Source organism: Macaca mulatta, chromosome 11, assembly GCF_049350105.2.
Source record: "Macaca mulatta isolate MMU2019108-1 chromosome 11, T2T-MMU8v2.0, whole genome shotgun sequence".
Taxonomy (NCBI): Eukaryota; Metazoa; Chordata; class Mammalia; order Primates; family Cercopithecidae; genus Macaca; species Macaca mulatta.
In genome coordinates, this window is record NC_133416.1 from 111,398,853 (window position 1) to 111,515,697 (window position 116,845).

General features: G+C 43.5%; 1 protein-coding gene and 1 pseudogene across 2 annotated transcripts; both read left to right on the top strand.

Moving 5' to 3' along the window:
- Window positions 1-655: 655 nt before the first annotated feature.
- Window positions 656-91,229, top strand: LOC144333003 (thioredoxin reductase 1, cytoplasmic-like). Of its 2 annotated transcripts, XM_077954828.1 has the most exons (4): window positions 656-796; window positions 1,214-1,276; window positions 83,520-83,671; window positions 89,819-91,229. In XM_077954828.1, the coding sequence occupies exons 2-4, from the start codon at window positions 1,258-1,260 to the stop codon at window positions 89,900-89,902; spliced, it is 255 nt and encodes an 84-aa protein (XP_077810954.1). In that variant the 5' UTR covers window positions 656-796; window positions 1,214-1,257; the 3' UTR covers window positions 89,903-91,229. The 2 variants fall into 2 exon arrangements, with proteins under 2 accessions (XP_077810954.1, XP_077810953.1); XM_077954827.1 differs by lacking the exon at window positions 656-796 and having other exon boundaries at window positions 1,008-1,276.
- On the top strand, window positions 77,594-78,173 carry LOC700570 (large ribosomal subunit protein uL6 pseudogene; annotated as a pseudogene).
- Window positions 91,230-116,845: the final 25,616 nt, after the last annotated feature.

Below are 116,845 nucleotides of genomic sequence, written 5' to 3' on the forward strand. Positions count from 1 at the left end.
CCGCCACCACGACGGCTAATTTTTGTAGTTTTAGTAGAGACTGGGTTTCATCATATTGGTCAGGCTGATCTCCCAACTCCTGACCTCAGGTGATCCACCCATCTTGGCCTCCCAAAGTGCTGGGATTACAGGCGTGAGCCACCACACCCAGCCACTAACCTCATCGATTTTTAAGAGGATTAAATGGGCAAAAGACTTGGAACAGTGCATGGCACATTCTCTATACCAGATGTGTACTAATTGTTGTTATTATTTTCTCACTTGGAAAGATTCCAAAACATGAACTGATATGTAAGAAATCATAACCAAATTAAATGAGTTATTCATACATAAGTAATTTTAAAAGCAAAATTATACTCTTTCCAAATAATTTCTTACAACATTTTATCAATGAAAATGTCAAGCAAATACAGATGTAAAAATAAAGATGCAAAGAGAGGCTGGGCGCAGTGGCTCATGCCTGTAATCCCAGCAGTTACAGTTGATGTGTGATATAGCCGGTGCTATTTTAATGTTTGCTACAATTGGTAGGCAAGCCTGAAAAAGATCTGAAAAAGCCAAGCAAGCTGCTTTTATCTCCCGAGACAGGCAAAATCCATCTCTAAACTGGGCCAGTTTAAGGTCAATAAGTGATTGCAATCAGCTGGCTGAACCAGTGGGCGCTTCCTGGAATGGCGAAGTTATGCAGTTCTTGCCAGAAGCTGTTGCTGTGAAGAGCAGGTTTCAGAGTTGAGTCTTCAACACCAGACCTCTGCGATGGGCTTCAGGATTCGAGGCTCCGTCCCTTTCTCAGAAGGTAAGGCTCGCGACATTGGTCTAACAATAAGGGCGCCTTAGAATGAACACTTCGGGCTCGTTTTGTCTCTTTACAGACTCGCAATAACCCCTTGCAGAGTAAGGAAGGCGGGTGACTTCTAGTCCTGGGGGCAGGGGCCCTGCAGGAACCAGAGATCAGTGCTCCTGGCGAGGAGCAGGGGGCGGGGATAGGGCAGGCGGAGGGCGGAGCTAGGAGGGGAAGGGCCTGGTTGGTGGGACGAGGGCGGGGCCCGAGGGCTAGAGGCGGGCAGGCTGGGGTGCGGCGGTGGACCTGCAGGTCTCCCTAATCCCGAGCCCAACCAGCGCAGCAGAGACTCTTTCTGCAGGAAAAAGATCCCTCCAGCCAAGTCAACTCGTTCTTCCTTCCCTCACGGTCTCCATAACCCCAACCAAGCAGGAGGCGAGGCCATTGGAGTGGAAGAGTGAGGAAGGCAGAAGGGAATGGCCAGAGGAAGCGCCGGTAGGTGGAATAGTATGGAATACTCGGTCTTCTTCCACACCTACTCTTAGGCTACTCCTCTGCAACCAGGCCTCTCTGGGAGATCTTGTCTTCTACAAAATGTGTGCCCTGCCTTGTTACTAAGTCTGATTAATTTGCTGTAATTGGGAATTAAATTAACTTAGGAAGCCTAGATGCATTGGGAGTAATTGGATCCCGGAGTGGCAGCACTCAACCCCTCCCCGCAACAAGGCAAGGTAGGCGTGGTTATCATGCGAAACAGAAGAGTCAGAGCTGCAATCAGAATAGCCTGACGGTGCAAACCCAGGGCGTTTGCTAATTGCTGATGGTGTTGCTACAAGTGAAGTAGATGGGAAGCCTACTAAATTATTCCCGGATCTGCATAAGCAGAAAACTTCTAGGTCAAGTGAACAAAAGCCTAAGCTGAATCATAAAAAAATAGAATCATGGTGCTTAACCAATTTTCAGACTTGAGCCTGTGTACAGACCTTGAACCGCTTGAATAAAGGAAAAGTCAGATCCCCTTGAGGAAGGACCTGGGTACACTACTGAAGATACATATACAGTTAATCTTTCTCCCAGCCTGGGGAAGGGACCTATGGCCTTTTACCAGGATAACCGTACATTGGGGAAGAGACAACTCTGCATTTCCTTTCGGGACTTCTTGATACTTGCTCTAAACTGATGTTGATTTCAGGAGACCCAGAACATCACTGTGGTCCACTAGTCAGAGTAGGGGCTTATGGAGGTCAGGTGCTCAATGAAGTTTTAACTCACAGTGGGCCCAGTGGGTCTCCAAAACCATCTTCAGTTATTTCCCCAGCTTCAGAATACACAGCTGGGGCCGGGCACAGTGGCTCAACGCCTGTAATTCCAGCACTTTGGGAGGCTGAGGCAGGTGGATCACCTGAGGTCAGGAGTTCGAGACCACTCTTGCCAACATGGCGAAACCATCTCTACTAAAAAATACAAAAATTAGCTGGGCACAGTGGCAGGTGCCTGTAATCCCAGCTACTCAGGAGGCTGAGGCAGGAGAATTGCTTGAACCCAAGAGGTGGAGGTTGCAGTGAGCCGAGATTGCACCATTGCACTCCAGCCTGGGAGACAGAGCAAGACTCCGTCTCAAAAAAAAAAAAAAAAAAAAAAGAATACATAATTGGAATAGACATACTAAGCAGCAGCTGGCAGAGTCCTCACATTGCTTCCCTGACCTGTGGAAAGGGCTACTATGGTGGGAAAGGCCAAGTGGAAGCCATTAGAACTGCCCCTACCTAGGAAAATTGTAAACGAAAAGCAAATTCCTGGAGAGATTGCAGATATTAGTGTCATCATCGACGACCTGAAAAATGCAGAAGTGGTGATTCCCACCACACTCCCATTAAACTCCTGTTTGGCCTGCACGAAAGACAGATGGGCCTTGGAGAATGACAGTGGATGACTGTAAGCCAAATTACATAAAATTTCTTTGATTTACTTGCTTTTGGTGTTCATTTAAAAGTATATTGCCCCAGGCTGGGCCCGGTGGCTCACGCCTGTAATCCCAGCACTTTGGGAGGCCGAGGCGGGCGGATCACGAGGTCAGGAGATCGAGACCATCCTGGCTAACACGGTGAAACCCCATCTCCACTAAAAATACAAAAAATTAGTTGGATGTGGTGGCATGCACCTGTAGTCCCAGCTACTAGGGAGGCTGAGGCAGGAGAATCGCTTGAACCCGGGAGGTGGAGGTTGCAGCCGAGATCATGCCACTGCCCTCCAGCCTGGGCAACAGAGCAAGACTCTGCCTAAAAGAAAAAAAAAAAAAAAGTATATTGCCCCAGCATTATGGGAGGCCCCATTTTGGGGATGGAGAAAGGAAGAACATAGCAATTTTCCCCTGAGGGAAGCCTTTTTCAGTGGTTCTCTCCCCATGCCTCTTGAAGTAGACAAAGGGCACAACATAAATGGTCATTGATAGGTACAAACTTTCTATACCAAAATAAAATAAAATAAATGGTCATTGATAGAGGCACAAAGATTAGGGCACATCTTTCTACAGAATGCTGTGTGACCATGAAAAAGACTGAGGTAGATCTATATTTACTGATATGGAAAAATGTATTAATACATAATATATTTATGACTACAAAATGAAGTTGCAAAGTATGAATGTTGTAAATGTGTTGGAAAAGTTCATGGTAAAATGTTATCAGAGGTTTCTTCTGGGAAGTGGTGTTGGAGAGTAACTATATCAGTGACAAAGCTTTCTGTTGCAAGTAAAAAAAAAAAAAAAAAGACCCACTTGGCCAGGGTTTAATATACAATAAGAAAGTGTCTTGTCTTGCAAAATAAGAAGTCCGTAGAAACAGGGACCCTGGGCTTGTTGAACACAGCAGCTCCTCTTTCCATCTTTCTGCTTTCCATGTACTTGTAAGCAAAGTTCAGCAATGCTCTTGTGGAGTCCCCTAGCCAAAGTCACCTGTCAAAGGAGTCCCATATCTGCTCAGTAATGAAGCTTTGTTCTCGGTGGCTCCTCTTGTGAGGGGTAGGTGCAGAGGTTTCAGGAGTCACATCCAAACTTGACAGCATTCATAGCAGAGAAAGCATTGTGCTAATCTAGGTCCTGTGAAAAGCAGACACCAAAACAGGATTAAATGTGCTAGAAATTTATTAAGGGAAATGCCTTTAAGAGAAATTGAGGAGGGAGGTGATGGAGGCTGAGAGAGCCATCAGAGATTGATGAAGGTCTGAACACAAGAGGAGAGGGGGAAGTTAGGGTAGAAGGTTGGAGGAAAGTGTCTTAGCCATGTACTTCTAAGGAAAATTCAGCAACGCTGTTGTGGAGTTCTCTAGCCAAAGTTACCTGTCAGAGGAGACCCACATCTCTCAGAAACAAGCTGTCTTAGTATCCCTGCCACACTCTGTCCCTGGCTGGAAGCAGCCCCTGAGATGTGTGGCCTCAGATGTTCAGACACTAGAGCAGCCATCCGTCAGCAGTGCTCCCAGCAGCTGGAGATCTGAGAGGACATTCTCATGGCGTTCATAGGCATTCTTTTTTTTTTGAGATGGAATCTTGCTCTGTCGCCAGTGCTGGGGGAGTGCAGTGGCGCGATCTTGGCTCACTGCAACCTCTGCCTCCCGGGTTCAAGCAATTCTCTGCCTCAGCCTCACAAGTAGCTGGGATTACCGACACACGCCACCACGCCCGGCTAATTATTTTGTATTTTTAGCAGAGATGGGGTTTCGCCATATTGGCCAGGCTGGTCTTGAATTCCTGACATGATTCACCTGCCTCAGCCTCCCAAAGTGCTGGGATTACAGGCGTGAGCCCCTGCGCCCGGCCATCACATTCTTGTTTTTTAAGAACAAGTGCCCTAGCTAACATCCTCTATGTGTCACATATCCTGATTTAAACCAATTACTAGCAAGGGGAAGTGAGACCAGTCAGGACCACAGGACCACACTCTCAGTCTCAGCTAGTGCCCACCTCCCCAGAAGCAGGTGGCTGTTGGGGGGAAGGTGGGAAACTGCAAAAAACCTGGGTTCTGTTAGGAAGAAGGAAGTGGTGGATGAATGTCAGTAAGTAAGCAACAGGGCCTACTACAGTGATGGAGGGACCTTTTGAATCTATATGTTTCTGTATAATTTGAATTTTTTTTTTCTTTGAGGCAGAGTCTTCCAGGGATACTAAGACAGGGATACTAAGCTGTCTTAGTATCCCTGCCACACTGTCACCCAGGCTGGAGTTCTATGGCACGATCTCGGCTCACTGCAACCTCTGCTGCCCTGGTTCTCCCATCTCAGCCTCCTGAGTAGCTGGGATTACAGGCGCATGCCACAATGCCTGGCTAATTTTTGTATTTTCAGTAGAGTTGGGGTTTCATCATATTGGCCAGACTGGTCTTGAACTCCTGACCTCAGGTGATCCACCCGCCTTGGTGTCCCAAAGCACTGGGATTACAAGCATGAGCCACCGCGCCCGGCCATAATTTGGATTTTTATGAGCATATGTTACTTGTATAATAATAGTTTTTCCAGTTAGGGTTGTTAAGAGAGTGGGACTTGGCAGAACAGTATTCAGTTCCATCACTAAGATTTATAATCTGTAGTCGCGGGCCAATAACGTAACATCTTCAAGTCTTTATTATTAAGAAGTTTAAAGTGATTCTCAGGCTGGAAAAAGGAAAATACAAAAAACATTAAAGAGATGTGGGTTTCTCTTGCGTCCTGGGGAAAAATTGTTTTCTATCTATAAAAAGTCTGAAATGTGTTAGATTACACAACTTTAGGTTTATTGTGTTCATGTTTTGAAGAACTGGAAAAAAATATGGTTTTTTTCCTGTTACTTTTCTGTAAGCACGTTACAGAAAGTCACAATAATTTAACAGGTTGAGTAAATTGTTATTTTAGTTTCTTTCAACTCTGTTGTTGGTTGAAATGATAGAACAACATATTTCCCAGCAAGTTATGAGGGTGGATTATGAGATTATGCAGTTATTTTGAAAATGATCAGTTTAGGGGCTGGGCGCGGTGGCTCACGCCTGTAATCCCAGCACTTTGGGAGGCCGAGGCAGGTGGATCACAAGGTCAGGAGATCGAGACCATCCTGGCGAACACGGTGAAACCCCATCTCTACTAAAAATACACAAAATTAGCCAGGCGTGGTGGCAGGCGCCCATAGTCCCAGCTACTTGGGAGGCTGAGGCAGGAGGATGGCGTGAACCTGGGAGGCGGAGCTTGCAGTGAGCTGAGATGGCGCCCCTGCACTCCAGCCTGGGTGACAGAGTGAGACTCTGCCTCCAAAAAAAGAAAAGAAAAAAGAAAATGATCAGTTTAGTTCTCCTTATTCATACAATTATATGTAATCTTGGGTCTTAACTACTTAAATATGAATCAAAGTCCATATCTTAATGTCACTTTAAAAGCTGAAGAAAGATGCTTGGTAAGAAAACTGTAAACTTGGGGAACTATCATTAATTAGTGGATTTAAGTTTGGGTATTTTCCAAGAGATACAGGTAGTTGCAGAATGAGGTGGTCTTCAGTGTCTAGTGACATATACGTGATTGGCAAGTGCCCTCAGTGCCCTCCCCAGGTGAAAAGTGATGTGAAGTCCTCCTCAGAACCCAGCCTTATCTTGACCACTCCTTTTAGGAAGTTCCCTGCTCCCTATCCCATCATTTCTTTTCATTGCACCCAGAATCCATTGCCTTCGTACACTGAATACAGTTCGTTCACTTTACTTAGATATACATTTGTTTGTCTGTCTCCTGTACAGTATATAGAAAGCTGCATGGTGAAAGGACTGGTGTCTGTTCCACCCCATAGTTTATACCCAGCATCTAACTCAGGACCTGGCACATCACAGGAACCTAATAAATATCTGTTGAAAAGTGAATGAAATAAAAGCTACACTTATGCAACAAGGACCTCCTGACATTGTTTTCCAGCAGCTCTGAGCATCTCTTCTGAGAATGTGGTGAACTTTCCTGTCTCTTAATAGATGATTCATTCTGTGGCCAATTGGCCAGGGGAGGGCAGTAGCTCCTTGTTTCAAGCTCCTGCCTCCCTGTGCCGCTTCTGTTGATCAGTTCTGCCCTGATCTGTTGGCAGCGTCCAAACCCCATGGATTCTCCCTGGGTTTTGCCTCCAGAATCCCACCCTCCTGTCACTGCCCTGGTGGCCTTCGAAGTTTCTTGCCAGAATTCCCACCCTGACCTCCTCACTGGGCCACTCGCCAGCAGTCTTGCCCAATTCCACCCCCATGTTCCCCTCAACTGCCAGAGATAGTATCGTTAAGATATTTGAAAAACTGACCCTAGAGTTTAAAGACTCCCCTGCTCCTCAAAACCCAGAGATAAGATCAAGTCCAAACATTTTGGCGTGAGGTTCAAGGCATTTCACAATCTGCCTATAGGTCCCTCTCCCAGCTCCTCTCTCATTACCCAACCCACTTCCTCCCAGCCTGGCTTCCAGCAACAGACAACCTTCTGGCGTTGAGTGAATGCGTCTGACAGCCAGAATGCCAGCATTTGGTGCCAGCTATGCCTTCTTCCTGGCCCGGCTTTGCCTCCCCTCCTTCACCTTGAAATTCTCCTCCTCCTCATCCACCTGACCTGACTTGAAATTATGCTGTTAGGAAGGGAAGCCTGCCCAGCCTGGGTTGTTGGTATCTCTATTAAAGCTCTCATCACTTCATGCCGTAAGTCCGCAGTCTCAGCCTCTGCTGCTATGGTTTCCAGCACCAAGGAGACTTGTTGGAAGAGATGAAGGAAGAAAAGAAGAAATTGAAAATGAAAAAAAAAAAAAAAATGAAGTCTATGCCACCCTACCCCAACTTCTTATTTTCTTCTGCTTCTCTCTTCCATTGACTAGTTACTTTGAAAGGCCTTTTATGGGGAACATCTGTTGTGCTTGTCTGCCTGACAGTCCTTCCCTTTTCTGGAAACAGCACTCTTTCCTATGGGAAAAATAGCCCCATGTAGTTTGAGTGGGTTTGATTATATCCAACCTGCCATAGACCCAGACTGCCCCTACCAAAGAACCCCGTGCCCTTGAACATAATAAATGATTCAGGACTGGGCACATGACCTGAATAAGGCCATTTAAAATCCTCCTTAGATTTTCTTGCCAGGGGGATTTGGGAAGATATTCTCCTTCCCTTGAAGATGCTTAACTAGTAAGTTTGGGCTGCTAGCGATGGTTATAATCCCTAGTAGAGAAAACCTGCTTAAGAGAAAGGGAATGTGATTTGACAACATCATTTGAGCTCCTAGATCAAGCTGTGCCTGAAGGCAGCTGACTTTCCTTTATGTGAGCTAATAAATTCTCTTTTCATTTATTCTAGTTAGTTTCTGTCAGTTGTACCTCAGAGTCTCCAGCTACTATACTTTTTTTTTTTTTTTTGAGATGGAGTCTTGCGCTGTCACCCAAGCTGGAGTGCAGTGGTGCCATCTTGGCTCACTGCAACCTCCACCTCCTGGGTTCAGGAGATTCTCCTGCCTCAGCCTCCCAAAGTGCTGGGATTACAGATGTGAGCCACCATGCCTGGCCTATACTTTTAAAACAAAAATACTTCATTATGATCTCCACTTTACTCAGATAGGGTGTGGATTAGATATAAAAATGTGTTAGGTCATTCTTGCATTGCTATAAATACATGAGACTGGGCAATTTATAAGAAAAGAGGTTTAATTGACTCAGAGTTCCTCAGGCTGTACAGGAAGAGTAGGGGCATCTGCTTCTCAGGATGCCCTAAGGAGCTTTTACTCAAGATAGAAGGTAAAGTGGGAGCAGGCATGTCCCATGGCAAAAGCAGGAGCAAGGGGTGGGGAGGTGCCGCACACTTTTAAACCACCAGATCACGTGTGAACTCAAGAGAGGCCACTCATCACCAAGGGGATGGCCGAAGCCTTTCATGAGGGATCTGCCCCCATGTTCCAAATACCTCCCCCCAGGCCCACCTTCAACATTGAGGATTACCTTTCGACAAGAGATTTGGTTGGGGACAAATATCCAAACTATATCAGTTAGTGAACCAGAGTTCATTTTCTGGGTACTAAAGCCAGGAGAAAATCCATTTTTTTTCCTCCAGTGATTTAAATGAACCATTGAGTTCATTCTCATTAGTGCTCAGAAGAACCTGAAATAGAATACTTCCTCCTAGACCCTCTGTCAAAGCCCATCTCAAGCACAAAAGTAGTTCCATGGCTACTGAATAGAAATACTACGGAACTCGAGAAAGGCCTCACACATTTTGGGGGGCCACTTTGTGCTTAAGAAGATGAAAAGAGAGAAGCCCAAAAAATGATAGGACTTTAAGATCTCTCTACATACAGGAGTTCTAACAACTTTTTTTTTTTTTTAAGAGGGGAATTCCTCTATTTAGAAGTTCTTAGGGCAAAGCAAAATTAGAGGCCATTTTTGGAAAGGGAAATTGTAAAAGAGGCAGACTTGACAAGAACAAACAAGTACAAAAAAGCCTGCTTTTAAATCATCATTGGAAGTTTTAAAAAGTTGATGATCCCCTGGGGTGATGTAGAGAGAGGAGCGTGGGTAAAATATCTGCAAAAATAAAGTCAGCTGGATCCTCTCACTTCAGAACAATTTCTCTAAAGATCCACGAGAAGCTGTCCTTAAACGGGGGTGTCCGGGAGGCCTGAAGAAAGATGAGCTGTATGTGGCTGTCTCGTTGGCCTTCCTTTCTTTTGCCCTATGGCTCCTTGAGATCACTGCCAAGTCTGGGTAAATAAAACATGCATTCCTTCTTTCATTTACTTATGCATTTGAGACACAGTTACTGAGCAGCTATCCAGGGTTAGACATTGAAGGGCACAAGTGAAGCTAGATTGCAAGATACCTGCCTCACCTCTCTACTCTTCACCATTGCTAGGCTGGACCATTCAACAAATATTCCCAATAATGCATATTTTGTGCTAAGCCCTGTATTAGGCACTGGGATACCATTGAACCAGTCATCCCCGCCCTGCAGCAATGGCGGCAGTTAGACAGGGTTTGATTCTTAAAGAAGACTCATAGGACCCAAAATGACAATGTTGCAGGAAAGGATACAATCACACAACAGCATAAAGTAAGGCGATGTATAGGAAGTAGCCAAAGACTGCATCACGGCAAAGGATCTGGAGAGGCCAGATGCAGGCTCCAAAGCTACTCCTTCTGCAAAGCTGAATGGATGCACTTTCTCTTTTAGATCAGGAATCACTATCGTGTGCACTGAACACCTTGCAACCAGGGTGTCTGAAAGGGAGGACAGGCTGAGTTTCTTATCCCCTGTTGGTTACATAGGCGTATTCTTGCTATGTAACTGCCCCAGTGGCAGAGCCCCCCAGGGGTCTCACTGAGACCAAGTGCAAATTACCAATCTCACAGTTATCATTAAAGTCTCACAATTTTCAGCAAACTGTCCTGAAAGTTGCCTTGAATCCATGATTACAAAGTAGCATTATTAGTCAGAAGGTTTCATGTCTTGAGCAGGGATCATTGCTGGGCAGGTACATGTTACACTTCAGTGGCTCATCTCAGGCCAATTCCAGGCCTACAGGAGTTAATTCTGGAACCCCTCCAAACCGTTCTCCACACTGCATCCACCAACGATGAAAACAACACAACTCAATCAGATGATGTCACTCCTCTGCTTAAAAATCTTCAATGGCTCCTCATTCCCTCTGGATTAAATCTGTATTCCTGGATGCAATGTGCAAAGCCAATTAGCATCTGTCCCCTGACTCCCTTTACAAATTTAGTTTCTTCCCAACACAGGCTCTTCAGTGTAGTCTGCACTGAGAAGCAATCCTTCCCAACACTTTCCACACTTTTGAAGTGCCCTTGGCTTTCATTTCATTGCCTGGCCAACTCCCACTCAGCGTGGGTATCACCTCAGGAAGTCCTCCCTGGTACCCAGGCTACTGTAGGTCTACTTTAGTACTTTATGATCACTCTTTTTTTTTTTTTAGAGGAAGTCCTGCTCTTGTTGCGCAGGCTGGAGCGCAATGGCACGATCTCGGCTCACTGCAACCTCTGCCTCCCGGGTTCAAGTGATTCTCCTGCCTCAGCCTCCCAAGTCCTTGGGATTACAGGCGCCTGTCACCATGCCTAGCTAATTTTTGTATTTTTAGTAGAGACGGGGTTTCACCATGTTGGCCAGGCTGGTCTCAAACTCCTGACCTCAGGTGATCGCTTGCCTCGGCCTCCCAAAGTGCTGGGATTATAGGCGTGAGCCACCGCTCCCAGCTGATCACTCTTGTCTATAATTGTTTTACTTATCCACCCTCTCCGTACATTAGTGGCTTGTTGAGGACAGGATATGTATCTGTAGGGTCCTCCAGCGTCTCCCTACCCCCTTTCTTTCTCAGCCTGACTGAGAGTGCCTTTGGCCTCTCTGTGACCCAGCTGCATGTTTTCCCTGTGGGCTTGAACCCAAGCCAAGGCCTTGAACATTCCCAGGCACTGATGAAGTTGCCTAGTTTGTTTTAGGTTGTTGCTCAAGACACTGACCTGAGCCAAATTCTTTAAACCCTCATGTAAACTCCACACTCTGACCCCATTGTGGTGGACACACCTAGGTAGAATATTGCTTTCTCTCTTGACCACTGGAGGATACATGGCAGCCCACTCTGTAAGTCTGTCCGGCTAATAAACACTTTGGACTCATCGTCCTGGTGTTTAGTGCTTCTTTCTTTAGAATCCCAGCCAGCCCCATCTCAAGACCATTTGGGGCTCTCTCTTGTGGGAACTTCCCTGCCACTGCTTTGGGGGCAACTCCAGCCACAAATTTGGTTGGAGGGAACAATATCTTTTATTTCTGATTCCTAGTTATCTGTCACAGTTCCCTGCAGACATAAGCTGTTCAATAAGTAAATGGATCTAGTGAATTGCTTTCTAGCGAAATGTATGCAGGTAGATGCCATGCAGTCAAAGGTAGCATGAACACCGGCTAGCTGCTCAGAGCATGTCCTCCTGAGGCCCAGCTGCACTCTCCACTGCAAATTCTATGAGATATATCTATATCTTTACAATGATTTTCCCACCCGTCCCCCAATTAAGCCACTTCAAATAGATTCCTGTTGTTTGCAACTGGAAATGTCCTAAGCAAAACATTACCTCACAGGCTTATTGAATTGGACCATTGAATTGATTTGTGCATCTCACTGTAAATTTTATCTAAACACACACACACACACACACACACACAGAAGAAAAATTACCCCATGGGTTGCCAGGAGGGAGACATGAGATAATGCTTGCACAATGCTGTGTTAGTCAGGAATATTTTGGAAACAAGTGACCTGAACACAAAACACAAACTGGGTTAAGTTAAAAATGGAATGCACAGGCTCACAGAACTGGAAAACCTAGAGGTAGGTCTGTGTGTTTGTTCTCTATTTCTGCATACCAAATTGCCGTAGCATCAATTTAGCAGCCCACACCACAACCCATGTATAGTCTCACAGTTCAAGACTGAAATCATGGGGTCAGCTGGGCTGAGTTCTTATCTGGAGGCTCTGTGGATAATCTGCTTCCAACCCCATTCTTCTTGTTGGCAGCATTCAGTTGCTTGCAGTTGTGGGACTGAAGTCCCATTTCCTCCCCAGCTCTGTTGCTCTCAGCTCCTAGAGGTTACCCGTGGTTCCTTCCCATGTCCCTGCCACAGGCAGTTCACAGCATGAATATTTGTTTTCTTCCAGATCAATTAGAATGTCTCTCTGAGTTTCTCTTCTCAGCTCAGATGATGAGGTCACCCAGATCATCTCTCGATCCTACCCACAACTGATTTTAGGCCTTCATAATGAAACTAGAGAGTTTCCTTGACCCCTTTGCAGGACTTGCAACAGGGGTGGCTAGTTTACTCAGCTGTCACGCTCAACTCCTTATGGAAGGGAGCACATGAGCGGATGGGTACGGGAACCAGAGCAAAAGAATGCTGGAACCTCCAGCTGCTTCTCTCCCATGGGAGCAGGCCCTGCGTGAGCCCTGTGGCAGCATCCCTAGAGTGTTACAATGTTCTTTTAGCTCTGCTGTCCCAGTCAGGGGGGTACCTGTGACACCCCTGAGCCCCAGAGGGCATGTTACCAGCTCAGTGAGCCTTTTGTCTCATTGTGTGGGGTGGCTGCCCTCTGCCAGTGAGGACAAAAGGCCAGTGTGACAGCCTTTTTGGGATCTTGCACCCAGTGCATCCCAAATTCTTGTCTGATGCCCAAGAGGAATGAGGTCACACAGACTTGAAGGGTGGCAAATGCAGAGATTTTACTGAGCAGTGGAAGTAGCTCTCAGGAGGATGGGGAGCTGGGAAGGGGATGGAGTGGGAAGCTGGTCTTCCCCAATGGCGGAACTCCTCTCCACCGTCCCGCCTGAACTCCTCTCCATCATCCCAGCCAAACTTCTCTCCAACCAGAGTCTCCAATGTCCAGCTTCTGCTTCTCCTCTCCACATTCAGACGCTTCTGTCTTCTGTCCTTCTCTGCCATGCTGCACTGCTCCTCTGCCAGTGGAGCTTGGGGTTTTTATGGGCACATGATGGGGGCTTGTGGGGGGCAACATTTGGGCAGGAAAACAGGGATGTGAAGTTCTCATTTAGGGCCACAGGTCCAGGCTTGAGGGTGGAACCCTCACCAGGGACCCCACCCTTTTCTACCCAGTATTTCCCTGCCTCCTGTTCATACCAATAGCATCAGTAAAATCTCTCCACAGCAGCACTTAGAGTTTTAGTGTTTGAATAACTGCTAGAAGGTGTGTGTAAACCAGGAACTGAGAATCTTGAGAGGGCCATCTTAGAATTCTTCCCACCACAGGCTGACTTCAGGCATGGCTGGATCCAGGGGCCCAGAATTGGTCAGGGAGGGGCATTATTCCAGCAGCTTCATCTTGCCTACTTGGGTGCACTTGAGGCACAGTGCTTATTCTCTCAGCAACCCTGTTAGAAAGGCATCATCTTTCCTGATTACCATTATGGGATTGATTGTGGGCCAACTTGAGCTGATGCCCATCTTTGAACTACACTGTAGTCAGAGGGTGCAAATGCTCTGGTTGACCAGGTCTGAGATATGTGCCCTTTCTTAAACCCAGAGACTTGTATTGGTTTGGCATAAACCATATAGACCAGTAGTTTTCAATGGGAAGGGGGGTGATTTTGAACGTTAGGAGACATTTGGCAATATCTAGAGTAATTCTTAGTTGTCATAAAACTGGGGGATGGGGATGTTACCAGCGTTTCATGGGTAGAGGCCAGGGGTGCTGCCATTTATCCTACAAAGCACACGACAGTCCCCCACAACAAAAAATTGCCTGATCCCAAATGTTAATATTGTCAAGTCTGTAAAACCCTGATGCAGATGAAGAAAGGAGGTACTTAAGGAAAATTAGAGTGCTGTTATCAGAAGGAGACCTGAATGTTGGCAAAACACACAGATCCCACTGCAAGTGTTTTACCTGGCATAGAATCAGTTTTCTAGAGTTTTAATATTTCTTCTTTCTGTTCTTTTTCTGATTTGTTTTCCCTCCCTACTCCTGCCTCCAACCTTTTTACACACATCCTTTAGAAATAAACCTTCTTCCACCTGGTCTGCCAAGATTAGTTCTCACAGTCTCTCCCTTTCCTAAAGCCCTCTAGGAGTTCCATGTCCTCTGTGATGCCTGAAACACAGAGGGGTGGCTTCTTCTTCCTGACTCCAGGCCACACTCACCTGCCAGTGCAGTCACCAAACACATCTCTAGTGTAAGGCCCATAATGGTAAACAAAAGGTGATTCTCTTGTATTTGCAAACTTTTTCAGACCTACACACCCACACATTCATATATGCACTTTCTTTGCTCATATTTCTCCCAAGATATCAACAATAATGCCAAATCTATATAACAGTTGATTTTCTGTTTCCTTTCTCCTATCTCTGTCTCCTTTCACCGTAACTTTACCCTGGAGACATTTTTCTAAAGTTTTGTCCTATTTTTAAATAGGTAATGCATTCGTATGGTTCAAAATTTAAAAGGTTCAAAAGGATATATGCAGCAAAAGTCACTTCCACCTCTATTTCCAGCTCCCTAAAAACCTCACTGGAGGCAGCTAATGTTACTAATTTGTTTATAAATCCTTCCAGAGATATTACTGTACTTATAAGCAAGTGCATATATAAATCCTTATTCTCTTTTCTTCTTTTTTATTTTAAACAAATGGTAGTATGCTATTCACACAGCTATGTAACTTGTTCTGGTTTATTTTATTTAAAAATTATTTTGGAGATTGTGCATACTGGTGCGTAAGAGCTTGCTCATTCCTTTTACAGAGGCTCAGCATCCATTTTATGGATATGCCATAATTTATCTAATGAGTCCTCTCTCACTGGACTTTTAGATTATTTCCAATCTTCTGTTGTTATAAAAAACAAAGGAAAAAAATACTTTCACTGGGTATGGTGATGCCCACCTGTAGTCCCAGCTACTTGGGAGGTTAAGGCAGGAGGATCACTTGAACCTAGGAGTTCGAGGCTGCAATGAGTTATGATCATGCCACTGCACTCTAGCCTGGGAGTCTGGAGGCTGGTCTCATGGCAGAATGAGACCTCATCTCTAAAAAAAAAGAAAGAAAAGAAAGGAAAAAGAGGCCAGGTGCGGTGGCTCATGCCTGTAATCCCAGCACTTTGGGAGGCTGAAGCGGGCCGATCACCTGAGGCCAGGAGTTCAAGAGCAGCCTAGTCAACATGGTGAAACCTCATCTCTACTAAAAATACAAAAATTAGACAGGCATGGTGGCTCAGGCCTGTGATTCCAGCTACTTGGGAGGCAGAGGCAGGAGAATCGCTTAAACTCGGGAGGCGGAGGTTGCAGTGAGCCAAGACTGCACCACTGCCCTCCAGCCTGGGCGACAAGAGCGAGACTCCGTTTCAAAAAAAAAACAAAAGAAAAGAAAAAAAAAGGAAATGACCAAATTGACATAGATAGAAAGAATGAATCTATTAATCTGGTTTCAGACAATTTGAAGATAGAGCCACTCCCCCCCCGCCTCTGTCACCTAGGCTGGAGTTCAGTAGGTTGATCACAGCTCACTGCAGCCTCAACCTACTGGGCTCAAGCAATCCTCCCTCCCCTGCCTCCTGAGTAGCTACCACTGCAGGTGTGTGCCATCAGACCCAGCTACCTTTTTTGATTTTTTTTTTTTTCTGTAGAGACAAGGTCTCACTATGTTGCCCATGCTGGTCTGGAACCCTTGGCCTCAAGCAATCCTCCCACTTCAGCCTCCTAAAGCACTGGGACTGCAGGCGTGAGCCACCATGCTTGGCCAGAGCTACTCTCTTATACAGGAAGTAAATTCGAAAGGAGTTTTTACATTTTGTCTTGTCTCTTATTGCGGATTGAAAGGCATTAACCTCTGATAAAGAAATTTGGGCCACTGAAAGTAGATTAGAAAGCGAGACTGAGGAATTTTCAGTGTTCTGGTGTGCCCTTAAATGATACCAGTTCCACTGAAAGTAAAGGCCCACCACAAAGAAATTGATGATTCTGGGAACTTTCTTGCTACATTTAATTTTAAAACACTGCACTCAACAATTACCTATAAACTCTTTTACAGCGTTTTTTATATTCCTTATATTTCCACAAATGTTTAGAAAAACAATGTAGAATAAGTAGAGACAGGACTGTTCCCTTGACCATGACCCCCTTCATGGGCGGGAACTGGAGTGGCTCATTTCACTTAGCCTGTGGCTGGCCACTCCTCACAAGAGAGAATGTGCAAGCAAGCGAGTGCGGGAACATGAGGGAATTAATGCTGGAACCGGCGTTAGCTCCTTTCTGGCGGGAGCAGGCTCTGTGCCGGCCCTGCAGCAGCATCCGAGCTCTTGCCCTCTTGGCACCTGGGTTCTTGTCCGGCATCCAGGAAGAATCAGGTCACACAAATGTATTGAAGGGTAGTGTATGCGGAGGATTTTACTGGGCGATGGATGTGGCTGTCAGTGGAATGGGGAGTTGGAAAGGAGGTGGTGCAGGAAAGAGGTGATATTTCCCTGAAGCTGCACTGTCTGAAGTTAGCAGGGTCTATCCGCAATATCCAGTGCTCAGCCACTTGTATCCCTGACGCTCAGTCACTTGTCTGCTCGCCACTTACATTGCTTTGCCAGCTGAAGTCTTTTTATGGGCACAAGATAGGGGGAGTGGCAGGCCAAAAAAATCAATATTTGGGTGGAAAAACAGGGTCAGCTGTTTTCACTTAGGGCCGCAGTTCCAGGCCTGAGAGTGAGGTTTAGCCAGGAGCCCAGCCATTTTGTATCAGTAAGATCTAATAATTTCATATAATGAAGCAGAATGGTGAAACATTATCATAGAAAAAAGAGTAGACTCACCTTCAGTTTCACAAACGTGTGGTTCAGATGTCACCTTCTCATTGAGGACTGCTCTAATGATCTAGTTAAAATTTTACTCCTTTATCACACCCAATCTTATCACTCCCAAATCCCCATTAGCAATCTCAAACCCCCTTTTTGTTCCATCTTTGTTCAAATCTTTTTGTTTTATTCCAGCCTTCAACTGATTGGATGAGGCCTACTCACGTTTTGGAGGTCAATCTACTTTACACAAAATTCACAAATTTAAATGTTAATCTCATCTAAAAACACCTTCCATATTGATACATTAAATTAACTATTAAATCTCACTCAATTCATTTGTAGCTTTTACCACTGTCTAACTTACAATATATCTTACCTATTTATTACTACTTGTTTTTTCTTTACTGTCTTCCTATGCTAGAATTTAAGTTTCATTTGAGCAGGGATTTTCTTTGTTTTGTTCACTGCTGTGTTCCCAGTACCCAGCAGGCTCTAAGTAATAGTTCTTGAATATTTTTCTTCAGGGACTTATTTGTTGTATCCTAAGTTAAAATGCCCAGCCCCAAAAAAAGTTTAGGGGAAATAAAGGCAAAAATTGTTTGTTTTCCTTTGAAATTTCTTTTTAAATAGATACTATACTCTGGTTCAAAATATAAAAATGGCTCAAAAATGCAAAAGTTACACAAGTATAGATGGAAAAAAAATAGAATATCCTGTTTCCCCTACCACTCAAGTGTCCCCCTCCTTGGAAACAACCAATGTCATCAGTTTCTTTTGTAAATTTCCAGACAAATTTCATAGATATGCAAGCAAATATCAATATATTTTCCCTGTCTTTTTTTTTTTTTTGAGATGGAGTTTTATCAGGGGAACCAGCCCCCAATATTTCAATGTAGGTTCTTTTCTATTTTCCCTAAGTGTCAGCCGGTCTGAGAAATAAAGAGATAGAGTACAAAGAGAGAAATTTTACAGCTGGGCCTCCAGGGGTGTCATCACATATTGGGAGGACTGTGATGGCGACCTCGAGCTGGAAAACCAGTGAGTTTTTATTAGGGATTTTGAAACAGGGGGGTGCGGTGTATGAACAGGGAGTAGGTCACAAGGATCACATGCTTCAAAGGGCCATAAAGATCACAAGGCAAGGGCAAAATTTGAATTACTGATGAGGGTCTGTGTCCTGCTGTGCATGCATTGTCTTGATTAACATCTTAACAGGAAACAGGGTTCGAGAGCAGACAACCAGTCTGACTAGAATTCACCAGGCTGGAATTTCCCAATCCTAGCAATCCTGAGGGTACTGCAGGAGACCAGGGCATATTTCAGTTCTTATCTCAACCACATAAGACAGACACTCCCAGAGCAGCCGTCTATAGACCTGCCCCCTGGAATGCATTCCTTTCCCAGGGTATTAATTTTTAATATTCCTTGCTGGGAAAAGAATTCAGCGATATTCTCTAACTCATATATCCGTCTATAGGCTCTCTGCAAGAAGAAAAATATGGCTGTATTCTGCCTGACCCAGCAGGTGGTCAGACCTTATGGTTATCTTCCCTCGTTCCCTGAAAATTGCTCTTATTCTGTTATTTTTGAGGATGCACTGATTTCATATTGTTCAAACACCCATGTTTTACAATCAGATTTCATATTGTTCAAACACACATTTTGCAAACAATTTGTACAGTTAATACAATCATCACAGGGTCCTGAGGCGACATACATCCTCAGCTTACGAAGATGACGGGATAAAGAGATTAAAGTAAGACAGGCATAAGAAATTATAAAAGTATTAATTTTGGGAACTAATAAATGTCCATGAAATCTTCACAATTTATGTTTAGAGATTGCAGTAAAGATAGCCATAAGAAATTATAAAAGTATTAATTTTGGGAACTAATAAATGTCCAAGAAATCTTCACAATTTATATTCTTCTGCCACGGCTTCAGCCAGTCCCTCTGTTCAGGGTCCCTGACTTCCCGCAACAGAGTTTCACTCTTGTCACCCAGGCTGGAGTGCAATGGTACGATCTTGGCTCACTGCAGCCTCCATCTCCTGAGTTCAAGCAATTCTCCTGCCTCAGGCTCCCGTAGCTGGGATTACAGGAACCCACCACCATACCTGGCTGATTTTATTTATTTATTTATTTATTTATTTATTTATTTATTTATTTTAGTAGAGACAGGGTTTCACCATGTTAGCCAGGCTGGTCTCAAACCCCTGACCTCAGGTGATCTGCCTGCCTTGGCCTCCCAAAGTGCTGGGATTACAGGTGTGAACCACCATGCCCAGCCTCCCCTATCTTTTTTTACACAAATATTATACCATATTCATTAGTCCATACTGCAGTGCACGTGTCTTTTTTTTTTTTTTTAAGACAGAGTCTTGCTCTGTCACCCAGGCTGGAATGCAGTGGTGCGATCCTGGCTCACTGCAACCTCTGCCTCCCGGATTCAAGCAATTCTCCTGCCTCAGCCTCCCAAGTTGCTGGGATTACAGGCATGCACCACCCAGCTAATTTTTGTATTTTTAGTAGAGACGGGGTTTTCATCATGTTGGCTAGGCTGGTCTTGAACTCCTGACCTCAGGTGATCCGCCCACCTCGGCCTCCCAAAGCATTGGAATTACAGGCATGAGCCATTGTGCCCAGCCACATGTGGCTTTTTAAAAAAATTCAGGGCCGGGCGCGGTGGCTCAAGCCTGTAATCCCAGCACTTTGGGAGGCCGAGACGGGTGGATCACGAGGTCAGGAGATCGAGAGACGATCCCGGCTAACACGGTGAAACCCCGTCTCTACTAAAAAATACAAAAAAATAGCCGGGCGAGGTGGCGGGCGCCTGTAGTCCCAGCTACTCGGGAGGCTGAGGCAGGAGAATGGCGTAAACCCGGGAGGCGGAGCTTGCAGTGAGCTGAGATCCGGCCACTGCACTCCAGCCTGGGTGACAGAGCAAGACTCCGTCTCAAAAAAAAAAAAAAAAAAAAAAAATTCAGCAATATGGGGTGATTAAAGAAGAAGTGAATGCTTTCAAGAATGTATTATTCAGTAACCTGATTATGTATGAACATTCAGTATGCACATGGGGACACATCAATAATCTTGTATTTATTTTGTTTCTTTTTGCCTTGTGGAAATGAAGTAACACACCACCCTGCCATTTCAGACTCCATTCTGTTGTGCCACAAAGGGGCGGGGATAAATTAGCCTACAGGATTTATAGGTGGTGGGTGGCATGCTAGGGTGGCATACTAAGCATTTCTAAAATTACAACCAATCTTCCAGATTGGTTTTGAATGCACATTCATACATAATGTTGTATTAGTCAGAGTTCTCCAGAGAAACAGAGCCAATAGGCTATGTAGATAAATAGATACAGAAAGAGATTTAAAGAATGTGTGAGGAATTGGCTTACATGATTATGGGGTCTGACAAGTCTAAAATTTGCAGTGTGAGTTGGCAGGTGGAGACCTAGGAGAGCTTTTGGCAGATGAAGTCCAAAGGCAGTCTAGGTCGGGGACAGTAGCTTACGCCTGTAATCCCAGCACTTTTGGAGGCTGGGGTGGGAGGTTTGCTTGAGCCCAGAAGTTGAAGACCAGCCTGAGTAACACAGGGAGACCCTGTCTCTACAAATAATTTAAAAGTTAGCCAGGTGTGGTGGTGCACACCTGTAGTCCCAGCTACTTGGGAGGCTGAGGTGAGAGGATCACTTAAACCTGGGGGATTGAGGCTGCAGTGAGCTATAATCATCCCACTGCACTCCAGCCTGGGCAACAGAGCAAGACTCTGTCTCACAAGATAAACAAACAAACAAACAAAAAAGCAAAAGTAGTCTGCTGGAAAATCCCCTCTTGCTTAGGAGGCTTATCTTTTTGTTCTATTCAGGCCTTCAACCAACTGAGTGGGGCCCACCCACATTTTGGAGGGCAATCTGCTTTAGTCAAAATACACCAATTTAAACGTTGTTGTTGTGTTGTGTTGTTTTGTTTCTGTTTTTATTTTCTTTTTTCTTTTTTTTTTTTTTTGAGATGGAGTCTCGCTCTGTCACCTGGGCTGGAGTACAGTGGCCGGATCTCAGCTCACTGCAAGCTCCGCCTCCCGGGTTCACGCCATTCTCCTGCCTCAGCCTCCCGAGTAGCTGGGACTACAGGCGCCCGCCACCTCGCCCGGCTAGCTTTTTGTATTTTTTAGTAGAGACGGGGTTTCACCGTGTTAGCCAGGATGGTCTCGATCTCCTGACCTTGTGATCCGCCCGTCTCAGCCTCCCAAAGTGCTGGGATTACAGGCTTGAGCCACCGCGCCCGGCTTTGTTTTTATTTTCTGAGATGAAGTCTCACTGTGTCACCTAGGCTGGATTGCAATGGCACGATCTCGGCTCACTGCAACCTCTACCTCCTGGGTTCAAACGATTCTCCTGTCTCAGCCTCTTGAGTAGCTGGGATTACAGGTGTGTGTCACCACACCCAGCTAATTTTTTTGTATTTTTGTAGAGACAGGGTTTCACCATGTTGGCCAGGCTGGTCTCGAACTCCTGACCTCAAGTGATCCACCCACCTTGGCCTCCCAAAGTGCTGGGATTACAGGCATGAGCCACTGCGCCTGGTTTAAATGTTAATCTCATCTAAAAACACCCTCCATGTTGACACATTAAATTATCACAAATATGGATACAAAGTAATATATATATATATATATATATATATATATATATTTTTTTTTTTTTTTTTTTTTTTTTTTTTTGAGACGGAGTCTTGCGCTGTCGCCCAGGCTGGAGTGCAGTGGCCGGATCTCAGCTCACTGCAAGCTCCGCCTCCCGGGTTTACGCCATTCTCCGGCCTCAGCCTCCCGAGTAGCTGGGACTACAGGCGCCCGCCACCTCGCCCGGCTATTTTTTGTATTTCTTAGTAGAGACGGGGTTTCACCGTGTTAGCCAGGATGGTCTCGATCTCCTGACCTCGTGATCCGCCCATCTCGGCCTCCCAAAGTGCTGGGATTACAGGCTTGAGCCACCGCGCCCGGCCTCAAAGTAATATATTTTTGAAGTGTTCTCTTTTATTAGAACTCACTTTTTTTTCTTTTTTTTTTTGAGACAAAGTCTCACTCTGTTGCCCAAGCTGGAGTGCAGTAGCACAATCATGGCTCACTACAGCCTCACCCTCCCAGGCTCAGGTGATCCTCCCACCTCACCCTCCTGAGTAGCTGAGACTACAGATGCGTGCCACCATGCCTGGCTAATTTTTGTATGTTTTGTAGACATGGGGTTCCACCGTGTTGCCCAGGCTGGTCTTGAATGCCTGGCCTCAAGCCATATACACACTTCAGCCTCCCCAAATGCTGGGATTACAGGTGTGAGCCACCATATCTAGCCTTGCCTCACTTTATATATCTTAGAAAGGAAGTATTTATTGAGACTTTTCTTTATTGCCATTCTTTTTTTTTTTAAGTATTATTCTTATCGACATTGCCTGAGCAAAAATTTCACCAGTAGGAAAAACAAAAGACATATGATTCTGATCTGAAACTTGTCTTCTCCACTGTTCTTAAAGTTTGTGCCACAGAGCCACTTTATATTCTCATTTTATTTCAGTAAACACATCCTGAGCCTCTATAAAATTCTCTAGGGAGATATAAAGGCCCCTTTCTTCCAAAGGTTCATAATCCCTTTGAGGAGATGGACACATACTCAAGTGTTGCTGCTACAATACAGATGAGGGCTGGGCTCAGGGCTACAGCAGAGGCTCAGGAGAGGCTAGAGAAAATGTTGGAGGCCGGGCACCTTAGCTCACGCCTGTAATCCCAGCACTTTGGGAGACTGAGGCAGACAGATCACTTGAGGCCAGGAGTTTGAGACCAACCTGACCAACATGGCAGAAACCCATCTGTACTAAAAATACAAAAATTAGCTGGGTTTGGTGGTGCACACCTATGATCCCAGCTACTTGGGAAGCTGAGGCACAGTATCTCTTGAACCTGGGAGGCGGAGGTCACAGTGAGCTGAGATTGCACCACTGCACTCCACCCTGGGCGACAGAGCGAGACTTTGTCTAAGTAAGTAAGTAAATAAATAAATGAATGAATGGTTAATAATATTATTATTATTTTGAGACAGAGTTTTGCTCTTGTTGCCCAGGCTAGAGTGCAATGGTGTGATCTCAGCTCACTGCAACCTCCAACTCCTAGGTTCAAGCAATTCTCCTGCCTCGCCCTCCCCAGTAGCTGGGGTTACAGGCACGCACCACCACGCCCAGCTAATTTTTGTATTTTCAGTAGAGACAGCGTTTTACCATGTTGGTCAGGCTGGTCTCGAACTCCTGACCTCAGGTGATCCACCTGCCTCGGCCTCCCAAATTGCTGAGATTGCAGATGTGAGCCACCACGCCCAGCCAATAAATGGTTAATATTATTAAAAAGAAAGTTCAAGAGAAAATGACTCCGGCTGATAAATCTGAAGGACTAAGAGATTTGAGCAGGGCCTTGAAGGTTGTTGAGGCTTTAAGGAGCTATGATGGGATAAGGTACAGGGGCTGGAGAACACAGATGTCTGGAGGAAGAACAAGTGGAGTGGGATAGATCCATTCACTCCCAAACTTATTGAGGACCTGCTTTCATAGAAAAGATTATATTTTCTGTAGGATAAACCAAATGGGAGTTGAGAGTGTCTAAATGGGTGAAAAAATTTTTTTGTATTTTCTTTACATTAATTAATTAGATGAAAAAATAAAATATAAAAAGAAGGTATTCAACATTAAATTTGTATCATATTCCACAATTTTTTAAAAAGTTTTATGAGAAACTAGAGCTTGTTTCTAGGAACATAATGTTTAAAAATTGATATACAATGATTGTACACATTTCTGGAGCACATGTGGTATTTTGATATATGCATACAACATGTAATGATCAAATCAGGGTAATTGGGATATCCATCACCTCAAATATTTATTATTTCTTTGTATTGGGAACATTCCAAATCTTTTCTTCTGGCTATGATGAAATATACAATAAATTATTGTCATCTGTAGTCACCCTACTGTACTACCAAATATTAGAAGTTATTTCTTCTAACATTTTTTTTTTTTAAATGGAGTCTCACTTTCATTGCCCAGGCTGGAGTGCAATGGTACAATCTTGGCTCGCTGCAATCTCCGCCTCCTGGGTACAAGCAATTTTCTTGCCTCAGCCTCCTGAGTAGCTGGGATTACAGGCACCCGCCACCACACCCAGCTAATTTTTTTGTATTTTTAGTAGAGACAGGGTTTCACCATGTTGGCCAGGCTGGTCTCGGACTCCTGACCTCGACTGATCTGCCCACCTCAGTCCCCCAAAGTGCTGGGATTACAGATCTGAGCCACCGTGCCTGGCTCTTCTAACTATTTTTGTACCTGTTAACCAACCTCTCTTCATCCTCCTCTACCCTCTACCCTTCTCAGCCTCTGGTAACCACCATTCTACTCTCTACCTCCATGAGATCAACTTTTTAAAGCTCCCACATGTGAGTGAGAACATGCAATATTTGTCTTTCTGTGCCTGGCTTATTGCACTTAATGTCCTCCAGTCCATCCACATTGATGCAAATGACAGATTTTCATTCTTTTTTATGGCTGAATAGTATTCCACTGTACATATGTACAAACCAAAAATGGGTTTGCTGTAGATGTGTGGATTTATTTCTGGGTTCTCTTTCTGTTCTACTGGTCTATGTGTCTGCTTTTATGCCAGTACTATGCTGTTTTGGTTACTATGGTTTTATAGTATATTTTAAAGTCAGGTAGTGTGATGCCTCCAGTTGTGTTTCTTGTTCAGGATTGCTTTGGCTATGTGGGGTCTTTTGTGGTTCTATACAAATTTTAGGATTGTTTTTTCTATTTCTGTGAAGAATGTCATTGGTATTTTGATAGGGATTGCACTGAATCTTTAGATTGCTTTGGGTAACGTGGACTTTTTTTTTTTTTTTTTTTTTGAGACAGAGTCTCGCTCTGTCACCCAGGCTGGAGTGCAATGGTGCGACCTCGGTTCACTGCAAACTCCACCTCCTGGGTTCACGCAGTTCTCCTGCCTCAGCCTCACGAGTAGCTGGGACTACAGGCGCTCACCACCACACCCAGCTAACTTTTTGTATTTTTGTTAGTAGAGACGGGATTTCACTGTGTTTGCCAGGATGGTCTCCATCTGACCTCGTGATCCACCCGCCTCAACCTCTCAAAATACTGGGATTACAGGCGTGAGCCACCACGCCCAGCCAACATGGACATTTTAACAATATTATTTCTTTCAATCCATAAGCGTGGGATTTTTTTATGTTTTTGAAATATCTCTTCAATTTCTTTTATGAGTGTTATACAGATTTATTTGTAGAGATCTTTCACTTCTTTGGTTAAATTTATTCCTAGGTATTTATTTTGTAGGTATTGTAAATGGGATTGCTTTCTTGATTTATTTTTCTGATTATTTGCCATCAGTCTATAAAAGTGTTACTGATTTTTCTATGTTGATTTTGTGTCCTGAAAGTTTTTTGAATTCATTTATCAATTCTAACAGTTTTTTGGAGGCATATTTAGGTTTTTCTAAATATAAGATCACGTTGTCTGCCAACAAGGATAATTTGACTTCTTCCTTTCCAATTTGGATGCCCTTTATTTCTTTCTCTTGCCTAATTGCTCTGAATAAAAATGGTGAAAGTGGGCATCCTTGTGTCATTCCAGATCTTAAAGGCTTTCAGTTTTTCCCTGTTCAGTATGACATTAGCTGTGGGTTTGTGTTTTATGGCCTTTGTTGTTTTGCAGTATGTTCCTTCTAATACCAAATTTGTTGAGAGTTTTATCATGGAGGCACGTTGGATTTTGTCAAATACTTTTCCAGCATCTACTAAAATGATCATATGGTTTTCGTCCTTGGTTCTGTTATGTCGTAAATGGGATGTATGACATTTATTGATTCGTGGTCTATTCATATGTTGAACCACCCTTGCATGTCTGGGATGCATCCCACTTAATCATGGTGAATGATCTTTATAATGTGTTATTGAATTTGGTGTATTTTATTGAGAATTTTTGCACATATGTTCATTAGGGATATTGGCTTGTAGTTTTATTTTTTTGTTGTGTTCTTGTCTGGTTTTGGTATCAGGATAACACTAGCCTTACAGAATGAGTTTGGAAGTATTTCCTCCTCTTAAGTGTTTTGAAATAGTTTGAGAGAATTGATACTAGTTTTTCTCTAAATGTTTGGTATAATTCAGCAATAAAGCCATCCACTCCTGAGCGGTTTCTGCTTTGATATTATTGCTTGTTATTGGTCTGTTCAGACTTTCTATTTCTTCATGGTTCAATCTGGGTAAGTTGTATGTGTCCAATAGTTTATTCATTTCTTCTAGATTTTCCAATTTGTTGCTGTATAGTTGTTCATCATAGTCTCTAATAATCCTTTGTATTTCTGTGATATCTGTTGTAATGTCTTTTTTTTCATTTCTGATTTTATTTCTTTGGGCCTTCTCTCTTTTTCATAGTCTAGTTAAAGGTTTGTCAATCATGTTTATGTTTTTTAAAGGACAATCTTTTATTTAATCTTTCAGATAGTTTTTTAGTCTCAATTTCATTTATTTTGGCTCTGATCTTTTTTTTTTTTTCCTTCTACTTATTTTGCATTTGGTTGGTCCTTGCTTTTTTAGTTCTGTCAGTTTCAACATTAGGTTATTTATTTGAAGTCTTTTTATTTTTTTGACAAAGCGTTTATTGCTATAAACTTTTCTCTTAGCACTGTTTTTGCTGTATCCCATAGGTTTTGGTATGTTGTGGTTCCATTTTCATTATTTTTAATAAATTTTAAAATGTCATTCTTAGTTTCTTCATTGACCTGTTGGTTATTTAGGAGCATATTGTTTAATTTCCATGCACTTATGCAGTTTCCAAAGTGCCTCTTGTTATTGACTTCTAGTTTTATTCTATTGTGGTCAGAAAAGATCCTTGGTATGATTTTTACATTTTTGTATTTGTTGAGACTTGTTTTGTGACCCAACATATGATCTGCCCTGGAGAATGTTCCATGTGTTAATGAAAAAAAAAAGTATATTCTGCAGCAGTTGGCTACAGTGTTCTCTAAACATCAGTGAAGGACATTTGGTCTAGAGTTTAGTTTAACTCCAGTGTTTCTTGGCTCATTTTCTGCCTTGATAATCTGTTAACTACTGGAACTGGGATGTTGAAATCCCCTACTCATTGTATCGCATTCTCTTTCCCTTTAGTTCTATTAATATTTGCTTTATATATTTTGCTCCTCCAATGTTGAGTACATATATATTTACAGTTATTATATCCTCCTGCTGAATTGACCCCTTTATCATTATATAATGACCTTTTGTCTTTCTAAATAGTTTTAGTCTTGAAGTCTATTTTATCAGATATAAGTAGACTGACTCCTGCTCCTTTTTGATTTTCATTTGCATGTAATATCTGTTTCCATGCCTTCACTTCCAGTTTATGTTGTATGTTGTCTTTATAGGTAAAGCCAGCCTTCCTTCCTTCCTTCCTTCCTTCCTTCCTTCCTTCCTTCTTTCCATCTCTCTCTCTTTTTCTTTCTTTCTTTTTATTTGAAATGGGGTCTTGCTATGTTTCCCAGGTCTCAAACTCCTGGGCTCAAGCAATCCTCCCACCTCAGCGTCACAAGTGGATTACACTACAGGTACACAACACCATGCCTGACAAAAATTAGTTTATTGTAGGTAGCAGATAGTCTTGTTTTTTAAAAAAATCTATTCAGCCACTCTATGCCTTTTAATTGAAAAATTTAGTCCATTTGCATTCAATGTGACTATTGATAGGTAAGAACTTGCTGCTGCCATTTTATTACTTGTTTTCTGATTGTTTTGTAACTCCCATCTTTCTTTCTTACCGTCTTCCTTTGTGGTTAGGTGATTTCCTCTAGTAGTATGTTTTAATTCCTTGCTTTTTATTTTTAGTGTATTTATTATAGATTTATACGTTTGGTTACCATGAGACTTACCAAAACATCTAATACGTACAAGTTGTTTTGAACAGATTACAATTTAACTTTGATCAAAAAGAAAAGAAGGGGAGGTGGGGATTGTTGATGGGTTTAAAAAAATAGAAAGAATAAATAAGACCTACTATTTGGTAGCGCAATAGGATGACTATAGTCAATCAAAACTTAATTGTATATTTTAAAATAACTAAGAGAGTATAATTGGATTATTTGTAACATTAAGGATAAATGCTTGAAGGTATGGATACCCCATTTTCCATGCTGAGATATTATACATTGCATGCCTATATCAGAACATCTAATGTATGTCCATAAATATATATACCTACCATGTACCTATAAAAATCAAAAAGAAGGCTGGGCGCAGTGGCTCACGCCTGTAATCCCGGCATTTTGGGAGGCTGAGGAGGGTGGATCATGAGGTCAAGAGATCAAGACCATTCTAGCCAAATGGTGAAACCCTGCCTCTACTAAAAATACAAAAATTAGCTGGGCATGGTGGCATGCACCAGTAGTCCCAGCTTCTTGGGAGGCTGAGGCAGGAGAATCGCTTGAACCTGGGAGTCGGAGGTTGCAGTGAGCCAAGATCGTGCCACTGCACTCCAGCCTGGCAACAGAGCAAGACTCCGTAAAAAGAAAAAAGAAAAAGTTTAAAGAAAAAAGAAAAGAAAACAAACAAACAAAAGTACTTTAAGGCCACGTGTGATGGCTCACATCTTTAATCCCAGTACTTTGGGAGGCCAAGGTGGGCAGATCACTTAAGCTCAGGAGTTCAAGACCAGCCTGGGTAACATGGTATCTCCACAAAAAAATACAAAAAAAATTAGCTGGGTGTGGTGGTGTATGCCTGTAGTCCCAGCTGCTTGGGGGGCTGAGGTAGGAGGGTTGCTTGAGTGCAGGGGGTTGAGGCTGCAGTAAGCCGAGATCATGCCACTATACTCCAGCCTGGGTGATAAACTGAGACCCTGTCTCTCTCTCACACACACATGCACACACACAATGTTTTAAACTTTAACTCCAATTCTCCCCTCCACATTCTGACTTTTTGGTGTCTCAATTTATATATTTTTATATTTCCTATCTCTTAATAAATTCTTATAGTTATTATTTGTATAATATTTGTCTTTTAGTCTTCATACTAGAGATAGGAGTGATTTGTGTACCACAATTACAGTATTACAATATTCTAAATTTGTCTGCATACTGAATTTTACTAGTGAGTTTTATATTAGCTTGGTGCAGTTTTGGCCATTGAAAGTAATGGCTGGGCATGGTGGCTCACGCCTGTAATCCCAGCACTTTGGGAGGCCGAGGCAGGCAGATTGCCTGAGGTCAGGAGTTCAAGAGCAGCCTGACTAACATGATGAAACCCCGTCTTTACTAAAAATACAAAAATTAACCAGGCATAGTGGCAGGCATCTGTAATCCCAACTACTCAGGAGGCTGAGGCAGGAGAATCACTTGAACTCAGGAGGTGGAGTTTGCAGTGAGCTGAGATTGCTCTCCAGCCTGGGTGACAGAGCAACACTCTGTCTAAAAAAAAAAAAAAAGTAATGGCAAAAACTGTGATTACTTTTGCACCAACATAATACCTTCAGATGATTTTCTTGTTGCATGTTAGGATCCTTTTCTCTCAGATAAAAGGACTCTTTTAGCATTTCTCGTAAGACAGGTCTGGTGGTGATGAATTTCCTCAACTTCTGTTTGCCCAAAAAAGTCTTTATCTTTCCTTCATGTTTGAAGGATAGTTTTGCTGGGTATCACATTCTTAGTTGGCAGGGGTTTTTTTGGTGGTTTTGTTTTTTTCCTCCTTCAGCACTTTGCATATGTCATCTCACTCCCTCCTGGCTGGTATATTTTTTGCTGAGAAGTCTATTGCCAGACAAATTGAAGCTCCTTTATGTGTATGTTACTTGTTTCTTTCTCTTGCTACTTTTTGGATCCACTCTTCGTCCATGACTTTTGAGAGTTTGATTATTAGATGCCTTGGAGCAGTCTTATTTGGGCTGAATATGTTTGTTGATCTTTGACCTTCCTGTATATGGATATTTATATTTTTCTCTAAGTTTGGAAAGTTTTCTGTTATTATTTTGTGGGAGCTTTCTATGTCTTGCTCTTTCTCAACTCCCTCTTGAAAACCAATGACACTTAGATTTGCTCTTTTGAGGTTATTTTCTAGATCCTGTAGTTCTTTATCTGTTTAATTTTTTCTCTCCTCTGATTATGTATTTTTAAAGCTCACTTATTTTTTTCTTCTTCATGATCAATTCTGCTGTTGAGACTCTGGTGCATTTTTCAGCTCAGCAAGTGTGTGTCTCAGTTCCAGGATTTCTGTTTGATTTGTTTTTATTATTTAAATCACTTTGTTAAATTTCTCTGGTAAGTTTCTAAATTGTGGGCCAGGCGCAGTGGCTCACGTCTGTAATCCCAGCACTTTGGGAGGCCAAGGTGGGAGGATCACAAGGTCAGGAGATTGAGACCAGCCTGATCAACATGGCAAAACCCCATCTCTACTAAAAATACAAAAAAATTAGCTGGGCATGGTGGCACGCGCCTGTAGTCCCAGCTATCAGGAGGCTGAGGCAAGAGAATCACTTGAACACAGGAGGAAAAGGTTGCAGTGAGCTGAGATGGTGCCACTGCACTCCAGCCTGGGCAACAGAGTGAGACTCTGTCTCAAAAAAAAAAAAAAAAAAAAAAAAAAAAAAAAAATCTACATTGTTTCTCTATGCTATCTTGGAGTTTGCTGAGTTTTCTCAAGATTGCTATTTTGAATTCCTGATCTGAAAGTTCACATATTGCCATCTTATTGGTGTTAATCACTGGTTACTTCTTGCTTTATCCATTTGGGAGGTCATGGTTCCCTGTTTGCTGTTGTTTTTATGGACATATGTCTATGTCTTTCCAATGATGGATTGTTTATTTTGCTGTCTGGGTTGATATTTCTAGCATACGTGTTTTTTAGAGGTTTTGTGCAGTCTGCCTGTTGATTCCCTTAGCCCTAGATCACTGCCTCCTTTTTGGCACTAGATGGCACCATAAGCCTAGATTTGCTGCAGTTCTCATAAAAGTTTGAAGTGCTGCCTGTCCTGAATTCAGGGAGGGTCCCAAAGAGAATGCCCCAGCTGTCTGGGGAGGCTGGCTAGGGGTTCATGCCCAGAGGACCTATGGCTCACACCTCCTACAGCATTGTGCTCCTGAAATACCTCTCTGATTCAGTATCTGGTTTATCTGAATGGAAACCTGCCCCCGTCTCACACGCTGGGGCTGCTAGCCCCTATTTTCACTGTGTCCCCAGCTGCCTTCAAGGGTCCTTCTCTCTATAGGCACTTGCAGTGCTTCTCCTGGATTGAGGCAGGTATGGCTTTTGTGCATAGGAACCCAAGATGATGGGGAAGCAGAGTGTCCACTGCAATCTCAGTTTTCCCAGTGTAGAAGCCTTGAGTCCAGGATAGCTTTTCTGCATGGTGCCTGGCTGTTTGCAGAAATAGGCATCACAGAGAAAGAAATCTGTTTCTCTTACCTTCTGCTCACAGGTTTTCACTTCTCTGTGGCTCCAGGGATTATCACAGCTTTAGTTTTGAGTTCTGGGATATCAGTGGTGATAATCTTTTCTTTTTTAAAAAATAAGTTTTTGGGAAACAGGTAGTGTTTGGTTACATGGATAAGTTCTTCAGTGGTGATTTCTGAGATTTTGGTTCACCCAACACTTGAGCAGTGTGCACTGTAGCCAATATGTAGTCTTTTATCCCTCACCCCACTCCCACCCTTTCCCCAAGTCCCCAAAGTCGATTGCCTTTGTATCCTCACAGCTTAGCTCCCACTTATAAGTGAGAACATACAATGTTTGGTTTTCCATTCCTCGGTGACTTCACTTAGAATAATGGTCTCCAACACCATCCAGGTGAATGCCATTATTTAATTCCTTTTTATGACTGAGTAGTATTCCATGGTGTGTGAGTGTGTATATATATAACATTTTCTTTATCCACTCATTGATTGATGGGCATTTGGGCTGGTTGCAATATTTTTGCAATTGAAAATTATGCGCCGGGCGCGGTGGCTCAAGCCTGTAATCCCAGCACTTTGGGAGGCTGAGATGGGTGGATCACGAGGTCAGGAGATCGAGACCAGCCTGGCTAACACGGTGAAACCCCGTCTCTACTAAAAAATACAAAAAACTAGCCGGGCGAGGTGGCGGGTGCCTGTAGTCCCAGCTACTCGGGAGGCTGAGGCAGGAGAATGGCGTAAACCCGGGAGGCGGAGCTTACAGTGAGCCGAGATCCGGCCACTGCACTCCAGCCTGGGCGACAGAGCGAGACTCCGTCTCAAAAAAAAAAAAAAAAAAAGAAAAGAAAATTATGCTGCTATAAACATGCATGGGCCAGGTACGGTGGCTCACGCCTGTAATCCCAGCACCCTGGGAGGCTGAGGCGGGTGAATCACGAGGTCAGGAGTTCAAGACCAGCCTGATCAACATGGTGAAACCCTGTCTCTACTAAAAATACAAAAATTAGCCAGGCGTAGTGGCGCATGCCTGTAATTCCAGCTATTCGGGAGGCTGAGGGAGGAGAATCACTTGAACTTGGAAGGCGGAGGTTGGAGTGAGCCAAGATCTCGCTATTGCACTCCAACCTGGGTGACAGAGTGAGACTCCAACTCCAAAAAAAAAAAAAAAGTTTCCCACTCTGCCACATGTCCTCTGCATGTCCTTAGGCAAGTCATTTCACCTCTCTGGACCTCATAGGGTTTCTGGGAGACATAAATGAAATAATAAATACAAAATGGCTGGAAAAACAGATAAAGAGTGAAGCAGGAATAATAATTGTATAGTTGCTTGACTCCTTTTCCCAGTCCCTGGCATGAGGGAGGCCTGGAACATCGTAAATGTTCAATAAATATCTGCTAAATAAATGAATTCTAGAGTCAACCAAGGTAAAATACACATGCTATTGTATGGAATTAGATTTGTTCTTACTCAGTGCGCGCCATGTTCTTCATTGGATGAATCAAATTTAAATACTACATTGAAAATTCTAGAGTCAACTTATTCCTCGATTGAGTTGATTCATTTCTTAAGTTGCTTTCTTTGTAAGAGCATCATTAAATTGTGAAAACGATTATGTCCCATCTTTTTCCTTTTATTGCTGTATAGATAAAGATTTCTCAGGGCTATTTTTCAGATAGCAAACAATATTGCTTTTAGTATAGAATCCAGTCACAGGAGTATCTTTCCATGGGACACCTAGCTCCAGAAACCCAGAGTGGAAAGTCCATTTTAATAAAATAAAAATCAAATTTGTCCCCAAGCTGGTTGTCCTTTAGTCATTCTTAATCCTCAGTGTTTTTTTTTTTAGGCTAATCTGATTTTCACTCCCAGAAGTTGACTGATTTGTTATATCATTGAAACAAATTCCTCATTTGCTTGACACAGGAAAAGCATCCTAATTTTCATCTTAAAGCTGTCTTTTGATTGTAAATGCAAAGATTCTCTCTAGAAAGATCCATAAGAACATGCTAACAATAGTTGCCTCCAGGTAGAGGAATTTGGGGCATGGGGTAAGGTGGGAGAGAGATATTTTTTAGTGTAAACTCGTGTGTGTGTGTGTGTGTGTGTGTGTGTGTGTGTGTGTGAGAGAGAGAGAGAGAGAGAGAGAGAGAAAGAGAGAGAGAGAAAGAGACAGAGTCTTGCTCTGTCACCCAAGCTGGAGTGCAGTGGCACAATCTCGGCTCACTGCAGCCCCCGCCTCTGGGGTTCAAGTGATACTCATGCCCCAGCCTCCCGAGTAGCTGGGATTACAGGCATGCACCACCATGCCCAGCTAATTTTTGTATTTTTAATAGAGACGGGGTTTCACCATGTTGGCCAAGCTCATCTCAAAATGATCTGCATGCCTTGGCCTCCCAAAGTGTTGGGATTACAGGCATAAGCCACCATGCTCGGCCTCTTTTGTATATTTTGGGGGGGAAAAAAAGTATGTATGTATTACTTTTTAAAAAAACCCACTATTCTTGAGGCAAGAATCAGTACTAGCCATGTGTTTAACCAACTCTGAGTCACTGGGGGGAAAAATTAAAATGGCAGAGAAAATTGTTCTTGTATTAGAAGACAAAGCCAGGCCCTAAGAAAATTATAAACTATATGAAGTTTCTTTACAGGGACTCGTTAGTAGGATTTCTCAACACTGTGGGACTCAGAAAAAAATTGCAAGCAATTTCTAGTTTTGTGGTTTTTTTTCTTTTTTTTTTTTTTTGAGACAGAGTCTTGCTCTGGTGCCCAGGCTGGAGTATAAAATGGTGCGATCTCGGCTCACTGCAACCTCTGCCTCCCAGGTTCAAGCAATTCTCCTGTCTCAGCCTCCTATGTAGCTGGGACTACAGGTGCCCGCCACCATGCCTGATGAATTTTTGTATTTTTAGTAGAAACAGGGTTTCACCATGTTGGCCAGGCTGGTCTTGAACTCCTGGACTCAGGTGATCCACCTGCCTTGGCCTCCCAAAGTGCCAGGATTATAGGTGTCAGCCACCGCACCTGGCCTCATTTTGTATAAAGGAAAAACATATTGTATCTCGGTTGTTAATGTTTAGAGATTAAATCAATCAAGTAATTGTGGAACCCTTCGTTTAGGAGCAAAACGTTTTGTCCCTGTTTAGACTTGAAGTCTCAATTTCCTCACTTGCCAATAGGGGTAATGAAATGGGAGAAGCTCCCTTATCCCCCTGTCAGGGCATGGGACAGGGATGTGGCTCACTTCTTTGGTGTCCCACTGCTCAAACCCCTAGTGGGAGCATGCAAATGGGCAGATCCTGGGGAATGTTTTTTGGGCTCCGACCCTATGGCAACATCCAGGGTTGAGTGTTTACAGCTCCTGGAGCCCCAGTTGGCGTATGTTACAGTACGCTCTTTCAGCTTTGCTGTCTGTAGGTGGCTTGTGTTAATCAGCTCAGTTAGACCCTTTCCTTATTCCAAGGACAGAGGGCTTTCTGTATCCCAGGTCCATGCTCTAACGTACTGGAAAAATTGGATCACACGGGGGCTTGGAGGATGAGTGCAAGATTTTATTGGGTGGTGGAGGTAGCTCCCAGCAAGATGGATGGGAACCCAGAAGGGGGAAGATGGATGGGAACCCAGAAGGGGGAAGATGGATGGGAACCCAGAAGGGGGAAGATGGATGGGAAGAAGGGGGAAGATGGATGGGAAGAAGGGGGAAGATGGATGGGAAGAAGGGGGAAGATGGATGGGAAGAAGGGGGAAGATGGATGGGAAGAAGGGGGAAGATGGATGGGAAGAAGGGGGAAGATGGATGGGAAGAAGGGGGAAGATGGATGGGAAGAAGGGGGAAGATGGATGGGAAGAAGGGGGAAGATGGATGGGAAGAAGGGGGAAGATGGATGGGAAGAAGGGGGAAGATGGATGGGAAGAAGGGGGAAGATGGATGGGAAGAAGGGGGAAGATGGATGGGAAGAAGGGGGAAGATGGATGGGAAGAAGGGGGAAGATGGATGGGAAGAAGGGGGAAGATGGATGGGAAGAAGGGGGAAGATGGATGGGAAGAAGGGGGAAGATGGATGGGAAGAAGGGGGAAGATGGATGGGAAGAAGGGGGAAGATGGATGGGAAGAAGGGGGAAGATGGATGGGAAGAAGGGGGAAGATGGATGGGAAGAAGGGGGAAGATGAAGATGGATGGGAAGAAGGGGGAAGATGAAGATGGATGGGAAGAAGGGGGAAGATGGATGGGAAGAAGGGGGAAGATGGATGGGAAGAAGGGGGAAGATGGATGGGAAGAAGGGGGAAGATGGATGGGAAGAAGGGGGAAGATGGATGGGAAGAAGGGGGAAGATGGATGGGAAGAAGGGGGAAGATGGATGGGAAGAAGGGGGAAGATGGATGGGAAGAAGGGGGAAGATGGATGGGAAGAAGGGGGAAGATGGATGGGAAGAAGGGGGAAGATGGATGGGAAGAAGGGGGAAGATGGATGGGAAGAAGGGGGAAGATGGATGGGAAGAAGGGGGAAGATGGATGGGAAGAAGGGGGAAGATGGATGGGAAGAAGGGGGAAGATGGATGGGAAGAAGGGGGAAAATGGATGGGAAGAAGGGGGAAGATGGATGGGAAGAAGGGGGAAGATGGATGGGAAGAAGGGGGAAGATGGATGGGAAGAAGGGGGAAGATGGATGGGAAGAAGGGGGAAGATGGATGGGAAGAAGGGGGAAGATGGATGGGAAGAAGGGGGAAGATGGATGGGAAGAAGGGGGAAGATGGATGGGAAGAAGGGGGAAGATGAAGATGGATGGGAAGAAGGGGGAAGATGAAGATGGATGGGAAGAAGGGGGAAGATGGATGGGAAGAAGGGGGAAGATGGATGGGAAGAAGGGGGAAGATGGATGGGAAGAAGGGGGAAGATGGATGGGAAGAAGGGGGAAGATGGATGGGAAGAAGGGGGAAGATGGATGGGAAGAAGGGGGAAGATGGATGGGAAGAAGGGGGAAGATGGATGGGAAGAAGGGGGAAGATGGATGGGAAGAAGGGGGAAGATGGATGGGAAGAAGGGGGAAGATGGATGGGAAGAAGGGGGAAGATGGATGGGAAGAAGGGGGAAGATGGATGGGAAGAAGGGGGAAGATGGATGGGAAGAAGGGGGAAGATGGATGGGAAGAAGGGGGAAGATGGATGGGAAGAAGGGGGAAGATGGATGGGAAGAAGGGGGAAGATGGATGGGAAGAAGGGGGAAGATGGATGGGAAGAAGGGGGAAGATGGATGGGAAGAAGGGGGAAGATGGATGGGAAGAAGGGGGAAGATGGATGGGAAGAAGGGGGAAGATGGATGGGAAGAAGGGGGAAGATGGATGGGAAGAAGGGGGAAGATGAAGATGGATGGGAAGAAGGGGGAAGATGAAGATGGATGGGAAGAAGGGGGAAGATGGATGGGAAGAAGGGGGAAGATGGATGGGAAGAAGGGGGAAGATGGATGGGAAGAAGGGGGAAGATGGATGGGAAGAAGGGGGAAGATGGATGGGAAGAAGGGGGAAGATGGATGGGAAGAAGGGGGAAGATGGATGGGAAGAAGGGGGAAGATGGATGGGAAGAAGGGGGAAGATGGATGGGAAGAAGGGGGAAGATGGATGGGAAGAAGGGGGAAGATGGATGGGAAGAAGGGGGAAGATGGATGGGAAGAAGGGGGAAGATGGATGGGAACCCAGAAGGGGGAAGATGGATGGGAAGAAGGGGGAAGATGGATGGGAACCCAGAAGGGGGAAGATGGATGGGAACCCAGAAGGGGGAAGATGGATGGGAAGCCAGAGTGTGAAGGTTGTCTTCCCCTGAAGTCAGGCCGCCCAGAGGACTCTCCTCTGACTGCCCTCGGCCGAATTCCCCTTGGCGTCCATGTCGTTCTGCTGTCACTGGCCTGCTGATGTCTGCTGGTGTCTGTTGGTGTGCTCCTCTGTTCCTCTTGACGTCCAGCCACTTGTCCGTGTGCCCACTACCATCCTGGGTTTTTATGGGTACAGGATGGGGGCGTGTGGTAGGCCAAAAGGCAATGTTTTGGGCATGAAAACAGAAATGCCTGTCCTTATCTAGGCCTGTGGGCACAGGCCTGAGGGTAGAGCCCTTGCCAGGGACCCTGCCCTTTTCTACCCAGCATTTCCCTGCCCTCCTCCCATATCAGCAACAATGCCAAATCCTGTAAGAGTATTTGGAATTTTTCACAGGAGACCTTTGTAGAACACAGCCAACAGGGAAAGGCCGAAAACATTCATTTCTTGAGTGTCTACTGTGTGCCATTTACCATGCTGATTGCTTGCTTTTATTTTTTATCTTCAGAGCTATCATGCCACATAGGTATTATAATAGTTCCCATTTTATTTTACAGGCAGGGTCTGGCTCTGTCGTGCAGGCTGGAGTACAGTGGTGCCATCATAGCTCACTCCAGCCTTGAACTCCTGGGCTCAAACTGGTTGGCTTTTAATCACCTCCAGAGTAACTGGGACTACACGTATGTGCCACCATGCCTGGTGAATTGCTTTATTTTTTTGTTTTTTTTTTTTAAGACAGGGTCTTGCTATGTTGCCCAAACTGGTCTCAAACTCCCAGGCTCAAGCAATCCTTTTGCTTTGACCTCCCAAAGTGTTCAGATTACAGGTATGAGCTGCCATGCCTAGCCTATAGTTCTCATGTTATAAGGAAGATGGAACCTCAAAGAAGTTCAGTGACTTACTCAAAATCACAAGCTAATGAATGCAAGAAGTAAGACTCCAATTTAGGTCTGTACGATAAAAAGAAAAAGCCTGGCTTCCTGGGGCTGGGCATAGTGGCTCACGCCTGAAATCCCAGCACTTTGGGAGGCAGAGGTGGGTGGATCACTTGAGGCCAGGAGTTTGAGACCAGCCTGGACAACATGGTGAAACCCTGTCTCTACTAAAAATATAAAAATTAGCCAGGAATGGTGGCACTTGCCTGTAATCCCAGCTACTCAGAAGGCTGAGGCAAGAGAATCACTTGAACCCGGGAGGTGGAGGTTGCAGTGAGCCAAGATCATGCCACTGTACTCCAGCCTGGGCAACAGAGTGAGACTTTGTCTCAAAAAAAGGAGAGAAAAAAAAAAAGCCTGGCTTCCCACTCTGCTTCCCTAGGATTTCAGTGGTGCCAGGACAGGCACCTTTTGAGGCACAGACTGATCCTGACTGGACTGCATTAGGTGCAACAAACCCTTCAGGTTCCTCTTCCATTGACCCACCACAGGTGGTTTGGAGTCCACCTTCCCATTCATCAAACTATAATAAAAGAAACCAACATTCATTTCATCTTTATGTTGTCTGCATATTTGGTTGAGTGACTAGACCACAGATGGTCTTACAAATAGGTGACTAAGTTTTACAATCACTTTTAAAATGTAACACAGTTTGTGTGTGACTCAAGCAAAAAATTTGAATATTAGGGAAATTAGATGTAGGGAAATGGCCCTAAAGTCTAAATTTCAGTGCAAAATTCAAACAACCAGAAAGTTCAAATAACTAGAACGTTTTCTTTTCTTTTATTCTCCTTTCCTTTCCTCTCCTCTCCTCTCCTTTCTTTTCTTTTCTTTTCTTTTCAGACAGAGCCTTGCTCTGTCCCCCTGGCTGGGATGCAGTGGTGTGATCTTGGCTCACTTCAGTCTCCACCTCCCAGGTTCAAGAGATTCTCCTGCCTCAGCCTCCCGAGTAGATGGGATTACAGGTGCGCATCACCACACCCAGCAAATTTTTTTGTTTTTAGTTTGGTTGTTTGTTTGTTTGTTTTGTTTTTGAGACGGAGTTTTACTCTTGTTGCCCAGGTTGGAGTGCAGTGGCGCAATCTCAGTTCACTGCAACCTCCTCCTCCCAGATCCAAGGGATTCTCCTGCCTCAGCCTCCCGAGTAGCTGGGATTACAGGCATGTGCCACCACGCCTGGCTAATTTTGTATTTTTAGTAGAGACGGGGTTTCTCCATGTTGGCCAGGCTGGTCTTGAACTCCTGACCTCAGGTGATCCACCTGTCTTGCCCTCCCAAAGTGCTGGGATTACACGTATGTGCCACCACGCCCGGCCTAGAATTATTTTCAATATATAATTGGTGATTGATGTTTTGCTGTAGGCTGTTTACATAATTCTCCTAGGCACTTAGCTGGGTCCCAGGGACACACAGTGAATTAGACACAGGCTGCCCTTAACAAGTTCACAATCTTATAGGTAAAACCGTAATGGTATCACAGGGTAGCTTAGGGGAACTTTAGTTGTTCCCTCCTCCCAGCCACAGCTATTTCTTGATATAGAGTTTTCATGATCTTATGTGAAGTACTTGGTCAACCCAGCTTCAGGTTCTTTCTCTATCCAGTCTCTGCCCTTTGAAGTCCTCTGTAAGAGACATTCTGCAGCTGCTCTGAGGAATAAATACCATGCAGCCCAAGTGCAACGATAGGAGGACAGAATGTTCTGGAAGCACCTGGCCCAGCAAGCCCATTGCTGAAAGAGGGGTAGAGATAAGTCAGCCCAGGAAGGGCAGCCCGCAGGTAATGTGGCTTTATGGTGCACTGCGCTTTGGGGAAAGCAGTGGGAGACGCAGACTAATGAAGGGTCAACTCCTGTGCCATGCTCAGGAATTCGCATGTTGGTTTTTGTGTCTCTCCTCTCTTCCATCCACACTGAGATGGCAGGAAGCTTGTTTTGTTTTATTCTCCTTTGGAGTCCTGGCTCCTCCTACAGTGACTTATTGGCCTGGAACAGGTGTTGAATGTGTGTGCTGAATGGATGCAGGTTTTGGGAGCTGCATGAGGCAGAAATGTCACAGAAGGACTTGTGGGCATCCGTGCAGAGGAAGGATGTGATGGGGACAAGACTGAAGGTGGAGAATACACTGTGGTTAGGACTATCATCAAGGTGGGGTGTGGGGAATGAGGGGTGGGGAGACCAAGACACTGGCTGTAGGGCTGGGGAGCAGCAGATGGATTAGAGAGATATTTAGGAGGTAGAATGAGCAGAACTTGGCTGGCTAGGGATAACTATAACCGTGAATGATGGTACAAGGAGCAGGCAGGAGGAGGGAAGTCCATGTAAGGCCAACAGATTTAACTAGAACAGAGTATTCCTCAAACCCATTCCAGAAATGCACTGTATCTGAATTGCCAGCACTTAGAGATTAACCAAGTAATCGTGGAACCTGATCTTGTTGAGACTTTAGGGTCTTATTGATAAACTCCAACTGTGGAGAGGTCCTTTGAGGTGTACTGATGGTTTATTTTAAATGGCATGTTCTGAATATGGTCTGATGGTGGCTTTTCCATCAATTATCTCATACTGAAAATTATGGTAGAGGTGGAAGGAGGGTGGTGAATTCTATAAAGTATTATCCTGTGGCAACTAGAATAGTGGCCTGCACACAGCAAGGGCTCCATAAGTAATTTTTTTTTTTTTTTTTTTCTGAGAGACAGGGTCTCACTTTGTCACCTAGGCTGGAGTATAGGGGTGTGATCACGGTTCACTGCAGCTTTGAAATCCTGGGCTCAAGTGATCCCCACACCTCAGCTTCCCAAGTAGTAGCTGGGACTACAGGCAGGTGCCACCATGCCCAATTAAGTTGTTTTTTTTTTTAAGTTTTTTTGTAGAGATAGAGTCTTATTATGTTGCCTAGGCTGGTCTTGAATGCCTGGGTTCAAGCAACCCTCCCGCCTCAGCTTCCCAAAGTACTGGATTATTGGGGGAACCCACCCCCGATAATTCTTCATGGGTTCTTTTCTATTTCCCTAAGGGTCAGCCAGTCTGAGAAATAAAGGGAAAGAGTACAAAGAGAGAAACTATAAAGCTGGGTGTCCGGGGGAAACATCACATGTCGGCAGGTTCCGTGATGCCCCCCAAGCCACAAAACCAGCAAGTTTTTATTAGTGATTTTCAAAGGGGAGGGAGTGTACGAATAGGGTGTGGGTCACAGAGATCACATGCTTCACAAGGTAATAAAATATCACAAGGCAAATGGAGGCAGGGCGAGATCACAGGACCGCAGCAAAATTAAAATTGCTAATGAAGTTTCGGGCACGCATTGTCATTGATAACATCTTATCAGGAGACAGGGTTTGAGAGCAGACAACTGGTCTGACTAAAATTTACTAGGCAGGAATTTCCTTGTCCTAATAGGCCTGAGAGTACTGTGGGAGACCAGGGCTTATTACATCCCTTATCTGCAACTGTATAAGACAGACATTCCTACAGCGGCCATTTTAGAGACCTCCCCCTAGGAACACATTCTCTTTCTCAGGGCTATTCCTTGCTGAGAAAAATAATTCAGTGATATTTCTCCTATTTGCTTTTGAAAGAAGAGAAATATGGCTCTGTTCCATCTGGCCCACAGGCAGCCAGACTTTAAGGTTGTCCCCCTTGTTCCCTGAACATTGTTGTTATCCTGTTCTTTGTTCAAGGTGCCCAGATTTCATATGGTTTAAACAATTTGTGCAAGTTAATGCAATCATCACAGGGTCCCGAGGCGACATTCATCCTCAGCTTATGAAGATGATGGGATTAAGAGATTAAAGTAAAGACAGACATAGGAAATCACAAGAGTATTGATTGGGGAAGTGATAAATGTCCATGAACTCTTCACAATTTATGTTCAGAGACTGCAGTAAAGACAGGTGTAAGAAATTATAAAAGTATTAATTTGGAGAAAAAATAAATGTCCATGAAGTCTTCACAATTTATGTTCGTCTGCCGTGGCTTCAGTCAGTCCCTCCATTCGGGGTCCCTGACTTCCCGCAACAGGATTATAGTCATGAGCCAATGCTCCCAGCCCACAAATAACTTCTGAGTGAATGAATGCTGTTCCTGCCCTGATGAGTGTCCATTATTTTGGGGAGGGCAGACAATAACCAAGATGGTTATGTAAAATGTCTACAGCATAACATATCAAATTATTATGCTATATTATAGGTTACCTTATGTTGTTATATTATTATTACCATTTTGTATTATATAGAAGGTCTTTTCTTTCTTCCTTCCTTCCTTCCTTTCTTTTTTTAGATAGAGTTTCGCTCTTGTTGCCTAGGCTGGAGTGCAATGGTACGATCCTGGCTCACTGCAACCTCCGCCTCCTTGGTTGGAGCAATTCTCCTCCCTCAGCCTCCTGAGTAGCTGGGATTACAGGCATGCGCCACCACACCTGGCTAATTTTGTATTTTTAGTAGAGATGGGGTTTCTCCACGTTTGTCAGGCTGGTCTCAAACTCCCGACCTCAGGTTATCCGCCTGCCTCAGCCTCCCAAAGTGCTGGGATTACAGGCGTGAGCCACCACGCCTGGCCAGAAGGTGATAGTTTCTAAGGAGAAAATTAAAGCCTGGAAGAGGAAAGAGGGGCATTGGAGTCAGCAGCAGAGCCGGGGGGCTTTCAAGTTTAAAATGAGTGGCCAGGGAAATCTTGATTGAGAAGGTGCATTTTGAGTCATATCTGAGGAGGGCAAGAGAGTGAGCCATGTGGATATGTGAGGGAAGAGCAGTTCCGGCAGAAGGAACAGCCAGTGCTTGAGATGGGAGTGTGTTTGGTGGGTCTTAAGGAAGAAAGGAGTCTACTGCGGCTGGAAGCGGGTGAGCATAGAGGAAAAAGCAAAAAGGAGGTCACTAGGGGACAGGCTCGCCATACCTCTTATTAGGACCTTTTAGGCCACTGGTTTCACTTTAAGGACATTGAGAGCCATGAAAATTTCTAAGCAGAGGAGTGACATAATTTTAACAGGATCCCTCCGGTTGACCTACTGCAATAGCAGGAAGGGAGAGGGGAGAAAAGTGGGGGGTGGGGGACAGGGCAGAAGCAGAGACCTTCAGGAGGCTGTTGCAATAGGCAGGTGATGGGTGACAGTAGCAGCAAAGATGCTGAGAATTGATCAGGTTTTAGATACCTTTTTAAAACTTCTTATTACGGAAAATGTCAAACATATAAATTAGAGAAAAAGTGGAATGAATCCCCATGTACCTAGCAGCGAATTTCAACAACTACATTTGACCAATCTTACTTAATCCTTATCTCTACCCAATATATTAGATTATTTAGATTATTTTTTCTTTCTTTCTTTCTTTTTTTTTTTTGAGATGGAGTTTCATTCTTGTTACCCAGACTGGAGTGCAATGGCATGATCTCGGCTCACTGCAACCTCTGCCTCCTGGGTTCAAGCAATTCTCCTGCCTCAGCCTCCCGAGTAGCTGGGATTACAGGCATGCACCACCACGCTCAGCTAATTTTGTATTTTTAGTAGAGACGGTGTTTCTCCAAGTTGGTCAGGCTGGTCTTGAACTCCTGACCTCAGGTGATCTGCCCGCCTCGGCCTCCCAAAGTGCTGGGATTATAGGCGTGAGCCACTGTGCCCGGCCACAGTTGTTTTTTTTAATTAATTTGTTAATTTTTTTTGACATCAGAACCCAAAGTCCACTGCATTTGGTTGATGTGTCTCCTGTCTCTCTCTCTCTCCCTCTTTATATCGTAGTAAAATATACATGAGAAATTGACCATTTTAAGCATTTTAAAGTATACAGCTTAGTGGGATTAAGCACATTTACACTGTGTGGAACCATCACACCGTCTGTCTCCAGAACTTTTTCCATCTTACCAAATTAAAACTGTGTACCCATTAAATTAAACTCCTAATTCCCCCTCCCCCAAATCCCTGGCAACCACTATTCTACCTTCTGTCTTTGTGAATTTGACAACTCTGGGTACTTCATATATCCTAAGTCTCTTTTCATCAGTAAGTTCCCACATTCTCCTTTTTTTCCCTCGCAATTACTGTGTGGATGAATTTGGCAGATTCTGGATTTTGCCATTTACATCCCCATAGTGTTGTTTAACTTGTTCCTTTTTTTTTCTTTTGAGATGGAGTCTCGCTCTGTCTCCCAGGCTGGAGTGCAGTGGCTCAATCTTGGTTAACTGCAAGCTCCGCCTCCCAGGTTCATGCCATTCTCCTGCCTCAGCCTCCCAGAGTCGCTGGGACTACAGGTGCCCGCCACCATGCCCGGCTAATTTTTTTGTATTTTTTTTAGTAGAGATGGGGTTTCACCGTGTTAGCCAGGATGGTCTTGATCTCCTGACCTCATGATCCAGCCACCTCAGCCTCCCAAAGTGCCAGTGGGATTATAGGTGTGAGCCACCGCGCCCAGCCAATTTATTCATTTTAAAATATCATTTGAAGGTAGAGTAGACAGGACTTGCTGGTCAATTGAAGGTGGAGTATGAGAGAGAAGAATCAAGGATGACACCAAGGTTTTTGGCCTGAGCAACTGGAAGAATGGAGTTGCCATTTTCTGAGATGGGGAAGACCATGGGAGTAGGTTTGGGAGGGAACAATCTGCTTGGACATTTTAGGCTTGACATGTTTATTAGACACTCAAGTGGAGATGCCAGGTGCCAGTTGAATATGTGAACCTGGAGTTCATGGAAGTGGCTGCGGCAGGAAATATAAGTTTGGGACTTGTCAGCAGAGAGATGACATTTAAAGCCTTGAGACTAAAGGAGATCACCAGGGGAGCAAATGCAGATTTTAAGAGAGACTGGAGGGGAGAAGTTTGAGGACTGAGCTTTAGCACTTCAATATTAAGTGCCAGGAAAATTGAGGAGGAACCAGCAAAGGAGACTGAGGAGGGGCATCCAGCACAATAGGAGAAAATCTAGGTTAGTGTGGTACCCTGGAAGCGAATCATTCTAAGGAGGAGATTATGAAACATGGGTCATATGCCATGGATAGGCCAAGTAAGATGAGGACTGGGAATTAATTATTATTGGGTAGAAAAGAGATGCCCTCCCCCAGGCATGGTGGCTCATGCCTGTAATCCCAGCACTTTGGGAGGCCTAGACGGGTGGATCACCTGAGGTCAGGAGTTTGAGACCAGCCTGGCCAACATGGTGAAACCCCGTCTCTACCAAAAATATAAAAACTTAGCCGGGTGTGGTGGCACACACCTGTAATCCCAGCTACTCAGGAGGCTGAGACAGGAGAATTGCTTGAACCCAGGAGGCGGAGGTTGCAGTGAGCTGAGAGTGTGCCACTGCACTCCAGCCTGGGCAACAGAGTAAGACTCCATCTCAAAAAAAAAAAAAAAAGAGAAGAAAAGAAAAGAAAAGAGATGCCTTCCCTTTTGATGCTCTTTAAACAAATCATGTTTAATTAAATTAAAACTAAATGGCCAGGCGCAGTGGCTCACACCTGTAATCCCAGCACTTTGGCAGGCCAAGGCAGGCAGATCACCTAATGTCTGGAGTTCGAGACCAGCCTGGCCAATGAGGTGAAACCCTGTCTCTACTAAAAATACAAAAAAGTAGCCGGGTGTGGTGGCGTGTACCTATAGTCCCAGCTACTCAGGAGGCTGAGGCAGGAGAACTGCTTGATCCCAGGAGGTGGAGGTTGCAATGAGCCAAGATGGCGCCAGTGCACTCCAGCCTTGGTGATGGAGTGAGACTCCATCTCAAAAAAAAAAAAAAAATTTTCCCAGGGAAACATTATTTTCATGTATAGGAATTAGTGGAGTGCAATGTCATAGTAATAAGAGAGGTCAGTGGTTAAGAGCAGAGGCTTGGAAATCAGGAAACCTGGATTTCAGTATCAAGCTGTGTAATCCTGTGCAATTAATCCCCTGAGCATCAGGATTCTCCTCTGTAAAACAGGAATAATAAGAGACCCTTCTAAATGTGGCTCTTGCAGGAATAACATGAGATGAGCATACTTTTATGCCAGTAAAGGACTTAGCAGGATGCCTGACTCATCTTAAGTACCCAACAAATCGTTGGCTATTATACGTATGATAGGATGACAAAGGTAGGCACATGACTCTCAGATACTTTTGCCTAGGTATTTAAAAAAACAGGAAAGCCATCATTTTAGTTAAATATATGTACTAAATAGAGAAAAAGACATGAGAGCCAAAGCTGGAATTTTGATGATAAAATGGTAATTTCAACAAATTGAATAGCATATTTTTAAAAAGATCTCTGAAACAGTCATTCCAGTGGAACCAAGGAATTGTAGACCTGGCTTGCAGAGGGAGGGAACTTTGCTTTTAAAGGGTTCTGGCTTAGTTGCATTAGTTACTAGAGACAACAACCACTTGGAAGAAGTTGTTATTAGGATTTACTTTAGGGCCAGGCACAGTGGCTCACACCTATAATCCGAGCACTTTGGGAGACTGAGGCGGGTGGATCACCTGAGGTCAGGAGTTCGAGACTAGACTGACCAACATGGTGAAACCCTTTTTCTACTAAATACGAAAAATTAGCCAGGCATGGTGGCTGATGCCTGTAATCCCAGCTACTTGGGAGGCTGAGGCAGGAGAATCACTTGAATCTGGGAGGCGGAGGTTACAGTGAGCCAAGATCGCGCCATTGCACTTTAGCTTGGGCAACAAGAGTGAAACTCCATCCCCCCCTCCCCCCCCAAAAAAAGAGATTTACTTTAGTTTTGTGCAATATCTATTATTAAAAGCCTTTGATTCAGTTTTATTTGTTTTCTGTGTTTAAACAAATAAACACCCAGTGTTTTCCAAGAGCATTTTGACTCTGGGCTTCTCTCCAGAGAAGCAGGATACAAGCTTGTCCACAAACCCAAATCAAAACAAAGGGCCCACACCGTTGCCATGCATCTGGTGACCAGACAAGTTCACTAAATCTCAGCTGGCGTGGAAGTTCCTTGAGACCAGGGAATTTGAATTAGTCATCTTGTAACCCTAGAACAAAGCTAGGCATAAGGTGGATGCTTACCATATGTTAGTTAATTGAAAGAACGAAAAACAGAGCACTGCACTGATTGAGAACAGTGACTGTGCACCTGATGTGCTGCAATGGGTTTTGGTGTTAAAAAATCACTCTCATTCATTAGTAGTAGGAGTTCAAATGGGAACCACAGTTCCAGAAAAGCAATTTTGGCAATGTGTAATGAGAGCCTTAAAACTGTAAACACAAAGATGTTCCCTGCAGCCTTATCCATAATTTTTTAAAATAAAAAACAAACTAAACATCCAATAATAGATTACATAATCATCCAGTAGCTCTATTGGATGGACTATTACATTATTATAATTATTCAAATTAATGTTTCCCTGCTTCTTCCCTGCTTTCCTTCAATACTGAATTCCTATAATGGCTCAGGCACTATTCAAGGAGGTGGGGGAGGCCACCTGGCCCAAGCTGAAGGCCAAGGGCATTTGGGATACAAGAAAATAATGCAAATGTGCTATTTTGGCAGCGTTTACATGGGCAGGGTGTCGTGGGGAGGCTGGCGGAGGGAGTGGGAGCAGGTGACAGAGAATATAGGGTAAGTTAGAAGGCTCTCAGTGCTGGTAAAAATAAAATAAAGTAAAGGGTGGGGGTAGAGTTGAGGGTGCCATGACCAGATTTCTGTTTAAATAGGATGGTCTTGGCCGGGCGCGGTGGCTCAAGCCTGTAATCCCAGCACTTTGGGAGGCCGAGGCGGGCGGATCACAAGGTCAGGAGATCGAGACCACAGTGAAACCCCGTCTCCACTAAAAATACAAAAAATTAGCCGGGCGCGGTGGCGGGCGCCTGTAGTCCCAGCTACTCAGGAGGCTGAGGCAGGAGAATGGCGGGAACCCGGGAGGCGGAGCTTGCAGTGAGCCGAGATCGCGCCACTGCACTCCAGCCTGGGCAACAGCGTGAGACTCCGTCTCAAAAAAAAAAAAAAAAAAAAAAAAAAATAGGATGGTCTTTTTGCTGTGAACTTAAGACTGCTCTAAAAAATAAAGTGTATTAAAAAAAAAAAAAACTACGATGTTCAGTGTATGCTTCATCTACGGTCAAAGAGGCAAAGACTGAAGTGAGAGTGGAAGCCAGGTGGTTATCTGGGAGGCTTACAAGACTATGTAATAGTATGGAAAATACTAGTATTAAGTGAGATGCTGGATGCCAAACTATGCATAGAGGTGAAAAACTTCAAAGAAATAGTAAACACAGCAAAAGTAGTTTGTTTGAAGGATAAATTTTTTAAAATTATTTTTTGTAGAAACGGGGTTACCCAACATTGCCCAGGATGGTCTCGAACTCCTGGGCTCAAGCGATCGATCCTCCCACCTCGGCCTCCCAAAGTGCACAGGCGTAAGCCACCGTGCCCGGCCGAAGGATAAGATTTTGGGTGGTGCGCTTTCTCTTTTCTCTTTTCCATTTCTGCATTTTCCAATTTACCTTTAGCAACCGATCTTTCCTGTTTTAAAAAAAAATTCACGACCTTGAAGATACACGGGCTGTGACTTCGGGGATGTCACCGCGCGCCCCGCCCACCGCGCGCCCCGCCCACCGCGCGCCCCGCCCACCGCGCGCCCCGCCCACCGCGTTCTCCGGCCCGCGGCCGGCAGGGGGCGCGCGGCCTCCGCCAGGCGTCCTTCGTCCCCGTCAGTTCCCACAGGGCCTTGTGCGATATGGGCTGCACCGAGGGCAAGGCGGTGGCGGTAGCCGCCCCACCGGAGCTGCACACCAAAGGCAAGAACGGTGGTGGCCGCCGTAGGTCAGGTACGACCAAGGGCGAAGACCTGGTCCCAGGTCGGCGGGCCGAAGCGGGCCTTCCGGCCGGGGTTGGGGATAAAATGCCCCGGAGCCCTGGCCTTGAAGCCTCTCACTGGAGTCAGTGACGGACCGCACGCCACACTGGAGACTCCCGAAACGCTTCCCCGGGTCACCGCGGGAGACGGAGGCCGGCGGCCGGCTGAGGGCTGCCCCGCCCGCTGGCTGTGAGAGAGGTGGGAGGCGGAAGGAGGAGTGGGCCCGCCGCTAGGACCTACCCGGAAACCTGTCGAAAACCGAACCGAGAGGCAGCGACCCGCCTGATTTCGCTCAGGGGCCGTGAGGGCGTCCTCTTCCTACATGCACCGTGTTTCCAAAGAAACGTTACGGGGGAAGCGCCCAAACCGCCAGCCGAGTCCGGGGGTGCCCTTTCACCTCTCCAGAAGCCCCTGGCCCACTCCCAGCATCCTCCATGGAGAATCTTGTCCCACACGCCTTCCCTGCCCCCTTTCTCCATCCCCTTGAAATTTGGGCACATTTGACCCACGATCGTCCTGCTTTATCCTTTCACTTGTTCTTCAAGACAGAAAGCTCCCAGTCTCTTCTCCATTGTCCGGATAATGCCAATAATGGCTAGTGGTTACTAAGCACTGACATGAGAGGGGCCTTTGGAAGCAGTGGACATGGGTAATAATCTCGGTTCATCTTTCCAGCGATACTGAGGGATTTATCATAAACCCCATTATACAGAAAAAGAAACTGAGAAGCAAAGAGGTTATAAAACTTACCCAAAGCACACAACTAGTAAGTGGAAGAGCTAGGATACAAGTTGAGGCCATCTGACTCCAAAGCCCTGGCCATCATCATATTGCCGCCTCCACCTTTTCTATAGCCTTGAGAAAGTGAGTCTCCAAAAAGTGCCTTGCCCAATGGCTGGAATTATTAAATGCTGTAGGATCTGTCTCTTTCGAGGGCTTACAATTTGGTTACAAGGCAGCATATGGTGAAGGGCTAAGAGTAGTGGTAAAAACAGCCAAGTGGGGATGGCAGCTTCCATAGATGAGGCACGATTTGGCAGAGGTGTCTGAAGGAAGAACATTCTTGTTAGGGGAAGCAGCCAGTGAGACCATGCCAGAGATAGGGAGGCCTGCATATCCTCCTGGAGTTGAGGACTTGGATTGGGGGAAGGGAAGAATAAAGGAACAGGGTAGGAGCAAGGTCAGGCAAGGTCAAGGTCAGGCAGCTAATTTGTGGCCATTAGTACAATGAAGGAGTTTGAGCAGGTGCATCCCAAATTGACCTTTCATGTACCGTCCTCAGGATCTTCTTGATATCTATGTCCTGCCATTTATTTACTGTTTTTCATTAGCTACATTCTTTTTGTGTTGGTAAAACAACACAAAAATTTACCATCTTAACAATTTTTTTTTTTTTTTTTTTTTGAGACGGAGTTTTACTCTTGTTGCCCAGGCTGGAGTGCAATAGCGCTATCTTGGCTCACCTCAACCTCCACCTCCCATTCTCCTGCCTCAGCCTCCCAAGTAGCTGGGATTACAGGCATGCACCACCATGCCTAGCTAATTTTGTATTTTTAATAGAGACAGGTTTTTGCCATGTTGGTCAGGCTGGTCTCGAACTCCCAACCGCAGCTGATCCGCCTGCCTCGGCCTCCCAAAGTGCTGGGATTACAGGCATAAGCCACCGAGCCCGGCCCATCTTAACCTTTTAAGTGTACAGTTCATCAGTATTAAGTATATTCACATTGTTGTGAAGCAGATCCCCTGAACTTTTTCATCTTGCAAATCTGAAACTCCATGCCAACTTGGTAACTTCTCATTTGCTGTTTCCCCCAGCCCCTGGTATCCATTCTACTTTCTGTTTCTGCGAAATTTGGCTACTTTAGATTGCTTATATAAGTTGGTATCATACAGTATCTGTCTTTTTGTGACTGGCTTATTTCACTTAGCATACTGTCTTCAAGTTTCATCTATGTTGTAGCATGCAACAGGATTTCCTTACTTTTTAAGGCTGAGTAATATTCCATTGTGTTTGTATATATATATATACACAGATACACAATGGAATATATATATACACACACCACTTTTTTTTATCATCCCCCGAGATGGAGTCTTGCTCTGTCGCCCAGGCTGGAGTGCCATGGCATGATCTTGGCTCACCACAATCTCTGCCTCCTCCCTCAGCCTCCCGAGTAGCTGGGATAACAGGTGCCTGCCACCACGCCTGGCTAATCTTTGTATTTTTAGTAGAGACCGGGTTTCACCATGTTGGCCAGGCTGGCCTTGAACTCCTGACCTTGTGATTCGTCCGCCTCAGCCTCCCAAAGTGCTGGGATTACAGGCTTGAGCCACCGCGCCCGGCCTGAACTATTTTATAATACAGAAAAGCTCACTCATTATAATACAACTTGCTAAATTTTTACAAACGAAATATATGCATGCAGCCCACACTCAGCTGAGGAAATAAATGTTTCTAGTACCCCGGGAGCCCCTCTAATGTCTCTTATCCACATACCAAGGGCAACCACTACTCTGATATCTAACAGCATAGAAGAATTTCACCTATTTACATTTACTTTTTGAAACTTAAATTTAGGCATATTTTAAGCATTAATCTATGAAAGCACTGCTTTATTCTAGATATTTTTCTTTTTCTTTCTTTTTTTTTTTTTGAAATAGGGTCTTGCTGTGTTGCCCAGGCTGGAGTGCAATGGCCCAATCATGGCTCATTGCAGCCTCAACCTCCTGGGCTTAAACAATCCTCCCACCTCAGCCTCCTGTGTGGTAAAGTGTGCCACCAAGCCCAGCTAATTTTTTTATTTTCTGTAGAGATGAGGTCTTGCCGTGTTGCCCAGGCTAGTCTCAAACTTCTGGGCTCAAGCGATCTTCCCACCTTGGCCTCCCAGAGTGCTGGGATTACAGGTGTGAGCCACTGTGCCCAGTACACATATATATATGTGTATATATATACACATACATATATACATAATTATGACGATTATTTTTCTAGAGATGGGGTCTCACTCTGTTGCCCAGGCTAGAGTGCAGTGGCATGAATCATAGCTCACCGCAACTTTGAACTGCTGGGCTCAAGTAATCCTCCTGCCTCAGCCTCCTGAGTAGCTAGGATTATAGGGACACACCACCATGCCTAGCTCAATTTTTAAATTTTTTGTAGAGATGGATCTAACTAAACAATAGCCCAGTCTGATCTCAAACACCTGGCCTCAAGTGATCCTCCTGCCTCAGCCTCCCAAAGTATACCATGCCAGGCCCATATTATACATAACTATAACATTAAAAATGTTCTTTTGTGTGTCATCTATAAACACTCTAGCCACCTTCCTTAACTACCATATGATCTCTAAGTTCCTTCTCAAATTAAACTCTGTGGTTAGGTTTCAAGAAACTTAATTTCTTAATGATGCAGAAGGTTTTGCTTGAATGACTCTTCAACCAAGCATCTATTATTTATCAGGCACTGGGAACTCAGGGATAAACAAGACCTGATCTCAGTCCTTGAACATAGAGTCTCATGGAGAAGAATGGCATAGAAAATGCAGTGTCATAATGTGTAATCATAAAAGTATATGGGTACACACTTCAGGAGAATGGCAGAGGGAGTTAACATCTTGGCATTTAGCATTTAGTATTTCTTCTGTGACACACATTCCCTTCTATTTTAATGAGCTTGCAAACATTTTTCCTTCTGGATTTTTGAGGAGCAGGAATGTGTCTTGTTCACTATCTTATCTTCCGCAGTCCTTGGCATACTGCCCTACAAATCAGTAAATGTGTTTATATGACTCATATGGCAGAGGGCAATTTTTTAAATAAGTGAGGAATCTTCCAAAAGCCAATGCTATTAACATTGACCAGCTTCTCTAGTAAGGAGAGGAGATAGTATTTTTTCAAAGTGTGGTCCAAAGTCCACCTGCAAGAGAATTAATTACATGCTGGAGATGTGTAGATTAAAAACTCATTTTCCTGTTCTCCATTTCAGACCTACTAAATCAGCTTCAGGGTGTTGGGCCAGGAAGCTTCATTTTTGGTGTCTCAAGTGACTATTTGAACCAAGGCCTGAGAACACTGCAGTGAGGTGTTTAGGCCAGTGTCAAATCACCTATTTCTGGGCAGAGGTGCCTATCCTTAGCAATGGGGTTGAGTCTGGGATGGAGGTGCCTACTGCAGATCATTGAGGCTGATAAGGGTGAGTCAGACGCCCCAAGAAGAAATTGAAAGCTTTGCAGTGGAAGCAAAGATCGTGACTGACTTGCAGTCATGCAGTCTGCAGTCAGAAGTTAGTATTACACGATGTGCTAAATAATTGTAGTGTAATCTTGCCTTTTGTTGGTTTTAACCAGGTAAATTAAAGTCATTACTCATTATTTGGATTTTCAAACTTGAATGTTTACTTCTTTGTATTAATGTGTACTGAGTATTTAAAGTTTTTAAATTAGCTTTTTTTAAAGTGTATTTTAGGCCAGGTGTGGTAGATCATGCCTGTAATCCCAGCACTTTGGGAGGCCAAGGCAGGTGAATCATCTGAGGTCAGGAGTTCGAGACCAGTCTGGCCAACATGGTCAAACCCCATCTCTACTAAAAAAAATACAAAATTAGTTGGGTGTGGTGGCACACGCCTGTAATCCCTGCTACTCAGAAGGCTGAGGCAGGAGAATTGCTTGAATCTAGGAGGCAGAGGTGCGCCATTGCACTGCAGCCTGGGTGATGAGAGCAAAACTGTCTATAAAAAAAAAAAAGGGTATTTTAGATTTACAGTTGGATTAAATTCTTGAAAGAACTTGAAAGAAGGAATTAATCTGTTAATGCCTTTTCTTTACCTTCATAAAACATCAGGGAATATTTCATGAATATTCCTTATATCCTACTTTCTAGCTCTGAGCATTACTTTGCTGGTAGAAACTAGTCTACATGTATATAACTATAAATGACTATCACAAATTACTCTTTGGTGTTAAAAACAAACTATCTGGCTGGGTGTGGTGGCTCATGCCTGTATTCCTAGCACTTTGGGAGGCCCAGGTGGGAGGATCGCTTGACACCAGGAATTCAAGACCAGCCTGGGCAACAAAGTGAGCCTCAGTCTCTGCAAAAACAAATAGCTGAGCATGGTGGCATGCGCCTGTTAGTCACACCTATTCAGGAGGTTAAGGTGGGAGGATCGCATGAGCGTGGGAGATCGAGGCTGCAGTGAGCCATGATCAGGCTCCTGCACTCCAGCCTGGGTGACAGATGGAGACCCTGTCTCAAAAAAAAAAAAAAACAGCAACAAAACTACCTGTTGGATTTTTTGTTTGTTTGGTTTTTTTTTTTTTTTTTTTTTAAGACAGAGTTTCATTCTTGTTGCCCAGGCTGGAGTGCATTGGTGTGATCTTGGCTCACTGCAACCTCCATCTCCTGAGTTCAAGCGATTCTCCTGCCTCAGCCTCCCAAGTAGCTAGGATTACAGGCATGCGCCACCACGCCCAGCTAATTTTGTATTTTTTGTAGAGACAGGGGTTTCTCCATGTTGGTCAGGTTGGTCTTGAACTCCTGACCTCAGGTGATCTGCCCACCTCAGCCTCCCAAAGTGCTGGGATTATAGGCATGAGCCACTGCACCTGGCTACCTGTTGGTTTTAGTGGTAGTGCAGTGGTTTTCAGCTTTCAACATTCAAGTATGCTCCCAACTTTGACAAATACGGAAAAGTTATTTTTGCCACAATTTAGTGTGTTTATGGAAGGTGTATATACAGAAACTTCAGATGACAGTGTCTGTTAGATGAAAAACTGAGCTGGGCAGGTGGTGGGAAGTTGTATAGACCCAGAAATAACTTGTTATGGGAAGAATTAAGAGGCCACAATTAATGGGTCAAAAATTAAAACTCTACAGGGACAGGTAGGTCATATAAATGAGTGAACCAGGCAGGTAGTAAACAACAGGGCGTGGTGGGGACTGGGGTGCACTGAGGAGAGAATGCCGTACTGATAGGGCAACTTCTACTGAACTTCCCTTTCTTTGTGTGGGAAAATGAGTGTAGTGTTGCCAGACCTGCTTTTTTTCAAGAGAAACTAGAAATCTCTATTTATTATTTTTGTGACTTCCCCAGTTTGTGAATGTCAGCAGTAATGTAATTAAGCAAAATACCGAGGGTCAAACAAGATGTGATTGCAGGTAAATATGGTCTGTGAATGTGCAGGTAAATATGGTCTGTGATTGCAGGTAAATATGGTCTGTGAATGTGCAGGTAAATATGGTCTGTGATTGCAGGTAAATATGGTCTGTGAATGTGTAGAATAATGTCAAGCTGGCTCATATTTAAAAAATGAGAAAAAGATGGTGTCTTTTGAATGTATAGAAGTGGAGTGGCTAGGACAGAAAACAGTTTTTCTTAGACAGTAACACACTGCAGAGAAGTGTCTGAGTGAACAGTGTAAATGACCACTGTCAAAGTATGGTTTTCAAAACGTTAAAAACATGATCTTGTACGGAAAAAGAACATGTATCAAAACTTATTAATTAAACCAACAAATGAAAGAACCAATAAAATGGTAAAGCTAATTTAAAGGCAAATTCAAAGACTAGGGACATATAATCAAAGAAATGGTTAATTGAATTTGCTAGTACAGTAGTTACAAAGCTGGTTAACATCCCACAGAGCAGTAAAACTAACTTTTGGGCCAGGTGCAGTGGCTCACACCTGTAATCCCAGCACTTTGGGAGACTGAGGCAGGCAGATCACTTGAGGTCAGGAGTTCGAGACCAGCCTGGCCAACATGGTGAAACCTCATCTCTACTAAAAGTACAAAAATTAGCCAGGTGGTAGGATGCACATGTAATCCCAGCTACTCAGGAAGCTGAGGCAGGAGAATCGCTTGAACCTGAGAGGCAGAGGTTGCAGTGAGCTGAGATCGCCGCTGCTGCACTCCAGCCTGAGCGAAATAGTGAGACTCTATCTCAAAAAAAAAAAAAGAAAAAAAAAAAAGGAAAAGAAAAGAAAAGAAAAACAACTAACTTTGGGGATTATTGAGCAGAAATGTACAAGTTCACATGAAACTTCAGTGTCTAGGCTCTAATAAAATAGTAAATAGGAAAGTCAAGTACAGATACACTCTCTTAAGAAAATTAAATGATCCTTGGATGGGCTTGTTAAATATGGTACAGTATGACATTGAAAGGGCGTTTAGTCAACTTCCTTTATTTCCAAGTTTGGACATTTTTCTTAAGATTGTGGTGGTTACAGAGTAGCTATGGCTGCCTTCAGATTATTGCTCACTTATATAGTAGTATTTTAAGCTGGTTCATCCCTCAAATGTGCTGCCAAAATTCTACTTTTTCAAGTATGTGCAGCTTTTCTCAAGTATGTGCATTTGAACTTCTAAAAATTTAAACTTTTAAAAATGTTTAAAACAACTGTGAGCAAATGGAAGGCTTTGTGTGACCTCTGTGTGGGTCAATGATTGTTTCATGGACTGCTTTATCACAAAGATTCATTTAGAAATGGGCACAAGGCTCTTGGTCATCAAATTCGTTTTAGGTTTAGAGAAGTAATCTTACCTCTTGGAGCAAGAGCTAGATTTCACTCCTTTATGTGTAGAGTGAGATCAAGGAAGAAGGGGAATAGAAGGAATATAACTTAGCAAACAACTCCCCACCCCCAAGTCAAGTTTGTCAGAAATATAACTTTGAATTACCATTGTTGGGAGAGCAAGGAGCATGGTTTCGCTGTACCATTCCTTTCACAGCATTCCATGGGATCTTTCTAGATATGCTGGACTGGTAAAAATCCTCAGGATTTGGCCAGGCTGATGTGGGTAGAGAGGGTGTGTCCAGTTGAAGCAGAATAAAAGGAAAGCTAAACCGGGATATGACCCTTGATCGAACACTGGGAAAAAGTGGTAAAAGCCGTTAAATCATTCACTGAGAGGCAGCTGAGGGTGGGGACTGGTGAGGAGGGAGCATGAACTGCTGCATCTTGCAGCTGGCTTTGGGCTCCAGTGGCTGGTGCAGACTTGCTAAGGAGTGTTAATGGTGTTTATTAAAACAACAACAAAGGCAACTTAGTTACTCTGGCCCTGGGTGTGGGCAGAGTAGTTTGGGAAGGGGAGAGGGCAGATTGCAAAGGGAATATATGTGAGGTTGTTTCTTTTTGCATAGGCACTGATGCATAGTCATTCACACTGGATTAGTCAAAGCTGTAACTCTTGATGAAATTTCCTTTAAGGATGAAGGACATTTGACAAGTTTAGGTCTCCTTTTAAGCCTGTGGCACAAGTTTTTTTTTCCTGTCCCCTGACCTTGCCAGGCTCCCTCACTCATCTGTTGATGAATGCTTGTTCTCTTTTACCTAGAATATCCTTCCCTCTCTTTGCTGGGCAAAATCTCCTCACGCATCAAGATCCAGTCCAAATGACAGTTTTGTAATTCCCCAAGTAGAGATCGTTTTGCCCTTTCCGGACATGTGTGGCCCTTCTCATTTTTTTCATAGGACATGTAGTGTATTGTGTAGCATTATACCAGACTGAGCTCCTAGGGGTAAGGATGTCGTGTTTGTTTATTTATTTATTTATTTATTTATTTATTTGAGATGGAGTCTTGCTCTGTCGCCCAGGCTGGAGTGCAGTGGCACCATCTCGGATCACTGCAACCCCTGCTTCCCAGATTCAAGCAATTCTTCTGCCTCAGCCTCCTGAGTAGCTGAGATTACAGGCAGCCACCACACCCAGCTAATTTTTGTATTTTTAGTAGAGACAGGGTTTCACCATGTTGGCCAGGCTGGTCTCAAACTCCTGACTTTGTGATCTGCCCACCTTGGACTCCCAAAGTGCTGGGATTACAGGCATGAGCCACCGTGCCTGGCAGATGTCTTGTTTAGATTTGAATTTCCTGTTTGGGATAGTTCATAGCACATAGTAGATGCTCAGTAAATGTTCAAATATAGTTGCATCAAGTTATTCCCTCCTGATTTTCTCCCCCACTGTTTGATCAACCCAGGAATCTCTCTCCCCCTTGGAAACTTCTTTTATCTACCTCACTCGCCCCTGACTCATTGGAATCCCACAAATGGGACATCTCAGGCAGGTAAAATTGCCATTGTTATGAAGGTGAGAGAATGGAGTTTTTTTTGTTTTGTTTTGTTTTGTTTTGTTTTTTTGAGACGGAGTCTCACTCTGTCACCCCAGTTGGAGTGCAGTGGCGCAGTCTTGGCTCACTGCAAGCTCTGCCTCCCTGTTCACGCCATTCTCCTAACTCAGCCTCCCGAGTAGCTGGGACTACTCCCGAGTAGCCCGCCACCGCGGCCGGCTAATTTTTTATATTTTTTAGTGGAGACGGGGTTTCACCATGTTAGCCAGGATGGTCTCGATTTCCTGACCTCGTGATCCACCCGCCTCGGCCTCCCAAAGTGCTGAGATTACAGGTGTGAGCCACTGCGCCCAGCCAAGAATGGAGATTTTTTACAGGGTATTTCCAACGTCCCATATGGAACACTGTATTTCCCAGTAATACAGTTTTTTTTTTTTAAAGAGGGGATAACACCAAAGTAGTCTTGTTAATTAGATAATATTTATTCATTTAATACTAACCATCTTCCATATGTTAGGCATTGTTGTAGGTGCTGGGGATCTATGAGTAAATATGCCCATATGGAGTTGTTTTCTAGAGTAATGTAGAACTTCTGAGAGCTTTAATGAAAAGGAGTAACGTTTATTGAATGCTCATTATGATCCAGGTACTGTGCTGAGTGCTTTATATGTATTAACACATTTAATCCCTGCAACAGGCAAATGAGGAAAGTGAGGCCCAGAGAGGTAACGAGCATACACCTGTTAAGTAGTGGAGCCAGGATTCTCATGCTGGAAGCTAATGTACTCAACCACCGTGCTCTACTGCCTCGCTTAATAGAATGATTGGGCACATCTAATGAAAACCTTAGTGATATGGTTTGGCTCTGTGTCCCCACCGAAATCTCACCTTGAATTGTCATAATCCTCAAGTGTCAAGGGCAGGACCAGGTGGAGATAACTGAATCATGGGGGCGGTTTCTGCCATGCCTGTTCTTGTGATAGTGAGTTCTCATGAGATATGATGGTTTTATAAGGGGCTTCCCCCTTCGCTCAGCTCTCTCTCCTGCCGCCATGTGAAGAGGTGCCTTCTGCTGTGACTATAAGTTTCCTGAAGCCTCCCCAGCCTTGCAGAACTATGAATCAATTAAACCTCTTTTTTTTTTTTTTTTTAATATGTTACCTAGTCTCAGGTATGTCCTTATAGCAGCGTGAGAATGGATAGCGTGAGAATGGATGCTGGATTTCTCCATCCCTTCATAAGACCTGAACATAAAGCATTGTTTCCCATGAAAATAAGCAGTTGAATTAAAATCAAACTTTTTAGTGGATTACCAGTATCTGGAAACAATAGAAAAAGGAGCTTATGTGGGACACGGTGTCTCACGCCTGTAATCCCAGCCCTTTGGGAGGCCAAGGCTGGCGGGTCACCTGAGGTCGGGAGTTCAAGATCAGCCTGACCAACATAGAGAAACCCCATCTCTACTAAAAATACAAAAAATTAGCCGGGCATGTGGTGGGCACCTATAATCCCACCTACTCAGGAGGCTGAGGCAGGAGGATCACTTGAACACTGGAGGTAGAGGTTGCAGTGAGTCGAGATTGCGCCACTGTACTCCAGCCTGGGCAACAACAGTGAAACTCTTGTCTCAAAAAAAAAAAAAAAAAAGGCCGGGCGCGGTGGCTCAAGCCTGTAATCCCAGCACTTTGGGAGGCCGAGACGGGCGGATCACGAGGTCAGGAGATCAAGACCATCCTGGCTAACATGGTGAAACCCCGTCTCTACTAAAAAATACAAAAAACTAGCCGGGCGAGGTGGCGGGTGCCTGTAGTCCCAGCTACTCGGGAGGCTGAGGCAGGAGAATGGCGTAAACCCAGGAGGCGGAGCTTGCAGTGAGCTGAGATCCGGCCACTGCACTCCAGCCTGGGCGACAGAGCGAGACTCCGTCTCAAAAAAAAAAAAAAAAGAGAGAGAAAGAAAAGGAAAAAGGAGCTTATTCAGAACAGTTTAACCTTATATTTAGGGACAGGTAGACCAAAAATCATTGTAGGGATGCTGACGACAGCCAAAAATGTCCAGCTTAGGTCATAGATGCTGAATGCTGTAGACTTACTGACCCTTACCTATGAAGCACTGTAGAATACCTTTATCACTTCATTTCCATAAGTTCAGTCATGTCCCTGGAACATAATCTTGAAGCAGAAGAGCCTGATATAATAACAATTTAGCCTCTAAGGTTGATCCCCAATAGAAGATGATCTTTACAGAGATCTCCTGTTATATTTCAGGCTACTTATTTAGATTATGGCTCCACAAGTCATTTGAAGCAAAGTGGAAAGAGTGAAGAGAACAGAATTCTAGTTTCTGTTATATCCTTAAATAGCTGTGTGATTTTAGATAAGTTCCAAAGCACCTATGTGCCTTAGTTCCCTTGTTTGCAAAATGAAGTGAATGGATGAATATTAAGTCCTCTCAAACTGTAAAATTCTGTAGGTCTGTCTCCCATAAAATTAAAATTAGGCCCATAAATGCACAGAAGATGTAATAATTCCAAATAAAAATACCTAGCATTTTTGGATTCCACAATACGAAAGGTAATTTCACATGTATTATCTAAGACGTGTCTTTTTTTCCTGTCTTGGCTCCTGGAATGCATGCCTGAATGACTACTAAGGTTTTAAGCCATCACTTTATTTTATATGGTAAGTCAGTAGCTCAAGATCGTAAGGAATAACTTGCTTTAAAGTAATAAATATATTAAGACCCAAAATACTGTCAATTGTATTTGGGAAAGATTTGGATAGAAGAATTTGCTACATTCAAGTACATTTCTGGAACCAGTTCTCTGAAAGTAGTGATCCTTAAATTCATGTCCTCCTCCTATGTATAGGATCTCTAGTGCAGTCTTGTCTTTTATAACAACTGCTGAGTAATGACTATATCTAGTAGGATATCTTTTTAATTTAATTTTTAAAATTGGTATACAAATAAAATAGACTTTTTGGTGTCCTCTTAATTTTTTATTATTTATTTTAATTTATTTCTTTTTGGAGAGAGGGTCTTGCTCTGTCACCCAGGCTGGAGGGCAGTGGTGTGATTATAGCTCACAGCAGCTTCAAACTCCTGGGCTCAGGTGATCATCCTGCTTGAGCCTCCTGAGTAGCTATGACCGCAGGCGAGTGGTGCCATGCCTTTATTTTTATTTTTGTAGAAATGAAGTCCTGTTATGATAGCCAGGCGGCTGGTCTCAAACTCCTGGCATCAAGCCATCCTCCCTCCTGGGCCTCCCAAAGTGCTGTGATTATGGGTATGAGCCACCGTGTCTGGCCTTTGGTGTTCATTTTATGAATTTTGACACATATATACACGATCGGGATACATAACAGTTCCATTACCCCACAAAATTTCCCCAATGCTATCCCTTTGTGGTTACAGCCTCCCCAGTTGATTAGGATACAACTGTATTCCAATCTCTGGAACCACTGATGTGTTCTCCATCAATATAGTTTTGTCTTTTCAGGAATGCCATATAAATGGAATCACAAAATAATGTAACATTGAGATTGACTTTTTCACACAGCGTAATACTTTTGAGATTCATCTAATTTGTCTAATGTGTATCTATAGTTTACTTCATTTTATTACTGAGTTGTATTATATTATACAAATATACCATAATATTTTTGTCCTTTCATTCATTGAATGATATTTGAATTTTTTCCATTTTTTAGTGATTATAGAGTTGCTATAAACATTGGTGTAGGTATATACGTTTTTTAAAAGTTGATATATAAAATTGAGTACAGTGGCTCACGCCTGTAATCCCAGCACTTTGGGAGGCCGAGGGGGGTCTCCCAGCCTGAGGTCAGGAATTTGAGACCAGCCTAACCAACATGGAGAAACCCCGTCTCTACTAAAAATACAAAATTAGCTGGACCTGGTGTTGCATGCCTGTAATCCCAGCTACTTGGGAGGCTGAGGCAGGAGAATCACCTGAACCTGGGAGGTGGAGGTTGCAGTGAACCAATCCACTGAGGGCTCAGCGGATTGGTTTGATCAGGCATGTCATTCACAAAGTCCCAGAAAAATCTGGCCCTCCCACCCTAGCCTTTTAATATGCAAATGAAGAGCGCCATGATGTTTCACATAGTGGGGATATATGGGAGTGACCATGTTGCCAGGCACATGTGGGGGCAAGGTCAAGAAGAAGAGGGTAGGAATCACCAAGTGTGGGTGGACCCAGTTTCTAACGGCCTGCATTTGCATATCAAAGGTTGCCTGCCTGCTCTTTCCTGCTGGAGAAACGTTTCTGGAGCTGCTTTAAAAGAAAAAAAAAAAAACTTCCCAAAGACCCCTTTTCTTGTCTCTCTGCCTAAAATAATTTCTTAACTCCTCTAACATTCTCCCCTTTGAGAAGGGACTGATACACCTGGATTCCTCTATCCCCTCATAAGACCTGAACATAAAGCATTATTTCCCATGAAAATAAGTAGTTGAATTAAAATCAAACTTTTTAGTGGATTACCAGTATCTGGTAATGTCACCCTAACTGCTGTTAGGGGGTTTTGGGCAACAACTCTTTCTGGCTACTTCCTGCTGAAAAGGGGTGTCAAATGGGGAACAGCAGCTAGGGCCCCTCCTGGGGTCGATTCAAGGGTCCTCAGAAGAATGGTGTGTTCATGCATGGTTCAGTTTGCAGCACCAATTGGAGTTGGATTGCTTCTAGGCAAGAGGAAACAATCTGAGTTATAGTATTGAGTATACAGGGTTCAAATATTAATATAAGACATAGAAGCAAGAGAGGGCTTAATAAAGGGGTTAACCAGTTCCATAAAGAAGACTGGAATTCGTTAAAGAGGGATTGTAGCCACCCAGGGCTGAAGCCTGCATTTTCCCTCGGCCTGTCAATAATTTTGATTTGATCTTTAAGTACCTGTAACCCTATTGCAAATAGCAGAGTGAGTATAGCAGTTCCCATCAGTGTAGTATAATAAATAATTTTCATCTAAAATTTTACTTGCCAAGATATAGAATTTCTCTCTGGGGGGTCTATGAAGTTCCTTGGTTTTATTTTCCCAAACAAAGAAACCTCTGGGTTATGGGCACCCTACTTACTTTCATTACCTGGCAGAATTTGCAGGATAGTTGCCCAGAACTAGCATATTGATCCAGATTTTTACGTTACCCATCCCTTTTTGTTTCTTCCAAGCTGCAGGAGATCACCACTTGATCCACAGGAATAAGCAGGGTTAGTTTAAAATGTAGGCAAAAAGCTTAAAAACAATTAATGAGACTAGGTTTTGTTTTTTTTTTTTAAAGATGGAGTCTCGCTCTGTCGCCCAGGCTAGAGTGCAGTGGTGCAATCTGGGCTCACTGCAAGCTCCGCCTCCTGGGTTAACACCATTCTTCTGCCTCAGCCTCCCAAGTAGCTGGGACTACAGGCGCCTGCCACCATGCCCGGCTAACTTTTTGTATTTTTAGTAGAGACAGGACTTCACTGTGTTAGCCAGAATGGTCTCAATCTCCTGACCTCGTGATCCGCCCACCTCCGCCACCCAAGGTGCTGGGATTACAGGCGTGAGCCACCGCACCTGGCCAAGACTAGGATTTAATGACAAACATATGATAGACTTTGGTGAACAATTTCTCTCTCCAGTCCTTATTTTTGGTAAAAACAAATTATTATAGGACTGTGTGTGTTGTTCATAGAATAAACTTTAGTCTTATACTTGGCCTGATTATTTGCATAAAGTGCAGCAAGAATGGTTATTTCTGCATAGGACTTTTGGATTGGTTTGATGAAACACTATTCCACAAGGAATTTCAGATAAGACTTTTAAAGCCAAGCCCAGCCATGGGATTGTATCCTCAAATATCTGTAAGTTCGGTGATCCTCTCCTCTTTGACGTCCCAAGATAAACTTGGAGCTCCTGGCCTATTAGAAAGTGACATTCTTAGGCTGGGCACGGTGGCTCACACTTATAATCCCAACACTTTGGGAGGCTGAGGTGGGCAGATCACAGGTGAAGAAATCAAGATTATCCTGGCCAACATGGTGAAACCCGTCTCTACTAAAAACACAAAAATTAGCTGGGTGTGGTGGTACACACCTGTAATCCCAGCTACTTGGGAGACTGAGGGAGGAGAATTGCTTGAACCTGGGAGGTGGAGATTGCAGTGAGCCGAGATTGAGCCACTGCACTCCAGCCTAGGTGACAGAGTGAGACCCTGCCTCAAAAATCAAAAAAAGACAGTGACATTCTTTACCGACCACAGGTTAGGAACCCTGTGCCGGGACTGGGTAGACATGACATGAGGCCAGTTCTCCCAAAGGGCTTTTATTGGCTTTGCATGTCAAGCTTGATTCCTTAAAGAGAAACTCACCTTTCAGCCAAAGCCTTGGTCATGTTAGAAATAAATTTTCGGGCCGGGCATGGTGACTCACACTTGTAATCACAGCACTTTGGGAAGCTGAGGTGGGCGGATCATGAGGTCAGGAGATTGAGACCATCCTGGCTAAAACTGTGAAACCCCTGTCTCTACTAAAAATACAAAAAATTAGCCAGGCCTGGTGGCGGGCGTTTGTAGTCCCAGCTACTTGGGAGGCTGAGGCAGGAGAATGGTGTGAACCTGGGAGGCGGAGCTTGCAGTGAGCTGAGATGGTGCCACTGCACTCCAGCCTGGGTGACAGAGCGAGACTCCATCTCAAAAAAAAAAAAAAGGAAAGAAGTTTTCAGAACTGCAAATAGCACTCGAATATGAATTTACTCAGCAAGGTAACTTTACTTTTCTGCAGAAAGGCTGCTTCTAAGAAGCCTGATTGTCACGAGAGCATACCAAACAAAGAAAAGCAGAGGTTTTTATCCCTGACACATTGGGTCCTTACTGCTGTGTCCTACCTCCATTGGCTGGAGCTGGACCGCACAATCTAGACTGATCCTGATTAGCTAAAAACTTAAAACTTTCCTAAATAGGTAAACGCACAATAGAGAACAAAGAAAGGAAGGGGATTGTTTACAAACTAGGAGAATATAACATTTCCAAGTAAGGAAGCGAGGTAGGCTGTAAGCCAGGAATACCTGGGCATTTTTGGGCATGTCTGAGCAGCTTATAAGCCAGAACAAATAACTTGGTTAAAGTTCAAGGACATAGAATGTACTTATTTCCTTACTATATTTAACAGCTACACAGGGCTTAACAGTTATTAGCAAAAAGCAAGGAAACTTGAAGGAAGTTAGTTTTTAAAATAAACTTTTATTTCTAACACTTATTATTTATTCTTTAACAAAAAGGGAAACTTCGAAGAGGAACTTTCTGCTTTTCACAGTAAAATAACCAGTTTTTCCAATTGTCCTGTTGACAAAGAAAAATGGATTTTTGTTTCACTGATGCAAACAATTATATTGCCATAAGCTAAGAGTACTCACAGAGAGTTTCCGAATTCTAGAGGAACCAGACAGAGAAAAATAAAAATGCTCCAAATCTTGTTCACAGGAGTATACCTTACTCATTTTTTTTTTCTGGATGGAGTTTCGCTCTTGTTGCCTAGGCTGGAGTGCAATGGCGCAATCTCAGCTCACTGCAACCTCCGCTTCCCAGGATCAAGCGATTCTCCTGCCTCAGCCTCCCGAGTAGCTGAGATTACATGTGCCAGCCACCATGCCTGGCTAATTTTTGTATTTTTAGTAGATATGGGGTTTCGCCATGTTGGCCAGGCTGGTCTTGAACTCCTGACCTCAGGTGATCTGCCTGCCTTAGCTTCCCAAAGTGCTGGGATTACAGGCATGAGCCACTGCACCTGGCCACCTTACTCAATTATTTAAGGCTGTAAATATTTCAAAATAAGTTTCCTTAACTCTGAAAGTCAAAACAAGGATCAGCAATATTTCAAGCAAAAGTCAAAAAGGTTGCTTTAACTTTCTGAATGCAGTCCATTTAGTTAACTCTTATTTTGCTTGATATTTGTGAACATGTCAGTTCTTTATGAGTCCCATACATTCTTCTTCTATTTCAATATTACAATCTTCAAAGCTATTAAAAACCTGTGTTTGAGAACACCTGTTAAGGTCCTTAATATAGCTTGATTATAAACTGTCGTTGAGAAGGAACAAAGCAAGACAGTTGTCTGTCAATGACAAAGTTTGCAGGATTTACAGTTTAAAACATGGCTGTAAACTACCTATTTGCATTTTGATGACACTTGCATTTTACCAATAATCCTTGAGACTGTTTTTATTTCTTAAAGTCACATGAACTAAAAAATATTTGATTTAAGCACATCTTTTTCTTTTTTGGAGAAAAAGGCTCGCTCTGTCACCCAGGCTGGAGTGCAGTGGCATGATTTTGGCTCACTGCAACCTCCACCTCCCAGGTTCAAGCGATTCTTCTGCCTCAGCCTCCCAATTGGCTGGGACTACAGGCACGTGCCACCATGCCTGGCTAATTTTTGTATTATTAGTGGAGAGGGGTTTTACCATATTGGCCAGGCTGGTCTTGAACTCCTGACGTCATGATCCACCCACCTCAGCCTCCCAAAGTGCTGGGATTACAGGTGTGAGCCACCGTGCCTGGCCAAAAAGCAACTAATTTTTTAAAGAACAAACTTTTTTTTTTTTTTTTTGAGACGGAGTCTCGCTCTGTCGCCCAGGCTGGAGTGCAGTGGCCGGATCTCAGCTCACTGCAAGCTCCGCCTCCCGGGTTTACGCCATTCTCCTGCCTCAGCCTCCCGAGTAGCTGGGACTACAGGTGCCCGCCACCTCGCCCGGCTAGTTTTTTGTATTTTTTAGTAGAGACGGGGTTTCACCGAGTTAGCCAGGATGGTCTCGATCTCCTGACCTCGTGATCTGCCCATCTTGGCCTCCCAAAGTGTTGGGATTACAGGCTTGAGCCATCGCGCCCGGCCTAAAGAACAAACGTTTTAAAGTCGGGGAATATAGAAAGAAGCTTTCCAAGATTTTTTTTTTTTTTTTTTTTTTTTTGAGACGGAGTCTCGCTCTGTCGCCTGGGCTGGAGTGCAGTGGCCGGATCTCAGCTCACTGCAAGCTCCGCCTCCCGGGTTTACGCCATTCTCCTGCCTCAGCCTCCCAAGTAACTGGGACTACAGGCACCCGCCATCTTGCCCGGCTAGTTTTTGTATTTTTTAGTAGAGACGGGGTTTCACCGTGTTCGCCAGGATGGTCTCGATCTTCTGACCTCGTGATCCACCCGTCTCGGCCTCCCAAAGTGCTGGGATTACAGGCTTGAGCCACCGCACCCGGCCTGCTTTCCAAGATTTAACTCAGGTATTTGACCTCTCATGGAGGAATGTTATTCTGCTCCTGAGTCAAACCCTAACTGCAGCTAAAACAGGCAGCTCTACAAGCAGAGGAAAATTTTGGAGATGAGCACTATGTCTCCTATAGCAGGCCAGAAGGGAAAAGTAAAAATAGGGAAGGCAAAGAAATAGGGGGAACACCATTCCCAATAGGAAAAGAGGCAATACCTCTTGATGACCCTCAATTGGAACTCCTTTCTATGGTGTTTTTGCTTCTTTTGCAGTTGAAAATGGCTTCTATCTCTGATATAATGTTCTTCCAACCTGGGAAAAGTTTATTTTCCAAATCTTAAAATGCTTGGCTTAGAGTTGAGCTAGGGGAAGGTGTTGGAAATAAGAACTCAGAGTCATAAAGAAAATGAGCACTCAAAGAATTTCTCAGCAAGGCAAATTTATTTCTGCAGAAAGGTGCTACTCATTCTTCTGGTCACTGTGAGAGCACACTGTACAAAGGAGGGAAGGGTTTTTATCCCTAATGCAGTCAGTCCTTGCTACTGTTTCCGATCCCCATTGGTCAGGGTTGGACCGCACAATCTAAACTGATCCCAATTTGCTATTTCAAATAGAGCAGGGGTGGGGGCTACAGAAGTAAAGGTGCCAAATAAGGAACAGATGTGGGTTGTTACAGATTGGGAACGGATGTGGGTTAATGGACATGGGTTATAGATTGGGAACAGCTGGAAGGTTGTTTACCATAACTAGGGGCAAGGAGGCAAAGAAGTTAGGCTTTGAAAATAGAGGACAAGCGGAACCTTTGAAGAGGAACTCACTGTTTCCAACAAAGGGAACCCAGAAGCCTGATATGCTGGCAAGAGGGTAAAAATGTTTACCAGTTGTGCTTTTGGCTTCTCTCTCCCTGTGCAAACTGGTAAAAGGGATAATAAGGATCATTGTTTATATTCTCTGTAAATGTATAATTAATGGAAAAGGATTTGTGAGGTTGGTCTTAATCTGTAGACAATCTGGTGTGCTTTGCATGTCTTTCTGAATGGTTCTGTTGAAGAAAGGGTATCTTAAGTTAAAATGCAGGCCCAGAAAACCATAAGCCTGCTGTTCAAGCCACCTCAACAAAGCGATCAGTAACAAACCTGGCTACTAGCCTCCATGTTGTTTCATGTCCTTGGGAACATAACCTGTATCCACGTGGCAATACTTTATTTTAGTCCCTGCCGTTTTTATAATGGTGGCTGTCTTCTTGTGCTCAGTGTTCCTGGGTGAGGGCCACAAAAATCAGGTAAACCAGTTTGTCAATCTGGGTGGTGCCAGCTGATCCATCAAGGGCAGGGTTTATAAAATATCTTAAGCACTAATTTTGAGAGTGGTTTAGGGAGGGTCAAAATCTTGTAGCCTCCAGCTGCATGGCTCCTGGGCCATGGTTTCTAATCTTGTGGCTAGTTTCTTGGTCTGGTCCCAGGCAAGAGGGAAGTATATCTTGGGAAATGGCTGTTATCATCTTTGTTTTAGACTGTAGACTGTAAAACCGACTATTCCAAAGTTGGTTCGGCCTACACCCAGGGATGGGCAAGGACAGTTGGGGCTTGAAATCAAAATGGAGTTGTTTGGGTCCGATCTCTTTCACTGTCTCAGTCACAATTTTGCAATGACAGTTTCAAAAGCTTCCTATCGCTCCTTTGAAAATACCTTGTACACTTGCATTAAGTCATAACCTAATTAAGGCTCATTAGTTTCACCTGTGAGGTTACTGTTTGTAAAGTTCAAAAGCCAAAAGTCTTAACTGCTTGGCACGGCTAAAGTCGAGTAACAAGGGATTTTAAAGGATTTTCTTAAAGAGCGCTCAGCTTAATTAAAAGTTCAGGTACGGTGGCTCACACCTGTAATCCCAGCACTTTGGGAGGCCGAAATGGGAGGCTCACCTGAGGTCGGGAGTTTGAGACCAACCTGACCAACATGGAGAAACCCTGTCTCTACTAAAAATACAAAATTAGCCGGGTGTGGTGGTGCATGCCTGTAATCCCAGCTACTCGGGAGGCTGAGGCAGGAGAACCGCTTGAACCCAGGAGGCGGAGGTTGCGGTGAGCTGAGATTGCGCCATTGCATGCCAGCCTGGGCAACAAGAGTGAAAACTCCGTCTCAAAAAAAAATGTGGATATTCAAGTTACAGGGTTATAGGTATATTTAAAAGGCCTTTATGTTTTTCTCTTCTTCGATCTTATTTTTCTGGAAAAAGGCTCTTCTCAGTTGACTGAATTATTTTTCTCCATTTTTTGTCTTACCACTCTTAATGCATGCACGAGAGGCCCTAGCTTCTGGTAACGTGGGACTCCTGGCGAAAAAGAGAGGAGGCACCACAGACTCCATTCTGGGGAAAAAAACCCAAAAAACACAACAAGAAACAAATAAAAAAACCCTCTGTTTTCCTCATGAAACTCTCCAGATTAAAAGCAGATAGGCCGGGCGCGGTGGCTCAAGCCTGTAATCCCAGCACTTTGGGAGGCCGAGACGGGCGGATCACAAGGTCAGGAGATCGAGACCATCCTGGCTAACATGGTGAAACCCCGTCTCTACTAAAAGTACAAAAAACTAGCCGGGCGAGGTGGCGGGCGCCTGTAGTCCCAGCTACTCGGGAGGCTGAGGCAGGAGAATGGCGTGAACCCGGGAGGCGGAGCTTGCAGTGAGCTGAGACCCGGCCACTGCACTCCAGCCTGGGCGACAGAGCGAGACTCCGTCTCAAAAAGAAAAAAAAAAAAAAAAAAGCAGATAGTTCCCTCAAAATCAAAGGCTCTGTTCTGTTATGTATTGTGTTATCTACCGCTTTTGAGTTTTGGGGATATCAAATTACTTCACATTGTGGGAGAGCTTTGGTGTGTAATAACTAGGTAGAAAATACACTGTAAGGGGTGGCTAATAGTAGTTATAAATCAGAGAAGCATGCTCTTGGCCACCTGAAAGATATGGAAGCATTCCCACCCCCCATTAAGAGATGAGACTCCCTTGGGGGATAGGTTAATTACAAAATAAGCCAATTAGCTTGGGGTTGCCTTGCAGTGAAATGCATGGAAGAAGCACTACACTGTCTTCTCCCATACTATCTCCCTCCTTTGGGGGACCCAAAATCCAGTATAAAATGGCACCCTTAATTTTAGGGATCTGTCTTTGCCTTCAGCTGTGCCTGCTTATAGGTCCTAAAAGATGCATGCTACCTGGCCCTGTTCCTCCAAGAGTTTCACCCTAAAGCCAGTAATACAATTAAGAAACTGGCAAATGAAAAATCTTAACAGGTGCTGAATATTCTGTCTGTGTTGTTATGTATGTGTTGTGTGTAATGTCTATAAAAAGAGCTCTAATTGATTGGCTTAAAGAAAAATAAGCAGTAGGCGAGGCGCGGTGGCTCACACCTGTAATCCCAGCACTTTGGGAGGCTGAGGCAGGCAGATCATGAGATCAGGAGTTGGAGACCAGCCTGACCATTATGGTAAAACCCTGTCTCTACTAATAATACAAAAATTAGCCTGGTGTGGTGGTGGCGCATGCCTATAGTCCCAGCTACTTAGGAGGCTGAGGCAGAAGAATCGCCAGAACCTGTGAGGCGGAGGTTGCAGTGAGCCGAGATCGCGCCACTGCACTCCAGTCTGGGTGACAGAGTGAGACTTCATCTCAAAAACAAAAAAAAGAAAAAAGAAAAATAAGCGCTTAAATAAAATATTTTCTAGTTCACATGACTGTAAGAAATAAAAATAGTCTCAAAGATTATTGGTAAAATGCAAGTGTCATCAAAATGCAAATAGGTGGTCTACAGTCATGTTTTTAACTGTAACTATCCTGCACATTTTGTCATTCACAGACAATTGTTGTCTTGCTTTGTTCTTTCTCAAAAGATGGTTTATAATCAAGCTATATTAAGGATGTTAACAGGTGTTCTCAAATGCAGGTTTTTAATAGCTTTTTTTTTTTTTTTTTTGAGACCAAGTCTCACTTTGTCGCCCAGGCTGGTGTGCAGTGGCGCGATCTCAGTTCACTGCAAGCTCCGCCTCCAGGGTTAGGGCCATTCTCCTGCCTTAGCCTCCTGAGTAGCTGGGACTACAGGCGCCCGCCACCATGCCCGGCTAATTTTTTTGTATTTTTAGTAGAGATGGGGTTTCACTGTATTAGCCAGGATGGTCTCGATCTCCTGACCTCGTGATCCGCCTGCCTCGGCCTCCCAAAGTGCTGAGATTACAGGCGTAAGCCACTGCGCCGGGCTTTAATAGCTTTTAAGATTATAACATTGAAATAGAGAAAGAATGTATGGGACTCATAAAGAACCGACATGTTCACAAATATCAAGCAAAACACAAGTTAGCTAAATGGACTGCACTCAGAAAGCTAGAGCAACCTTTTTGTCTTTTGCTTGAAATATTGCTGATCCTTGTTTTGTTTTTCAGAGTCAAAGAAACTTATTTTGAACTATTTACAGCCTTAAAAAAATGATGTTGTGGGTATTTCATAGATGGCCTTTATCAGGTAGAAAATTACCTTTTATTCCTAGTTTGTTGAGTGTTTTTATCATGAAAGGGTATCATCAAATGTTTGCATCTGTTGAAATAACCATGTGGTTTTCGTTCTTTATTCTGTTAGTATGATGTATTGCATTGATTGATTCTCATATGTTTAATCAACCTGTGCAAGGTTTATCCTGGGAGAAATTTCACTCAGTCATGGTGTGTAAAATTAATATATTATTGGATTTGGTTTGTTAATGTTTTGTGGATAATTTTTTTTGTCTATATTTACAAAGGGCGTTGGTCTGTGGTTTTCTTTTCTGTTTTTTGAGACGGAGTCTTGCACTGTCGCCTGGGCTGGAGTGCAATGGTGCCACCTCAGCTCACTCCAACCTTTGCCTCCCGGGTTCAAGCGATTCTCCTGCCTCAGCCTCCCAAGTAGCTGGGATTACAGGTGCCCGCCACCACACCCTTTTCATGTGATGCCCTTGTCTGATTTTGGAATCAGGGTAATACCAATCTCATAGAATGAATTGGAAAGTATCCCCTCCTCTTCTGTTTTCGGAAAGAGTGTGAAAAATTGGTGATAATTCTGTGTTAGACATTTGGGAGAATTTATCAGCAAATCATCTGAGCCTGGGCTTTTCTTTGTGGGAATTTTTTTTTTTTTTTTTTTTGAGACAGAGTTTCACTCTCGTTCCATAGGCTGGAGTGCAATGGCGCAATCTCGGCTCGTTGCAACCTCTGCTTCCCGGGTTCAAGCGATTCTCCTGTCTCAGCCTCCCGGGTAGCTGGGATTACAGGCATGTGCCACTACACCCAGCTAAGTTTTTGTCTTTTTAGTAGAGACAGGGTTTCACCATGTTGGTCAGGCTGGTCTCGAACTCCTGACCTGGTGATCCACCTGCCTCAGCATCCCAAAGTGCTGAGATTACAGACATGAGCCACTGTGCCCGGCCGCCAATGATATCTCTCTCACAGATGAGAAAAGTCTGATTTCTATTTTTTGAGATGGAGTTTTGCTCTTGTTGCCCAGGCTGGAGAGCAATGGCAAATTTCGGCTCACCACAAACTCTGTCTCCCAGGTTCAAGCGATTCTCCTGCCTCAGCCTCCCGAGTAGCTGGAATTACAGGCATGTGCCACCACGCCTGGCTAATTTTGTATTTTTAGTAGAGACGGACTCTCCATGTCTCGAACTGGTCTCGAACTCCTGACCTCAGGTGATTCGCCCGCCTCAGCCTCCCAAAATGCTGGGATTACAGGCGTGAGCCACTACACCCAACCAGTCTGATTTCTTTTTAAATTTTACTTTGATTTATTTATTTTTGTAGAGCTTGGTTCTCACTATGTTGCCCAGGCTAGTCTTGAACTCCTAGACTCAAGTGATCCTCCTTCCTCAACCTCCCAAACTGTTGGGATTACTAGCATGAGTCACCATGCTCAGCGAAAAGTCCGATTTCTTAAGTCATTTTTAAAAGGTGATATACTAAGAAAAACTTTAACATTTTATTTTTTCATTTAACATCTTTTATTTTTTATACTAATGATTTTTTTTTTGTTTTTTGAGAGGGAGTCTCACTGTCGCCCAGACTGGAGTGCAATGGCACGATCTCAGCTCACTGCAACCTCCACCTCCCAAATTCAAGCAATTCCCCTGCCTCAGCCGCCCAAGTACCTGGGATTACAGGCACATGCCACCACGTCCAGCTATTTTTTGTGTATGTTTGGGTAGAGATGGGGTTTCACCATGTTGGCCAGAGTAGTCTCAAACTCCTGACCTCGGGTGATTCACCTGCCTTGCCCTCCCAAAGTCCTGAGATTACAGGCATGAGCCACTGTGTCTGACCTACTAATGATTTTTTAAAAGCTCTGAAGTGGCCGGGCCCGGTGGTCACGCCTGTAATCCCAGCACTTTCAGAGGCCCAGGCGGGTGGATCATGAGTTCAGGAGTTCAAGACCAGCCTGGCCAAGATGGTGAAACCCTATCTCTACTAAAAGTACAAAAATTAGCTGGGCATGGTGGCACACACCTGTAGTCCCAGCTACTTGGGAGGCTGAAGCAGGAGAATCACTTGAACCCGGGAGGTGGAGGTTGCAGTGAGCCAAGATCGTGCCATTGCGCTCCAGCCTGAGCAACAAGAGCAAAACTTCGTCCAAAAAAAAAAAAAAAAAAAAAAAAAAAAAGCTCTGTAGTATTGCTTTTAAAATGATTTTCTTATCTTATTAACAGCATCAATATTAAATTTACAGCTAGGTGAAAGAAAGGATATGTTTTTCTTCTTCCATTTGGTGCTTCAGTACCTTTTCCACATTCCCTGTGGTAGAGCCCAACCCTGACAGGAGACTCTTGGGGCCGAGTGATCTAGTAAACCAAGACTAACCCCCACTCCCTCCCACCTCAAACACACAGTGTCTAGTTCCAGTGGTAGCCCGCTTGTATTTCCGGTGTAATTTCTCTTATCATGAACCATTCCATGAACCGGTTCTCTGTGGAAGACAGAGTTCCTTTCAAATGTGTATTCTCAGGCTCACACAGCCACTGAATCCTGGACCTGGCATATAATCATGTTAGAATACAACTGTGGAGTGAGGCAAGTGGGAGTTCTTGGCTAGGACCCCAACATAACTAAGGTTTAATCTTAACCTTAAATAAGACTCCTTTGAAGGAGGTACAAGCACAAGAGCTATAACCAGGATATTATAGTCCTTTTTATAGCACTTAAGTCCTTCTTATGACATTTATTTGTAAAAACTAAAAATCCTTTTAAGGCTAAAAAACCTTCCTAGCATTATATTTCAATTTGGTAAATAAATAATACTAATAACTAAGATGTACTTATTATTAATTTCAACACTAGAAATTCGTTATCATGTCCTTTTAGGGAGTCTTTAGTTTTCCTTCCTTGTGTTTCCATAAAGACTTCTGTTTTATTTTTCCAGCTTGTCTCATACCCTGCAGACTTTCAGAAACACGTATAACAACCTTCCTTTCTTCACTTGATTTATAGGCACTGTAATGGGTATAGCTTACCCATTTAAGCTTCCCCACTCTTAGGTCTTTTATGGGGTAACTTCTTTACTTGATGGGGTCTTGTCAGACCCAATAGTAATATTTGTCTTGTGGGTTGAATAAAATATTGTAATAATTATTACTTTGTTAAAAGGAATCTTCTGAGAGTGGTGGTGTGTTTGCAATACTCTTTGCGCTTGAACTGAGTAAGTTTTGTTAAGAGGTTTGGGGTTCTGTGGAAATCCTTGATTTCTTCTGACTTGCAGGCCACATGCTTTTAACCACAGGCAACGAGTAAAAATATGTGCATGAAAAACCTGTAAACCAGAAAGTGATGACAGCAGGCAGAGTGGCGTGCTGTAAAATTTTTATCATCACACTTGAAGTGATTATGCTGCTTATGAATGGCGAAAACTCAAGTTCTAACACGTGGCAGTTTTAGTCTGTGTTTAGCCTTGCCATGTGCTTTCATCTGCCAGACTCCTCTTTGCTTTCCCCTTTGTTTCCCTGCTTTGAAGTTCATTCATTGTCCTGGTTTACTGTGAAATGCCACTTGGGGATAACTCAGAATTGGAGAGTGGCTTTATTGACCTGTGCTTTTCATATTTCATACTACGTTTCTGTTTTCCAGTTTCCCCCAGTTACGTTGCACTCCTTACGTACCATGATGTTCCTCTGTTGTCAAACTAGAGCTTCTTCCCACAGCTAAGTGGCTGATCAAGATTTCTCCAAAGAGATAAGTATCAGTTATACAGCTCTCTAAGCAATCTGTAGACTGAGAGCCACTCAAAACCTGGATGTCTGCGGGCTTTCAGGTGGCAGTAGTCATGGGTGAGAGTCAGTGGTTTTGGCAGGTACAAGCACATATGAATTGTATGAAGATGGGAACCTTGTTCTTGAGGAGGAGTGTCCTGGAGTGGAAGTGTTTTCCTTTAGTAATCCCTTTAGTAATCCCACAGTTCAAATATCTTGCTTTATTTCTCTAAGAGTACAAAGATTTCAACGAATTTCTCAGTTTAGTGAAGTCAGAGACAGGAACAAATGTGATAGGCTGGTATGCAACTTTAATTTTTTTTTAAGTTTGGGAAATACAGGAAAGAAAAGTCATGAATGATTCTGTCACACCAATATAACTAATATGACCATTTTGCACATTCTTTTTCAGGATACCTAGATGTTGAGTTTCATAGAATTGTAAAACTATGGTACATAGGACTTGGTATTCTAGGTTTTTAAAAAACTAACATTGTGTCAAACTATTTCCACATTATTTTGAATCTTGAATAGTATGCAACCACTAAATAAGGTTAGAACAAGAGAGCTACTGTACTTTAACCATTCCTCTAATGTCAGACATTTGTTGTTTCTAATTTTTTGCAATAGCTAAAGATGTTATAATGAAATTGTTTGTAATAATTAGATTAAAAGAAAGGATTGAAGGTAGGGAAAAGAAAGGGGTGTAGGCTGTAGAGCAGGGATAGAACCTCGTTGCAGCTTAGCCTTGGGAGAGAGAAAGGTTGAGGCAAGGTATAACTTTGTCCTTGGATCTAGAAAGGTTATGGACATGTTCAGGAGGTAGGGAATGGTGACTATTGATAGGCCTGTTGCCTGTTTTGTTCCACTGGGTTTTACAGAAAGTTAACATGATTGATCCTAAAGCTATATAGCACTCTCATTGAAAGGGAATTTGGGAATATCCCCCTTTAACTAGGTGGTAGTAGCTATGTTAACAAAAACTACTGAAAGCTTTTTCTAAGAGAAGGCTAGGAGGTGTAGGGGTCTTTCTTATGAATAAATATTTTCATTATTTTAGATTTTTTTTTAAAGGCCAATCGTCACAAATAAGAATACTGAGTTAAGGCTGGGCGCAGTGGCTCACGCTTGTAATCCCAGTACTTTGGGAGGCTAAGGCAGGCGGATCACCTAAGGTTGGGAGTTCGAGACCAGCCTGACCAACATGGTGAAACCCTGTCTCTACTAAAAATACAAAATTAGCCAGGCGTGGTGGTGCATGTCTGTAATCCCAGCTGTTCGGGAGGCTGAGGCAGGTGAATCACTTGAACCCGGGAGGCAGAGGTTGTGGTGAGCCGAGATCGCACCATTGCACTCTAGCCTGGGCAACAAGAACTAAACTCCGTCTCAAAAAAAAAAAAAAAAAAAAAAGATGAATACTGAGTTAAAAGGTATGGCCATCTCAGGAGGTTGCAGTGAGCCGAGATCCGAGATGCCACTGTACTCCAGCCTGGGTGTTGGAGCAAGACCCTGTCTCAAAAAAAAGAGAAAAAAAAGTACGGCCATTTGAGTTTTTTTAACCCACACTGTCAAATTGTTTTCCAAAAGAATAGTATTAGCTTGTGTTACACAGCCCTATGGACTCACTTCAGTGTACATTTATCAGCACTGGGAGTTTTCATTTTTTTTTTTGTATGTAAGAAATAACATTCCATCATGTGAATCTGCATTTCTCATTATGATGTAAAAATAAAATAAATAGATCTTGTATTCTATTTTCTTTGCTATTTTCTTTCTAATGAGTTGGCTGTTTTTGTTCTTTATTCATTTTATCATTTGTGGTCCTGTTGTTTTCTTACCAATTTGTTGGAGTTCTTTTTGTTGTTTTATTCCTTTTTTTTTTCCCATAAGTATTTTCCCTATGCTGCTCTTTTACCTTATACAAAACTATTATCTCTCTTTGCTGCATCTACTGCAAGAATGAAGATCATTCTCAGCAATCAGACTGTTGACATTACTCTGAAGGGACACACAGTGATTGTGAAGGGCCCCAGAGGAAACCTGGGGAGGGACTTCAAATCACATCAATGTAGAAAGAACTCAGAAAAAAAAAAGAGGCACCAGGTTGACAAATGGTAGGGAAACAGAAAGGAGCTGGCTACCATTCAGACTATTTGTAGTCATGCACAGAAGGGTGTAACAAGGGTACAATGGGCTTCCATTACAAGATGAGGTCTGTGTATGCTCACTTCCCCATCAATGTCCTTATCCAGGAGAATGGGTCTCTTGTTGAAATCCGAAATTTCTTGGCTGAAAAATACATCCGCAGGGTTTGGATGAGGCCAGGTATTGCTTGTTCAGTATCTCAAGCCCAGAAAGATGAATTAAGCCTTGAAGGAAATGACATTGACCTTGTTTCATATTCAGTGGCTTTGATTCAGCAAGCCACAAACAGTTAAAAACAAGGATATTAGGAAATTTTGGGATGGTATCTATGTCTCTGAAAAGGAACTATTCAGCAGGCTAATAAATAAGATCTAAGAGTTGTCCAGCTATAGAAACAAGATGCCGGATGATTTCTAAGACCTATTTGTGATATTTAAATGATACAATAAAAGACCTATTGATTTGGGGGAAAAAAACTCAAATAACTATTATTATTTTACAGTATACTCTGTTGGTCTTTTTGTTTGTATTTACTTCTGAGTTTGGAAGTTGTTACTCACTAGAGATATAGAAAAGGTTCCATTTAATATGCTGTGTTATATAATAATAAAGTGAAAAAACTTTTCCCCAAATTATCAAGTCATCATTACCATACTATTTTGAAATTATATTTTATTGCTTCGTGATTTTTTTTTTTTTTTTTTTTTTTGAGATAGAGTCTCGCTCTGTAGCCAGGCTGGAGTGCAGTGGCATGATCTTGGCTCACTGCAACCTCTGCCTCCCGGGTTCAAGCCGTTCTCCTGCCTCAGCCTCCTGAGTAGCTGGGATTACAGGCGTGCACCACCGTACCCAGCTAATTTTTGTATTTTTAGTAGAGACAGAGTTTCACCATGTTGGCCAGGATGGTCTTGATCTCCTGACCTCGTGATCCGCCCACCTCAGTCTCCCAAAGTGCCGGGATTGCAGGTGTGAGCCACTGTGCCCGGCCACGTGATAGCTTTCTTTAAAATCATAACTGATTCTGTATTTGTCTCTTTCTGGTCTTATCTAATCTCTTTTACTGATCTCTGTTTACTTGTATAAAAACAAGTAGGGAGCCTATTTTATTATTACTCTTTAGTTTCAGTTTTTACAAGTGGACAGTAAGTACTTCATGGATCCAAATATTAGGAATTGATCTTAGGCAAAAAAGTTGGGGCAAAATGGAAGCAACTTATCATTACAGTTTTTTTTTTTTTTTTTTGAGACAGAGCCTCACTTTGTTGCCTTGGCTGCAGTGCAATGGCGCAACCTCGGCTCACTGCAAACTACGCCTCCCGGATTCAAATGATTCTCCCTCCTCAGCCTCCTGAGTAGCTAGGATTACAGGCACCCGCCATTATGCCTGGCTAATTTTTGTGTTTTTCATTATGACAGAGTTTCACCATGTTGGCTAGGCTGGTCTCAAACTCTTGACCTCAGGCGATCTGCCCACCTTGGCCTCCCAAAGTGCTGGGATTACAGGTGTGAGCCACCATGCCTGGCTCATTACAGTTTTATATGCGTTTTACTGACTACCTGGTTCTGTGCTGTTCTTGTAACATTTACTTAACATATTTCTTTGAATGCTGCTTCAAATTTTATTTCAAAATTGAGGGGGAAATTATAAGCAAATGATAAACATAAACAAAATTTTATTTTCCTTTTTTGTTAGAGGCAGAATTTAAGGAAAAATTCTGATGATTTTGATTACAGGTAGTGGCTAACCTCTTATGATTTATTTACTTATCTATTTATCTTTCTATCTATTTGTACTTTTTTTTTTTTTTTTTTTTGATAAACAGTCCCTCCCCAGTAAGAATGCAGTTCTTCTTAATCACAGAAGTTATTCCTTTCCTTGTGATGGCCTTCTCTGTTCTGTGTCTTGGCAAATATCTGAGCCTAATAGTTGGGTGGTGCCCTTGGCATAGATGTTATGTAAGGAATTGTCACCTGCTTTTAGAGTCAGTCATCCCATGAAATCGAAGGAGTCAGTAAGGCGTTATGGAATCAGGAGGCTTGTGTGACAGCTCTGACGCTGATACCAATTAATTACCTGACTGGACCTCAGTTTCCTCATCAGTAGAATGAACACAGTTGGCCTAGTGACCTCAAATATCTCTCCCAAGCTAACAATCTGTGATTCTCATTCTCTGAGATGTTACCACGAGGAATGTTTACTTCTACATTACTTTTTTTTTTTTTTTTTTTTTTTGAGACGGAGTCTCGCTCTGTCGCCCAGGCTGGAGTGCAGTGGCCGGATCTCAGCTCACTGCAAGCTCCGCCTCCCGGGTTCACGCCATTCTCCTGCCTCAGCCTCCCGAGTAGCTGGGACTACAGGCGCCCGCCACCTCGCCCGGCTAGTTTTTTTTGTATTTTTTAGTAGAGACGGGGTTTCACCGTGTTAGCCAGGATGGTCTCGATCTCCTGACCTCGTGATCCGCCCGTCTCGGCCTCCCAAAGTGCTGGGATTACAGGCTTGAGCCACCGCGCCCGGCCTACATTACTTTTTAAAATAAGACAAATGGAGAACAGAAAATGAGAACTAGAGTTTAATTTTAAAATTTTGAAGTGTCATCGATGAGGCTATAGTCATGTGTTATGTTGCTTTAGTCCAATAGTTCTTAATTAAGAGTATGCATTAGAACTACCAGTGAACATTTAAAATATATGTATATGCATATGTGAACATATATAAATATATACACACATAAATATGTTTGTTTATTTATTTATTTACTTATTTATTTACTGGAGACAGAGTCTCACTGTTTTGCCCAGGCTAGAGTGTAGTGGTCCAACCTTGGCTTACTGCAACTTCCACCTCCTGGGTTCAAGCAATTCTCCTGCCTCAGCCTCCCAAGTAGCTGGGATTACAGGCGTGTGCCACAACACTCAGCTAATTTTCATATTTTAAGTAGAGATGGGGTTTCACCATGTTGGTCGGGCTGGTCTCAAACTCCTGACCTCAGGTGATCCAACTGCATCAGCCTCCCAAAGTGCTGGAATTACGGGCGTGAGCCACCGCACCTGGCCACACACACAAATATGCATGCTTAGGCCCCTGCCTTGCAAGTCTGGTTCAGTAGGTTAAGGATAAGGATGAAACCTAGGAAGTCTTGCTTATTCAGATGCAAATAAGGATTGACAGGCTCCCTTCCACTTATGGAAGGCAGATACTATAGGTATAGACTGGTCTGGTATACTCTGTGACAAATAAGTCCCATTGCTCTTCTGGGATCCTATAATTAATTGGCACAAAATGTTAGTTTTTCTTTCTTTTTTTTTTTTTTTTGAGATACGGTCTTGCACTGTCTCCTGGGCTGGAGTGCAATGGCGTGATCTTGGCTCACTGCAACCTCTGCCTCCCAGGTTCAAGCGATTCTCCTGCCTCAGCCTCCCAGTGCTGGGATTACAGGCATGAGCCACCGCCCCCTGCCCAGAGAAACTACAACAAACGAGAAATTACAACAAGCTAGTTTTTCTTTAAGAAGAACCCACTTCTCATTTTCTTATCTGTTCAGGCTGGTAAAACAAAATAACATAAACTAGGAGGCTTATCAACAAGGGAAAACAATTTCTTACAGTTCTGTGACCTAGGAAGTCCAAGATCAAGGTGCCAGTAGATTCCATGTCTGGTGAGGGCCCACGTCCTGATTCTCAGTAGGTACCTTCTTGCTGTGTCCTCACATGGTGGAAGGGGAGATGGGCCCTCTGGAGTTTCTTTCATAACTGTGCTAATCCCATTCTTGAGGGCTCCTAATCACCTCCCAAAGGCCCCTCCTTCTAATGCTGTCACTTTGAGAGTTAAGATTTTGACACAGAAATTTTAGAGGTGTAGAAGCATTCAGATCATAGCACTTATATCTCAAATATTAGGATATTTCTATGTTCCTTTTCACTTTTCTATCCATATGTTAAGGATTAGTAACATTTGATTGTCTGGTATATAATAAAACAGTCTCTTGGTTGTTGACCCTAAATTGACATTGTATGATAGAGGTTATTTAAAAATTTCTTAAATTAACTACTTTCTAAAAACTATTTTTATAAAATAATACATGTTCATGGTTTAAAAACACATAGTACCAAAAGTATGATGAAAGTGAAAGCTTACTAGAGATAATGATTAATAATAATAATGATTAATAATAAACATTTTGGGAATTTAGCTGATTTTATTAACACCATTTAAATATCAGTCTAGGTGTAGTGACAGTATAACATACTGGTTAAAAGCATGGGCTCTACCTTTACATTTATGGTCAATTGATTTTTGACAAGGGTGGCAAGACATATCAATAGGGAAAGGTTAGTCATTTCAACAAATGGTGCTGAGACAGCAGGTTATCCACATGCAAAAGAAGAAAGTTGGATGCCTGCCTCACACAACACATGAAAATTAACTTAAAATGGATCATAGTCCTAAAGTAAGAACTAAAACTACAAGACACTTAGAAAAAAAGTAAAATCCTTGTGACTTTGGAATAGGCAATAGTTTCTTATATATGACAATGACACCAAAAGTACAAGCAAAAAAGAAAAAGATATATTTGACTTGATCAAAATTAAAAACTATATTTCAAAAAGACTTCTATATTTTAAACCTGTTTTTTTTTTTTTTTTAAAGTGTAGGTTCTAGAGAATGATAACCTAACTTTTAATTTTAGCTCCATTACTTATTGTAAGCTGTGCAACCCTGAGGACGTTGCATAACCTCTCTGAGTCTGTGTCCTTGTTTGTAAAATGGGGATGATGGTAGCAGTACCCACCTAACGATATTGCTAGAAGGATTAAATGAAAGGAAGCATACAAACATTAACCCTCTGTCCAGTTCTGGATAAATACACATACCAACTATGAAGATGATAAGGAGATTGAAGAAGGATGAATGGCTTACTTGGATCAGCAGAAATGAGAAGAAATCACCTAAGGAGCAAGTGTAAGGGTGGGCTTGAGCTTGGTTTATTTGTGGGTCCTGAAGAAGACAGCTAATTTAAACATTTTTACAAGCTGGAGGTAGCAATCTCTTGGTGGTTTCGACTGGTGATGACGCCCAGGATGACAGTGCTGTCATGTGGGGATAACATACCACTAAGCTGGATCATGTTTGTTTTGATGCCTGATTGGGCCAGCACAAAATCCTGAGGAGAAAACAGAATCTGCAGAAAGTATTTTTATTGCAATCTTGCTGCATCTTGCCTGAAGATCCTGTGTCTGCTTATCCAGGAGTTAGCCTGGGAGAAAATGTGTAAACCTTGCTTTGAGTAGTCTGCCCCTGTGTCTGTAAGCAGGGTTGTGTTGGAAGGGGACATCTGTCTGACATTTGGCCTCTCTGCATTTAAACCATTGTTGGGAATACAGATGGCATAAAATGTGGCCTCAGTATTTCGAACCCGTTACTTATTTTCCTGCGATCAGGGAAGCTTCCGATTATGGCTTGTTACTTGGCAGGATCCCCTGAGAACATATCTTGAGTGTGATCTGAGTCAGGAATATTGAATAATTTGTCAGAGGTTCCAGTCAGATGAAAGAACTAAATCTGTAATCTTCATTAGAGTCCTTCCTTCCTCAGATTCCTTATTTTGGCCTGTGGGACTGAAATGGTAATGCTTTTAGAGTGAACCTAATATTAGAAAACGCATCATCATGTTTTCCTTTGTGATAATTACCATCCTTACTTCCACTACTTCTAGCTAAAGATCATCACCCTGGTAAAACTTTGCCAGAGAACCCAGCAGGATTCACCAGCACGGCCACTGCAGACCTCAGAGCCCTGCTTCAGGCCTATATAGACGGTCACTCTGTGGTCATCTTCAGTAGGTCCACATGCACACGCTGTGCTGAGGTAAGGCTTTAAACTCAAGGGGTTTAAATGGAATTGTAGCAATTTGACAGACTTTTGAGCTCAAATGTAAAGAACTGGATTTCACCTTTAGGAAGAGTGTATGCAGGCTGGGCGCAGTGGCTCACACCTGTAATCCCAGCACTTTGGAAGGCCAAGGCGGGCGGATCACAAGGTCAAGAGATCAAGACCATCCTGGCCAACGTGGTGAAACCCTGTCTCTACTAAAAATACAAAAATTAGCCCGACATGGTGGCATGTGCCTGTAGTCCCAGCTACTCGGGAGGATGAGACAGGAGAATCACTTGAACCTGGGAGCAGAGGTTGCAGTGAGCCGAGATTGTGCCACTGCACTCTAGCCTGGGCAGCAGAGCGAGACTCCTTCTCAAAAAAAAAAAAAAAAGGAAAAGTGTATGTAGGTATAACTTGCTTTAGAGTAATTGTAAAATGTGGTTTTGATAACAAAATACTGCTTGAATAATCTCTTTCTGAGCTTTTGGGAAGTATGAGATATTTTCAGGTAGTCAAGTTCAGGGAAGGTTAGGGTGGGGGAGTTACCAAACCAGTTGATTTGCTGTCCTTTCAGATATGTCTGTAGGGAATATTTCATAAGGAACGGTTACTTAGGGTACTACCAAATTTTGGTAAATATCTCTTCATGGTGTGGTTTATTATGGGGAAAATAACTTCACAAAGAATAAACTGTTTCCTACTGGGTTCTTAATCTTAGATTATCAAAGAGAAAAGGTCAGTGGTTACAGCCATGGGGAGGATTAATGAAGGTGAGAATTGAAAGGCAAATGTGATCTGTCTGGTGCTTCATAGTAAGGCTGAGGGCATTTACATGTCACTGAGGTTTAGCTCTAGGCCTACACAATGGAGCCTTAGGTAAACATAAGTGGCCATCTGTCCAGGTTCACTGGGAGGTTAATTTATTATTAAGTTTAATTTTCTCTCAACTTGTCTGCCCCATGACTGACTTTCCAGATCTCAAGGAGCTTGAATTCAGAAGCCTTTTTATTCTGGAAGCCCTATATAGAAATAAATGGGCTTATGGGCTTTTTGGACTCTCTTTCTCTCTCTCGTTTTGCGCACATGTGTGTGTGCCTGTGTGTGCCTGTGCACACGCGCACTTTTTTCCCAAGTAAAAAAAAAGGAAGTTGGGCAGCTGAAGTAGGGAGACCCTTTCATCCTTGTCTCTCTCCTGAACACATTATGCATCGATGCCACCTTAGGCTTCATCCCAATCAATGTGATAGTGATGCCTTTCCTGTAGGACATCATATTGGGAGTAGGACTGCAAAGAGGCGGAAGACACAGGTCCCATCCCTGGGGATTTAGCTCAACTGAAAGGGCAGAACATAGGCTTAAGAAGAAAAATGATCTCAGATAACCCTTGCTAAATTCTACATGATTGGACAGGTAGTAAGTGTTAGAGAATTTAGAAGAGGGCTGGGCATTAGAAAACTGCTATGTTTTTAATCCTCTAGGGGCTTAGTTATCTAGTTCTGCAATTCTTGTCTGCTTTTGGGACCTACTGCCCCCACCCCCACACCGCCCGCCACTTCCTTTTCTTTAATCTTTAAAATGAAGGGCTTGAACTAGTTGCTTATTGAGGGTTTTGTTTTTGTTTTTGTTTTTGAGACAGAGTCTCATTCTGTTGCCCAGGCTGGAGTACAGTGGTGTGATCTTGGCTCACTGCAACCTCTGCCTCCTGGTTCAAGCAATTCTCCTGCCTCAGCCTCCCAAGTAGCTAGGACTACAGGTGCAGGCCACCATGCCTTGCTAATTTTGTATTTTTAGAAAAGATGGGGTTTCACTATGTTGGCCAGGCTGGTCTTGAACTCCTGACCTTGTCATGATCCTCCCGCCCTGGCCTCCAAAAGTGCTGGGATTATAGGCATGAGCCACTGTGCCCAGCCTGAGGGTTTTCTTAGTTCTGAAATTATGTGCTTGTCTAGTCTTTTTCATTACCAAACAATGGTTAAGAGCCTAGACTCTAAAGTCAGAGTGTGGATCTTGGTTCTGTGATTTATCAGGCATGTGACTTTAGTTGTTTACCTGTGGTGCCACAGTTTTCCCATCTGTAAAATGTGGATAATAATAGTACCTATATCATAAGTTTGTTAGGAGGATTAAATTAATATTTATAAAAGCCATAGAATATACTCGACACATAGTAAACACTATATCAGTGTTTGTTAAAGAAAATAACTACTTGCATTTTTCCTTTTCCTATCAGGACTAACTTCGGGTGGTTAATCTTCCTTCTGTCAGTACTGAGGCTAGATTAAATGGTAATCAACAAATACCTGACTTAATGCTAAGTACAGTTAATCCTATCAGTGGATTAATAGCTACCATTTGAGTGCCATCTATGTGCCAGGCATTCAATCGCTCTGCTTATATTTTCAAACATTATTAAAGAATTGAGAGCTGGGCACAGTGGCTTATGCCTATAATCCTAATGCTTTGGGAGGCCAAGGCAAGAGGTTCACCTGAAACCAGGAGTTTGAGACCAGTCTGGGCAACATAACAAGACTCTATTTCTATGGGGGAAAAAAAAAGAATATATATATATATATATATATATATATATATATATATATATATATATCTTGGCATGGTTTGCATGTGCCTGTAATCCTAGCTTCTCAGGAGGCTGAGGTGAGAGGATCACTTGAGCCCAGGAGTTCAAGGTTACAGTGAGCTATGATTATGCCACTGCACTCTAGCCCGGCTGACAGAGTGAGACTCTGTCTCTAAAATAAATACATATGGTCGTGGTGGCTCACACCTGTAATCCCAGTACTTTGGGAGGCTGAGACAGGCAGATCACTTGAGGCCAGGAGTTCAAGATCAGCCTAGGCAACATGGTGAAACCCTGTCTCTTCTAAAACTACAAAAATTGGCCAGTTGTGGTGGTGAACGCCTGTAATCCCAGCTACTCAAGAGGCACAGGCATGAGAATCACTTAAAACTCAGGAAGCTGAGGTGGCAGTGAGCCAAATCGTGCCACTGAGCTACAGCCTGGGTAACAGAGCAACACTCTATCTAAATAAATAAATAAATAAAATAAAAATTAAGAAATGAAATAAATAAGTAAACAGAAAATTCCAATTTTAACCCTGCCCTAGTTCTGGAATGAAGAGTTGGGCTAGCAGTCAGGATTGCTGCTAGTGATAGTCAGTGTGCTCCTTGCAATTCCAGGTCTCTTTGACCTATCATTTTTTTTTTTTTCTTTTCTTTTTTTAGTCCCCATTATGCCCCAGAATGTTCTTATTCTTACTGTTATCTCTGAAATCTACTAACTCCCTCATTTCCCAGCTCTCCTGCCTATCCCTGAAAATGTAAAGCCTTGCCTGTATTTCCCCAGTTTTACTTAATTAAAACTAGCCTGGGAATGAAGAACTTTTCCTATAACATTTGTGTTAGCTATTTGCATGCTTATTTAAACATACAGTTGCCCAGGCGCGGTGGCTCACACTTGTAATCCCAGCACTTTGGAAGGCCGAGGCAGGCAGATCACCTGAGGTCAGGAGACCAGCCTGACCAACATGGAGAAACCCCATGTCTACTAAAAATACAAAAATTAGCCGGGTGTGTTGGCACAGGCCTGTGATCCCAGCTGCTCGGGAGGCTGAGGCAGAATTGCTTGAACCCGGGAAGTGGAGTTTGCAGTGAGCCGAGATCGCGCCATTGCACTCCAGCCTGGGCAACAAAAGTGCAACTGTCTCAACAACAACAACAACAGCAACAACAACATATAGTTATCCTGGCAAATTTATTTAATGTCATTATCCAAACAATCACTGGGTATGTCAGGTCTTCTAGATAAATATCCCCTGGTTTTACCTTGTTGATTTCAGATTGTTTTCAGATTGATGCCAGTTAATTTTGAAATTAATTTTCTAGTCTTTGGCCGTGAAAGATGATTAGGTGCTTTTCCTGGTAAAGTGGTGAATTTCTTCTGAGGGTATACGACTCATATACTTAGCTGTTCACATTTATTTATTTATTTAAATTACCTTGAAGTAGAATTTTCCCAGGTTATTTTCTTTAGTTTTTATTTAATCATCTTATTTAACAAGTGGGATATGAGTAAATCAGAGCTCCGCCTCCCGGGTTCACGCCATTCTTCTGCCTCAGCCTCCCGAGTAGCTGGGACTACAGGCGTCCGCCACCATGCCCGGCTAATTCTTTTATATTTTTAGTAGAGACAGGGTTTCACTGTGCTAGCCAGGATGGTCTCGATCTCCTAACCTTGTGATCCACCTGCCTCGGCCTCCCAAAGTGCTGGGATTACAGGCGTGAGCCACCATGCCCGGCTGAGAAACTTTGTTTTTATATTGGTACTTGGTCTGATGAATGTGTATTTCTCTCTGGGATGAGTAATGTCATTTGCATTAATTCAAGTTGGGAAGTGCCCATAAGGAAACTAACTTCTACATAATGCAGCTTTCCACTCTTGCGTAACACATTAGTTACTGTATGTGTTTTGCATGCATCTGGCTGTGAAGAGGTTTTAAAGTGCAAAGATAATCCTCTCCACCTTTTCAGAATTGCAATATTTGTTTCTTTTTTTTTTTTTTTTTTTTTTGAGATGGAGTCTTGCTCTGTAGCCCGGGCTGGAGTGCAGTGGCCGGATCTCAGCTCACTGCAAGCTGCGCCTCCCGGGTTTAGGCCATTCTCCTGCCTCAGCCTCCGGAGTAGCTGGGACTACAGGCGCCCGCCACCTCGCCCGGCTAGTTTTTTGTATTTTTAGTAGAGACGGGGTTTCACGGTGTTAGCCAGGATGGTCTCGATCTCCTGACCTCGTGATCCGCCCGTCTCGGCCTCCCAAAGTGCTGGGATTACAGGCTTGAGCCACCGCGCCCGGCCAATATTTGTTTCTTATAGCTGTTTCAGAGTGGTGGGGGGAACTGAATTCAGATTCAGACTGGGGCTTAGGTGCCATCTAAAAGAGTTTAAGAAAAAGACTACTGGCTGGGTATGGTGGCTCACGCCTGTAATCCCAGCACTTTGGGAGGCTGAGGTGGGCAGATCACGAAGTCAGAAGATTGAGACCATCCTGGCCAACATGGTGAAACCTCATCTCTACTAAAAATACAAAAATTGGCTGGGTGTGGTCCCACCTAATTGGTTGGCTGAGGCAGGAGAATTGCCTGGACCCAGGAGGCAGAGATTGCAGTGAGCCGAGATAGCGCCACTGCACTCCACTGGCAACAATGCAAGACTCCGTCTCAAAAATAAATAAATAAATAAAAAGAAGACTAATGATGTTGTTTGAATGAACTTATTTTCCCATTTTATCAAAATGTTGAATTTGGTCCTATAAAAATGACAGAAATCTCCCAGTGTACTTCTATACAATAGGAAGTCTACTGTTTTAGTAGTTAAGGTTAGAATGAGACTTTTTTTGTTTTTTGTTTTTCAAGAATACATTTTCCTCATTGATCATCTCTGTGAACTTCAGGCTACTCTGGCCTTTTAAATTTTATTGTATAACTGGAGGAATATGGTTCTAAACTTTCCTAAATTATTGACAGGCTGTTTGTGTCTTGTACATAAAAGTCTCTTGTGTCAGTAGTTTAAATGTTATCTAGTGGTAAAAGTAACTTTTAAATAAAATTTTGTTTTTTACCAGTATAATTTGTATAACCATGAGCGTATGATTTTTTGTTTGTTTTATTTAACAGTCTCAGGGCATAATAGCTTTTTTTGTAACTGATTTATTGGTTGAGGATTACTCAGCCAAAAAAAAAATAATACTTTGACTATTGTAAGAATATATTTTTCTCAGGTTTGCCACATAATGCTTTGGAAACATTGTGTTCCAATGCTTTTTTAAATATAGTATTAAATCCATTTTATAATGAGGTAGACTGAGTCACTAAACATATAAAATGTAACTTATGAAGCGATACAGATGAATCATTGATAATTGAATAGAATCAACAGACTTCAAATACTCTTTTAAATATCATTATTGTCAACAGGGAGAATCTTATGGGTTACATAAAAGTGAATTGGGAAGTTTTCAAAGGTGAAGGCTGGTTGAGAAAGGAAGTAATGAAGCTGGATAAGAGATTCTCCTGTTGGTTATAACCTCATTTTTCATTTTCCTCCTTGTTTTTCGACTTCTTCCAGGTAAAGAAGTTATTTAAATCTCTGTGTGTTCCTTATTTTGTGCTTGAACTTGATCAAACAGGTAAGTTTCTGTTTAATATGTAAATCATAGCTGCTGACTGTACATTTTATTTTATTTATTCTACCTGGCTTTAATTTGTCTTCCTTGAGGTTTTTATTGTTTAGTGAGCACTTGCTAGCTCACTAGTCATTTAGATAGGGTACTCTCCTGGAGCTAATCATATTTACCTTTAGCCTTTACCTAGTTTATAGCCTTGATATTACCCAGAGTTTCCTGTTACTGAAATTATTCTTCTTATTACTCATGAATCTAGTTACAGATACAGTATTTGCTGGTTTTATGGTAAGTTTGTTTTTGCAAAATTGTCTCCTTTCTGATAAGTAATGCACATAGTATTTGAATTAAATATAAATTGAGATGCATTCAGAAATTTTGGCAGGGACATACAAAGATCAGTAAAGGTAAAAGATCCATGAAAAGTGCTACTGGGAAATCCCAGGGAGAGAAAGGTTGGTGGAGTATAGCAGAAAGTTTCTTTCTAGGACCATGGTGCTCCTTTTTTGTGGGTCAGAAAATCCCAAGGGCTCACAGGCAAACATTATTAAGAATCTAATCTAGGCCTGTTGGTGACTCATGCCTCTAATCCCAACACACTGGGAGGCCAAGGTGGTAGGATCGCTTGAGGCCAGGAGTTTGAGACCAGCCTGGGCAACAGAGTGAGAGTTTGTCTCTACAAAAATAAAGAATTAAAAAATTAGCCAGGCATAGTGGCATGAGCCCGTAGTTCTAGCTACTCAGGAGGCTGAGGCAGGAAGATTGCTTGAGCCAAGGAGTTCAAGGTTACAGTGAGCTCTGATTGCACCATTGCACTCTAGCCTGGATTCCTGAGTGAGACCTTGTTTCAAAAAACAAAAAGAATCTCCTAGTGGCCAGCACCATCATTTCTATTAGGAAAAGTGGGCCTCTCCAGATTAGGAAGAGGAGGTAAACTTCATGCCTAATAGCTTAAAGGAAGCAGAGTCCTAGGCATTGACAGTCTCTGCTCAGTCTCCAAACGAATACAAAGAAAGGGCCTGGCGTGGTGGCTCACACCTGTAATCCCAGCACTTAGGGAGGCTGTGGTGGCTGGATTCCCTGTGGTTGGGAGTTTGAGACCAGCCTAGCCAATATGGTGAAACACCATCTCTGCTAAATAATAAAAAAAATTAGCTGGGTGTGGTGGCGTGTGCCTGCAGTCCCAGCTACTCAGGAGGCTGAGGCAGGAGAATCGCTGGAACCCTCCTTAGGAGGCGGAGGTTGCAGTGAGCCAAGATCGCGTCACTGCACTCCAGCCTGGGTGACAGAGTGAGACTCCATCTCAGAACAACAACAACAACAACAACAAAAACAAACAAACAAAACAAAGAAAGGATTCAACTAGACAGAGAAATATATATGGCAATTGGGAGATGTGAGCAATTGGCATGTAAGTTTCATTTCTAGGGTCAGGAGGAATGAGGTAGTTGTGTGGCAAGACATATTACTTGATGTTTCTAAAGATAGGTTCTCTAACGCAGAGAGCATTACATAATAACTACCACATATAGAGTGTTAGTTCCTGTTTTACATGGACTATGCTGGGTTAAGTGTAGTCACCTATACTCACATGAACTCAGCAAGGAAGATATTCTCTATATTTTATAAATGAGGAAATTGAATCCCAGAAAAGTCAATTAACTTTCTTAACATTGACCTGGTGCGGTGGCTCATGCCTGTAATCCCAGCACTTTGGGAGGCTGAGGCAGGTGGATCACCTGAGGTTGGAAGTTGAAGATCAGCCTGACCTATATGGAGAAACCCCATCTCTACTAAAAATACTAAATTAGCCGGGTGTGGTGGCTCGTGCCTGTAATCTCAGTTACTCAGGAGGCTGAGGCAGGAGAATCGCTTGAACCCGGGAGGCAAAGGTTGTGGTGAGCCAAGATTGCGCCATTGCACTCCAGCCTGGGCAACAAGAGCAAAACTCCATCTGAAAAAACAAACAAACAAAAAACCCAAACAACAACAACAACAACAACAACAAAAACTTCCCTAACTTCATATAAATACTGGATCTATAATTTGGACACAGGCCTGTGTAATTCTGAAGCCTACGTTATTTCAATAATACCGTGTTGTCTGTCTCCTCTACAGTGACCCTTCTATTCCTTCATCAAGGAAGGCTCTTGCCCCTAAATACTCCATAATATGACAGGAAATCTCAATATATGAAATTTCTTCTGGTTCCAAAAGTAGCCTTTTATAAAAATATAAATTTTCCTGGGAAACTTAAGTCACTTGCAACTTGCTGTGAATTAGAGAAAAATAACCAAACAGAACAATAACCAAACAAGCAAATTAAGCTAATATAAGATAAAGCAAATGAACATGTCCTTCAAGGATGGGAAAGGTAAAAGAGGTAACATCAGAAGAGATGGGCAGGATGAACGCACTAAGTGCTTAGGGAGCATGATTTGTAAGGATTTACTCTCTGAATCTGGAAAACTTGCATTTTTTGGTAACAAATGGCAGATGTTTTATTTCTAAAACTGTTACTAAGTGGCTAAGGAAGTTTTAAGAGTCTGTGATTTAATACATGTATGAACTTTATTTTCAGTCCCAGAAAATAAGCATTGGATTATGAATTGACTTTTGTCCCAGTGGTCCCCCAGTTATACTTCCCTTGCTCTTTCTTTGTTTCTGTTTTTGTTTTTGTTTTTGAGATGGAGTTTTGCTCTTGTTGCCCAGGTTGGAGTGCAATGGCACAATCTGGGCTCACCACAACCTCCACCTCTCGGGTTCAAGTGATTGTCCTTTCTCAGCCCCCCAAGTAGCTGGGATTACAGCATGCGCCACCACACCCGGCTTATTTTGTATTTTTAGTAGAGATGGAGTTTCTCCATGTTGGTCAGGCTGGTCTCGAACTCCTGACCTCAGGTGATCCATCCACCTCGGCCTCCCAAATTGCTGGGATTACAGGTGTGAGCCACCACGCCCAGCCCCCTTGGTCTATCTTAAATGTCCTCGTTACTTTATCATATTTCAGACTATTCTTATGTTTTTAAATGTGTATTGCCAGAGGGGAGGTGCAGTGACTGAAAATCTATTAACTTTCTCCTTTTCCAACTACTTTTCTGTGTGAGACTGGATTTTTCATTTACTTCTACCAAAACAACATATATTGCATATGAGCCACCATGCCAAGCTAATTTTGTATTTTTAGTAGAGATGGTATTTCTCCATATTGGTCAGGCTGATCTTCAACTCCCAACCTCAGGTGATCCAACCCCCTCGGCCTCACAAAATTCTGGGATTATAGGCGTGAGATCAGCCTGGCTAGCATGGTGAAATCCCGTCTCGACTAAAAATACAAAAATTAGCCAGGAGTGGTGGTGGGCGCCTGTAATCCCAGCAACTCGGGAGGCTGAGGCAGGAGAATCACTTGAGCGCGGGAGGCGGAGGTTGCAGTGCGCGGAGATTGTGCCGCTGCACTCCAGCCTGGGCAACAAGAGCAAGACTCCATATCAAAAAAAAAAAAAAGACCAAGTTTGATATGCCGTTCTAAGGCAAGTAGGAAGCATGAATATTAACACAGTTTTGGTTTTGTGAGATGTATTTGTCCCAAGTATAGGAGAAACACCATTCTACACGTGCAGTTGGCCCTAGCCACACAGGAGAGATGTGATCTGGTTCATGTCTTCCATGAGCTTGCAGTCATGGAACTGGAACTGCTGATGTAGTCTCTAAGTGCTGGTTTCATGAATAAACACCTCCTTTATCTGTTTCTTCTAGGCTCCAAAAGAACCCTCCGTAGGCATGATTTTTCACACCAGTGTTGGCTGCGTAATCTTCCCAGGGCCTGGATCATAGTGGGTATTTAAAGAGTCAGAAGATTAATTGGTAGACAGGAATATTTGGTATAGAATCAGATGGGTGCATTTGTTCATTCAGCATGTTTATTGAGTGCCTGCTGTGCACTAGGCTCTGTATACTAAGCACTGGGAATACAGTAGTATATTAGGCAGGTGTGCTTCCTGTCTAAAGGAATTAGACTTGCTTGTGTGTGTGGTTTTCTTCTGCTCCCCCCGCCCCGCCCAGCAAATTCCTTTTATTTTCCTTTAGTACTGAGGGCCTGTGTACTGCCTAACTGGATTGGTAATGGAGTGAGTGCCCCGTGAATTCCTGTGTTTGCAGTAGTATCACCTCTCAAAGAAAATCAAGAAGAGAAGTTGTGCTACCAGGGAATCCTCTCTCTCTACCCTAACATTTTCTTCTTCCTTCTTTTGGCTGTATTTGGGCCACTCTACATAAATTAAGGTTATTATTTGAAAACAACCATCAGGGTCAACTGAGTTCTACTGAGATTGGTATTGGAGAGAGAAATTCAGCACCAGGAGGCCTGGCATTCATGTCCTGTGTGTAGGCAGCGGTAGTAGTCATACATGCTATCCTCCCTGTGCCAGAGGCTTATGCATGTTCTCCTATTTAATCTTCAGAATACCACCAAGCAAGTAGGTGGTGATATCACCTTCTTATGATGAGGAAATAAAAACATAGTAAAGTATTAGTATACAGGACAGCTGGCTTTCTGTGAACCTACTGGCAATTTGTGGTCCCTCCCACTACTTCCTGAGACTATCTCATAGAACCTTTCATGACTTGCCTCACCTGTCTTATGTATAATGTTCATGGCGTGGATATCATGATAGGTGTTCCTAGATGTAATGGTGTATGTCGCACACACATGTGATGATGTGTTTGGTGGCAGAAGTTGTACAATCTGCCACCATGCCAGCTACATACACCTTCGCTATCCCTGTGGATGAGCTGCCACTCACAGGGCCTGTTGATTTACGAAGACTTGTATCTATACTTTGGGTGTCTTCCTAGGAGCTTTGATCTAAGGAACAGACAACATCAATGTAATCATCTTAATTTGGTCTGGCAGCTGCTGACATTCTATAGCTATAAATGTGGAAAACAGACATAAGATTTCAGCAGTTTACCAAAAATATGCATCTGGATGCCATATGTCACTAGCTTGGGGGTTCTGATGTGTATTATTCATGTCTCCTGGCTGCTTATGGAGGACATGGTTTTAATGCCTTCAGCAAATGGGAGAGGAGCTAATATTTGAGTTTCTTTTTATGGCAGTGTCTCATATCTCTCTTAATCCTCACAATAGCTTTGTGTGGTTGTTGGAATTAACTCTGTTGTTGTGAGGAAGCAGATGCTCAGTATTTGAATTATTTGCTCAGTGTTGCTGTGTCAAGCCCAGGCCTGTCTGCTTCCCCAGTTGCCTCTTTGGGGATTGTTTTCCTTTGAACAAATAAAAACCCCTCACGAGCAGAGGTACCTTAGCTAGTTCAGTTCTCACCACTTTGGTATTGATACTTACTCATTCAACAGATTTGTTTTGGGCACCTATTTGTATGCCAAGCACTGGCAGGAGAGAAAAGATGAGTAAGGCACAACCTCTTTCTTTAAGATCATTTTACTTGTTTGCCTCTGCCTCCCTTCCAATGTCAGTGTAGTCGGGTATCTCTAAAGGCTGTAGGATCACAGAGTTGCTGGTGGATAGGTGTTTTCCAGGTGGACAAAGGTAGTGGGTAAGACATTTAAAGATGTAAACAAAAGCAACTTAGAAAAGCATCATGGCGTGTTCATTTAGAGCAAACCTCGCAAGGCCTGGGGCAGAGAATGATGAGAGGTAAGAGTTGAAAAGTAAAGCGGCTTTCTCCCATAGGGAATGAGGAGACATGGGAGGTTGTTCTGTTTATTTTATGAATGAGGCTCAAAATATTCTTTAAGCATTTTGGTTTTGTCTGTAAAAATGTTTATTTTTTTAAAATTTAGAGACCACAGTATAATAAAATACAAAAAAAAAAAAAAACCAAAAAACATATAATTGCATCCAGAGATAGCCACTATTAATATTTTATGTCTTTTTTGTGAACTGTGTTCTGTTTTATTATTTAATATTTTACATGTTATATAAGTTCTTAATTTTCTCAATGACTACAAAATAGTCCATGTATTTACTTAGCCATTCTACTATATTTGGACAAATAGTCTATTGCCAATTTTTTGCTATTGTGGAATAATAGGTTAGAAATATTTTTCTTTGTACATGAAGTTTTTGCTGTATTTAGAATTATTTTCTTAGGATAGATTACTGGAATGGATTTATGGATCAGATTATGAACAATTCTAAGGTTCTAGAACCCTTTAAATGGTGTGTACTAATCAATAACTTCATAAGCTCAAAGAGTTCTCTGTACTTAGTAGTAAGAAATAATTAATAGGTTTTGGGCCAGGTGCAGTGGCTCACGCCTGCAATTCCAGTGCTTTGGGAGGCTGAGGCAGGCAGATCACGAGGTCAAGAGATTGAAACCAGCCTGGATAACATGGTGAAACCCCGTCTCTACTAAAAATACAAAAATTAGCTGGGTGTGGTGGCGCGGTTTAAAAAAAAAAAAAGTGATCTGGCTGGACAAACTGAGCCAGTCCCACACAAAATCTTTAAAAAAAAAAAGAATTCGGAGGCCGAGGCAGGCGGATCACGAGGTCAGGAGATCGAGACCATCCTGGCTAACATGGTGAAACCCTGTCTCTACTAAAAATGCAAAAAAAAATTAGCCAGGTGTGGTGGCGGGCGCCTGTAGTCCCAGCTACTCGGGAGGCTGAGGCAGGAGAATGTCCTGAACCCGGGAGGTGGAGCTTGCAGTGAGCCGAGATGGCGCCCCTGCACTCCAGCCTGGACGACAGAGCGAGACTCTGTCTCGAAAAAAAAAAAGAAAAGAAATAATAATAAGTTTTAAAAAGTCACTATTTGCCTATTGGAGAGGTAAAAACAGGTTTCTTTATCTTAATTTGCATCACTTTGATTATTAATGAGGCACATTGTTTTTTCCTGTATGTTGTATTTCCTGTATGTGCCTTGCTGGGCTCAGGTGGTCTTCCCAACTCAGCCTTCCAAGTCGCTGGGACTATCTAAATTGTATTCACTGTGTTGTATTTCATAATCTAAATTGCCTGTTCATTTTCCTCATGTGATAATAATAATAGGGAGAGCCTAGGTGTGGTGGCTTACGCCTGTAATTCCAGCACTTTGGGAGGCTAAGGTGGATGGATCACAAGGTCAGGAGATCGAGACCATCCTGGCCAATATGGTAAAACCCTGTCTCTACTAAGAATACAAAAATTAGCTGGGCATGGTGACACATGCCTGTAGTCCTAGCTACTCGGGAGGCTGAGGCAGGAGAATCACTTGAACCCGGGAGGTGGAGGTTGCAGTGAGTCGAGATCATGCCACTGCACTCCAGCCTGGTGACAGCAAGACTTCATCTCAAAAAAAAAATTAATAATTAATAATAATAGGAAGAAACCTTGAAACCTTTATATATAGCAATGTCTTTCTGTCTTTCCTTCTTTCTTTCTTTTTCTTTTTTTTAATAGCCTGCACTCTATTGCCCAGGCTAGAGTGCAGTGGTATGATCTTGGCTCACTGCAGCCTTGAACTCCTGGGCTCATGCAATCCTCCCACCTCAGCCTCCCGAGTAGATGGGAGTACAGGTATGTGCCTCCATACCCAGCTAATTTTTGTATTTTTTGTAGAGATGAAGTTTCATGAGCTACCGTGCCCAGCCTGCCTTTCTTTCCTTCTTTCTTTTCTTTGTTTTCTTTTCTTCTTTCTTTCTTTGCCCTTTCTTTTTCTCTTTCTTTCTTTTTTCTGAGACTATCTTATAGAACCTTCCATGACCTGCCCCACCTGTCTTATGTATAATGTTCACGGTGTAGATATCATGACAGGTGTTCCTAGATGTGCTAGTGTCTTTCTTTTCTTTTCTTTTCCTTTTCTTTCCTTCCTTCCTTCCTTCCTTCTTTTCTTTCTTTCTTTCTTTTCTTTCCTTTCTTTCTTTCTCTTTCTTTCTCTCTTTCTTTCCCTCCCTCCCTCCCTTCCTTCCTTCCTTCCTTCCCTCCCTCCCTCCCTCCTTCCTTCCCTCCTTCTCTCCTTCCCTCCTTCCTTCCTTTCTCTCTCTTTTTACTTTTTGAGACAGAGTTTTGCTTTTGTTGCCCAGGCTGGAGTGCAATGGCATAATCTGGGCTCCCTGCAACCTCCATCTCCTGGGTTCAAGCAATTCTCCTGCCTCAGCCTCCTGAGTAGCTGGAATTACAGGCACCTGCCACCACGCCCAGCTAATTTTTTGTATTTTTAGTAGAGATAGGGTTTCATCATGTTGGCCAGGCTGGTCTCAAACTCCTGACCTCAGGTAATCCACCCACCTCGGCCTCCCAAAGTGCTGAGATTACAGGTGTGAGCCACTGGACCTGGCCCCTTCCTCTCTCTTTCTGTCTCTCTCTCTCTCTTTCTTTTATTTTTTATTTTTATTTTTTTGAAATGGAGTATCACTGGCCGGGCGCGGTGGCTCATGCCTGTAATCCCAGCACTTTGGGAGACCGAGGTGGGTGGATCACGAAGTCAGGAGAATCAGACCATCCTGGCTAACACGGTGAAACCCCGTCTCTACTAAAAATACAAAAAAAAAAAAAAAAAAAAAAAAAAAAAAAAAAGCCAGGTGTGGTGGCAGGTGCCTGTAGTCCCAGCTACTCAGGAGGCTGAGGCAAGAGGATGGTGTGAACCCAGGAGGTGGAGCTTGAAGTGAGCTGAGATCGCACCACTGCACTCTAGCCTGGGTGACAGAGTGAGACTCCATCTCAAAAAAGAAAAAAAAAAAAAAGAAATGGAATATCAGTCTGTCCCCAGGCTGGAGTACAGTGGCACAACCTCAGCTCACTGCAACCTCCACCTCCCAGTTTCAAGTAATTATCCTGCCTCAGCCTCCTGAGTAGCTGGGACTACAGGCTGCACTACCATGCCTGGCTAATTTTTGTATTTTTAGTAGAGACGGGGTTTCTTTCACCATGTTGGCCAGGCTGGTCTCGAACTCCTGACCTCATGTGATCCACCCTCCTTGGCCTCTCAAAGTGCTGGGATTACAATCGTAAGCCACCGCGCCTGGCCTACAGTAGAACTTCTTTCAAAACTGGAACCAATCCTCTCAAACCCTGCCACTGCTTATCAATTAAATTTATGTCATATTATAACTCTGTTGTTGTCATTTCTTTTTTTTTTTTTTTGAGACGGAGTCTCACTCTTTTTGCCCAGGCACTATCTCCACTCACTGCAACCTCTGCCTCTTGGGTTCAAGTGATTGTCCTGCCTCAGCCTCCCGAGTAGCTGGGATTACAGGTGCCTGCCACCACGCCTGGCTAATTTTTGTATTTTTAGTAGAGATGGGGTTTCTCCATGTTGGCCAGGCTGGTCTGAAACTCCTGAACTCAGGTGATCCAGCCCGCCTTGGCCTCCCAAAGTGCTGAGATTACAGACGGTAAGCCACCGTGCCTGGCCCTTGTTGTCATTTCAACAGTATTCACAGCATCTTCATCAGGAGTAGATTCTATCTCTAGGAAATCATTATTTGCTCATCCATAAGAAGCAACTCCTCATCCATTCAAGTTTTACATGAGATTACAGTAATTCAGTCATATCATCAGACTCTATTTTTTGTGGGTTTTTTTTCTTCTTTTTCTGTGTGTTTTTTTTTTGTTTTTTTTTTTTGAGACAGGGTTTCACTCTGTCACCCAGGCTGTGTTGCAGTGATGCAGTCATGGCTCACTGTGGCCTCAACCTCCCAGGCTCAAATGATCCTCCTGCCTCAGCCTCTCAAGTACTTGGGACTACAGGCACATGCCACCACACCCAGCTAATTTTTTTTTTTTTTTTGAGATGGAGTCTCAATCTGTCCCTAGGCTGGAGTACAGTGGCGTGATCTCGGCTCACAGCAACCTCTGCCTCCCGGGTTCAAGCGATTCTCCTGCCTCAACCTCCCAAGTAGCTGGGACTACAGGCGCATGCCACCATGCCCAGCTAATTTTTTTTGTATTTTTAGTAGAGATGGAGTTTCATCATGTTGGCTAGGATGGTCTCGATCTCCTGACCTCGTGATCCTCCCTCCTTGGCCTCCCAAAGTGCTGGGATGACAGGTGTGAGCCACCATGCCCGGCCCACCTAGCTAATTTTTAATTTTTTTTGTAGAGACGGGGTCCCACTATGTTGCCCAGGCTAGTCTTGAATTCCTGAGCTCAAGCAATCCTTCTACCTTGACCTCCCAAAGTGCTAGCGTTTTAGATGTGCACCATCATGCCTGGCCTTCTCTTCTAATTCTCGTTCTCTTGTTATTTCCACTATATCTTCAGTTACTTCCTCCACTGAAGTCTTGAATTCATCAAAGTCACTCATAAGGGTTGGAATCACTTTCTTCCAAACTCGTGTTAATGTTGATAAGTTGACTTTTTCCCATGAATCATGAATGGTCTGAATGGCATCTAGAATGGTGAATCCTTTCCAGAAGGTTTTCAGCTTACTTTGCCCAGATTCGTCAGAGGAATCACTGTCTATGGCACCTATAGCCTTATAATATGCATTTCTTAAATAATAAGACTTGAAAGTCAAAATTACTCCTTTATCCCTGGGCTGCAGAATGGGTTTTGTGTTAGTAGTCATGAAAACAACATTCATCTCCTTGTACATCTCCATCAGATCTCTTGGGTGACCACATGCACTGTCAATGACCAGTAATATTTTCAAAAGTCTTTTGTTCTGAGTAATAGGTCTCAACAGTGGCTTTAAAATAAACCATGTTGTAAACAGATGTGCTGTCATTCAGGCTTTGTTGTTGTTCCATTTCTAGAGCAAGGGCAGAGTAGATTTATCATAACTCTTAAGGGGCCCTAAGATTTTCATTGTAAGTCCTTTTTTTCATTTGTCTCCTGTTTAAATCATAAGTATAGAAACACCTTAATATGGTCATTATTTGATGGTAGTGAGATGGAAAATACTTTGCCATCTTAGAAAGGGTAATGACTAAATACTGGCCTAATGCATGGTTTTCCTCCAAGAAGGAGGAAAGCCACTTAATGGTCAACATTGAATCCTGTCAAGCAGAGTAGGAGGTAATATAGCCTCCTTTATAGCAATACAGCCTCAGGATATTCCTGAGATTATTGAAAGATTAAATAGACTGGGCATGGTGGCTCACGCCTATAATCTCAGCATTTTGGGAGGCCGAGGCGAGTGGATCACCTGAGGTCAGGAGTTTGAGACCAGCCTGGCCAACATGGTGAAACCCTGTCTCTGCTAAAAATACAAAAAAATTAGCCAGGTGTAGTGGCATGAGCCTGTAATCTCAGCTACTCAGTTTCATGCACATCCATGTAAAGAGACCACCAAACAGGTTTTGTGTGAGCAGCAAGGCTGTTTATTTCACCTGGGTGCAGGCAGGTTGAGTCTGAAAAGAGAGTCAGCAAAGGGTGGTGGGATTATGATTAGTTCTTTTTTTTTGAGATGGAGTCTCACTCTGTCGTCCAGGCTGGAGTGCAGTGGCTCGATCTCGGCTCACTGCAAGCTCCGCCTCCCAGGTTCGCACCATTCTCCTGCCTCAGCCTCCCGAGTAGCTGGGACTATGGGCACCCGCCACCACGCCCAGCTAATTTTTTTGTATCTTTAGCAGAGCCAGGATGATCTCGATCTCCTGACCTCGTGATCCACCCACCTCGGCCTCCCAAAGTGCTGGGATTACAGGCGTGAGCCACCGCGCCTGGCCATATTATTAATTCTTATAGGTTTTGGGATAGGTGGTGGAGTTAGGAGCAATGTTTTGCAGGCAGGGGGTGGATCTCACACAGTACATTCTCAAGGGTGGGGATAATTACAAAGAACCTTCTTAAGGGTGGGGGAGATTACAAAGAACCTTCTTAAGAGTGGGGGAGATTACAAAGTACATTGATCAGTTAGGGTGGGGCAGAAACAAATCACAATGGTGGAATGTCATCAGTTAAGTCTATTTTCACTTCTTTTGTGGATCTTCAGTTGCTTCAGGTCATCTGGATGTATATGTGCAGGTCACAGGGGATATATATGATGCCTTAACTTGGGCCCAGAGGCCTGACACTCAGGAGGCAGAGGTTGCCCTGAGCCAAGATTGAGCCAATGCACTCCAGCCTGAGCAACAGAGCGGGACTCTAGAAAGAAAGATGTATTTGGATTCACTTTAAGAAAGAGTAAATAAGCATTTAGGGCTGGGCACGGTGACGCATGCCTGTAATCCGGTGGCCAACCTGGTGAATCCCTGTCTCTACTAAAAATACAAAAATTAGCCGGGCATGGTGGCGAGTCCCTGTAATCCCAGCTACTTGGGAGGCTGATGTTATAAGTAAAGTTTCAGTGCCGCAAAAGAAATAGCACTTGAATATAAAGTTTTCTTTTTAATTCTCAGCAAGGCAAGTTACTTCTATAGAAGGGTGTTCCCTTGGGGTTCTTATCCCTGACACATGTGGCCCCTGCTGCTGTGTCCTTCCCCTATTGGCTAGGGTTAGACTGCACAGGCTAAACTAATTCCGATTGGCTAATTTAAAGAGAGTGACAGGGTGCGGGCGTGGTTTCACGGGAAAAATTGTTATGACAGAGCAGGTAGTGAGTAAGGGTGGGGTAGGTAATTGGAATGAGTTAGGGTGGAGCATGTAATCGGAATGAGTTAGGGTGGAGCAGGTAATTGGAATGAGTTAGGGTGGAGTAGGTAATCGAAAAAGGTTGCTTTACGATGAAGTTAAGTTTAAAAGAAGTAGGCAAAAGGCCCAGCACTGTGGCTCATGCCTGTAATCCAGGTACTTTGGGAGGCCTAGGCCGTCGGATCACGAGGTCAGGAGATCAAGACCATTCTGGCTAAGGTGAAACCCAGTCTCTGCTAAAAACACAAAAAAATTAGCCGGGCGTGGTGGCGGGCGCCTGTAGTCCCAGCTACCCGGGAGGTTGAGGCAGGAGAATGGCATGAACCCAGGAGGCGGAGCTTGCAGTGAGCCGAGATCGCACCACTGCATTCCAGCCTGGGCGACAGGGCGAGATTCCATCTCAAAAAAGAAAGAAAAAAAAAAGTAGAAGGCAAGGAATTGAACATACTGACATACTGATTCTTTGAAAAAGAAAGTTAGAACTCATATCTAACACTGAGGCAGGAGAATTGCTTGAACCTGGGAGGCAGAGGGTGCAGTGAGCTGAGATAGCGCCATTGCACTCCAGCCTGGGCGACAAGAGTGAGACTCCCTCTCAAAAAAAAAACAACATTTAAAATCCATAGATACTTTTTCGGTCTCCGGCTGCCGCTGCAAGAGAAGCCGCCATGTCTGCGCATCTGCAATGGGTGGTTAGCACTGCTCCAGTTTCCTGTCAAGAGGAGTAAGGAGACCTACAGCACCGAGCCCAATAACTTGAAAGCCTGCAACTGCTTCCGCTACATTGGGCTTATTCACTGCAAGACTATGGGCGTGGAGCCGGCAGCCTACGGCAAAGGTGTCCTGGTCGCGAAGCAGAGATCCAGCCAGCGGAAGCCTGCCACCTCCTACGTACAGACCACCATCAACAAGAATGCTCAGGCTGGGCACGGTGGCTCACGCCTGTAATCCCAGCACTTCTGGAAGGCGGAGGCGGGCGGATCACGAGGTCAGGAGTTCGAGACCAGCCTGACCAACATAGTGAAACCCCGTCTCTACTAAAAATACAAAAATTAGCCGGGCATGGTAGCATGTGCCTATAGTCCCAGCTACTCAGGAGGCTGAGGCAGGAGAATCACTTGAACCCAGAAGGCAGAGGTTGTGGTGAGCCGAGATTGCGTCACTGCACTCCAGCCTGGGCAACAGAGTGAGACTCCATCTCAAAAAAACAAACAAACAGCAACAAAAAAAGAATGCTCGTGCCACCCTCAGCAGCATTAAACGCAGGATCCTCAAGAACAAGTACCGCCCTGACCTGCACATGGCAGCCTTCTGCAGGGCCAGTGCCAACCTGCAGCAGCCAGAAGCCTGTGATGGTGAAGAGGAAGCGGACCGCCTCACCAAGAGCTCCTGAGCCCCCTGCCCCCAAAGCAATAGTCAGCTGACTTTCTCAAAAAAAAAAAAACTAAAAAAAAAAAAAAAAACGAATCACGAGGTCAGGAGATGGAGACCATCCTGGCTAACACGGTGAAAACCTGTCTCTACTAAAAATACTAAAAATTAGCCGGGCCTGGTGGCGGGCGCCTGTAGTCCCAGCTACTTGGGAGGCTGAGACAGGAGAATGGCCTGAACCTGGAAGGCGGAGATTGCAGTGAGGCGAGATAGTGACACTGCACCATAGCCTGGGTGACAGAGTGAGACTCCATCTCAAAAACAAAACAAAACAAAAAACAAAAAATCTATAGATAAAGGAATTCAGATATATACTGGTGGAGAACTATAAGGTTCTCATCTGTCTTTGGGGTGGAGAAATTGGTCTGAATGCCTCTTAATGAGACATAGGTCGCTCTCAGTTCAAACCAGGGCCTAGAGCGTTAGGAAGATCCAAGGCTCCTTCAGGCTCAGCTCCACGAAGTGACCATAGCTTTCTGTTAACGACTGGTAGCCATCAACTGTCTCAGGAGTCTGAGATTTTGGCTGTCAGAAAAATTAGAGGGGGATGATCCTCTCAAGATCAACTATCTAATAATGTTTAAGAATTTAGAGGTTAATAATAATAAGCTATGTGACACTTCTTTCATCTTAGGATCTAATAGCTGTTTACCACTACTAATTAGTATATAACTCCTTGGCTAATGGTGAGGGTGGTTGATCTGCACTTTTATGAGATGAAACATCTGAGAGTTGAGTTGAATGGAGTCTGTACCTCTTGAGGTACTTCTGATGAGTGGTTTCCTACATGAAAACTATTTTCTTTCCTCTAAGATTGAAATGGGACACTGAGCAACCCAAAGCAAGTGGATTGCAGAAGGGGAATATTCTGCATGTACTAGCACGTGCACATTATGCATGTGTGTACATGTAATGCAGAATGCAGGCACTAATTTTTAAAGACATTTTTTCATGTTCCTTTCACTCCTTTTAGCCAGTTGTTTAAGAAAATTATGTTTTTCTAGCCGGGAGTGGTGGCGCATGCTTGTAATCCCAGCTACTCGGGTGGCTGAGGCAGCAGAACTGCTTGAACCCAGGAGGTAGAGGTTGGTTGCAGTGAGCCGAGATCGCACCACTGTACTCCAGCCTGGGCAACAAGAGCAAAACTCCGTCTCAAAAAAAAAAGAAAATTATGTTTTTTTTCTTCTGACAAGAAAAGACAAGCTCTGAGTAATGAGAATATACACACTGTGGAAAATGGCATGCTTACCCATAGAATGCTAATTAAAAGTAAAATGCAAAAATGAATATGCTACTCCTTGAGTTAGGTTTTTTGTTTTTTTGGAGATGAAGTTTCGCTCTTGTTGCCCAGGAGTGCAATGACGCGATCTTGGCTCACTGCAACCTCCGTCTCCCAGGTTCAAGCGATTCTCCTGCCTCAGCCTCCCAAGTAGCTGGGATTACAGGCATGCGCCACCATGCCTGGCTAATTTTGTATTTTTAGTAAAGAAGAGGTTTCTCGGCCGGGCGCAGTGGCTCAAGCCTGTAATCTCAGCACTTTGGGAGGCCGAGATGGGCGGATCACAAGGTCAGGAGATTGAGACCATCCTGGCTAACACGGTGAAACCCCGTCTCTACTAAAAAAAATACAAAAAACTAGCCGGGCGAGGTGGCGGGTGCCTGTAGTCCCAGCTACTCGGGAGGCTGAGGCAGGAGAATGGCGTGAACCTGGGAGGCGGAGCTTGCAGTGAGCCGAGATCTGGCCATTGCACTCAAGCCTGGGTAACAGAGCAAGACTCCGTGTCAAAAAAAAAAAAAAAAAAAGAAGGGGTTTCTCCATGTTGGTCGGGCTGGTCTCGAACTCCCAACCTCAGGCGATCCACCTGCCTCCCAAAGTGCTGGGATTACAGGTATGAGCCACTGCACCCCACCTTGAGTTAAGTTTTGATCAGTGTCCACTGTAATGTTTTATTGACAGTTACTGTGAATGACCAATTTGTAAAAGGGGAAAATCCAAACTTCTAACCACACTGAGGTCATCATGGATTTATACCATGCATGAGGCCGTAATGATTATAATAACTCAACTATTGAGTCTTTTACATCTATTTATATCCTTTACATCTATTTACTCATCTCATTCTCCACAATCACCACATAAGGTGTAGATACTTTATTTATCACCATTTTACAGATGAGTAAAGAAGGCACTCCTTTACTCACCACAAGGGAGAGGTAACAGAACTTGCCTAAGGGCATGCAGCTTGCCAGCAGAAAAGGCAGGTTATGTGATTTCATTGCAGGCTCTTATAACAATTGAGCTATACTGCTTGTTAGTAGAAAGCCAGATGATGCTATGGGATTAGCCCAGAGATTTACAAAAGAGGAGACCTGGGCACATTTGAAGGCAGAATGGCTTGAATGGCCCTGAATACAAGATAGGAAGAGGATGTTGAAGAAAGGTGGGGTCCCCTAAGACCACTTGGAATTAGGATAGGTTATAGGTTGTAGTGCTCTGGTAAAGGTAGGCTTTAGCAGATGTAGAACAATCCTTATTCTTCTGAGTATAAGTATAGAGAGCTGCTGTGAAGAGAAGACACAGAAGTGAAAGTAACTTGTACCTGATGACTTGAGCTTCTGGGCAGTGTGCTGGAGCTGGCTCGTACCAGCTCAAGAGAGCCCTTGTTAGACATCAAGGAATTTTGCAAGAAGGCTAGTAGCTTGAAATTAGCCAAAGTGGGAATATGTCAATTCCGGAAATTAGCAAATACTACAAATTAGGGCCCCCTCACCACCACTCAGAACTGGTTTACCAGAACACCTTACCCTCCCTTTCTTCTCTTTTCCGCTTCACTAACAGTAAAAAGCCTGCTGAAGTGCCAGTTGAATTCAAACCCTGAGTGAGTGCCGATTATGGGAAAGGCACTGTGCCAGATCCCAGGGTAAGAAAGACCAACCCCTCAAGTGAATAATACTGTGATGGAGAGTGAAGAGCGTGCAGGTGTAAATCCTGGACTAGCTGTCGGCTCTTGAGACAGTCACTTAACCTTGGGTTACTCATCTGTAAAAGGAGATAATAATACATATTCCAAACGGTTATTGAGATGACTAATGAGAACATGTAAAGCTCCTGGCACAGAGGTGTTCAATAGGTGATGGTTCTAAGAGTGGCTGACATGTAAACAGATGTCTTTCATATAGCTTGATATAAGAAATAAAGATGGGAGCGGGGCACAGTGGCTCATGCCTGTAATCCCAGCACTTTGGGAGGCTGAGGTGAGAGGATTGTTTGAGCCCAGGAGTTCGATACCAGCCTAGACAACAAAGTGAGACCCTGTCTCTACAAAAAAATTTTTAAATTAGGCATAGGCTGGGCGCGGTGGCTCATAACTGTAATCCCAGCACTTTGGGAGGCTGAGGCGGGTGGATCACAAGGTCAGGAGATCAAGACCATCTTGGCTAACACGGTGAAACCCCGTCTCTACTAAAAATACAAAAAAAAAAAAAAAAAAATTGGCTGGGTATGCTGGCAGGCACCTGTAGTCCCAGCTACTTGGGAGGCTGAGGCAGGAGAATGGCGTGAACCCGGGAGGCGGAGCTTGCAGTGAGCTGAGATCACGCCACTGCACTCCAGCCTGGGCGACAGAGCGAGACTCTATCTCAAAAGAAAGAAGAAAAAAAAATTAGTCAGGCGTGGTAGTGTATGCCTCTGGCCAGCTACTTGGGAAGCTGAGGCGTGAGGATCATTTGAGCCCACGAGTTTGAGGCTGTGGTGAGCTATGATTGCACCACTGCACTCTAGCCTGGATGACACAGCAAGATTCTGTCTCCAAAAAACAAGCAAATAAAATAAACAAAGACAGAATGACTACAGGTCATATAGTCCCCTGAGTAGATTCCAGAGTTTTCAGGGTGGATGTTTCATGGATGATTTTTTTCCTTGGTTGTTATCAGAAAGTTACCGGGGGGTTTTTGTCCCTACAGATCAAATTTACCAGGTTTACTTGTTGCTTTTACCTCTTTTTAGCCTGTTCCTCACTATATATTATTTATTCGTAAGACAAACCATGGATTTGGAGATAGGCACACTTGGATTTATATCCCAACTCCAACACTTACCTGCTTTGTGACCTTTGGCAAGATTCTTTACTTCCTAGAATCTCAGTTTCTAATTTCATGCATAGGTGTAATAACTGAATCCAACCTTTTGGTTTCATCTCCCTTGATGCTTCTGCATCTCTATGCAAAAGACACTGTATCTTTTGTATATACTGCTCCATCTGCCTAGAAAATTTCTGCTCTAGAGGTAGAACAGCACTGCATTAAGAACCAAGGCCTACATATCAATCTCAGCTTTGACATCAAATCTAGGTGACCATGAGCATGATAATTATCCTCTTTATACCTCAGTTTTTAAAATTTGTAAAATGGGGGAAATAATAATATCTCCCTCATTGGGTTGTTGTAATGATTAAATTAATCCTGTAAGAGCTAGATTTATGTCAGGCATATAGGGGGCACTGAAAAATTCTTAGGCATTACTCCCATTCTCATTACTGCTGCCCTCATTGTTCCTCAAGCTGTGGTTCAAAAATCGCTTGCTTTATGAAGCCTTCCCCATTTTTTCCATCCTATTATTTACTTCTCTTTTCTGTACCCATTGAAGTTTATGAACCACCACATTTGGAGCACCTAGTATGTCCCAGGAACTCTCCCAGGCATAGTACAGATGTTGTTTTATTCAGAGTATCCAATATGTTCACACTTATTATTCCAGCTTCCTTCTGGGATACATCAAATTCTTTTTTTTTTTTTTTTTCTTCAGATGGAATCTCGCTGTGCTGCCCAGGCTGGAGTGCAGTGGCACGATCTTGGCTCACTGCAACCTCCGCCTCCTGGGTTCCAGCGATTCTCTTGCCTCAGCCTCCTGAGTAGCTGGGATTATAGGCGCCCAACACCCATGCTTGGCTAATTTTTTTGTATGTGAGTAGAGATGGGTTTTCACTATGTTGGCCAGGCTGGTCTTGAACTCCTGACCTAAAGTAATCCACCTGCCTAGGCCTCCCAAAGTGTTGGGATTACAGGTGTGAGCCACCACACCTGGCCGATAGATCAATTTTTTTTTTTTTTTTTGAGACGGAGTTTCGCTCCTGTTGCCCAGGTTGGAGTGCAATGATGCAATCTCGTCTCACTGCGACCTCTGCCTCCCAGGTTCAAGCGATTCTCCTGCCTCAGCCTCTCAAGTAGCTGGGATTACAGGCACCTGCCACCATGCCTGGGTAATTTTTTTTTTTTTTTTTTTTTTGGTAAGTTTTAGTAGAAATGGGGTTTCACCATGTTAGCCAGGCTGGTCTCGGACTCCTGACCTCAGGTGATCCACCTGCCTTGGCCTCCCAAAGTGCTGGGATTACAGGTGTGAGCCACCGTGCCCAGCCCCAATCAAATTCTTAAAGGCCAAATTACCTTTATAAAACTGAGGACCCCGGGCCGGGCGCGGTGGCTCACGCCTGTAATCCCAGCACTTTGGGAGGCCGAGGCGGGCGGATCACAAGGTCAGGAGATCGAGACCACGGTGAAACCCCGTCTCTACTAAAAATACAAAAAATTAGCCGGGCGCGGTTGTGGGCGCCTGTAGTCCCAGCTACTCGGGAGGCTGAGGCAGGAGAATGGCGTGAACCCGGGAGGCGGAGCTTGCAGTGAGCCGAGATCGCGCCACTGCACTCCAGCCTGGGCGACAGAGCGAGACTCCGTCTCAAAAAAAAAACAAAAAAACTGAGGACCCCCTAACATTTACCATGTAAAAGTTTCTCTCCTTTTCTCTGTGAAAAAGATGGAATCTACAAATTAAGTAATACCTGTATTTTTACAGATTTAATCTCTCAGCAATTATTTACTGATCAATTACTATGTGTGCTTACTATATTAAGTGCTGGGAATATGATGGTGAGCATAACTAATCCTGGTCCCTGATCACATGTGGCTATGTACATCTATATTAATTAAACTTAAACAACATAAGAACTTCACATCCACACCTGTACTAGTCATCTTTTATGTACTTAATAGTCACATGTGGTGAATGGCTATTGGGTTGGACAGTGTAGATTTAGAACATTTTCATCACCACAGAAAGTCCTCTTGGACTGTGCTATTCTACAGTGGGGGAGGCGGACATTGATCAAATACTCATAAAAGCATGATTGCAATTGTGATAAGTATTAGGCAGAAAGAATACATGGTAAGATGGGAACATTTCATAGGGGGATATGACTTCTCTGTTGGTCTTCCCAAGGAAAACCTGTTCAAACTAGGTTTGCTCAATGCTTGGAAGTTAGCAAAGCCCTGTGGTGGGAGGGAGCACAGTAATTACAGGGACTGAAAGCAAACTAATGACTGGATCGTGGGGATTGAGGGGAGGTTTGGGTGAGATGAAGGGGTGGAAGGACCACAAAGGGCCTGGTAGAAAGAAGATGAAGAAGCAGAGAGACTGAGTAACTTGACTGTGTAGTTAGTAATACAATCTGGATTTGACTTCAAAGTCTATGCTGCATAGTAAGTGTATATTCAATGGACTTTGGTTCTGCAATAATCTCTTTTTGCTCCTTCTTTGGAAGTTGCCAAAGTTCCCTCTACTGGATTATTCCTTTAGCATAAAAACATGCTGTAATAATTTCCTTGTTAGACAAACCAAAAAAACCCAAAAAGTCTGGCCAGGCACAGTGGCTCATGCCTGTAATCCCAGCACTTTGGGAGGCCGAGGCAGGTGGATCACAAGGTCAGGAGTTCAAGACCAGCCTGGCCAACGTGGTGAAACCCCACCTTTACTGAAAATACAAAAATTAGCTGGGTGTGGTGGTGTGCGCCTGTAGTCCCAGCTACTCGGGAGGCTGAGGCAGGAGAATTGCTTGAACCCAGGAGGCAGAGGTTGCAATGAGCTGAGATCGTGCCTCTGCACTTCAGCTGAGTGACAGAACGAGACTCTGTCTCAAAAAAAAAAAAAAAAAACCTTTCGCTATCCTACATCCCTCTTTAGCTCCTTTCCTATTTTTTTTTTTTTTGTTTTGTTTTTATAGCAAAACCCTTTAAGAGTTAGGTATACTTACTCCGTCCATTTCCTTAATTTCTATTTCTTGCTGAACTTCTTCTGATTAGGATTTCTTACCTCCCATCATTTTCATAAGTGACCTCCATGACTCAGCCCTTACCTTATAGGATTTCTTGGCAGCACTTGAAATAGTTGATCTTCCTTTTTGGAGCACTTCTTCATTGGCTTCTGAGACACCACACAGTCTCGGTTTTCCTCCTACCTCCCTCCAGCTCTTTCTTAGGCTCCATTGCTGGATCCTTTTCCCCTTTTGCAGTTTGAGCATGCCAGGGCTCTGTCCTGAGCCATCTTTATTTCTCTAAATACATTAACTCCTGGGTAATTTCAGCTAGTCCCATGGAGTGACAGTTAATTATATGTGTCAACTTGGCTAGCGTATGGTGCCCAGTTGTTTGGCAGATAAAAGCACAGATGTTGCTGTGAAGGTACTTTTTAGATGTGATTACGGTGAAATCAGTAGGCTTTGAGTAAAGCTAATGCCCATCCATGATGTGGATGGGCTTCATCCAATTAGTTGAAGGCCTTAGAGAAAAGACGGAGGTTTCCCAAGGAGGAAGCAAGTCTGCAGCCAGACCGCCTTTAGTCTCAAGATTGCCACATCAACTCCTGCTTGAATTTCTAGCCTATTGACCAGCCTTGGAGTTTTCAGACTTATCAGCCCTCACAACTATGTGAGTCAATTCTTAAAAAACAAAAACAAAAACAAAAAACTCTCTCTATATACATGTATCCTATTGGTCTTGTTTCTCTGAAGAACTGTGACTAATACACATGGTATTAAATATCTTTTATATTTGACACCAAATGTTTATTTCTAGCCTTGACTTCTCCCTTGAACTCCATACTTACATATCCAACTGCTTAGTCAACCTCTCCATATGGATAAATAATAGATCTCTTAACCCATACTATGGATTTGTCCCAAACTATTGTTTTCCCCCACCTACCAGCTTTCTTCCTCCCCTCTGGGTGTTCCTGCTTTTCCTTGAAGAGTGCCATCATTTACCCCATTGCTAAAGCCAGAAATCTAGAGTTATCATTGATTCTCTTTCTCTTACATTTCTTATTCCATCCATCTGTACAACTGTATAACATAAATCTGTACAATTAGCTTTACCTTCAAATGTATTTTTTAACCTCACTGATCAGCCTTTATCATCTGTAGCATCATCTCTAGCTTGACCAGCACAGTAATGTCTTAGCAGGTCTGTATACTTTTACTTTTTTTTTTTTTTTTTTTTGAGACGGAATCTCACTCTGTCACCCAGGCTGGAGTGCAGTGGTGGGATCTCGGCTAACTGCAAGCTCCACCTCCCAGGTTCACACCATTCCTCTGCCTCAGCCTCCCCAGTAGCTGGGACTACAGGCGCCTGCCACCACGCCCGGCTAATTTTTTGTATTTTTAGTAGAGATGGGGTTTCACTGTGTTAGCCAGGCTGGTCTTGATCTCCTGACCTCATGATCCATCCGCCTTAGCCTCCCAAAGTGCTGGGATTACAGGCATGAGCCACCGCGCCCCGCCATATCTCCACTTTTAAGTCCCTGCCCTCCTTAGCCTATTCTCCACACAACTGAGCAATTATTTTATCACACAACAATAATTTCCTTCACTTCACACTCTGGCGTCTTACCACATTTAAAATGAAATCCAAAATCCTGACTATGGCCTGATGATGGATGTGACCCCTGGCTATTCCTCTGACCTCACTTCCTACCACTTTTTTTTCTCACTCATTAGGCTTTAGACATACTGGTTACTTTGTAGATTCTTGGATAAGTCAAGCAGACTCCTAGCTTAGGGCTTTAGTATGTTGAAGCCAGAATAAAAATGTAGAGACAAGTCTCTAAATTAAAATTTTTTATTTGGAAAGAAGGAATAGCAATTTGGGACATATATGCAGACAGGGTGGTCTTCAGTATGTCCAAAGAACAAAGAGAAGGTTAGAGGTTTTAGAAATAGGAGAGATGTTACGTATTGCTCTTCAAGAAAGTTCTTTGGGACTAGTTAGGGTTTGGGGAGCTGGCAAGCTCTGGTGAGTGATAGCAGTGGGCAAAATTAGTCCTACAGTATCAGCAAGTTATCTTAGCATTTATAGATAAAGCTGGTCTCAGGTTACAACAGGCAGTTTCAGCAGTCAGGCTTGCAGAGAATTACATTCTTGGAGCAATGTTTTGTATCCTGAATGCTTTTCCCCCTAGCCCCTTGGCTCTGATTTAGTTGGGTGTGACAAGAATGACCCAATTTTATGATCAGCTTTCATAAGTACCTCCTCTTTCCTCTGCTTAGAAAGATTTCTTCCCTAGATACTCTCATAGCCTGTTCCCTCATAGCACTCTGGGCTCTGCTCAAGCATCACATTCTGAGATCTTTCCTGACTTCCCTACCCTACTTTATTCTTCTTCAAGGTAAAAAGAACTCTTTCAGAAAAGCTTCGTGTGTGTGCGTGCGAAGGAGAGCAATGAAATGGGGTGGTGGTAACTACAAGGGTTGGGGCACATGGGATCATGAGAGCCTTTTCTTTCTTTGTGGAGACAGTTTTGCTCTGTCATCCAGGCTGAAGAGCAGTGGCATGATCATGGCTCACTGCAGCTTCAAACTCCTGCTCAAGTGATCCTCCCACCTCAGCCTTCCAAGTGGCTAGGACTACAGGCAGGTACTACCACACCTGGTTGACTTTTATAATTTTTTTGTAGAGACAAGGTCTTGCTATGTTGTCCACGCTAGTCTTGAACTGCTGGGAAGCAATCTTCCTGCCTCAGCCTCCCAACATGCTGGGATTACAGGTGTAAGTTACTGTAAGTTACAGGTGTAAGTTACAGATGTAAGTTACTGTAATCTCTCCCAACATGCTGGGATTACAGGTGTAAGTTACAGGTCGGGAGGCTTTTTTAAAATGGTAAAACAACATCGCATTTGTATGATGATGTAAGTGATCAGGTAGAGAACAAGCAATTGATGATGCCAGAGGGGGAGGCTAATTTCAAGACTGATGTTCATTCATTAATATTAAGAAGGAAATAAAAGATGAGAATACACATGTGAAGTTGGCCTTCACTATTCTCCACACGACTGAGCAATTCTTTGAATGTACAACAATTATTTCCTTCTCTTCTCTTCACACTCTGTTTTTTTTTTTGTTGTTGTTGTTGTTGTTGTTTTTGAGATGGAGTCTTGCTCTTGTTGCCCAGGCTGGAGTGCAATGGCACGATCTTGGCTCACCGCACCCTCTGCCTCCCGGGTTCAAGCGATTCTCCTGCCTCAACCTCCCAAGTAACTGCGATTATAGGCGCCCACCACCATGCTCAGCTAATTTTTGTCTTTTTAGTACAGAAGGGGTTTCGCCATGTTAGCCAGGCTGGCCTCGCACTCCTGAACTCGTGATCCACCTGCCTCGGCCTCCCAAAGTGCTGGGATTACAGGCATGAGCCACTGCGCCCAGCCTCACACTGTGGTTTCTTAACACATTTACAATGAAATCCAGGCTGGGTGCGGTGGCTCACGCCTGTAATCCCAGCACTTTGGGAGGCCGAGACGGGCAGATCACCTGTGGTCGGGAGTTCAAAACCAGCCTGACCAACATGGAGAAACCCCGTCTCTACTAAAAATACAAAATTAGCTGGGCTTGATGGCGCATGCCTATAATCCCAGCTACTCAGGAGGCTTTAGGAGAATCACTTGAACGTAGGAGGCGGAGGTTGTGGTAAGCCAAGATAGTGCCATTGCACTCCAGCCTGGGCAACAAGAACAAAACTCTCTCTTAAAATAAATAAATAAATAAATAAATAAAAATAAAATGAAATCCAAAATCCTGACTATGGCCTGATGATGGGTCTGACCTCTCGCTGTTCCTCTGAATTCACTACCTACCACTTTTTTTCTCACTTATCAGGAAATAATAAGAGTGAAGGCAGAGAATATGGCAGCTTGCTGGTTGAGAAGAAAATTTAAGGGAGTTCTGTCTGACTGATGCTATTTTCTTAAAGTAGAAAGTAGGTCATGAGCTAATGCAAGGTGTAGGGGCATTAGAAGTTTGAGGAAAGAGGGATATGTGTGAAACAGTCATTTTGGATCCTGAGAAAACAAATATTCCAGGGATGCAAAGGATTGCTGGGCAACATTGAGGACGCATTAGAAGTTTGTGGTCTTGACTTCAAAGTGAAATCACTTTTAATTTCTGTGTTTCCTTCAGCAATGTTTTGCTGCTTTAAGTGGAGTACAGAATACGTGGACAGCTAGGTTCAGCAAGGGTGGGCCTTGCCATGTCAACGTGACTGAGAAGTTTAGACTTCATCTTGAGGGCCCTAGACAGCTACTGAAGGTTTGAGTAAAGAAGATTTGGGTGTTAGAAAGATTATTCTAGCTCAGTATGGGGGGTGTGTGTGTGTGTGTGTGTGTATGAGAGAAAGGCTTATTATAGGTAGAACAGTAGTTTAATACAATAGGAGCCTTTATCAAACACCTGCATAAATTTGTTACAGCTTAGATGACAGTTCAGGAACATAGAGAGGTCTATTTCCAGTATTTTCTGAGTACCTACTATATACCAGATTCTGTAAAGACAAAATAAACAAGGGTTTGCCTATCCAAAGCTCTTGTAGAATATTTGTAATTATTATTAGGTATTTGGGGGACAAAGAAGAGGGAAGGTGCAATTAACACTGGTTGGAAATCCGGGAAGACTCCCAGAGGAGGTGACATTTCAAATGAGCTTTGAAGGACTAGGTCCTTAGGGAGGGAAGATAATTCTCAAAAGGAAGAATGAGCCCAGTCAAGAGATGCAAAATGTATGATTAAAACATTTTATGTTTATGATTTGCTACAGCCAGGCACAGTGGTTCACACCTGTAATCCCAGCACTTTGGGAGGCTGAGGCAGACGGATCTCTTGAGGCCAGGAGTTTGACCACCCTGGCCAACATGTTGAACCCCCATTTCTACCAAAAAGACAAAAAATTAGCCAGGTGTGGTGGTGCATGCCTGTAGTCCCAGCTACTTGGGAGGCTGAGGCGTGAGAATCGCTGGAACCTGGGAGATGGAGGTTGCAGTGAGCTGAGATGCACCACTGCTTTCCAGCCAGGGCAACAGAGCAAGAGACTGTCAAACAAACAAACAAACAAACAAATAAATAAATAAATTGCTGCATGATGAGAAATGATGGAAGAAGATGAGGTTCTTCCGTTAACCAGCAACTAAATAGAACTAAGGAGTTTTTCCTTGGGAATTCATGACAAGGGTAAGGCATCTAGGCCCTTAACAGCAGCAAGAACGATTTGAAAGAAAAGAAGATAGTTTTAAAATGGTGATTTTTAACTTAAAAGAAAAATAACTACATGGTGCTACTCTGGGCATCTTTGCTATAATTTGCTCACTTAGGAACAATGTGAAGTTAAAATGCCTTATCTAGCCTGTTTTGGAATGCTGGTAGAAAATATTAACTATAATCACTCTGAGGTGTCTATACAAGATGCTTTTAATGGCAAGGCTCTTCATATCAGTCCTTATTACTTGCTTTTAGTACATTATTTCAAATTAAATGATCCTTCTGTGTCCTAAGTCATGCTTTTGAAATAAGGTGTATTTTCGATATATTTCTAAGAAAGAGAAATTTATGACCTTAGTTCATGGGTCATTGTGTAGACTAAATGAGATAAAGGCATATACAATGATTAATACAGAACTTGGCTTGGGAGCCAGGAGTAAATGTTTTGTGTTCTCCCTTAGACCCAGTCTTTTCATGTTTTTCCTTCTTTCCTCCATAGATCACATTGTTTCCTGAACACCCATGTACTAGATCCATTCTCTGTTCTATGGACTCCAGAATCAGGTCAAACACTCATGTCAATAATCACCTTACAGGGGAAGTGTCATGTTAGTGTGTGTAGTGTGTGTGTGTGCCCCTTTAGAGGGCGAGGAAGCTAAACCA

Excerpts from the sequence above, each read along its gene's own strand:
- LOC144333003 (XM_077954828.1), top strand. Across the intron at positions 83,672-89,818 it reads CATGCACACGCTGTGCTGAG|GTAAAGAAGTTATTTAAATC; the intron begins GTAAGGCTTTAA and ends GACTTCTTCCAG.